This window comes from Melopsittacus undulatus, chromosome Z (genome assembly GCF_012275295.1).
Source record: "Melopsittacus undulatus isolate bMelUnd1 chromosome Z, bMelUnd1.mat.Z, whole genome shotgun sequence".
NCBI classification, from domain to species: Eukaryota; Metazoa; Chordata; class Aves; order Psittaciformes; family Psittaculidae; genus Melopsittacus; species Melopsittacus undulatus.
This window is the reverse complement of record NC_047557.1, coordinates 24,062,552-24,204,513: the sequence shown is the minus strand read 5'-3', so window position 1 is coordinate 24,204,513 and position 141,962 is coordinate 24,062,552. Positions and strand designations below refer to the sequence as shown.

At 43.0% G+C, this 141,962-nt stretch overlaps 3 protein-coding genes across 7 annotated transcripts; 1 reads left to right on the top strand and 2 right to left on the bottom strand.

Annotated features, from left to right (window-relative positions):
- Positions 1 to 26,136: 26,136 nt before the first annotated feature.
- On the bottom strand, positions 26,137 to 39,184 carry MTX3 (metaxin 3). Of its 3 annotated transcripts, XM_005152080.3 has the most exons (9): positions 38,973 to 39,184; positions 38,379 to 38,448; positions 36,275 to 36,351; positions 34,680 to 34,772; positions 31,235 to 31,417; positions 31,011 to 31,087; positions 29,924 to 30,081; positions 29,475 to 29,563; positions 26,137 to 28,073 (listed from the first exon to the last, which is right to left on the bottom strand). In XM_005152080.3, the coding sequence occupies exons 1-9, from the start codon at positions 39,051 to 39,053 to the stop codon at positions 27,963 to 27,965; spliced, it is 939 nt and encodes a 312-aa protein (XP_005152137.1). In that variant the 5' UTR covers positions 39,054 to 39,184; the 3' UTR covers positions 26,137 to 27,962. The 3 variants fall into 3 exon arrangements, with proteins under 3 accessions (XP_005152137.1, XP_030907509.1, XP_030907508.1); XM_031051649.2 differs by lacking the exon at positions 29,475 to 29,563 and having other exon boundaries at positions 38,973 to 39,180; XM_031051648.2 differs by lacking the exon at positions 29,475 to 29,563 and having other exon boundaries at positions 26,137 to 28,099; positions 38,973 to 39,176.
- A 4,895-nt stretch (positions 39,185 to 44,079) lies between these two features.
- On the top strand, positions 44,080 to 89,267 carry THBS4 (thrombospondin 4). Its single transcript, XM_013129750.2, has 22 exons — positions 44,080 to 44,205; positions 48,681 to 48,884; positions 52,588 to 52,835; positions 53,942 to 54,047; positions 60,746 to 60,828; positions 61,687 to 61,738; positions 63,086 to 63,258; positions 66,219 to 66,356; positions 66,942 to 67,019; positions 72,672 to 72,824; positions 74,137 to 74,241; positions 74,462 to 74,569; positions 76,950 to 77,109; positions 77,772 to 77,890; positions 78,708 to 78,760; positions 80,765 to 80,958; positions 81,237 to 81,415; positions 83,770 to 83,818; positions 83,913 to 84,109; positions 84,606 to 84,778; positions 86,928 to 87,067; positions 89,040 to 89,267. The coding sequence occupies exons 1-22, from the start codon at positions 44,118 to 44,120 to the stop codon at positions 89,099 to 89,101; spliced, it is 2,862 nt and encodes a 953-aa protein (XP_012985204.1). The 5' UTR covers positions 44,080 to 44,117; the 3' UTR covers positions 89,102 to 89,267.
- Positions 89,268 to 92,538: 3,271 nt separating this feature from the next.
- Positions 92,539 to 134,469, bottom strand: SERINC5 (serine incorporator 5). 3 transcript variants are annotated; one of them, XM_031051526.2, is made up of 12 exons: positions 134,347 to 134,469; positions 120,436 to 120,603; positions 113,458 to 113,636; positions 113,069 to 113,151; positions 111,218 to 111,311; positions 109,450 to 109,661; positions 108,519 to 108,614; positions 105,642 to 105,768; positions 103,876 to 103,942; positions 100,481 to 100,520; positions 99,668 to 99,815; positions 92,539 to 99,357 (listed from the first exon to the last, which is right to left on the bottom strand). In XM_031051526.2, the coding sequence occupies exons 1-12, from the start codon at positions 134,371 to 134,373 to the stop codon at positions 99,210 to 99,212; spliced, it is 1,389 nt and encodes a 462-aa protein (XP_030907386.1). In that variant the 5' UTR covers positions 134,374 to 134,469; the 3' UTR covers positions 92,539 to 99,209. The 3 variants fall into 3 exon arrangements, with proteins under 3 accessions (XP_030907386.1, XP_005151953.1, XP_030907385.1); XM_005151896.4 differs by lacking the exon at positions 134,347 to 134,469 and adding an exon at positions 133,776 to 133,795; XM_031051525.2 differs by lacking the exon at positions 134,347 to 134,469 and adding an exon at positions 133,550 to 133,668.
- Between the last annotated feature and the right edge of the window lie 7,493 nt (positions 134,470 to 141,962).

Below are 141,962 nucleotides of genomic sequence, written 5' to 3'. Positions count from 1 at the left end.
AGCGAGGTGGGGGAGTGAGTGAATCAGCTGTGCGGACTTGGTTTTAAACCACTACAGTGGCCTCTCCAGCTACCAAGGAATGTGACCCGAGTCATTCCAGCAATGGGCTGAGGTTCATCTTTGAACAGTTTCCAGGTTTCTTGTTATAATCCAGCTGGCATAAGCATTGCTTTGAATACAAGAAGAATACTGCAGATATCAAGCTATAGATGCCACTTCTCCTGAGGAGCTCTGCAATTCAGGTGTGATTACACTAAACTGGGAGGAGTGGCTGACACACCAGAAGGCTGTGTTGCCATTCAGCGAGACCTGGACAGGCTGGAGAGTTGAGCGGGGAGAAACTTGATGAAATTCAAGAAGGGCAAGTGTAGAGTCTTGCATCTGGGGAAGAACAACCGCATGTACCAGTACAGGTTGGGGGTTGACCTGCTGGAAAGTAGTGAAGGGGAAAGGGACCTGGGGGTCCTGGGGGATAGGATGACGACCATGAGCCAGCAATGTGCCCTTGTGGCCAAGAAGGCAAATGGCATCCTAGGGTGCATTAGAAAGGGTGTGGTTAGTAGGGCAAGAGAGGTTCTCCTCCCCCTCTACTCTGCCTTGGTGAGGCCGCATCTGGAATATTGCATCTAGTTCTGGGCCCCTCAGTTCAAGAAGGACAGGGAATTGCTTGAAAGAGTCCAGCGCAGAGCCACAGAGGTGATTAAGGGAGTGGAACACCTCCCTTGTGAGGAGAGGCTGAGGGAGCTGGGTCTCTTTAGCTTGGAGGAGACTGAGGGGTGACCTCATCAGTGTTTACAAATATGTCAAGGGTGGGTGTCAGGATGATGGAGCTAGGCTTTTTTCAGTGATATCCAGTGATAGGACAAGGGGCAATGGGTGTAAACTGGAGCATAGGAGGTTCCATGTGAACATCAGGAAGAACTTTTTTACTGTGAGAGTGACAGAGCACTGGAACAGGTTGCCCAGGGGGGTTGGGGAGTCTCCTACATTGGAGATATTCAAGGCCCGTCTGGACAAGTTCCTGTGTGATTTACTTGAGGTTACCCTGCTCTTGCAGGGGGGTTGGACTAGATGATCTTTCGAGGTCCCTTCCAACCCTTGGGATTCTGTTGATTCTGTGAATGACACTCTGGTCACCCTCACTTGGGATCTATTTCATTTGCTTTGATTCACTATGTCTTCCAGTCAGGCTACTCTATGTTTTTCTAGTAATATGACAGACCTCACTTTTGTAGGGTCTTCATTATAGCTGCCTCTGTGCTGCACTCAGATTCAAAGCACTTGCTCTACGTACACTTCACAGAATCATAGAAAGTCAGATCCCAGGGCAAGCTCCCCCTTTTACTGCTACTTGCTTACTTCAGACTACCTGCCTCAGAGCTAGCAAAGACATTTCTACTTATTTTTCTGAAGTATGGACACTTTTGCCATTTCTTTATAAACACTTTCTCTTGGCCTTTGTACCTTCCAGCTAGTAATGAGACATATCAAGCATAAAGCTTGATTTCTGGCACTTTGTTTATTCTCACTTCATTCAGAATCCATTTCTATTAAGGAGTGGAACAGAACCCTTCAGTATTGAATCTTTTCTCTGCTACTGTGGTAACCTACTCCATTCTTTCCCCTCTCCCACCCCTCCATGCTATGGAGTTGACTTTGCCTTCTAGCTATTTGTGTTGGCACCTTAGGCAGTAGCATTTCAGACCCAGCATTCTTTCCAGGTTAGGAACAGCAGGGAGCTTTCCTTATGACTGCTTCTGTTAATTTCTTAGTAGGTGAAAGAGAATAACTCTGTGCCCTGAGCTCCCAAATGGGCATAGATTTACATCTTTGGATTTAAGGTCTAGACTGCCATTTGACTAATGACATTTTGAAAATGCAAATATGCCTTTTTTTTTTAATCCACATTCTGTCATCCTTCTCAATCAACAATCAAAATGTCTTGCAGGTGGGAGCTAGCTGCCATGGCCCCTGGGTATAACAGGTTGTCAGTTTCTGTTTTTTGAGATCTAACGTTGAGAAAAGCAAGTATCTCTTAATAAAACTTCAGGGGTGGTCTCCTTTAGATGAAGTTCCCAGTTGTAAATTAAAGTGTTACTTACTGTCTGTGTAGGAAATTAGTGTAAGAAGGCTGAGCACAAGACCCTATGAAAGGGGCACAAGATTTTAGTTTACAAATCTCTGTGTAAATTGCATATACCCACTGACACTCTAACAAGCACATATTCCAAAGCAGCAAGACATATAGGAAATTTTCCTGACTTTTATTCCAAGTTTTGTTATCTGTGCAGCTGTGGTCTGTTGTCCCGTTGGGAGAGCTGAAGAATGGCAAGTGCGCAAGACTGTACTGTTGTCATTCCTCCTAGCATCAGAGCGTGGCTTTATCAGAACACAGGCTCTCTAGTCTTGGTAAACAACACATTCCTCCTTGTTTAGTGTCTTTATCTCTTACAATCATGTCTTTCGCTATGAGCACAGGCCATTCTTCTAGCCCTTGTTCTATTTTTTTTCTCATGCTTTCACATGCATATTTTCACTTCATTTTAGAATTGTAATACTTCTGTTACAAATCTCTGCACCTGCCAGGAGGTATCAGGTTAGCTTGGGGGTGAAGACTTTTAAACCATACCATATGCCAGGTTTCCTCACCAAGTATAGTTCCATTATCACACAGTAATGCCAATACAACCCCACTCTGGGTATCTTAGTGGTACTTGGTTTCACAAAATACTGAGCATCATTTTATATTCTTTAAGAAGTCACAAATTCTTGGTATGTACGGAAAGTGTTAGGCCTGAAGAAGTCTCTTCTAAGAAAAACAACTGAAAATTAAATTGGAGGGGTATGCCAGTAGGAAGCCACACTCCAAGCTGGTTCACTTGCTGTTTACATCCAGAGCTGGCTTCTCTGCTGCAGCTTCAGCAAGGATATGAAGCAGTCATGACCGCTTTTGTGATGATACGTGCCTGGGTTGAGGCCAACATTCCCAACAGAGAGACACTGTGCTATCTGCTGTTTTCAGCACAGCAGAGGTATGCCAATAATTTTCAGTGAACAGAAATGTTGGAATGGTACAGTATTACTACTTTCAGTCTGTTAGCAGAGCTTCCTTCATTCTTTAAGATGTGTCCTTAATCTTCCGTAAATCATCACTGGGCCTGTCTTTATTTAAAAACTACTCCTGTTTCTGCTGGTATGTGTGTAGAAGCCTGTTTCTTGAACACTGAGCTCAAAAGATCTCACTGATAAGTTGGCAAGCTTCCAGAGAGTGTCATGGTGAAGTCCTTGTGAAACCTGTGCTGTAAAGTCCTTATGTGAAGGATAATTGTTTTATTTTATTATTAATACAGGTTACAGACAAAGGACTTTGACACTAAGTATAGTGTAAGTAAATAAATTACATGCAAAAAAATTATCTAGCATTGTAGTTATTCTATGGTTTTGTATAAAAACATGTTCTCTTTATTAGCTGTAAAAATGAAATTAGAATCATCTGCAGGATTTTGCAGCAATTCATTTAATTTCCTGTTTTCTGAGTTCTTTGACTTCTAGACCATTTGTTAAAAGGGGGAAAAATAACATTGACTGTTTTCTTTGAAGATGGTGCAGGCAACTCAGGAAACTTAAATTTCAAAGATTAGCTGGTTCATAAGAGGAATATATTTCACCAAGTCCATGTATGTTCCAAATAGTGAACTGTCAACAGAGCTGTGGCGACCAGCAGCCTCCATCTGTTTTAAAAAAAGGAAGAAATAATGTTCTTCCCATATGTTGAGGGCCAGGAGAAAAGGGATATGCAAAATGGTTGTGTAACAGTGTTAGAAAATAGGCACCTGCCACCTTTAACGTATCAAAATAGTTGAGGTTTTCTCTCCTCCCCACTGCCTCTCAGTCCCACCTCCACCCTAATGTAAAGATCAGGCCTTTACTGATGAGTTCTTCCCCATCAAAGCAGTGCAACTCTTTTTCTTCCCACACCCCAAATCTAGAGCCAAAACCTCCCCTTCAGGGAAGCACAAGTATGTTGTTGGGGAGTAGCAAAGCCATCACATCATGTTTGCCTACAGAATCATAGGTAAGGGGTTTAGCTCCCAGTGTTCGATCTTCAGCAGTTCTGCCCTGTCCCTGTGGAATCCCTGGGCCTATAAAGACCATGGTCTCCCTCCCATTACCGGACTCCAGTCCTCTGGCCTCTGGGATCCCTCAAAAAAAAGGCAACAAAAATACAGCAGCATGAATGGGCCAGATGTAAAAGCTAATCCTAATTGGAAATATTCACATGGATTCCTCTCAAAGGCTAGATGCAGCAACAAAAATAGTGGTGTCCATAATGCATGTGGCTTCATTCCCACATCACCTGCTCCTAGGGCCCCATAACAGATGTTGTGATCCATCCAAGTTTCAGGGTTAGGAAGCAAGAGCACGATTCAGCTCCCCTCCAACTGCTGAGCAGTTTCAGCAACACCCTCCCCCATAAGCAAATGCCTGAGATCAGAAATTATCCAGTGTTACTATGACTTGGGATGTGGAGGGAATGCCCTAGCTGCCCTAGTCAACAAATGCCAAACTTCTGACTCAAAACACAACACCTTTCTCCATGGCTTTCACCTTACCTCCTGGGGAAGAAAAGCAGTCAAGGAAGAAGTCTCCTTGGAGAAAAGCTTTTATCTAAGCTGAAAGACAAGATCTTCAGAGAGAGAGCGATTAATGAGCTCATTAGCAAACAAGTTCCATGCTGCTACAGACAATAGCAATATCTAATTTCAGGCACTGAAACCTTTTGATTTCTCCCTTATCTGTAGGCCACATCCCTTGAGTTATTTAGTTCCAGGACCAAGCCTTAATTGTGTAGCTAAAATGTGGGCCTAGTGCATGTAGATGAGCTGTAGTCTCATGAAAGCTGGGCCAAGGAAGCCTGGTATCTCAGTGCTGACAGCCCGGAAGACATGCTGTGATCATCCAGTCTGATCTTTTCTAAAACTCAGGTCAGATAAGCATCCTGAATTAACTTCAGCTTGCATTGCAGCAGACCAGTTAGAAAACCAGGCCTCTCCATTTTACAATTTCCATGGAGATGGAACCAATGCAACACTGCAAAGAGGTCCCCAAACCTGAATATTCTCCCTGTGAAGAATGCAGTGCTGTATTTCTGGGTGACTTTGTCACATCTCCATACCTGGCTATCCAATCTGCTTATACCATTCTCTGTCAGAACAGTGAAAATTAACAACCTATTTCTTGGACTGTCATCAAGAACATCCAAACCCCCTTGTATTTTTCTAAGCTGCACAGATTTGAGCTCCAGCAGTCTTTAGTAGAAGGCATTTTCTGATCTGTTAACCAGTCCTAGCTCTGCTCTGACAACATCTAATTCACCAGCATCCCTCTTGAACTGCCAGTATCAGGAGCTGGCTGCGCAGTCCAGGAGTTGCACCAATGTCAAAGACATACATGTGGCAACTTCTCTGCGCTGGATGCAGGCCCATTTTCATATCCTCCTTTAGCACTTGTGGCCCCTGTGTCACACAGGAAGCTTGCAATTAGCTAAATATTTCCCACAACCCCACGTCCTTCTTCAAACCACTGTGATTACTTCCCTTATCCTGCAAACCTACACTATGCTTTGCAGTCTTCAATGGATGATTTACCATTTAGCTGTATTCAAATGTACTGTGTTTGCTTACCCCACACAGTCAGCCTGTCTAGGTTCCACATGGTTATATCTTTATTTTGCACTCCTTTGCATTTGGGGGTATTTTTTACCATCTGTGCTGCTAACAGGCAATGTGATAGAATATAAAAAGTCTATTAGTTATTCAGTCCAGGAACAGCAGGGAGGGTGACTACTCTTCAGCTCCTTCCTTCCCTTTTCTCTCTCTCTCTTGTAGCTGCTGCCATTTTCCTGAGTATCAGAATTGTTACAAAAGAGGACAGTGCATAGTAATGCAAATGGAGAAGAGGATGCTTTGGATTACAGTGAATGTGGGATCTGCTCCAGAGCCTCTCCTCTGTGCTCACCCCCATGCAGTCCGCAGGAGGCAGTGCATGGACAAAGGGAGGGCCACCTTACATAGCTGAAGCATTTGAGCTTCCTCTGCAGGTGCATGGAAACATGTTTTAAGCTAGCTAACCAGTTAGCCATGGCACCTATCTGTGTGGGCTCACCACAGCCATACTCACTCAGGCTCTTTAGTAAGCCATAGGTTGCAGTGACTGCTGTGCTAACAGCATCCCAAGCCCATCTCTGCTACAGGCATAGCCTCAGTTTTGTGTTATACACTCAAAGGCCATTCTGGATTAAGCAATGCTGTATTTTATAAGGCACTAAAAACACAGCAGAATCAAAGTCTGTAAAATATACCTCAATGTCTTTCTCTTTTGCCCTTTGCCTACCAAATGAATTAATTAGTATCAGTGCGAGTGTAAGAACTACGGAAAGCAGAGCAAGCTGCATGAACCTTCTCCAGTCTATTCAGCTCCCAGAGAGTTCTCATCAGAATTCATCCAAATGTCATCACTGCTTTGCTTCTTTCAGAAACCTACTATTCCTGTATGTTTAAAATGATCCCGTGGATGTGCTGTTCATCTGAGCTAATTAAAGCCTGTAGACTAACAGGCACATTTTGCTCCTTTTCTATCAACAAATGCTGGAGAAGCTATATGTGCAAAGATGTGTGGTAGATCTTGGGGTTATACTATGGCAACTTTATTTGTAATAAAAGGGGTAGAACTGAGCTGGTACTGTTTATGGCAAAACCAATTTTAAGAGTTGTTTTTTTATTTTAATGTTTCAAAAATAACCTAATAATTTTAATTCCAGGAAGGGGGAAGGAGGAATATATTACATTCTCATCCCTTAAAATAATTTCATTCTTATAGAACAGTTCATACTGTATAGGTTAATATTATAATTTGGTTTATTAACTCTCAGAAATATTTTTGCCCAACTCTTGGTATAGGATTTTTTTTAAAATTCAAATATCTGGGGGTTATATTTGAAGAATGATGGCCAGGCATTTTTTATATCTCTGGTCTTAAATCTACAGTGATATGGTTAACTAAATCTATGGCTTTGAAAACTTACTCTTTATTCTGTGTAATGAGCTATTAAGCAAATAAAACAATGGAGAAATCTAGTCAGGACAGTGTTGCCATATGCTCTATTCTCATTTTTTATGTTGTAGCTATCTTCACAACATACTAAAGACTGCAATAGTTTGAACGCAAATACATACAAGGCTGTTTTAACAGCCAAACCGAGAATGTTGCACATAGACATTTCTGCTGAGATTTAAGAAAGCGGTTCTTTAATTTTTCTTGTGTTTAGGTACTGGGTCATCTGTGATCTTCTATTGCTATCTATCATTTGCCCTGTTAGCTGCAACCACTTTTGAAAACCAAAGTGCTGTTCTCTGCTTGGAGCATGGATCAGCAAAGGATGTTCCCATAGTATATATTAAGACCATATTGGAATGAAATGTCTGCGTAACAAATTAGAGTTATAGACAGATGGATAAGACAGGCAAATAGATGAACTGGGGAGAGATCCAGTCCCAGCTGACATATGTTGAATCAATATTAAAATAGCTGTGTTAAACCACAAGGTTTTTACACTGTATATGTTGACAGGAGTTAAATGGTGGAGAATGAAAGCATGCTTTTTCCAAAGCAAGGTAATGGGAATATTTTTTCAGTGATGATCTCAATAAGCAAAGAACATTGGTATACCAAAATGGACATTTACTACTTAATATACAGTACTGGCTCACATTTGCCAGGTTATCCTGTAAAGAAAGAACTCTGTAAGCATGGATGAATGGAGGCTAATGCAAAGAAAATCCCACTGCTCCTCACACTGAGAGTAGCTACTGTAACTGGCACAGCCTTCCTTCTCCCCTCTCTCAATGGCATGGGAGGAGGGTTGTTGAAAGAGGTATCCTGAGACTGGTCAGGCTGCATGACACCAGCTATTAGAGGGATGCACACTGCCACCTCATGACTCTGACACCACTACAACCTCTAACCTATTTTGGGATGTGCCTCATTTAATCAGAAACTCCTGCTGCTGCAATATTATTCATGGCAATGGTGCCTTGAATGTCTGCTGGCTGGGATCCTTTAACACTAGGCAGGACACAAAGTTGTAGCAAAGTATAGTCCCTGCGTCTGATGACCCATTCCTATTGCACGCTAGGGGAACTTTATCTCTGGTGCCAGTAAGAACTATAGCATAAAGTCCCATATCAACCCATGTGTGTCGTTTGTAGTACAGCTCTCAGGCACTGTCTGACACTTAATCTCAGTAAGGTAAGCAAAACCTGTGATGGGAAATAATGGGATTAGTGGCCATGCTAAGATAAAATAACCAGGTAAGGGGCAGAACAAAAAGCAATTGGTATCTGAAGATAAGTTTAAACAATTACCAGTACTTCTGGATTGACATAAGAAGCCTGGGAAGTGGGGTCCATCAGCAAAGATTAGGACCTTGAATATAACATTTTTCAAGGATAACAAAACAAAGGAATCTCAAGTATGTGACAACACTCTCATGCTATTTTTTGGCCCCTTTCGTAATGGGGAAACTTGTGATACAGTATTGTCAAATGATGTACAGCACAGAGAGACAGTAAAAAGTCTAAGTACAACGGAATATCACATGGCCCAGTGCAGGTGACACTGTACACAGGTGTATGTGTGTAACAGTTGTATATTGTAGCAGTTTCCAAACTGAGGGTCTTGGAACAGTTGGTTAGCTCCAGGGGTGATAATCCTTAAACGCTGACGTAAATAGAAAAGACTGTTGTATAACCATTTTGACTGGGGAGGCTTTTTGTGCCTTGTAAAATCTAAAATCTCATGTTTCTCACCATCTTTTCTAGTTTAGCTTTCTATGGAGAGTTTTAACAACGTGAGAAGTAATTAGAAGTAAATATGAAGGTTTTCTCCATCTGCTCATATTTTAAATCCACAGTTGGTCAAGCCCAGCACACTTAATTTGCAATAGGTTTTACTCTCTGCTACATACAGTACAATTCATCTAAAGCCCTAGCAAGAAGGCTTGCAGGAGGTGGCAGCAAAATTGACACAGCACTGGTCTGTTGGCTCCACCATGCCTTGCAGTGCAACGGACAGCAGGACAAACACTGCCACTTCCGGACTGTGGAGGGATGGGGAGCTCTGTGTTAGGGGTGGGTGCAGGCAAAGTGCTGCTGTGGGGCCCTGCTGTCACAGCCAGGCAGGGCAGCACACCATTAGGACATCTGTCACCCCCTCTTCGTCTGCTGCTGAAAGACTCACTAGCTCCAAAGTTTTATAAACTCTCTGCAATGGTGTACAAAGCAATCCTGTGTTGGGAAAAAAACATATTTTTCCTTTCCTAAGTTCAGTGTCCCATCAAGCTAACTAACTTGAAAGACATGTTTCTCCTAATGAATACTAGCTTATATTTTTGTCAGAGACATGGTATAATGCAAAGGCATATATTTAGGATCACCTTACAAAAACACTTTGATTGCCTTTTCAGTTGGTGTTAACTTTCTAAAAGTTCAAAAACTGCTGATGTTTGAGAAGTTTGATGTTCTTGCCCATGGCAGGGACACAGCTGAGTGGTTTTGTTTAGGAAGAAGTGAAGGGTGTTTTTGTTATAAAATGCTGAGTGTTTATACAACAAACAGCTCTGCTCATCTGAAAATGCGCATCTGCTTTTTCAGAGCAGGCAGAAATGCAGTTACAACATCAACATTTTGTCACTGGAAACGCTTGGGAAAAAAAAAAAACAACACACTCAAAGCTGGTCACTGTCTCCACCTGGAGGGAAAAGGCTGTCCAACATAACCAACTTGTCCCATAGCACAAACCCCACTCCTGCCCACAGAACAAGGCAGCCCATGGGAAGAGAAAAGCCTCCAGAACGCCTCTGTGGAGATTTCCCCAACAGTGTTAAGAAGCGACCAGGTAGACATCAGGGAATTGTCCCTGCCTGTGGCAGGAGGGTTAGAGCTGGATGATCTTTAAGGTCCTTCCCACCCAACCCATTCTGTGAATGTATGAATTCAAAACACTTTCCAGTAGCCCCTGGAAAGCTGGGCAGTATCAGCTTTAGGCATGGTACCAGTTGTACATTTTTCTTGGCTGGGTAACAGGCAAAAGAAAAGCACTGCTGGTATTTAAATAAATAACAAATATAACTTCTAATTGCTCTGAAATATCTCTGGTTTCCAAAGGACTGCACTACGATCACAGTTTCCTGTATTCCTCAAGAATTCCTCAAGAATTTGCCTTTCTACTTGATGATAAATTCTTCCTCTATTTCTTTCCTTAGTGGTTTCTATTGCACTTTTTCCTCTCTTTTTCTGTGAGTCTATAAGCTGAGGTACCTCTAAACCACACCAGTGGTCTTCATCATTTCCCACCAGAGTATAGTTAGTCTCAAGTGAGTTTGGGCTCAGCATCCTGTAAGCATGTGCCAAGAGCATGAAATCCTTGCTGATACTGTGGACCAAAACATCCTCCAAAGAACATCAATAGGCCCACAGACCGATGTTAAATGTGTATTTACCACCAGTCTGTGTGGAAAAGGGTGACTGGCGTCCTGTTTGATCTCCCAGCAAAGGTCTGATACATGGAGATGGAGTTATCTGCTCAGGTGATCAGAACAGCAATTGCTGAAGAGAATAAAGTCAATTTTAATATGCCTAAACTGCCAACCTAACAACCCATGAAATGCATCATCCTGCAGGTTACAGTGTTACCCAAGCCTCTCTGATACCACAGTGCCATCCAGATCATGGAACAGAGCTCTGCAGTGTACAGTGCACATTCTGGGTGCAGACCAGCAAAGCTGAGTAGGCAGCTAGGTCAGTGCTTGGGTGAATGTGGCTTTTCTGAAACAGCTCAGAAAAAGATTACTCTTTCATCTGATTCTCAGCCAGGAAGACACATTGTCCCTAAGGAGAAGATGTGACATGTTGTGGCACTCTCTGTATGCTCTCAGAGGCCTCACCAGCTGTCACAGAGAAGGTAGTGCTCTGAAGTGGAGCATGAACCCTGCATTTGGTTTTGGGTTTGTTTGTATCCCCTGTGCTATCTAGGAGGTGATCTGTCTTTTCCATTTCCCTGGAGTGACAATTACTAGAAGCAGGGAGACAAACCGAAAAGCCACTGGAGCAGAGAAGGGACAAGATTTAGAGGCACTGATTTTCCTCTCTTGAGAGGGAATTCCACTGTGCAAAAAATGTGTGAAACCAGTGAATTTTAGCTGCAAGTTTGTGAGAGCTTGTCATGCTGGTATTGAAATGCTGTGAGGCAGGCAGGGCTACATCTCTGGAGGAACAGCTGTGCAAAAGAGAGGCTTGGTCCCATGGAGGTACACTGGTGTGCAGTGGTTGCGTGGCCTGATCTGCAGTAGAAAGGACTCCAGTGTCCAACAGCACTGAGGTGCAGCTGTGTGCACAGCCCCAGCCTATAATTCAGCAAGGAGCCTTGGTCAGCCTCTCCCTACCAGTCACTTAACCATACCTCAGCTCCCTGCTGCACATGATGTGTGTCTTGTGGCCCTCAGACACACTGGGAAGCTGACATGGGGCTTCCAGGCCCAGGAATACCAACTGTATGTGCCACTGTGAGTGTCATTTAGATGTCTACATCGCCAGTGGGAGATGAAAATCAGAACAGAGATGAGATGAAGCTGAGATAGTGTCTAAGAGGCAGCAGCATCTAAAACCCTGCATTAGGAAAGATCGCAGCCATGGGCTCAGCACTGCCCCACAGCAGTTAGCAGGCTGGACATATACATGCTGGCCCAGAAGTTCCACCATGTTGTCATCATGACAACAATGGTGAAGCCAGTATGTGAACCTGAACTATCATATCTATGTTCAGCTTTTCAGTGTGAGGGAAGTCCAGGTTCATCCCGGTCTTTTTTATTTGCAGGGAGTAGTGTGATGACCATTATGTCAAAGATTGTGCAAGGTTGCCTGCTGATCTGACCTGCTGAGCAAATTGGTTTACTCTCACCTGCCAGAGCTGCTCCAGCAAAGGAGAAGCTCAGTGTTTAATAAACAGCAAAGCATGACTGCCTGAGGAGCTCTGCACTGGCTTCCAACCAGCATGTTTCATGTGAGCGCAGCCTTGCCTGCCACACAGACACTTACTTGGGCAGTCCTCTCCATGGCAGTGCCTCCACCTAGCCTGTCCCAGGACTGGAATCTGCTACAGTTTCATACTATTTCACCTGGACTGCACCTGTACAATGTAGTAACTCTTACGTCAACAGCAGCCACCCCATCATTTGTCATCTCTTGCCAATGAAGAAGGATGGTGTTTGGATGACAGCCCTCCAAGGACCACTTCATGGTGCAACTTCTGGTAGCAGTGTCTGACTAAGCAAAGTCCGTTTTGAAAGTGTGACTGGAGTGTACTCCAGGTCTTTGACATAAGGCATGAAAAAGAAGCCCTCACCACTTATTGCCATTCCTATTTCAGGAGTGCCTTTCTCTCTGTAGGAGTGAGTGTCCAGTAAAGCTTTAGCATCAGGATGCTAGCTTGGATTTACTGGCTGGACTCCAATTCAGGCAGTTACCATCTAATGCTACAAATTTTCCATGATGTTTCAGTTGGCTACAGCATGGGTTTTATTTCATGTTCAAACATGATTTAAATAGTTACTTCATACACTTGAACAATTCCTTTATTTCATACCCAGTGGTGGGTGAAAGGATGTTATGCATCATATACTTGGATCCACTTCAGTCATAGCTATTACCATCACTACTGGGGTTGCAATGCTGAACAAATATATGCTGAAGGCAGCAAGGTAGCAAGACTGGAAAAAACTTCATTGTGATACACAGCATAGGGCTTATAGTGTCCTACTGAATATACTAGCAGCTCATGACAGAAATTTATAGTAACTCCAACATGTTATTAATAGTAAATGTTTAGTTCTTTAAAGGATTATTCGTGCTTATGCCAACTATATGAAAAGAGATCTCTCTCCACTGAAAACAAGCCAGTTAAACCCAGAGCTTAGCCTCTGCAACAGTGGCCAAGCCCCAATCTAGATGTCTGCATTTTCTGACACCCCAAGAGGACAGAATCCTCCCCAGCTACTCAAGTTCCCTCATTTCACCAAGTAAACTTTTTTGTTCTCATATTCCAGTTGTTGAAATTCATTTGCCACCCTCTGCTCAAAACTCTATTTATCCTTTTCCTCCCACTTTTCAGAACTGTCATGGTTATCAGCTTAGCAATGTGCAATGTAGATTCTTGAGATCTGATGTCATCTTGCTTGGCATATGTGGCACACTCAAATAAGCTGTTGTGCTGAATAATGTACCATATGTATTATCTTCCAGCATTGTGAAGGCTTATTAATGCTCTGATTATGTACCATTTAAACCAGGATTTTTCTCCTTGTTCTGTAGAGCTTTCAAATCTGGCATTACCAACTAAAATAAAAACCTCAGCTCACCCTCTCTTCTCTGCAGCATGCTCTTCTGCATATCAAACCCTGAAGAGGTTCTGGGAAAAGTCTATTATGATGATCTTTTGAAGGATAAATTGCACTTGGTTACATATGCCCACTTATCCTCTAACACTAGAGGAGCTTCTTTGGATGGAGTTTTTTCTTGCATGTTTTTTGTGTGCATGTGGGTTGGGAAGTGGAGTAGAAAGAAAATACAGCAGTGAATTTCAGCCCACAGCAATGGGAAACTGAACAGAAAAAACGCCCCAAATGGTCTTCCTGTAGGGGTTCATATAGCACACAGGGAGAGCCTCCCTTTCTGGGAGGCAATGCAGAATGAGATCAGCTCATCAGAGACAGCGTGGAGCCACTCTGTTGGAAGTTTTCTGGGACTTGGCTGAACACATCTTGATCCCACCTAGCAACAGTCCTGCTTTGGGTTGGGAGGGACAAGAACACGTCAGCAGCCTCTTCCAGCCAACACTGCGGTGGTGGTCTGTGCCACAGTCTGAGCACCCTGGCCTCAGACCCAAGCAAACTGTGGCTTCAGGCCTGGAGGAACAAGAGAAGAGTGACTCAGAGTGGCCAGAGCAGGCGGGGTGGTAGCACTGTGCTCCTGCTTCAGCTGCAGACCATGCCCAAGCCTTGGGTTCCCTTTAAATGACCCTTCAGGAAACAGTTTCCACCTGGAAACAATGGAGCAGACAGCCTCTCCTCCCAAGGGCCCCTTCCTCCCTTTCTCCGAAGGCTTGGGCATCCTGCTACAGACATCTCCCTGAGCAGAACTGCTTTGTCCCCTGCAGAGCACATTTCCCAGCAGTTGTGGACACATCTGGGTACTGAGGCAGCAGTCATGGCGCTGCTCATGTCAAGCCTGAGCACTGGGTACCTCTTCTGCCTTCTCAGAGCTATGTAACAAGCAGACCCAGAATGCTTCTATGGTGCAAGGGGCTGCAAGCAGTGCCACAGCACAGCAAGTGCCTGCTAAGACGGAACTTTTACATTTAACTGAGGTTTCTAAAACATCCCTTTTTCAGAGAAATCTGTGTACCGACTTTTCTTGGAGGAACACAATAATGAGTGCATATAAAGTAGTGCTCTCCAATTGTTACTCATGAACAGAAGCATCAGTTCTAATGAGCCACCTTTATTTTTTGGCTTTAATGCTTTCTGCATGCATGTTACTGTCATCATGTGTTTAAGTGATCCATATTTAAAGACTCTGAAGCCATTAAAGGAAACAGGAGTCTGATCACCATTGTGGTATCTGGTTTACAGTTAGCAAAACATTCTGTTTTTCCTGGATCACATTTGCACCCTTGGAAAACACTAAGAACAGATGGTTTACTATCCAAGTTTTACAAGTGGTTCAAAGAGGAGTAGGCACCCTGCTTGCTGCAAATGTTTATAGAGGTTAAGTATAATCAGCTCCTGCTAGTCCCTGCCAACTGCATTAATTAAGTTAGTGGTGAGTACGGGGAAAAAGCCTAAGGAAATACAGTTTTATGAAGATACTACATTATTCTACACAGTATTTAAGATCACAGCTAAACAGCTGACATAGATAAAAGAGTCCCATGTCTAGAGCAGAGACCTTAATTTTCATGTTAGGTTATTTACCAGTACTGGTGACTAGCAAAATTAATTTTTAGTTCCTTTCACCCTGCAGATAGGGCAGGCTCTTTAAAAGTTGCTGTTGACTCTATTTGGAGTGGGGTTTTTTTTTGTTAACACTGGGCACAGAGAGAGAAGTAATGGGAAGAACAGGCTGCCAAACCAGGAAGACCAAGTGGATGAAGCACTCAAAACAGGTGCAACCCCACATTGACAGGCTGTGGTCCTCATGGGGAACTTCAACTACCCCAGCATCTGTTGGAGGGACAACAATAGCAGGGCATAAGCAATCCAGGCGGTTCCTGGAATGTGTTGATGATAATTTCCTTCTCTAAGTGACAGAGGAAGCTATAAGGAAGGATGCTGTGCTCGACCTTGTTCTCACCAACACAGTAGGGAATGTGAAGCTGGAGGGAAGCCTTGGCTGCAGTGACCATGAAATGGTGGGGTTCAAGATCCTGAATGCAGCAAGGAGGGTGCACAGCAAACTCGCTACCCTGGAGCTCACAACAGCAGACTTTGGCCTCTTCAGGGACCTGCTTGGTGTGGTACCACAGGATGAAGCCCTGGAGGGAAGAGGGACCCAAGCAAGCTGGTTAGTACTCAAGGATCACCTTCTGCAAGCTCAGGGGTGATTCATCCCAACAAAAGAGGAAGTCAGACAAAAATGCCAGGAGGCCTATGTGGATGAACAAGAGCTCCTGGACAAACTCAGACACAAAAAGGAAGCTACAGAGGGTGGAAGGACAGGTAGCCTGGGAGGAATACAGGGAAAATGTCTGAGCAGCCAGGATCAGGTTACAAAAACCAAAGCCCTCATATAATTAAATCTGATCAGGGACAACAAGGAAAACTTGTCCTTGTTAAAGACAAGAAGAAAAACCTATGAAAGTACACTGAGGGTAAAAGGAAGATGTCAGAAAGTGTGGGACTTCTGTGGAAGGAAACAGGAGACCTGGTTACCCGGGACATGGAGAAGGCCGAGCTACTCAATGACTTTTTTGCTTTGTCTTCACTTGCAAGAGCTCCAGTCACACTGCCCAGTTGCAGAAGACAAAGGCAGGGACTGAGAGAATGAAGAACTGCCTGTTGTAAAAGAAGATCAGATTTGAGACCATCAGTAGAGCCTGAAGGTGCCCAAGTCCATGAGACCTGATGAGAGGCATCTGTGGGTCCTGAGGGAGCTGGCAGATGAAGTTGCCAAGCCATTATCTATCATATTTAAAAGTCATGTCAGTCAGGTGAAGTTCCCACTGACTAGAAAGGGGAAACATAACCCCCACTTTTAAAAAGGGGGTAAAAGGAAGAGGCAGGGAATTACAGACCAGTCAGTCTTACCTCAATGCCTGGCAAGATCATGGAGCAGATCCTCCTAGTAGTTTCTGTATGCTATGGCAGATGGACAATAAGGGGGTGTTTGGTGACAGCCAACATGGCTTTACTATGGGCAAATTGTGACAAATTTGATGGCCTTATGATGGGGACACAACATTGGTAGATAAGGAAAGAGAGACTGATAATCTGCGTGGACTTGTACAAAGCATCTGACACTGTCCCACACTGCATCCTTGTCTCTAAACTGGAGAGGCATGGATTTGACAGACCACTCAGTGGGCAAAGAACTGGCTGGATGGCTGCGTGCAGAGAGTTCTAGTCAAGGGCTCAGTATCCAGTTGGAGACCAGAAATGAGCAGTGTCCCTCAGGGGTTGGTGTTGGGACCGATCATGTTCAACATCTTTGTCAGTGACATGGACAGTGGGATTGATGAACCCGTAGCAAGTTTGCCAATGACACCAAGCTGTGTGGTTCAGTCGACATGCTGAAAAAAAACCCATCCAGAGGGACCTGCACAGGCTGGAAAGATGGGCTCATGCCAGCCTCTATCCCAAGTATGAATAGAGTCTGGGCAGATACTGAGAACATATTGAGAGCAGCCCACTGGGATAGGGTAGGATACTGGCACAGGTTGCCCAGAGAAGCTGTGGCTGCCCAATCCCTGGAAATGTTCAAGGCCAGGTTGGACGGGGTTTTGAGCAACCTGGTCTAGTGGAAGGTCTCCCTTGGTTAGAAATGGATGAGCTTCCTACCCAAACTGGATGAGCTTCCAACCCAAACCATTCTATGATTCAATCATTTTATTTTCATAATGGTTCTTTGATGCAACTGAAAAAATATCTCTCTTTGTTGTTCTTGCTTTTGGACAACCGTTAAAATTTATACAACTCTTTCTTTGGGCAAGACAGCATGAGAGAGATGCTGATCATGATTCAGGCAGCTCTAACTGATAAGGAAACAGAGGACCCCATCTTCTTAAACTACATCTAAGTGCAAGACAACAAGAAGGTCTGTCTTTGATACAGGATTTCTAAGTTTATTTCATTTCTAGGTGTATTTTTTCATGTCCAGCAAGACCTGTACATCAGTAGAGATCAACAGTCAGTAGAACATACAGTTCTACAAACAAGGAATTTTTTTTCCTGTTTGTCCAGAGTGAAAGGTCTAATGAGTAGAACAGTGTTCTTTGCAAGTGAAGTATTTTTGTAACTTCCTCTAGATACCTGGAAATGTGAAAGAGCTTCATTATTGTGCTGTTAAAATCAGTATGGTGACTCATTTAATAGCTCAAACAGGTCTGCTCAGAGATCACCACATCTCATTAAATATCAGGTATAGGTTCTATTTCATTAGTCTGTAGGAGTATTGTACTAGAGAAAAAGGTTTCATGTTAAATAAATACCAGTAGCTAAGAGCATCCATGTCACAAATGGAGTTTTAAATTTGAAATTTAGAGAGAAGTGATGCAATGGCCTTTAAGTTGCAAACATGCTTTCTTACACAACCTTTACACTGTTTTTTTTTAAACTAAACTACAGGTGTTAGTAGCTGTAAAATGTCCTATGGATGGAATACTGGTTGTTTAGAGTTAATGATTCAAGAGAAAAGAAGTTTTATCTTCTGAGTCAGTATTGAAACAGTGTGGCACTCTGGTTAACTTTCAGGACACAAGACATAGGTCCTGATCAACTGACCTCATTAATATACAGTAAATCTTTGTTAAATAAGTATTGAATTTTAATATGACTGAGAACCTGATTTCTGGAATCTGAACAGAATCAAAATGCATTTACTGCTCGTATTGTAGCAGCCAGCATTTTGTTTCCTGGGAAAATCTGCAGTGACTCTGCTCAAGCCTTGCCAAGAACTGAAACTGGTTGTTGTGACAAGTCATTGTCAGGCTTGGCACTTCCACAGCAACTTAAGTTCTCCTCTTCTTTCCAAAGCCCTAAGTACTTTAAAATACCTACTATAAAAAACCCCCACAGCTCTGCCTCATATGCTTGACTCCTCAGGAAGAGTTGCAACTATGTTCAGTTTTCCATGAAGGCTTGGACACAATGGAAAATAAAATTCACTTATGCTCTATCACAACTAATGTTATTTGAAGAAATTCAAAGGGTGAGTATTAAATCATTATGAAGTAAAAAATGTTTCTATCAAGAAATAATTCTGTTGCTTCTCTGAATCATTTTATCAACAGCTCCAGGTAATTCTTACCATTAAACGTTCTGGGGTAAATAAATTACTGTGTTGGTTCAAAAGAGAACACATGGTTTAGTATATCTACCAGACTGCTCTTTTGAGGAATCGACCAAAACTTTAACTACTTTCCCGTACTCTGAATATCTTTGTCTTGTGTCAAAGTGTTTGAAAAAGAATACATTTTTAGCATGAGGTGCTACAGCACAGCTTTAAAAAGTCAGGCAGTGGGATTACAGATGCACGTCTGTAAGTGATGGATGCACTATTAGGTCAGAATACCAGATACATTCTTAGAATTTGTAGACATGCTGCTTGCTACTCCATGTCTTTCTTCTTGCTCGTCTGTCGTGGTTTAAAAATGACTGCTACTGCTGAACCCATGACACTTGTCCATGCCTTTCATAGGAGAGAAGCACCTCTCCTGTATAAAGACAGGCTGAGAGAGCTGGACTTTTCAGTCTGGGGAAGAGAAGACTCCAGAGAGAACTTAGAGCAGTGTTTCTGTGCCTAAAGAGACTGACAAATCTGAAGAGGGACCTTTTACATCAGCATGTAGGGACAGGACAAGAGAGAATTATTTTAGGCTGACAGAGGGGAGATTTAGATTAGACATTAGAACTAGACATTGTGACTGCCCCATCCCTGTCAGTGTTCAAAGCCAGGATGGATGGGGCTTGGAAAAACCTGGTCTAGTGGAAGGTGTACCTCCTCGTGGCAGGGGGCTTGGAACTGCATGATCTTCAAGGTCCCTTCCAACCCAAACCATTCTATGATTCTTTGATGCCAGACTCCCACTATGGTAGCTTTCTTCAGCTCTTGTTTTGTAACTTCTGTTGAGTAATACTGTGAGCTGGAAAACAACTTCTTTGCTTTCAGCAAGAAAGATAAGGTGATCCCATCAGCAGTTGAGTCAGTCTCCAGAGGTGATGCAGTTGCACATCAGGCTGGAATATACAGAGGTCAAGCTCTGGAAAATCTTGTGACATGCCCAGAGAAGCTGTGGCTGCCCCATCCCTGGCAGTGTTCAAGACCAGGTTGGCTGGGGCTTGGAGCAACCTGGTCTAGCAGGTGTCCCTGCTCATGGCAGGGGGTGTGGAATGAGATGATCCTTAAGGTCCCTTCCAACCCTAACCATTCCATGATTCTGATTGCCCAGTCTACAGCTGGGCTTAGATAGACATAACTAAGCACTAAAGCCTCGTCTTTGTCTTGCTTCACTATGCAAGTGCATTCATGAGGAGAGACTAAAACACAATTAGAAACAGTGTAGGTAAGTCCTAAGTGCATGTAATTTTGTAAGGTTAATATCATAAGCTGCATTTCCAAGAAATAATATTGTCCCTTTCAATAAACTTTCTTCAAGGTTTGTACCTGGTGAGTGATATCAGAACTCATGTAATTTTGTTCTGAGAGTGAAACAAGTGCATCCGTTTCTTTGCAAAAATAGTTCACTATATCCTCATCCATACGGCAAAGGAGACCCTAGGAAAATATCCTATTCTCCCTCCAAAAGGCAACACCCCTTCAGGCACAGTAGGTAACTTCCTGTGATGTACCTGAAGTTGCCAGTAACTTCTTGCAGAATTCAGCTACCAGGTAACTGGGAGGTGCTGAGAAAGCGTGAAGACCAGAGGAGCACAGGGATGTAAATGCTTATGCCAGGTCAAGATATCCCGTCTATTCAGTGTTGACATTTGACCTGTGACAGCAACAGAGGCTTCTGCAAAAGTGCATCAGGAAAAAAACTGGTTTTGTAAAAACATAGGAGAGGAGAAATTAGGAACAAGTTGATATATCTGCCTCAGATGTAGCCAGGAGAAACAGGTAGGCAAATTGAATGTATCTGTATCAATTAAAAATGTCTCTATCAATTCTTTCCAGGGTGTGTCACCTTCATACGCTAAATTATATGAACTTTTATAGGAATTATCTCAAATCAAATCCAGGGAAACATCTGATAAACATAAACTGAAGGAAGTGCTATTAACACTGAAAACACACAAGAAAGTTACTGAAACATCAGACCACACTAAACTGACTGAAAAAGAATGCAAAGGGTATCATTACTGTTAAGAACTAATTAGCAGCCAATTGCTTAAGTTTGCATCCTGTGGGTAACGTCCAGGAGCACAGCCTAGTTTATTTAATTCAAAGGGGTTTCGGAAGAAATGTGGTCTGGCTTTGTTCTGTACCACCTCCCTTGTGGCAACACACAGCTTCAGTAATGCTTTAATACAACAGCAGAGAAGTGAAACAACGCAGGCACTAAGGCTGTGGAAAACTCTTCATCCAGTCTGACAACTCAGAGAGAAGATGTCATTCTGACACTGAATGATTTGCTCCAGGTGTACATCTTGCAATACAGGAAATATGACACTTCCCTCTATGCCAGAGGATAATTTTCTTACTCAGACGGTGAGCAAAGCACCTCTCAAAACTGATGTTTCTTTTATATCGGAGCTTGCCAAGCATAAGAAACCAATAGGCATGAAAAGATTTGGGGTGCCAGAACTGTGAGCTGGAAACTTAAGCATGGAAAATGTGGTCTTACGCAGATGCGGGCAGGACTTTTCTATAGGCATGTGTCCTTATTGTGGAGGAGGTAAGGAAATCTTCCTTTACTTTCCCTCATAAAACAGCAAACTCATACTTTGCAAAGGTTTTCCACCTACAAATCACTATATAAACTTGGTGTGTGCTTTAACCAAGCTCTGGAAAGCAGCCTCTCGTATTTCTCAGGTACACCCACCTCTCCTGCAATCCTGTGAGTCAGCCAATATCCAGGAGCCTTCTTCCAGGAATCTGGCCTACTCAGAAACCCAGCTAACAAGCACTGGCAATAATCAGTGAAGAGGGCTGACACCATCCTGATAAAGGGGAAAACACAGAAGAAGTTGGCAAAAACTCCTAACAAAGTCTACATTGACCATTAAACAAAAGGCCCTAAAATTGCCATGGACTCCTCTTCCAACTGTTTTCCTTTATCAACTACATAGTAAAAGAGGACCCTGCTTCTCTGTCACTGATACCCCAACTTCTCTGATTTTAGTTATGCATCAGGCTTGGTTCAGAGTCAGCACATGTCATGGCTGTGGGTGAATTTCTGATGCCTAAAGAAAAAGGGCATCTGTTTTTGCCTACTGTCCTGTTGCCAACCAGTCATTACATACCAGGACAAAAGCTGTAAAAGCATTGATGGGAGCATCCTCACGTGTTGGAACTTCCCAAACCAAACCCAATAAGCAATGACAGCTGGCAGCTTTAGGTTTGGTCTTCCCCCGGCTGGTAAGACTGCAGGAGAGCAAACCAGCACCATGCTGGTGTCAAGATAAGCCAACAAAAGCCAGTGGCCTTCTAAGCCAGGTGACCTAAAGCTGAGATGACTGTATTAGGAGTAAGAGGGTAATGCCCTACTCTTCCCACTGTCTTTCACTGAGGGACTGTAATCCCAGCTGGCCTTGTTCTCACTGGTCTCTGTGGCAGCATCTGATGTCTAATGGTCAGGGCTGCAAACAGCACAGAGCCCTTGGAGACTGTTCTCAAGAGCTGCCCATTGCTGGAGGTGGTATCTAGCAGGCATCATGACTCCCACAAAACATACTTCAGCAAAAAAAGTAAGCATCTTGCCTGCTTCAGTCCTTCTGAGCATGTCAATCCATTGCTATGTTCTCCACGCTGGGTGCCACTAACTGCCAACAGCACTTCAACACTCAGTCTTCCGCCTGCAAAGACAGCTACCTGGCTCAGCTAAAATAAGGAGGCAAACAGAACAGATGGGAAACTGCTTTCTTAGCCTGTGGAAGTCAGGGGGATTTCTGAGTTTTTCATATCCTGCACTAAGGAAAAAGGACCTCTCAAGGATTTTTGTGAAAAATAAGGTATTCCTGCCCACTGCAGAAAAACTACTAATCCACTGGCTCAGACACTTGGCTAGAGCTGTGGAGCAAACAAAATGAGTTCTCACTTTTTCTTACTCAGAGAGTGCTGAAATCCCTCTCCCACGTAATCAGAGAGGGGGATTCAGCTATTCCAGGCAAATTTGTGCCTGATCTGTATCCATCAGTCCCCTTCCACCTCCCTTCTCCCCCCAGATTCCTATCTGGGTATGAGCAATCTTTCCTGTACAAAACAGTACATTTTTTGTAAAGCATACTGTTTTCAAAAATGTGCATTTCCAACAGCGACAGTTTCAGCAGAATATGTCAGTGGCCATGGAGGTGCCACAGCCCTTCCTCTTCCCCATGGAAGGAATTTCTTCAGATATCTCTTACTGTGGCCACAACTAAGAGCAAAACTCACTGGGAAGTCCTGACCTGAACATAAGCAGCTCAATTTAACCAAATATTGGTCTTATCTTTTAACAGTGAGAAGAAAAAAAAAGAAGAAAAAAAACATTTTTCCTTTTTGTGTGTGTGCTTTTAATAATTCTCAGAACACAAAGACAATCCATAGCTGGAGCCCACATGAAAACCTAAAAACTTTCCCTTCAGCATCTGATTCTCTAATGCTATGCCCTTCAAGTGAAAGTTAAATATAAGTTGGGATAACTGTCTGCAAGAATGGAAAAAGGTTGAAGGAGACTTAAGATTTAAAATAAAAACAACTAAAATGCATAGGGAAAAGAAAAATAGTCACATTTGTTTGAAATAATTACCCAAGGAAGAATAATTGCAAGTGCCAAAACGGGACAAGAGCATGAGTAGGTGATAACAGCTACATGGAAGTCAAACGAGAGCAGGGCATTGAGGTTAAGAGGACAGTCACAGGGACCCTGTTCGCAGCACAGTAAGGACAACAGCCGGGGGAGGACAGCTCCCAACATGACTGTTTTACCACCTGCACAGCTGCTGTTGTGCCAACAGTAAGTCTGCTGGTAGCAACTGATAAATAAATGATCATTCACTGCAGCAAATGACAATGTGAGCAGAGCTGGATTCCCCCTCCACCAGGCTGCTTTGGGTTAAGTTGTAGCTCTGCAGACTTGCACTTCCTTATCCCTCTCACCTCTACACTCTTGGGAACCAAACCCTTGAAGTGTTTGTATGAACTGGCAGGCTGCCTGGCCACCCTTGTCAAAATGGCTTGGCAAATTTGAGCTGAGTACCGAACTGCTCACACAGGGACTGCTTCTACTTAATGAGCCACTTGATACCCAAGGCACACAATTTCCCTGCACTCTTAGTAAACTGAAGGACAAGCTACACTCTGTATCTTGATAACAGTAAACCACCAACAGACCACACATGCAATACTTCAACACTGGAAAAAAATTGGAACATTGACGTTCATGATGAAAACACCCCACGCAGTTTTAATGAGGGAATGAGCAAAAGGGAGATGAACAATGCTAAGGAACATTTTGTGCCATAGGCTGATTTACTGCAAGACCTTACTTTCCATGGAACTAAAGTTGTCCTCCACTAATTCCTGGTATCAGCTTAGCTTTTAATAAAACTCAGTAAATCTTGCTTGCTCAGTCTTGCACTAGGCCACACTGGCCTAGCATATTACAAGTAATTTTCCTTTTCTTCTTGTTTTTTTTTTTTATATAAAACCTGCAGCAAATCACTGGATTTTTCCCACCTTCTGCCCACAAGAACAGTCCATCATACTTGGTGAGGAAGTCTTTCACAGTCTCAAGTAGTGTGATACTGATAAATCTCTCAGATAACAGGTCACTGAGCGTGAAAGCACATGCCCATGATGCCTTTCCCTTGCTAACCTTTTCTTTCCTTCTCCTTCCCAGCTTCTGATTCCAACCTGATCCAATTTCACTTGCACCTGGGATCTGTTCCTGAGAGCTTTACCCCAGGTATAAACAGCAAACCAGTGTGGTACAGCAGATACCGAACCTCCTTCTTCCCTTCTTTGCTTTAACATATCCCTGAGGTGGTATGAAGCCTCACCTGCCTTCCCAGCAGCTACCCCTGATATGGAGCTCTGCTCCATAACAGGCTGCCTGTGGCCCTCTCACTGTTGGGTAGACTTCCCTAGTGCAAGTAGACCTGGACAGAGGAGCTTGGCTTCTACTCTCCTGCCCAGACCCAGGGCACAAGGTACTACCAGAACATCAAGCCACACGTCATCATCACCCCTGAATGGCTAGGTCTCGCATAGATGGCAGAACATAGGTGCTAACAAGAGGCCCATATGCCAGACAGCAGGCATACACCTGACAAGCAGCTCAGCTGGGAGAACAGCCTCTCACTCAGAAACCTGCCTATGCTCAGCCACTTCCCCAGCTTCTTACTGCAGGCACACACCTGGCAAGTGCCAGCAACATGGTCCAGATCACCAGTGATGGCTAAAATGCCTGGGCCAGCTGAGTGGAAGAGAGTGGCTTTTCTGCTGGCACAGTTAGGGCTGAGCAAGTGGAAAGCTCTGGGCTGTGTGCTTTGGGATTTGACCAGCTCAACCCTCTGTGCAGCTCTTTAATAGCATGTGCCATGCTGAACAGGCTGATCCTGCATCAGTGTTCTACCAAAATCCATCACCTCACTGCCACTGGTTAGCACCAGGCAGGATTATGAACCATTTAGCTGAATCAGGCTAACCACAAACAACAGACTAAAATGATTTGTGAAACTGGATATTTGTACTGTGAAACAGTACATTCTTTTAACGCAGTGTCTTGTTAGTCAACACAGTCTTTAAGTGTGTTAGGGATTGGGCAACTCATTGCCAACAGTGCACCCTGCCAGATTTGAGCCACAGCATATTTGTCAGCCTAATGTAAAAAGCTGGTCCACCTTTCTGTACGAAAAATAGACAGCACTGTGAATGGCTCCTACTGCAATGCCAAGAATAATACCAAGGGAGAGAAGAAAGCTACTCAAGTGAGTCTGGAAACCATTTTAACCAGGAATCAAATACAACTGGGTGTTTTTCTTGACAGAGTTTAAGCTACATTAGCAAAAGCGACATAATTTCAGCAATGTTTAAGTGTTTATAAAAGCCTAATGCAACAGTGTTTTTAGAGGGGGAAAAGACATTTTAAAGCTGCTAAATATACCATATTTATAGCAATTCATTCGTAACATTTTTCGTCATGTTTCTTCTGGAATAGACAAGTTCCTGTAGCCAGCTGACAGAAAGATACAGATTAGGCCTGAAAATACCTCCATGTGCTTCCACTGAAAGTTTGCCTGGGCATAGGAGTGTTAAATTTGCAACCTCTGGAGTGGTTGAGCCGGCTTACAGTTGGCGGCCACCTCCAGTGGGAAAGCATGGGAGACTGGAGTTGCTCTAGAGGTAATAACCTCTTCCCTGCCATCATCACCTTCCAGGAGCAGTGCAGGGAAGAGAATGCCCACCAGCTGTCCAGGTAGCAACAAGACAACAGAAAGATCACAAAACCTGTGCTTCCCCACAGCCTCCTCCCCCGCAAGCAGCTGTTGAAAGAAAATATTTCTCCTGAAAAGCTGTGATTAAAATGTAATAAACCTTTTCATAAGGAGAAAAGGAAGTGTTCAAAAAACCTGACACTATTTCCATAAAAAGAAAACACTACCAGAACTCCACAAAAAAATCAAAAATTTTAATTCTGGAACAATGACCATTTTACAAAGAGATTTTAGAGACTGAGTATACATCTTCACGAAAGCAACAAACTAAGGCATGTTCTCCATAGCCATGTTTAGAAATTAAGAGATTTTTAAAAGCCATGTGCCTTGATCTCATTTAAATCTCGTCAAGATACAGGCAGTAAAAATTCTAAAAGTCTGACTTACTTTTAGATGAAGTGGACTGTCAGTTTATTCAACTGTCATGAGTATGAGCTAGATTAATTTCAAATCACTGAAATAAATATTCTAGTAAGAGCATGGAGCTGAAACATTATTTTAAAGTGCTCTTTAGAAACCAAACATTTCAATTATAATTAAGAAATGTTAAAGATCTTACATTCCTTACATAACAAGTCTGAAAGTACAGTATGTACACGATCTACAGTCTTGTTTTTATAAATAGGAAATAATTTATCTATATATCTCAAACATGACTGCTAGCTGAAGGGAAGCTTAGAGACTATTTCGATTTGACCTGAAAAAAGGAAAAAAAAAACAAAACCAGTCATCCCATACATACAGATATGGGAATGCTGTATCCCCAGAACTGCCATCTTGGCTGATCTCCTTGATTAATTCTTATCTGGCTGATACTTCACCCACTCATGAAGCATCTGCCAGCACGTTGCCAGTAGAGAATGACAGCATTTCCCTTGTAAAGGAATTGCTTGGGTCTCTAGAACTGGCAAGGCTGCTGCTAAGAGAATATGTAATGAGACATAAGTCTCTTAATTAGAAGAGAAGATATATGCATGGCAATGTATTAAAGTTTGCAGAGATAAAAGAACTCTGAACTAGACTGTCAAACAACAAAAATTTGGATTTTTTTTTCTTAGTTTTTGAATGAACTGTAGTGCTTATAAAAAATTAAGACAAAACTAACATGAGGCATTTGTGACAAACTTAAAAGCCTATCTCAACTTTCTCATAACGCCCTAATCAGTCCCTTTCAATCGAGAACCACAGTGTAGTTGCTAGTCAAGTCTCTCATCCTAATAGGACTCAGTCAAATCTCTCCAGCTCACTACTGGTGCTCTCCGATTCTCCTGTAACAGTTCTGCAGCATGTGGCATTCCCCTGTGCACAGGTTAAGCCTGCTTCACTCAGGACTAATACCAGGTACCTGTGAAATATTAATAGTGTACATCACTGCACTCCCACATTGCACACTATTTCCAACAATCCCCCTCAAAGTACAACATGATAATGTTTTCAAAAATACAAAACACCTTAAAACACAGAAGTGTTCATGAATGTACAATAAAAATATTTAACTTCCACCCATCACTTTTCATTTCTTGGCTGCCACAAAGAGCAACTTTTTTTTGTCCCTTCCAGTCTTTTCAATGATTTTGAAACTTGACTTTGCAATTTTCAGACAGATACAAGACTATACCCACTCACATATAGTAACATGATTACAGTAAAATCAAAAGCCACAAAATAAAATTATGGTGAACATTCTGTAAGTGGTATTTAAACTTTTGGTCAACATTTCTACTAGGCTAAAGGCAAAAATATGCTGTACAAAACCACTTTAACATCTGCAAGAATAAGCTTCTTGTTTACTTTAGCCTCAGCTTAGTGTGTGGTCAGCCTGAACTATGCAATTTCTTAAAAGAGCAGGTAGATAGGAGATTGTAAAGCTCTATTTCTTCCTAGCTGTACCCATAAGCAGACTCTTCCCTTATGAAACAATATTCACGTGAAAAAATATACTGTGGCGCTCAGAATTCTGAGTTGAAGGCAAATGCAGGTGTATGAGCAACAAAAGTTGTCAAGGTGACAAACGATTCAATGGACTGCCCTCTTCTCCACCTGCAGCAAGCTTGAGCGTCTTTAGCTTTCGAGTGGGATGCTGGGGACTCTTACGAAGGTTGTCGTCCATCTGCAGGGAAATAATGAGAGCCGGATCTGGCAAACAGTAGAATACAGATTACACAATTGTCTGTTTGTCAGTGCTGCCATCATTAATGCTGGTTTGGGGTATTTTTTTTCCCTGTTATTCCAGGCCCAGCTAAAACTGATGCCTTGGTTCCTTTCCACTCCCAAAGATATGCTTGTGTTAAAGCAACTGTTCATTCCATTAGCATATGGTGCATCAACCCCAAAGGGCAAATAGGTTGCTTCTGCTCAAATAATTCTGTCAGCATTACTGAAGAAAGCAACACTGCTACCTTCTTCTAAGAGACCAATGTTTCCACTTTGTACAATAGCCAAATCCAGCAGCATTTGGAAAAAAAAAAAAGCTGAAAAAAAAGCTTATCAAAAGTCAAACTGGTAATATCAATGGATGATTTTGCATGTTCAGCACCTTGCAAGAACAAACCTTTTTCAAATTAGAAATGTTCTGTAGGTGCTGGGTGAATTTAGATCAGTTACTGATTTCAAAAAGTATTTAATAAAGTACTTGTGACAGGAACTTTTCAAAGACATGTTAAAATTAATCTCTGAAATATAAAGATTCTACATTTTCATAGGAAATCAATCTAATGCCCTGTGCGTAATGTGGTATCAAAGAGAGTCTAGTTATTACAGAATAAAGTGAACTGCAGAAGACAACACAGGGTAGATCTCCAGAGATTGTCTAGTCCATCCCACTTCAAGACAGGAGTCTTTAAAACTTCCACAGACACTTCAATACCTCAAAGAGGAGATACAATCCATATCTAAAGCTACAGAAGCTGTTCATAGTTCATGATCTATTTCCTACTCTGGTCTTTTCCAGGAAGAAATGCCTCCTATCCTCCTAGTTAAAGTGTTCTGTCTGCATCACAACACTAATTCTTCACAAGTCTTTTTCACATGAGTTGTATAGCTTTTGATAGGTGCTGAGTGACACAGCCTTAGAGACAAAGAATACAAAGAAATAAAAGCTGGATGTAGAACAAACAGAAGGAAGAGTGACTGTATGTTAGTGACTACAGCGTTCAGCTGGGAGCAAGGAGAGCTGGCAATTGGTCTTAACTTCAAGGACCATTTCTGGGTCTTGATCAATACATTTGATTTCTTTCCTGGAATGTACTTGCAGAAAGACATCTTCTTTAGTTCGTATGTGCACTTGCAAGATAATGCTTTTGATTGTAATGAAAATACTTTTGAAGTACAAGGCTTCATTATTATTTTCAAATGACATAATTCTCCCTGCCTCTCTACATAAAGTAACTCACTTAGAAAAGAGGCAGTTAAAATAAAATGTCCACCACACAGCTGCATTTGCCATGCAAAAGTATCTGTGAACAAGTAACCACAATGAAGCAGGAATATTAGAGATTGAAGCAAACGTAACCTTTTCAATCAAGTTGGATTCCTTATTTACAAGCTGTGTGAGTTTCTGCAGATTAGCATCTGCTGTATCCTGTCCAGCCGGAGAATGGCCTGGAGAGTGAAGGCAGAAAGATGAAGAGTGAAAAGGTATTTAGAAAAGCTTTAAATCCTTAAAAATGAACCCACATTGGAGAAGTTAATACAGTATTTTTATGCCAACAAGAATTGAAGTGTAAAAGCCATTCCATGTGAGAAAACCAGGAGTATTAAGCATAAGCTATAGCATACATGTGCATTTTCGGCAATGCTTGCAGAACACAACTTTAGAAGCCTCGCTACCTCATTTCCCCACAGAAGCTCTAGCATAAACTACATAAAATATAATTCTGCCTCAGTTCACAGATAGAATACTGAAATCCTAATCCAAACAAGACTATAGATGACAAAAAGGGGAAAATAAACAAAGCTTACCTGAGGCAGTTAACCTGAAGTAGCAAGTTAAAATATCATCACAGAATCGACACAGATTGGGAAGCTGTTTCAAATGCTCTTGTAGATGTACTCTGGGGAAGCACACTTTATAAATTGGTGCAAGGAAACCAAACACAAAGGCATCCAAGGTGGTAGGCCTGAAAAGAGTGACAAAACAAAACAAAAAAAGTGATTGAGGTAAGACATTAAGACTGCTACAACACAACCACTTCTTGCATATGTCAAACACAACTTAGGACAGAACGGAGCCAGCTTTTCCAGCATTCCATCTTTTCACATAAATCTGTTAAGTGCTTTGATTTCAAACTAATCTCGTAAATGTACATATGATCTATTGATTTCAGCACCTCTGAACTAGAGACATACTGGCAAGCTGAAACAGTAACTTCAGCACTAAAATCCAGTCATGCTGTCATGCTGATAAACTGCTCTAAACCGTATTTCTGCAGTATAAAAGCCAAACTGTATGCCAGGAGACCAGGATCCTCTCCCACAAAGTGGTCCAACTTCACTGGCTAAAGGAACAGATCATCCTTTTTAGGAACTGTTGGCACTATGCCACTGGCAATATATGTTTTCTGCTCTGTGCACGTACCACAGGAAGAGGAGTGCTCCCAGACATACACCCTCCACCCATGAAGGTGCTGGTAACACCCCAAGCTTAAAGCAGTTTTTCTACATACAGGCACAGGAGGCAACATTCGTAGGCTAGAAAATCACTCGTTAGTGCAACGTGAACTCATCAAGCACCCCACAGTTTCTTAGCAGCTGTATTCTGCCTCTCTGGGAAAATTCAGGATAAGGGAGACACCACATTGCCTTACTCCAAATGTCTTCTTAGTGACCTGTTTATTTATTCAGATTTATCTGTAAAGCAGAGTGTGAGATGTGAAACTACTGTGAAGCACTTTTTATGGTCTGACAGAAAAAGAACCAAACCAAACCAAAAAAAGAAATCTGTGTTCACACAGTCATGTGGTACCTGTCTTATTAGTCATTAAAAAGAAACAAAACCTTCAAAATCAAAATACAAACAACAAAACAAAACAAAAAAAACCACACTCACGTATCTCCAAAGAAAAACTGAGATGTTCCCAATCTCTTCGACAGGAGATTTAGGCACTCCTTGGCATCCCTGTATATCTGATAAGACACAAAACTGTCTAAGAGCCCTAGGTTTAGCAAGGCTACTATGCATAGCATCATTCATCATTTGACAGTGTGCTAGACTGTTTCAGTTCTTGTCTTTGACAGCATCAGCTTACAAATTCTTTATTACACAACACATACTTGTGATTCCACTTCAGTGAGGGTGTAGAGTGGAGGCCCTCCCCTGGTCAGCAAAATCCTGTTCAGTGCTTCCCTGGACATCTTTCCAGGCAGATACAAACTCAGTGGGAAGGTAATCCTTGAGGCAAACCATGGTTTTGTCACACTGCAGTAATTTTCAGCATCAACCCAGAAAGTGTGCAGCTGTATCAACACAAGGAAAAATGTGACTGGAATTTGAGTAAGGAGAGTAGATACTTCTCCAAAGTTTGATATGCAAGGCCTTTGTCACAGAAGTAGTAGCACCAGTAGCACTGTAATGTAAAGCAATCAGGCTCCATAAAGGACTATACTAATCCTTTAAGTGCAGGAGTATATAAGTAAGACAACAGCTACCTTCCACCTAAAGAAAAACAATAAAGATATTACAGACCTATACACACATGCATAAAATTACATACACACTCATGTTTATGTATATGCACATATCCACACCCACATGCACACACACACTACACACAGAAAATATATTACAAAAAAATGTTGTAGGCATACAGTATCAGGTTGAAGTTTCTATAATATTCTTTTTAATTTTATACAGATCTTAAAGTATTATAAATGGTGGCTTGTAACCTTGCAGGTCTGCTGACGAAGCTAGCCTATGGTATCACCTGGTCAGAATATTTTTTTCCTGTCCAACTGAAGCCAAAGTCATTCAAGAGATCTGATGTCTGAGGGTTTTTATAGCTGTAATATACTTACACTAAATTGGTGAGGGCATGCAGCCATGTGTTATTTAGAAATTAAAAATGAAATTATTTTGATTTCTCAAAAGTTCTACCTGAACAGTTCAAAAGGTTTAAACAGTTGTGCACCCCACATCAGACATAACACACCTTTTTCAGAACACTCAAGTGAAAAAGAAACAGCAACAATAAGTTGCTTTCAGGATACTGTTTCCTAAAAAGCATATAAAATAAAAACAAATCATAGATGCCTTTTAAAATGTGTTTCATACATTCATTATTATTACTTCATACCTCACAAATAGTACTGCATTCAGCTCTGGGGCCCCAGTACAAGAGGGACAGGAACCTACTTGAACAAGTCCAGAGGAGGCCATGAAGATGATTCTATGGCTGGAGCACCTCTGCTGTGCAAACAGCCTGAGATAGCTGGGCTTGTTCAGCCTGGAGAAAAGAAGGCTGTGTGGAAACCTCACAGCAGCCTTCCAGTATCTGAAGGGGGCCTACAAGGATGTCAAAGAGGGACTTTTCTTCAGGGATTGCAGAGAGAGCAAGGGGTAATGGATTCAAACTTAAATGGGAGATTCAGGTTAGATATAAGGAAGAACTTCTTTACTACAAGGGTGTCCTGCATTTGGCAGTAACAGAAAAATAACTTATTTTTCTCCTTTTCAGTAGCTGGTGCAGTGCTGTGTTTTCAACTGTTTTCAACTTCAACTTCAACTGAGAACAAGGCTGGTAAAATATCGATGTTTTGGTTGTTGCTAAGTAATGCTTTCTCCAATCATGGACTTTTCGGTTTCATGTTCTACCAGTGAGGAGGGACACAAGAAGCCAGGAGGGAGCAGAGACAGGACACCTGACCCAAACTAGCCAAAGTAGTTCGTAGTATTCCGTAACACAGCACGTCATGCCCAGTATATAAACTGGGGAAATTACCTGGAAGGCTCAGATCACTGCTCAGGTCAGGCTGGGTATCAGTTGGCAAGTGGTGAGCAACTGCATCGTGCATCACTTGTGTTTATTATTTTCTTAGGTCATAGAATCATAAAACAGTTGGGGTTGGAAAGGACCTTAAGATCATCAAGTTCCAATCCCCCTGCCATGCGCAGGGACACCTCACACTAAACCGTGACACCCAAGGCTCTGTCCAACCTGGCCTTGAACACCACCAGGGATGGAGCATTCACAACCTCCCTGGGCAACACATTCCAGTGCCTCAACACCCTTACAGTAAAGAACTTCCTCCTAGATCCAATCTAAACTTCCCCTGATTAAGTTTTAACCCGTTACCCCTTGTGCTATCACTACAGTCCCTGATGAAGAGTCCATCCCCAGCATCCCTATAGGCCCCTTCAGATACTGGAAGGCTGCTATGAGGTCTCCATGCAGCTTTCTCTTCTCCAGGCTAAGCAGCCCCCCCTTTCTCAGCCTGTCTTCATACGAGAGGTGATCATCCTCGTGGCCCTCCTCTGGACTTGTTCCAACAGTTCCATGTCCTTTTTATGTTAAGGACACCAGAACTGTACACAAAATCTCCAAGTGGGCTCTCTTGAGAGCAGAGTAGAGGGGCAGGATCACCTCCTTCAATCTGCTGGTCACGCTCCTTTTGATGCAGCCCAGGATACAGGTGGCTTTCTGGGCTGCAAGCATACACTGCAGCCAGTTCATGTTAAGTTTATCCTCGACCAACACCCCCAAGTCCTTCTCTGCAGGGCTGCTCTGAATCTCTTCTCTGTCCAACCTGTAGCTGTGCCTGGGATTGCTCCGACCCAGGTGTAGGACCTTACACTTGGCATGGTTTAACTTCATGAGGTTGGCATCAGCCCACCTCACAAGCATGTCAAGGTCCCTCTGGATGGCATTCCTTCCCTCCAGCTACCAACTGAACCACACAGCTTGGCATCATCAGTAAACTTGCCCAGGGCACACTTAATCTCACTGTCCATGTCGCTGACAAATACGTTGAACAAGACTGGTCCCAACACCAATCCCTGGGGGACACCACTCGTTACCGCTCTCCAGCTGGACATCGAGCCATTGACCACAACTCTCTATACGGGCATCCAGCCGGTTCTTTATCCACAGAGTGGTTCATCTATCAAATTGATGTCTCCCCAACTTAGAGACAAGGATGTTGTGTGGGACTTTTCCTTTTCTGCTTTTAGTTTTATATTTTCTCCCCTTGTTATTTCCCTTATCATTGTCATTACTGGTGGTAGCAGCAGTAGTTTTGTTTTATACCTTAGTTACTGGACTGTTCTTATCTTAACCTGTGGGAGTTACATTCTTCCAATTCTTCTCCCTATCCCTCCAGGAGCAGGGAGAAAGGAATAATGCGGGGACTGAGCAAGTGGCTGCGTGGTTCCAGGTTACTGGTTGGGCTTAAACCACAAAAGAGGGTAGCGAGGCATTGGAACAGGCTGCCTGAGGAGCAGTGTTGGACAGAGTCTTGAGCAACCCAGTCTACTGCAAGGAGTCCCTGCCTACGGCAGGGACCTTAAAGATGATCTTTAAGGTCCTTTCCAATCCAAGCAATTCTATGATTCCATGAAATACACTCTTCTTTCCTTTATAAAAGTTGCTAGGCAGTATTTCCAAAATTGCACTAATTCTAGCCAGGACTATGGCTGAAAGACTTTAATGTCTCTCACACTGGGCACTTCTTGTACCATTCACTTCCAAAAATTCTGACCATTAAAGTATTTGTCAATACTTACCAGAGAAGGAAGCAGCTTCTCTTCAAGTAGTGCAATATATGCCAATGTATCAGCCCCTTGTTTTGCAGACAACTCATAATCAGCATTGTATTTCTACAAATTAAGAAAAAAAAATACATACTACAAATAGTGTTACTGGGAACTCTCCAAAAAGATGATTAGTGCAACCTGAAGTTGTTACAAACTTAACACTACCAAGTCAGCAAATAAAACATTTTTCAGGACAGAAATCATGCACTCACTAGAATTTCCTTTCTTCTTCAAGCCAGCTATGGCAACCCTCCTTGCATCACCCTTTTCTGCATCCTCATTTTTGGGCCCTCCTATTCCCACAGTATCTCTTGTGTCTCCTTCGTACTGCTTTCCAAGCAACTGTCCAGTAATACAGCAGCAGTTTTTCAGTACTTAGGGATGTAACAAACCTCTGGAAAGACCTCACCTTTATTTTTGAAGAGGAATCTGGCACTTAAGCTGGTGCAAGCATAAAAAAGGCACATATTCTCATCTTTTGCTTTTGACTACCATTCTAAAAGTTGAGAAATTGGATGCTAACAATATAAGGGACCAAATGCACCATTAAATTAATGCAGTTACAGCTGACTGAGCTTTTAATTCTGGCACTGGATCCTCTTAAAGTATTATCTGAAGAGTTGATAAGGTTTTTAAGGGGGAGATGAACTTAGTCAATTTAGAAACAAAGGGTCAGTGCTGACCCTTAGATATCTGAAATGCAAGCATATTATTCATACATTTTAAGCCAAGCAGGGCTTTTTTCCTAACATTAACAAATCCTTGGTATTCAAATCACTATTAAACTTCTGAATTTTAAAACAACTGTCTAAAATCCCACCTCAAATAGGCAGTTTTCAGATTCTGCTTTTCTGTCCTGAAAGATCTGAAATTTCAATTTAAACCTTGACTAGGCAGGAACTGAGTTTCTAATGTAAAAGCAAAATAGTGAGCTGGAAAACAACCTCAGAAATAAAAGGATGATGCAATGCTTTACTAGACATCTTTATACTTTGTCAAAGAAGAAATCATATAGCTTTATTCTTTGTGAATAAAACATGAAGAAATCTGCAAAAGGCAAGCAGGGGTTGACTATGCGAGAACATAATGTGCATCAAGAAATGCTTGCAAACGTTTTTACATTACAGGCTATAGAAAAACTATGTAGATTGGAACCAAAACCGTATTATCCTCTTAAAAAAAGAGCACTCACAGATGATTATCCATTTAAGCAGTTAAAACCACACTTCCTAAACTGTGATATCCTAAGTCTGCAAAGTCATAATGGTGGTAAAAGTGTTATAATTAGGAGCAGGGTGCTCAGTGAGAAACTGTTCAATTAAGGCAAATTTGTTGTCCTTTTCAATGAATATTTTTCTCATGCCTATTTATGCATCTTTCACATAACTAACCATGAAACTTTCAAACAACTGTCTCTTACCCACTATTTTGCAATTCTCATGCATGTATTAGCAACAGGAAAGCTCTGGGTCTGAACTGAGTTCCAAGTTTTCAGAAGCCTGTACCATCTCATACAGGAAGAGGCACTATGAGTAGAGACAACAAACCTTTTGAAAGTGACCTACCTGCTTTCTTAAGAAGTTTAGTATTTTTGCTGGCTGAGAAATGACAATGTCTTCTGATACGAGGACTGGCACATCCCCTAGAAGGCATAAATAATATAGTCAACAACTTATGTGGATTAGTTCTAACTTAATTAGAAAGCAATCAAGTCACTTCATCTGCTTTTCCTCATGTTTGGATCTTATTAACATGTACACACAAACTATGCTTTAACTAGTAGGGGAGTTCCGCCAAGGTCACAAATACATTTAGGGTATTATGGCCTTCATTAGTAACAACGCATAAGAAAGAGCCCATGTTAAAACAGACTGAAGACAATGTTTTCTGGTAAACTCCCGATACTTTGAGCACCAGGTTCCTTGTCTGGATTTCAGATATTCATTTTAAGACAAAAATTCTAACACAATCCAACTATTCTCTCAACTCATTCACCTCTCGACTTCTCCTTCCTTCTACACCTATTTTTCCTTGACATTCTCCTCTAAATCATAGAATGGTTTGGGTTGGAAAGGACCTTAAGATCATCAAGTTCCAACCCCCCTGCCATGGGCAGGGATAATTCACACTAGACTGTGTCACCCAAAACTCCATCCAAGCTGGCCCTGAACTCTGCCAGGGATGGAGCATTTACCACTTATTTGGGCAGCCCGTTCCAGCCCCTCACCATCCTCACAGTAAAGAGCTTCTTCCTTATATCTAACCTGAACTTCCCCTGATTAAGTTTAAACCCACTACCTCTTGTCCTATCGCTACAGTCCCTGATGAAGAGTCCCTTTCCCGCATCCCTGTAGGCCCCCTTCAGATACTGGAAGGCTGCTATGAGGTCTCCATGCAGCCTTCTCTTCTCCAGGCTGAACAGCCCCAACTTTCTCAGCCTGTCTTCATATGGGAGGTGCTCCAGTCCCCTGATCATCCTCGTGGCCCTCCTCTGGACTTGTTCCAACAGTTCCATGTCCTTTTTATGTTGAGGACACCAGAACTCCACACAGTACTCTAGCCTTGCTAGAACCACTGCCCATGGTACCACTGCATAATCATGAACCAACTACTTCCCTTCTGCCAGAAGCCTACTGGTCAGATGTTACTCATCACATTGCAGGATCAAAGACTGCAGACTGTAAAATTTCTGTAACAGATCTATCTTCTAGCAAATTCATAAAATAACTGCCACAATGAGCCTGCCATGACTGTGCTGCTAAATACTATTAAAGTAACAATTATCAGCAACACTTAACTATTTGGATCTTTTTCTTAATAGATGTTACGTATTTTGCCTATGAAATTTTTGGCAAGTACACCCAGCTAGTTCTTGGTATTTTCTGCTAACAGAAAACAATAAGCTTAAAAGCAAGAGCTAAAGGTACTACTTCTGCATGGACATAGTAATGCTTAAACTGATAATGCAGTAAGTGTAAATGACAGAGTACTTTAACCCTGCACTAATTTTACCTCTCTGGAATACACCAAGACAGTGTAGTGTATCTGACACACAGTATAGTGTATCTGTAGAAGTATCTGACACAAAGAAGTCCTCTCTGATACTTGATCTTCAACTTTCCCAGCAACTGGGTTGTTAGTCACCTTTTCTGAGTCAACCTCTCTAACTCAGCACAGTACTACACACCCCAGCTGGTGTAAGTTTATATTCTTTGAGGCTCACATTCCACTTTCAGCTGTACCAGCCCATTATGTATAATTCTTTAATTATATAACATTATTTCCATACACAAGTCTATTTACTACCATCATAAACAGGATGAAAAAGCTTAAGAATTTGTTTTCATTATACCAACAATTTAGACTGCTGACAGGCACAGGTACGTCCTTGGCACCACTGCTTTGTTGACTGCCTGCTGCTTCACCCATTCCCATTTTAATAAACTGTCCTTTGGGGCACTTTATTTGTCTGCCTTTATTTTATTCCCACAGATCCATCACACTTGATCCTGCAGACACTTATTGATGTGCGGGAAAAGCAGGCAGCTTTCACTGGGCCAGGTTACACCCCTGAACACAAAACCAAAGCAAATGCAGGCAGAACACAGAAGTGGAACCCACGTTTATGACCTGGCTATGATTAAAGAATAAAGAACTCAAGGATGGTACCTTTGCGAGCTCTCCATGAGTTATTTATAGTATTCACTGTCAGGGGAGCACCAGAAAATTTGGCATAAGCCTGCAATAAAGATTGAGGGGAAGTAAGTCCGGTGTGTAAGCAAAGTGTAAGACAGCACTTCAGGAGTTATTTTAGACAGCTGCGGACAATGAGGACCGACTCAAAGGTCACGCACCAGTAGGCGTACTCGGTTTTAGTCGGTCGTCAGTGCCCTGAGGCACTTCTAGGCAATGCCGGCCCCGCAGGCCGAGGCCAGGCAGCCCCCCGAAAGGCACGATGCTCTCGGAAAGAGCACCAACCCGGGACGCCGCTGTAGCGCCGCTTAGCAAGGCCGCACCGCTGGCCCATTCGCCCTCACCTCCCACCCACTCCCGGCCGATCACGGCAGCAGTGGCGGCCCCTCACCCAGCACAAGGCTCGGCCTAGGGCGACGAGGGCGAGCGCGCCCCGCGGCGCCGGCGCCGCCTCTCCCGGGAGGAAGAGTGCCGCGGCCAGCCGTGCCGGCGGCAGACGAGTCCCGGGCCGCCGTCTCTCCCTCCCTCTGTCATTCCCTCCCGGGGCGGGTGGCTGTCGACAGCCGTTACCATGACGGTTAGAGACTCCGGGTGCACGGAGGGCAGCCCCCAGCCGCCTCCCCAGCAGCTCAGCTCCATGGGAGCCGCCATCTTGTCCGCCGTCCACGCTAGAACGGCGAGCGCAGCGCTGCTGCCCTCGCATGGCGACGCCGCAGCGTCCCCGGCCGAGCCCCGGGGAAGAACGAGTCTCCGGGTGGGCTGTGCCCTGTGGCCAGGAGGCGGCAGGGCGCTCCCGTATCACTGCGTTAGCACCCTCCCAGTCGCTGCCGCCGGCTGCCGAGGCCCGGCGGTGAGGCCTTTGGAGGCGCCGCTGGGGTAAGGGCGTCGGCTGCTTCAAGTGAGGAGACGCCGCCTGCCCTGAGGCGCCGTCGTTTTACTCGGGGGCTGGTGCTGCCGCATTGCTTGAACCCAGCTCCCTGGCTCCCTTACTACACACGAAGCTGTGACTTTCCAGAAGAGCAAACATTGTGGCTTTCGAAGAAATGTGAAGATCTGTCGCCAAGAATTTGGCTTTAAAAACAAGGAATTCTGATCATATGGTACCAGTTTTGACCAGGTTATAATGATAACCCTTTCAGTGTGGTTGTGTTTTTTTTGTTTGTTTTGGTTTTTTGCTGTGGACTATTAGACAAATTGGCAGCTGTTTCATTTAAGCGTTGGTGCAGACATGCGAGAGCACGTCTATATATTACATCAAGTAAAATGCTTCCATCCTTCCCACACAATTGACTTTAAAAAACCCTGCACAGACCACCCGTATTCATGTCTTCTGTGTATGAAGAGATGAGGAGAACGAGTTCAAACCTTCATTTGCCCCCGCCCACCCCCCCCCCCCCCCATCCATGGTTTCAGATCTGTATGAATTTTGTGGCAGAAACTTGTTACAAATCTACAACACAGATCTTGAGATCATTCTGCTCGAGTTTATGAGGAGCACGGGAGAGGAAACATGTATCCATTTTTTTTTTCAGAAATAAACACACCACTGGCAATATTAACAGTGGGGGGGGGACCCAATCAAACAAAAAGAAAAAACACACAACAAAATCCACTTTTTTTGTTTGGTTGGTTTTGGGGTTGTTTTGTTTTTGTGTTGTTTTTTTTTTTTTAACTTCTAAATTTCTTCCTGTAAAGAAGTACTTCAGGAACATATTCTTAAGGAGACCTTTTTTCTCTTTTCTGCCCTACAGGCACCAGCTAACTTCTACTAACTTCTAGTTACTGTCTCTGAGTACTTCGCTTTGGCCTGATCCCCTACTGGGATGTGCAAGGGAGGTTCCGAACAGTGAACAGCTGTGATCCCAGTCATCTGTTTCTCTAAGGAGGACGAGCTGGCAGGACCTTCTTAGGTAGGCTGCAAGAAGGCTTAGGAGGTAAATGTTAGAGTAAAATTCTTTCACTTTGCCTTAGGGCCCAATTCATCTCTGTGCTGTTCTGGAGCCCAGAGCAAAGATAGAAGGCAATCTGCATCTTCCCTCACCCATCCGAAAGCTCTTCAGGAGCTTTTCCTCTTGATTGCCTGAGTGGAATTCCTATTACTGTAAACGAAAAGTTAATAGGCGCATCGAGAATGGATATGTGCCTTGACTTGAAAAAGTAGAGCTTAAATCCAATCTGTGTTTCTGAAAAAGCAAAATTTCTTCTGAAACCCATGTTTGAAACCCTATGTTGTACAACATTTTTATGAAAATGTGGCAGGATCAATCCCAGAAGTGTTGACACAAATATGGAAGGATGTGGTTTAGAGTTGATATTTTGCTTTCATTAACGAAGACTCTACATCTTAGTTGACTCTTGCCCATTAATCCTGATTTTTAATCATCCATATAATTCCATAAAAACAGTGACTCTCCTGATTCATATTAGGAGCAAAATATGAAAGCTGAATTAAGCAGCAGGGATTCCTTTCCACTTCCCTTGCCTCATTACTTGGAGTTTGAGCAAGTCATGGACATTTCTTCAAAGCAAATTCTATAATGTTGGCAGCTTCTCTGTATTCTGCATGCTTAGAATTTTACTGATTCATGTAAACTAAACAGGAAAAGTATTTTAACAGTTGAGGTCACCTGCAGATTCTACATGTAAAATTAAAGTCATATATATTTCTGTATGAAAGTTACTTACAGAGTGTTACTGGCTTTATGAAAGTCTCCTTAAAACCAAAATGCCTTAATAATCACCTTTTGATTCTTATCCAAGATACTAACCTTCAGTAAGTTAAGCTGGAGTATGTACTTCAGATAATACGCAAAAGTGAGAAGGCAATAGCTACTATTCCATTGGTTTTATTGAAAATTACAATTATAAGGTCAAATAGCCCCTTCCAGACAGCAGATAAAGATTATACTTTGTGAGAATTCTTTAAAGAGTTTTGTGCTTGAACACAATATTCCTTTCAGGAGTATATAACATTCTCCAATAATAAAACTCACAGAAATGAAAACTGTAAAAATTGCCGTGATCTTTATGTGTACTAGCTAAGTTCATCTAAACATGGACTTAAGCTTCTGTTTATAAATACTGTGAACTGATTTCCTTCTGTTACATTGTATTCTGCAGCATGCTGTATTTGCCAGTATTGCTTCCATGTGCATTCTTGGTGAATAACCACAAAGAATAAGCAAATGTAGAGCAAAACCAGAGTATGACCCTCACAAAAATAACCGACACATAAAATACTACAAACCTCCTTCCATATGGCTGATAAGCACCAATGCAAGAGACTTCTCTGTAATTAAATGAGAAACGAAAATTGATAAGCTATAATTATTTAACAAATATTTTTGACAGAGAAGGGATTTTATTCTTTTTTTTCTGATGTTTTGATAAATTCAAATAAATGGCATAATAAATGGTTGCATATAATTGATGGTGTTCTCTTAGACAGTGAAAGCAAAATTTTACTATGTTTTAATCCCCTTTCTTTTGTCTGCTTAGTAAATGCTTTAATACAGAACTGTGATGATTTTGCAGATGTTTTTATGTCGGGCATTTAAGCCTCTGTTTTCAAAGAATGTTTTTTGGTGACGCAGGTCTTCCCCTTAATAGATAGTAGAGCAACAACAGCACTGCTCTAGCTCCATGTATTAAGCTCTGCAGCATCTGTGCCACCTCCATCCTTTAGCCTGGGGAGGAGTTCTGAACTAAGACAGAAGCTTCTAGGGAGCTTGTGGCACTTTAAGTTTTTCCTTTTTCATTCCACACCCTTGCCTCCTGCTTTACCTCCTTTCAGCTTCTCTCTTTCTCCCTGCCCCATAGCTCTTGGCATCTCCTGCTGTTTTTCTCACTCCAATGTGCAGCTCTCTTGCCAGCCTAATGACACCACCATGTCATCCTGTCACTTAGCACTGCAGGGGCAAAGATAGTGGAAGTGAAGGCAACGCATTTCCTGTTGTGTGCAGATATATATATGGAAGAGCAGCAGTGTGAGGAGGAGGAAGAGCTCTGTGCTGAGACACACTGGATACAGTGGAGCACCATCCAGCCTGGCAATAGGCAGAGGAAGGAACGAGCAACTGAAGGAATGGTTTAAGTTACACAGAGAAGCTACGAAGTAGGGAGTATATACCAGGGCAGGCAACTACAGGGTGAGTATGGTCTAGCTGGAGGCATCTGGAAGTCTCAACACAGTTGCACTGGAGAGGAGCCCGCCCTCGTGCTCTGCGTGGGGACAGAGCCTTCAGTGTGCCCTGCTGCCCCTGCCCCGCAGTGTGCTGTTTCTTGCTTTCCACACAATGAGCGCCCCAAGGGCTGATCCCTGTGGTGCTTGTTAGCTGTATATGCCAAACCTGATGTGACTGAACATTATTCAACACTATTTTTCTCACTGAACATTAAATTTCCCTCCTATTGTTGCCTTTCTTTTTATGATGTAAATAATATCAGACAGCTACAGCTATTGCAGCTGCATGCTGGGTAGGTAGCAAACTATGAGGGGACCAACCATGGTTTCCTGGGTTTCTTCTGATGTGACAGTCTGCAGGGCTGAGGCACAGAGAAACACAGGACAAAGAGGGTGATGTAGCAGGCTGGGAAGCCTGCTGTCAGCTCCACGGAGTCCTGTGTAAGACTCCTGTGAGTAGGTGGGCTGCTTGATGGATTGTTACATGTGGGCATGAAGATACTTGTGCCACTGTTCAGCCCTGAAGGGGCTTGCTTGCTCGCTCACTTGCTCCTTTTCTCCTATTCTTTCTAAACACCAGCGATGCAGAGGCTAGAATTTTCTGAACTAAAGGGGAAACAGTGGGATAATGACATCCCAGGGCACACACAATACTGAAAATTGTTGTAGTTGAAAGCAGAAGGTTTTTTTAAAATATGAGTTTGGTAAAGTCATCAGGTGTGGGGGTTTGTTAAGACAAGCAACCTTTTCCAGTAGCCTCAACCCAGTCAGTTTGAGCTCTCCCAATTCTCCTGAGCTCCCATAGTGAAATGAAGGAGCAGTTAAGACATTCATCCCTTTGCCAGTTAAGAGTCTTCTAGAAACCCAGCCTGCCCAGTGTGCAATTGCCATGGCCCTTTGGGTGACACTCTTAGAAAAGTGGAAGAGCTAAACTCCTATGAAGACCAAATCTACACACCAATTCATCTCCAGCTGTTTTGAATTCAATGCCATCAAATATGCTTCCGTTTCCAGGGCTCCTCAAAGGGCAGACTTCAACCAGGATTCTGACAGGCTGTTATTTTGCTAAACCTCAGCAAGACTGTGAGGTTGATGAGACACTGACACAGGTTGCCCAGAGAAGCTGTGGCTGCTCCATCCCTGGAAGTCTTTAAGGCCAGTGAATGAGGCTTTGAGCAACGTTATCTACCAGAAGGTGTCCCTTGTCCGTGGGGTTTGGAACGAGATGGTCCCTTCCAACCAAAACCATTCCGCGACTCTGATCTCCGGCTCTGCCCAGGCTCTGTAGACCCCAACCAACCCCGGTCGTTCCGAGCTCGACCCCCGACCGTTCCTTCCTTTTCGGACCACCGAAGGGCTCGGCCTTTCCCAAGCACAGCCCTACCCCGCCCGCTCAGTGGGCAGGGGGAGCCCCGGCCAATGGCCTGCAGCCCGCCGCCGTCCCTCCCCGGACCGGGGGCCACCGTCCTTAAACTGGGGGGCCCGGAACTGAAGTTCTGCAGTTCTGCGCCGCGCTCCTCGGCCTGCGCACCATGGGGTGTGAGCGCGGCGCCGCTCTGCTCCTCCTGTCTCTCGCCCTGCAGCTGTGCTGCGGCCGCACCGCCTCGCCCTCTCCGCGAGGTAAGCACCCAGCCGACCCTGCTTCCCTCCCGCTAGCATCCTTGACAGTCCCCTCTTTCATCCAGGACGGCTTTGTGTTTGCAGCGCCTTGTTTCCCCGGGAGGAAGCCCTATGCCGGCAGGGAAGGGGGTGGGGAGTCGCCAGCTCCGCAGGCACGTGCACAGCCGGAGCTGTCGCGGGCAGCCTGGTCTGCGCGGGGAGAGCGCTCGGGAGCCGCCGGCTGCCCTGGACCCCTTGGCTCTCCCGCAAGGGGGACCAGGAGAAGGTGGTGGTGTAGCCTCTTCATTAGCCATCCCCCTGAAATAAGCAAAAGATGCTCTGGTTTTATAGAGGTGCTGGTAGGTGTGTTGAATATCTGAAAGGCGCTTCTTCGGTTTCGAGCTCTCTCGAGAGGCGAGTTGCTAAGCTAGGAAAACTACTTCATAAAGTGCTCAAGAAAAATATTACCTTTCAAATCCAGAATTAATTTGATAATATTATGCACGCAGTAAATTCTTATTTTAGAGCATGCATAAAGTGTGTGGTATTACTATCCAGCAGTAGCTTCTGACGAACCAGCTCAGATACCAAAGGCAGCAGTTAGTGTAACTTGATGCCGCTCTGGGAGCCTTGGAAATGTGCGTTCCCTCTGCGTTTTTAACTCCTCCATTGTCTTACAAAATGATCTTTGACATTTTAATCGGCTACTTCCTTACTTAAGCAGATCTAAAAGATAGACAGATTAATTTACCTGTACTAGCGAAAACTTGTATTAAAGTCCTTCTTGATGTAAAAACGTTTCAGAAAATTGTTATGTTGAGAAGCGGGATATTGCCATACTCAAGAAAAAAAACCAACAAAAAACCCAAACACCCCCCACCCCAAAAAAATTAAAAAAAAAAACCCTACCAAAACCAATTGAGGCAGATCTCCAGCTTGTAAGGGGCAGTGAGTGGCCTGTGAAAGGTGCCGTTTTCAACATGTAAAGTGTTCACTTTGTTAACAGTCATCAGAAGCCGTTGCAGTGGGGTTAGGGTTTCACTCCAGGTGCCTAAGCCATCATTACTTACCTTGAAAAGTGCTGGAAAATGTTTACAGTCATTAGGGTTAGCTGTGAGCAGAGAAGAACCTTGGAGGGCCTCAAAAAGCTGGTGTGACATGGCAGCAGGATTAAGGGAAAGAAAAGTCTTTTATTTTTAACTCCATTCTCTTATGTGCCACTCATTTCACTACTCCATGCCTCCCTCTCTTAGGGCTCTATGTCCTGTTTTTTAGTTCTCATCTGAAGGGGTAGCGTTGATGTTTTTTGGCAGATCTCCAGAGTGATTTGCTACTGTCTCAAGGTGTAGCTGATCCCTTGTTAGCATTTTCACAGGAGGTTGAGCAGTTCCCTTCTAAAAACCACAGGAAGCAGGTGAGGGAAAGAATTCCTGATCAGTTTCTTGAGTGGGCTCTATTTAGCCTCGTGGGTATGCATGCTTGTGCTCAGAGGCATGCCCCAATCTTCTCTTTCCCTGCATGGATTGAAAACAGCTGCTTGTGCCTTAAAGCACTGGCAGTCCTTTTCTATCAGTTTAAGTCTAGCATTCCAGAGAGACAAAGAGAAAAAGGTGAGATTCTTCTAAAAATTGAATCTGAAATCTTTGTGAATCTTTTTTTTGTCTTGTTCCTTCCAAATAAGCAATTGACTCTGTAAGATCTAAGAGTTGTCTCTCTGCCAGCTCTACTGAGGATATAAAATTAGTTTTCATAACCCCATTGCTCTTCTGCTAGCCACTTTTGCTAGCATGTGTATAATTTACATGGACTGCATCTACATGCTGGTCAGTAAAAATATTCCAAGAGAGGGTTCCATAAAATGGTGCTGAAGGATCCAGTTGAAGCAATGTGTTTTATAGAACACAACTACCAAAATAATTTGAGCATTGTTTTCTATATGCAAATTTCGGCAAACGTTTTCCATGAGGTTAGACAGATATTTGCCAGTGTTTAGTCATTACTTTAGTAATATCTTTCCTACATTTTTAAGTGTTTGACTGTAGCAGAAATTAATTAGTCTCACAGAAATTGATATAAAATCTGCCAACAGACCTAGAAGGATTAGATAAAATGTATAGCTATATTTTATTCTGTCTGACACTTAAGTATGGTATTGTGGTGCTCTAGCTGATAAGATACAGCTCTATTTTATGAGTGATTATTACCTGCAAAATGCTGTTGTGCATAGTTGTGAGTTGCATTTCAATCTGTTGCTTGGGCAATTGCTTTGCACTTTGTACCCTGAACATGATTAAAATGCCCAGCCTTTTGCTCTGCTGTCTGGGTCACTGTTTTCAGTGGAAGCAGCAGTTGTCCTGGGATTCTGTAAATCTGAACTGACTGAAAAAGAAGTGGTTTGATCAGATCCATCTCAGATATGTGTTTCTTACTTGTTTGACAACAGTATTATAAGTGCATGCAAATCAAGGGCCTGATTCTTATTGTATTGTGTCCTGGAAACTATCCATAGTCATGGAATCCTTGGACCACTATGAGTGTAGACTTAAGCAATGATCTGTGTTTCAATGGTTTCATGAGATGAAGGGGAAAATATCTTTATTTTGGGGAATTACATTATTGTCTAGATGAATGGATGCTCCAGAATGAGCAGTGGAAGCAGAGTGAACCCGGAGCCTAATGTAAGATTATACACCTCATGGTTGAGTGTAGGTCTGTGTGCCTATGGGATTGTCCTGAGTGCCCTTCAGCCTCCCCCTGCTTGTAGCATATGGAAACACTGCATTGGTAGATGACCCCATCATATTAGTCAATGAAGACAGCTTTGACGTCATGCTGGGTAGAAAGGACTCCTATCCAAAGTTCCATTGTTTTTGGCTTGGAAAACTTCAGTGTCACAACCATAGGCTTCAATCAAGGTAAGGCGCAATGTGCTGTCATGTGCTTTTGCTGTCTGCCTGGTGTTTATGGCTCTTCTCTGGTAGCAGCTCTAGAGTACTCTGCTAGCGTGGGAGAAAAATATGGCCCAGCTATGATAGGCCTATGGAGTGGCAGTGGTATACAGTGGCTAAATGGACGATTATTATACGAATAACGCTTGGGCATACTTGTTCATCAGACCTTATTGGAAGGTTATAAGATATATACTTCTTCAGTAACAGTGGGTTGAAATAGGAGATTATCAAAAAACCTAGCAGAATAGTTTATTGAGTTTGGAGACATCATGGATTTAGGAACGTTGAGGAAAACCCCAGTTCATGTTGCAGTGCTGTAAGGGGAGGTAGCTGACATATGTGTGAGCATAATTTCACATATATGTCATAATGCTCTTCACTAATGCATAGTACAGAAATTGCAAAAAAAAAATGAAATGGCTTTTACTATTCCTTCAAGGTTTGTTCTTTTTTTTTTTTTTTTTTTTTTGTGTGTGTGTGTGTCAGGTCTATTTTTTTTATCTGTGCCAGAAGGAAAATATAAGTCTTATATTATATAGCTTCTTAGGCGTCAGTGAACTGACAATCGTACAGAACCATGAAACAAAACTATTGAAGTATATGGCCAATTTTTGGTACTGAAAACAGCATCAGGTATCAAAAAAAAAGTAGGTTGTGAATGCTCCATCCCTGGCAGTGTTCAAGGCCAGGTTGAATGAAGCCTTGGGTTATGTGGTTTAGTGTGAGGTGTTCCTGCTTATGGCAGGGGGATTGGAGCTAGATGATCTTGAGGTCCTATCCAACCCTAACTATTCTATGTTTCTATCATTCTATGAACTGGGAAGGAGCTTATGAACATCATATTGCTTACTTTGCTTTTTAGAATTTTAGTTGGTGCACTGTGGATGTCATCAAAATGGTTCTTAGGAGAAGTACACTGGAAATTGGGTTTTTTATTTTTTTTTTTTTATGCTGGATCCTCAGTATAATTGAAATGTGAATGCAAGCATCTGATTATGATAGCAGAAATAGGTTAAGAAGCTTTTTGCTGAGCTGCATCCTCAGAAGAGAAAAATTTCATAGCTCTACCCAAAAATACTGAGTACTGCGGTTTGAAGACTAGATATTTTGATATTAGTAATTTACCAATAATTCCTGTTAAAAAAAAAACGAAGTTGCTAAAAGATAATCCATTGCAACAAAATCTGTATGATATTTTGATAGACTCCTAGAATAGTTCTCATTGAAAGGGACCCTTGATTGTTATCTAGTCCAGTCCCTCTGGCATCAGCAGATGTCCCTGCACATGAGACATGTTTTACTAGGTCAGGTTGCTTTAGATGTCCCTGCTAATGCCAGAGGGATTGGACTAGCTGATTTTTAAAGATAATGCTATTATTTTTTGTTTTCATATTTTTTATTTTAGGTAGGACAACTTGGGTTCATTTTAAAATATCCATATGGAAATAGCAAAGAGCGCACAATCTGCAATGGTTGGCTTCAGACTGCATTCTTCTTTGGTCATTTTTATTTTTAAATTGCTGTTGAAACTTGCTTATTTTTCAGTTTTTGATCTTCTTCCTTATTCCAATGAGAGAGTGGTAACAAACTTCTTGCAACAAGCACTTAGCGATCCGACACTGAATGATGTGTACTTGCTCTCATCGTTCAAACTGCAGCCAAAGAGCACAGCCACCGTATTTGGCCTGTATTCACCAGCTGACAACAGCAAGTATTTTGAATTTACAGTAATGGGACGGATGAATAAAGGTGAGTTGTTTGAAGTATGCATGAATGTTGAAGTATGCATGGATGTACAGGTAATGGTGTGTCACGGATGTTGAAAACTATGTGATTAACCTTTGTGCTTGAGTAGTTCCTGTTGCATGGTGTCACCATTTAAACCCCCTCTCCCCTCCTCCCCACCCAGATAAAATTGTTTACATCCTCTCTTACTCCCCTTCTCTTTCATTCATCTTGCTGGATGCTGCTCTTTCCTGTCCAGGGGAAGCTGACCTGACAATCACCTGGTATCTCCAGTATGCTCTGAGCAATCCTGAGAAAGGAGTTAGAAAATGTAGTATAGAGAAAGGAGTCAGTTCGGGGCTTTTTTTGGTGGTTTGTTTTTAGGTGTGGGTGTTTTTTTCCATTCCCTTTTTTTCTTTTACCCCTTGGGAGAATCACTGGTTCTTATTACTCAGGAATGAGAGGAGGAGACGCACATGCCACCTCATGCATATGAAGGGGAGGTATTTGTTCTGCTGACCCTGGAGGTTAGATGTGACTGTGCAATACAAACATTCCTAGCACTTGCAGGATATTTTGGGTGAATTCAAGTGTGTGTTCTGCGCTTACTGAAATTAGTTAATCAGGAATCAGAATAGGAACTTCAGCAGACTTTTAGATATGGAGAGCTTGCATTGGTATCTAGGCCACACCTAGGATATATTGCAGTTTTAAGATTCAGTGAAAAATGGGTGAATTATGGAGATTACTGTTGTGCTGTTGACTTCACTACTGCCATAATAATTTGCTGCTGCAAATGTTGTAAGCATGTAGCTAAGTACAGTGTACTGAGAAACTCTACTGGTAAACTTTAGTTCATACATAGGAAAATGACTCTGTGTACTGAGGAAAAGCACACCTTTTGCTTGGGAAATGTAAGGGAATGAGTTAGATATAATGTTAGTAGTTTCATCAGGTCTACCAAAGTCCTTCTGAGCTTGGGGAATAAGAGCATTTGTCCTGTATGTGTTGGGGGTGGCCATACAGCATTATCAGTGTCACATGGTTCCTAACATTGACTTACCTAATTGGTAAAGAAATGATAGATCACACATACATCACCTCTCTCACCGCCACCCTCTCATACACACACAATTATGTGTGTAAATTTTATATATAGGTCTGCATAGGTGTACACAGAAATATGTCTATATCCATACAATTGTGAATACATCAAATCCTTCTTCTGACGTTCAAGAATACCTGCATAACTGATTGTTAGTGATATGCTCTAACAGAGAGAAGAGACGTACTGGGCAAGGTTATGTGGTTTCATTTGGTTTTTGATACACTGGAGGGAAGGAATGCCGTCCAGGGGGACCTTGATATGCTTGTGAGGTGGGCTGATGCCAACCTCATGAAGTTTAGCCATGTCAAATGCAAGGTCCTACAAATGAGTCAGAGCAATCCCAGGCACAGCTACAGGTTGGGTAGAGAAGAGATTCAGAGCAGCCCTGCAGAGAAGGACTTGGGGGTGTTGGTTGATGAGAAAATGAACATGAGCCAGCAGTGTGTGCGCTCGCAGCCCAAAAAGCCAACCATATCCTGGGCTGCATCAAAAGGAGCGTGACCAGCAGGTTGAAGGAGGTGATCCTGCCCCTCTACTCTGCTCTCGTGAAACCTCACTTGGAGTTTTTTGTGTACAGTTCTGGTGTCCTTAACATAAAAAGGACATGGAACTGTTGGAACAAGTCCAGAGGAGGGCCACGAGGATGATGACCTCTCGTATGAAGACAGGCTGAGAAAGGGGGGGCTGCTTAGCCTGGAGAAGAGAAAGCTGCATGGAGACCTAATAGCAGCCTTCCAGTATCTGAAGGGGGCCTACAGGGATGTTGGAGAGGGACTCTTCATTAGGGACTGTAGTGATGGACAAGGGGTTAAAACTTAATCAGGGGAAGTTTAGATTGGAAATAAGGAGGAAGTTCTTTACTGTAAGGGTGTTGAGGCACTGGAATGGGTTGCCCAGGGAGGTTGTGAATGCTCCATCCCTGGTGGTGTTCAAGGCCAGGCTGGACAGGGGCTTGGGTGATATGGTTTAGTGTGAGGTGTCCCTGCCCATGACATGGGGGTTGGAAGTAGATGATCTTAAGGTCCTTTCCAACCCTAACTATTCTTTGATTCTATAATGTCTGAGGTTGCCAGGAAATGCTACCTTTTAGCAAGTTTCAAGTGACCTCATGCATCTGTGTGGAAATCTCAGCTCTGGCACTGTCTTGACATAGACAGCAGTAAAAGTATTCCTGATACTGACCACAGGTGCTGGGACATTAGCACTAGAATAGACTCTAAAGATGGAGATATACCCTGGCCTATTCATGCTGGTATAAATCTGGATTCTTTTAATCATTAGGCTGAACAATTAGAAAAAATAGTTTGTAACATGTACTCAGTAACTCAGAAGGTCACCAACAGAGGTATTGCAGCATCAAAGAGGGTACATTAGTAGTTGAGAGATGGAAAGCTAATTTGTTAAATGGCTAGAAATGGGTTGAATTCAGTAGGTGTTATTAGCTCGGAACCTAGTAAGAGTTTTTCCCTTTATCCACAATCTGTAGTTTACCTCATGTTAACATAGGTGCGTCATGAAGGTCAGAGTATTTATGAGCTCTTCCTTGATGCAATAGTAACAGCCCTCTGGACTTCAAAGAGATATCCACAAGAGCCAGTACTTAACTGTTCAGGTGCCCATCATCTGCGCAGCTTGTCATCTCAATGCACATAACTTATCATGAGGAAATAAGAGACGTACAGGCTAGTGGTCAGTGGGATCTTTGAAACAAGGTCTGACTAACACTGTAGAGAAGTTATATACTCTCTAGGTGCACTCAGCTTGTTGCTTCTGAAGATACATGTTAGCAGAGCCTGGGAGAGATTTTGTAGAGAGAACTAGCTAGCTAGATTTAGCTTGCAGATCCTGTCTTACCAATTTAGTTTCCTTAGGAAAGAAACAGTTTTTCATTATTACGCTGTAAGAGTTTTTGTTTGCTGTGTGTTTTTCTGAAGGTGAATTTTACTTCATAAAATGAAAATTTGTTGTGTGAATTATCAAGTAGGTCTTTCACTAATGCCTAAAAAAATAGTTGAGAAGGGGCTTAGTCATCTCTAGGGGTAGAATATGTCTTCTCTGCATTATATTTTGGTTTTACTGTTTGTTGTAGAGAAATGCTTGTTACAGGCTTGGACTCATGCTTCCTTTGGTTTCTTTAATGCTGCATTTGGATACACTGTCAGATGGCCTCACTCAGTGCAATATGCATCACTGAAGCTGATTTTTGTAGTTGTACATTTCTGCTGCAGAGTATTTCTAGGTCTAACAGATATGTACTTGCCAAAGTGCTGACTGCAAGCTGTCCGTTGCACCCTTTACTTTTTACCGCTTGTATTTTGGCACATTTTGGGGTGTAAAGTTACTTTGGCTAAGCCAGTTAGATAGGCCTGGACAGAGCAGTGAAAAACTCTCCAGGCAGCAGTGCTTTAAAGATGGGGAGTCATGCAAGATTCCTGGTAATCCTGCTCTGAAAGTCAATGTCTCATACATATTACCATTTATATCTGCATATGGAATGCATTTACAAAAGCTGACATGTGGAAATATACCAGAAGAATTGCAGATTTCCACATGACCTTCCTTGACCAAATTTGGGTTATCTGCTACCCTCTGATAGTTCTTCTGTGTATTTTGTACTAGTGGTGCTGCGCTATATGAAGAGTGATGGGAGGCTGAATTCAGTGATCTTTAGCAACGTCCAGCTTGCTGATGGGAAACCGCATGCTGTCATCTTGTGGCTGAGTGGCCTGCAGCAGGGATCAAGCACAATAGAGTTCTATCTAGACTGCCTGCAAGTAGGTGCCATTCAGGACCTGCCAAAAGCATTTTCAGCACTGTCTCAGATGTTGGCAGTGGTAGAGTTGCGCACTTTCCAGGAGAAGCCACAGGTGAGTGCAAAAACTGGGAGTAGGCTGAGCACTTAAAGGGATCATGAGGGGTTGTCTGTATCGTTGCCCCCTGACCTCAGCCCATGCAGTGTCCAAGCTCTGCACAATGTGCTTCAGTAACTCGAGTATGAACTTGTCAAATAAATATAAGTTCCATATAGAACAGGTGAAACCTTTGTTTCATTGAACACTGTAGTAATAGTTGTGCTGTTTGTTTGAAGCACAATTTTTTAGCTTATTAAAAAAAATAACAAATTGCTGCCTGTCTTCCTTCAGGCTAAGTTCCTTGGGGATTCTGCCTGTCTTATTTCAGGCTAAGTTTCTTGGGGATTGAACCTTTTGCAAGAATTTAGCTGATGCAGTAATGGCAGCTCTTTAGCAGCTTCTAACAGCTGTTCAGTATGAGCAACCCTTGGCTGTGTAATGTGGCTTTATGCTTTATGATAAGCCACATAGACTAAAAAGGCAAAAGAAGAGGGGGACTTGCATGGTGTAAGGGTCCAGTCCCCATCTGTTTGACTACAATAGTTTGGCTTTTTTTTTCTCTGTCTGAGGTTGGCATAGCTTTTTGAGGTAAACAGTGTCTTCTACAAACAGCTTCCATTGTTGTTGATGCAAAATATGCATTAGAAGGTGCAAAAAGGCATACTGCCCCCAAGGTTGCCCCATTGCTTTGTTTCATTTCGGGCTTGAAAATGATCCTGTTTATATGGAGAATTACTAAGCTGCCCACGTTCCTTACATGAATGCAAACATGAGTGGGAGTGGCGGGGGAGGGATTACTTTGTATTCAGTTCAACAACAACAAAAAAATCATTCTTCTATGTCACGGATATAAAAATATGTGAACGTTGTGGTACAGGAGATTGTATGAATCAGAATAGTAAAAAAAAATAAAGTTCAAAATAAAACCACAGCTATGTGAAAGTCTGCAAGGCAAAGCTTAGGAATTTTATTACAATCCAGATGGTAATGGGTGGTCCTGAAGGGGATGGTGTAGGAGCCCTGCTCACGAAATGGACAACCTCTCTGAAAAAATAATTTACTTTGTCTGATATTTCACACTTCTTCCACAATTGTGGACTCTGTTTTTCTTGTCACTCCAGGATGCACTAGATGAGCTGAAGCTGGTAACTGGAGGAACACTTGGCCAAGTGGGGAACATGCAGGATTGTTTTCTTCAACAAATTGAACCTGTTCCTCAGTACACTGGTAAGGCCTGCAGCTAGAAGTTTCAAATGTTACTTAGGATCCTAGTGTAAGAAGCTAATGTGATGAATATTAAAAAGGTGGAGAAACTGTAGAGATAAGTAATAACAGTTGTTTGACTGAACTACAGCCATGATAATTTCCTGTAAATGTTTTAGAAATAGCTCAGTTTGGAGAAAAAACAGTCACTGTTTCTGGTGATAAAGCGATGAGGAGTGTTCCTAGTGAAGGAGAAGTCTTAATGACTAAAAGAGGCTTTTTAGCCTAATTTAGAAGACAGACTTTTGTGATCATGATCTAATGGTGTCAACTTCATAATATTTTAAGTATTCGGGCTGCAGACAGGAAGCAGTCCTAAGTGTGATACGCTGCTACAGGCTTAGTGAAAATAGGTAGAGTAGCAAGACCTGTCCATGTACAGTGCAACTGCCAGTATTCATAGTTTGATCACTGGAGTGTGCCTGAGAGGGGAGGAATGGGGCATGAAGAAGGACACAGGAGACTGCAGAGTGTGTTGGTGCTACAGCTGCAGAGCCCATGGGTGCAGGAAGGGAGAGTCATCACAAGCAGCCACTAGCCCTGCTGCAAGTTAGCCGGGGCTTGTGTCATCTGCTGCACTGGAAACCTGCTCCAGAACCAATTCCTTTTCTGCATGTGCTGAGTATTATGGAGACTGAGAGGGGAACAGGGAGGAAAGGAAGGAGCTGAAGCATACTGAGGTTCCCAGGAGATGGGTGAAAAATCCCCTGTGATGGGCAACAGTACTCTCTAACCTCTCAAACCTCTGAACCCAGTAAACCTGGGCTAGACTGCCCCACCTCTACTCCTTCCTAGTCCCTGTTTGTCTGACATCCTGCTGTGGGTGTGAGGGAGAAGAATGGGTTCACACTGTGTGGGCAGTATGTTAAAATGTGACAACTGGGCAGGGGGAGAAGTGAGTGCCAGTTTGAAATGCCATCACTAAGAAGTGCTCTCTCTCACACTATTTCCTGCCTTCCCTGCCTACACCCCCCACCCTCCCCCCCCAGCAACCCTGGAGCATTGCTAGTTTTGATTAGAATACAGTCAAGATACACAAATCTTGTATGAGAGCATCCTGAGTATATTATATGAATGCAGGAGTTAGTGGTGTGCAGCAGTAACAGAATCTGTTTTGCCTTTTAATTATTTAAATACTCTATTATATGTGTTTCTGTTTTCTTGCGCGTTAACATGTATATCTAGGCAAAAAATAGAGTTTTATCATCAAAGGTCTGTCTTTTTCCCCTAAATCAACAGACCTTTACACATAGAAAGGAGGGGCAATTCAGTATTTCCTCCTCTAGAAACTTGCAGCTCTGTAAATGAGGTTTCCAGATTGCAGACTTGCAGCTTTCTCATTTATAACTTTTTGCTCATTAATCAATAATATAAATGACAGTAACACAGAGACATATTGTCTCTCCCTGGCTGCCTCTGCCTGGCTGAGCCTCTCAGATTCAGTTGCTTATTACCTTCAAGTGGAATTAGTATTATCTTAATGATAATACAACTTGCATGAATATATTCAAAGTCTACATAGTCAAATCCACCAAAGGAAAGGCACAAATGTTCCAATAGCAATATTAACTCAGCTGCATTGCACTTTGTATATGCTTCATGGTGTCCTTTTACAGGAGCAATATATCAGAAAACCACAATTTGCCTTCAACAAGAAAAAGCTGGAATGCAAATGCTTAACTGTATAGGGATGTGAGACCTATGTATTGTGGTAAAAGCATGTGGTTTTGTATTAATTGGAAAATGCTTGGGAAAGCACTGGAAGGAAGAGGGACCCAAGCAAGCTGGTTAGGACTCAAGGATCACCTTCTGCAAGCTCAGGGGTGATGCATCCCAACAAAAGAGGAAGTCAGACAAAAATGCCAGGAGGCCTATGTGGATGAACAAGAGCTCCTGGACAAACTCAGACACAAAAAGGAAGCTACAGAGGGTGGAAGGACAGGTAGCCTGGGAGGAATACAGGGAAAATGTCTGAGCAGCCAGGATCAGGTTACAAAAACCAAAGCCCTCATATAATTAAATCTGATCAGGGACAACAAGGAAAACTTGTCCTTGTTAAAGACAAGAAGAAAAACCTATGAAAGTACACTGAGGGTAAAAGGAAGATGTCAGAAAGTGTGGGACTTCTGTGGAAGGAAACAGGAGACCTGGTTACCCGGGACATGGAGAAGGCCGAGCTACTCAATGACTTTTTTGCTTTGTCTTCACTTGCAAGAGCTCCAGTCACACTGCCCAGTTGCAGAAGACAAAGGCAGGGACTGAGAGAATGAAGAACTGCCTGTTGTAAAAGAAGATCAGATTTGAGACCATCAGTAGAGCCTGAAGGTGCCCAAGTCCATGAGACCTGATGAGAGGCATCTGTGGGTCCTGAGGGAGCTGGCAGATGAAGTTGCCAAGCCATTATCTATCATATTTAAAAGTCATGTCAGTCAGGTGAAGTTCCCACTGACTAGAAAGGGGAAACATAACCCCCACTTTTAAAAAGGGGGTAAAAGGAAGAGGCAGGGAATTACAGACCAGTCAGTCTTACCTCAATGCCTGGCAAGATCATGGAGCAGATCCTCCTAGTAGTTTCTGTATGCTATGGCAGATGGACAATAAGGGGGTGTTTGGTGACAGCCAACATGGCTTTACTATGGGCAAATTGTGACAAATTTGATGGCCTTATGATGGGGACACAACATTGGTAGATAAGGAAAGAGAGACTGATAATCTGCGTGGACTTGTACAAAGCATCTGACACTGTCCCACACTGCATCCTTGTCTCTAAACTGGAGAGGCATGGATTTGACAGATGGACCACTCGGGGGATAAGGATGGCCAGACTCAGAGAGTTGTGATCAATGGCTTTATGTCCAAGGGGAGACCAGTGACAAGTGATGTCCCTCAGGGGTTGGTGTTGGGACCGATCATGTTCAACATCTTTGTCAGTGACATGGACATTGGGATTGAGCACACCCTCAGTAAGTTTGCCAATGACACCAAGCTGTGTGGTTTGGTCAACATGCTGGAGATTAAAAACGCCATCCAGAGGGACCTGCACAGGCTCAAGAGTTGGGCCCGGTGTAAAACTTAGGAAGTTCAACAAAGCCAACTACAAGGTCCTGCCCTTGGTTCAGGGTAATCTCAAGCACAACCACAGGCAGGGCAGCCCTGAGGAGAAGGATCTGGGGGGTGCTGGTTGACAAGAAGCTCAACATGACCCAGCTGTGTGTGCTTGCAGCCCAGAAAGCCAACTGTGTGCATCAATAGGAGTGTGAACAGCAGATCAGCGGAGGTGATTCTCCCCCTGTTCACTCTCATGAGACCCCACCTGCTGTACTGAGTTCAGCTCTGGACTCCACAACATAAGAGGCATGTGTATGTGCTTGAGCATGTCCAGAGGCGGCCATCAAGAGGATCAGAGGGCTGAAGCACCTCTCCTATGAAGAAGCTGAGAGAGCTGGGTTTGTTCAGCCTGGAGAAGAGAAGGCTCAGGGAAGACCTTGTAACAGTCTTCCAGTACCTCTAAAGGGCTGGCAAGAAATCTGGAGAGGAATATTTTACAAGAGTATGTAGTGGCAGGTCAAGGGGAAATGGTTTTAAGCTGACAGAGGGGAGATTTATATTAGCCGTTAAGAAGAAATTCTTTTACTATGAGGGTGGAGAGGCACTGGAACAGGTTGCCCAGAGAAGTTGTGGTTGCTCATTCGGTAAATGAGATTAGTATGTTGCATATAATCACCATCATAAGATCATTCAGGTCAGAATGAAACTTTGGAGGTCATCTGGTTCATGTAGGGTACCTGAATCTGACATAGTTTAAAAAACATAGCTGTATTGTACCAGACCAAAGGTTCTTCTAACCTAGCTAGTGTTAGAGAGTATGCCAATATAGACCCAAGAATTATGAGTGGAGTTATAGTGTGTTTTTCCCTCAATGCTGTCCTGTTTTCCAGCAGTTCATAGTATATAGAGCCCTCTCTCAGAGATGGAGTCTTTGTGTTTCGTACTTGTCCTGATTAATTTTCTTCCTACCAGCTGGTGCAGTGCTGTGCTTTGTCTTTAGTCTGAGAATAATGCTGGTAACACACCGATGTTTTAGCTGTTGCTAAGTAATGCTTACCCTGATCAAGAACTTTTCAGTCTAATACTCTGCCAATGAGGAGGGGCACAAGAAGCTGGGAGGGAGCAGAGACAGGACACCTGACCCAAACTAGCCAAAGGTGTATTCCATATCACAGCACATCATGCCCAGTATATAAATAGGGAGGAGTCACCAGAAGGGACTGATTGCTGCTCGGGTTGGGCTGGGTATTGATCAGTGGGTGATGAGCAACTGTTGTACATCACTTGTGTTTATTGAGTTTTTTTTTTTATTTTCACCTTTTAATTTACCCTTAGTTGTAGTAGTATTACATTTTTACTTTAGTTATTAACCTGCTCTTATCTCAACCCACTGGGTTTACGTTCTTTCAATTTTCCTCCCATCTTGCCCAGGGAGGTAGGAAGTAGGGGATAGTGAGTGAGTGGCTGTGTGGTACTCAGTTGCCAGCTGGTTTTAAACCTACACTATATATGTGTCTTCCCATGAGTATGTCCAGTCAGTTTTGAATGCTTGATGAAGTATGTCTCCTGGTAAGAAATTCGTCATGTCTGTGGAGATACCTTCTTCTGTTTACTTTGAACTTGCCTCTTCTAGTTCCATGTGCAACTTCTATATGTAGCTTCTTTGATGGAAGATTATAGGCTGACAGGAAACGCTTCTCTTGTCAGGCATGATCTATAATTTAATCATGGCTGGATCTCTGCCCAGGTAACCACAGTCTCTTTGAATGATGTTTCAGGACTCTGACTTTGCCAGATGGGGGCAAGTAGGGTACTTGAACCAGTATTGTTCCCAAGAAAGCTAGGAGTATCTGTGAGGCCTTTCACTGTGGCCTGTACTTACACAAGCTAGTGTTTGTGCATTTGTCCTGCCTCTACCAATTAGCTGTGCAATGGAGCTGGTGCCCCCTCTAAATCCAAGGCCCTGTGCTGGAACATGTTGCCCAGAGAAGTTGTCAATGGAAGTGTTCAAAGTCAGGTTGGGCTGAGCTTTGGGCAACTTAACTGAGTGAAACATGTCCTTGCAATGGCAAAGGTGTTGGACCAGGTTATCTTTAATGATCTCTTCAAACCCAAACCATGCTATGAGTCTATACTGCAGACAAACAAACAAAAAACCACACACACAGAGAAACCAACCAACAAAAAAAAAAAAGCTAAGCAAAACAAGAACAGACCTTAGCAGTCTGTCCCAACAGCCTGTGTACCAAAGTTCCAGTGTGGGATTGTGAAATACCCATGATCCTAAATTCTTGTGCCTTCCTCCTAGATAAAAATAAGACAAGGTTGGGACTAGAACAGGAGCAGGTTCTGGAACAGATGGTTCATGAGTTTTTAAACTTACTCAGTGTTTTGATGAGAAAGTCCAAAATGAAGAAAACTTAGTATGTTAGAAGTGGGATAATTCCCACTAGACATGGTTTGAAGTTTGAAACAGTAAGGTAAATATTAAGCGTTCTTCACAGAATTTTTCAGTACTCACAAAAGTGACACATGAATAAACCTCCCTGAAGCCATTGGGCGTAATATCAAAATATCCTGCCTGATTAGAATGCAAAAGAATATATATTTGTGAAGTTTGTTTAGACATACAGACTTAAGAGAAGTAAAAAAAATGGCTGCTCTCTTGAGCTACAAACTCAGAACTGAGCTACAACTAAAGCTACTACAAGCTAATGTACTAGCCACGCTCTCTGTTACTCTTCTGTCACTGAGTCAAGACTAGTGTTTCATTTAACAGGTTGGTATCTCGTGATTTTGGCTCCTGGACAGATGTAAATTTTGGTCTTGTCTTGGAGGTCTTTAATTTGTTGCTTGTTATTGAGAACTGGCTTTGGTTTGAATTCATAACATGTTGTGAATCCGTGCAAACTCCACACCTCCTAGAAGCAAAGGCAGCCATGAAATGTGTGTACAGTGTGATGAGCTGCCTCTTGGAAGAAAAGCCAGTTGCAGGTCTTAAAAGGACTGTTTCCATCAGAGCAGGGACTCTGATGCATGATCAGAGCTGCACAATGAGGTTGCTCAGAAAGCTGGGTAACTTCGCTTTGAAAGTGCGCAGGAATCAATTGTCGTGACATGGAATACACTTATAAAGGGTGACTTCCCATTGTATGCTCAGATAATTCATGCCCACCTTGCCCTCTTGCCCCAGATGGGTTACCGCTTATAAGCCTGAAATCCTAAAGTTTCACTTAAGGGTGCTGGTCTCAGGTGTGGAGGGAGCCAGTAGCACTGGTGGCATTAGTTCCTAGTGGTGCTAGGCCCTACTAGAGAGCCTTGCCACTGAAATAATGGTAGAAAAACAGACTGGTATTCTCTCCATTGAGTGATTTCTGCTTTGCCTGTTTCTGTGATATACAGTGGAGCTCAGTCCAGAAAATCCTTAAGTATGCAAATCACTATAAAATTTGGAAATAGATACTGTGTTTCATCTAAGGATTCCTACAGGGTTTAAGTAACAGTAATGTCTGCTCTCCTTAGCTCTTCATGGTGTTTCCATCTTGTATCTCAAAATTATCATGGCAAATAAGGGAGAGCTGTGTGTACACTTTCTCATTGCTGTTTCCCTGCAGGTGATTTTAATAGGCAGCTAATGGGGCAGATGATGCAGATGAACCAGATACTGGGAGATGTGAAAGACCTTCTCAGGCAACAGGTACTGTACGAAGGCTTCAGTGTGAAATATTCCAAGCTTGCCACTTTTGATAGAGTTCGTGAGAAAATCACATAAGCAATAAACTCCTGTGTAGAGTTCATTGCCTCACATGTATGACACAGTGGAGAATAAAAAACCATATAGGTCCTGCTACCCTGTGATTCCTATGGAGGATCACTGTATGTAGGAGTGCTTATTCAGATTCAGAAAATCTCATGTCTTAAGTGGAGAGGAACTAGATTAACCATCCTGGCTTGCTGTTAAGTAGAGGTAGGTCTATCAGAACTGAACTTACGTTTGTTTCACTTGCTTGAGGGTATCAGAACATGGTGGCACAAGCCTTTGGTTAAGTATGTTATTCCTAAGGGTCTGTTGATGATGGCTGAAATATAGCAACCATTATCACTGCCCTTAATTTTATGGTATAAAGAACACCTAGATCAAGATAGACTATCTGTATTGCATGGTTGGAGCGATATCTTGGGGAAGAAATCGTAGAATCATAGAACAGTTAGGGTTGTAAAGGACCTTAAGATTATCTAGTTCCAATCCACCTGCCATGGGCAGGGACACCTCACACTAGACCACGTTGCCCAAGGCTCTGTCCAACCTGGTCTTGATCACTGCCAGGGATGGAGCATTTACCACATTTTTGGGCAACCTATTCCAGTGCCTCACCACCCTCACAGTAAAGAACTTCTTCCTTATATTTAACCTGAACTTTCCCTGTCTTAGTTTGAACCCATTATCACTTGTCCTGCTGCTACAGTCCCTGATGAATGATAATGGCTCCTCTGGCAGCCAGGTGCAAAATAACTTGCCTGTATCCAAATAACATTTGGTTTCTATATCCTCAAGGTCAAAGAAACAACTTTTCTGAGAAATACCATAGCTGAGTGCCAAGCATGTGGTAAGTATTCCTGATATTCCCAGTAAAAGGCAATCAGATGAGAAGTACAGTCATTTAAAAATTAATATTCATTGCATCAGCTTTATGTTGTTTCTAAGAAGTACTCTTAAAAATACTATTTTTCAGTGTTTTAGAGGTATTGGTCACAAATTTAAAATGGATTTTCATTAGAGAAAAAGCGTTCAGTTTGCATAGGCCCGATAATCATCTATCAGGGGATAAACCCCCACTAAATCAAGCAGTAACACTCACCCTGTACTTGTTCTGCCACAAAGCTGTGCCATGTGTTCCTGGGGAGGGAGACAATGCCTGCCAGGAATCTTATGAACAATCTTAGTAGGAGAACAAAGGAGGAATCAAGTTCTGTTCTAGCTGGTATTGTCAGTCTAAGGAAGATCCTATGCAGTCCACCTGAAAGTCATCTGATTCTGAGTAGGCAGTACTGATGAACAGCAGGAAGACCCAAAACATGGTTTTATCTTTTCACTAAATAGAAATAATAAATACTTTCCTAAATCCCACTGCATGGACCTCTTCCGTGACTGACAATCAGGATGTGCATGTGCTCAGTATAAAAGCAGAATACCCCCTCACTGGGTGGGGAAAAAGTCTTTAAACTCATCAAGCCTTCTAGTTCATTTCTTTCCTCAGTCTGTCAGCCTCATCAAAGCTCAAGTTGAGCTCCCACCAGATTAACCTTTATGTGTAAGTGCCAAAGAAAAAGTCTTTAAGGCCTGCATGCATGAGTACCAAGGTTCAGCAAGGTTCAGATGGTGAAAGGCAAGACAGCAAGGTTCTTCCCTGGGGCTGGTCTCTGTGCACCTGAGCCCATGCCCTTGCATGTCCTCCTGTGTGTTCATGGGCTGCCAGGTGCTGCTTTTTTATTCCTCTTATTTGTAGACTGTCAGATGTGCTCTTGAAAAGTCATGGCAATGTTTTTCTTATGAAGTGGTAGTGTTGCCAATTTAGCCAGAGAAATGTGTTGTACTATGACACGAATCCCTTGGGGCCTCTGAGGTCACTGGCTTTCAGTTTCCTTCCGCTTGCCAGAAACAGATTTGTGCTGGAAGGCTCAAACCTAGCAGGAAGGCTCCCATGTGTAGCCAGGAAAAGCACATGGATCAAACAAAATAGCCTTAATTTCCCCTGTCTGGGGACACAACAAGCTCCTGGGCCATCCTTGCAGGATGCCTCTTCAGCCACAGCACAGCTGGTAGCAGCGTGGTGCAGAAACACCAAACTCCTGCTGCGCAGCCTCCTGGGGATTTCTTCAGAGCACTTGCCAGCTAAAAGCCATAATGGATGTTTCTTTCAGTCGCTGAAACTGTTGTTCTTTCTGCATTAAAGGTTTAGGAACTGTGAATTTTCCAACTCAGCTTCCTAGGCGCAGTAAACCCAAATGCGAAGTTAATTCCTGCTTCAGGGGAGTCAGGTGCATGGAGACAGCAGAGGGATTTCAGTGTGGCCCCTGTCCTGAAGGACTCACAGGAAATGGAGTTACCTGCTCAGATATTGATGAGGTAAAAAATAGTGACTTTCACTGAATAAAAAAAAAAAAACAAACAAAAAAAAGGATAAGGAAAAAAAAAAGCTAAAAAGCAACTATTTCATACATATCAATGGTTTGCTGATGTTTGCTGTCTTCAGCATTCACTTACTGCTTGCACACTGAATATTAATTCATTCTGATTTGATTCCACCTCCGTATTTTGCTGTTGCTGCAACTTTATGGAGGTTATATTTGTTGAAAACTTCAAATATCCTGGTGAGTTGAGAAGTCACTTGAAGGACTTTAATTTTGGAAAAAAAAAACCCAACCAAAACAAACAAAAGAAGCTTTTGACATAGTTGTTTCTATTCCCCAAGAAGATGCAGCATCTTTTGTTACAGGCTGCAGAAGCCCTTCTTATCAATATGGGCTTTGTTTCTTTAAATTTTAGTCCTTCTGAGCCAGCTTTGAAGACCAAAGTCTTCTCTTCAACCCAGACTGGAGCAATGTTTTTCAGCCTTGTGTTAAAAGTCTGTGAAAGAAAATAAACATTTACTGTTATTGTTGCTTTTTTCTTCCTTATAGTTGTGTTGAAAGCTGATAATGTTGACATAAATTTGCCTTTTTTTTTCCTTGTGTTATGTTAGAAAGTCAGAGCTTGCTTGTACTAAAGACTGAGTTAATAAATTGACATCTTAAGCAATTAAATAAAATCTGTGTTAATTGGACTGTGACATTCAGAACACAAACAACAAAACCACTTCCCAGTTCACCACATTTTTTTCTGTATTATGATTTTTGCTCTTTAGTGAGTTTTCTGTAAAAACACCTGGATGTAGTAGATCAGGGAACCAGGAGAATTAGGTCACTAACTGTGCCTGCGGATAGCACAGTACTACCAGCGTGGCTGCCTAATGATGTAGCACAGCAAAAGCAATTCCTTTTTCCTCCTTCCCAGGCAACAGGAGATGTGCTTTGACTGCTCTTTTGGTTTACTCCCTCCTGTAGGCCATCAGCAGAAAGGATGCAATGTGTCCAACTTATATCTGTCTGTGAGAAAGTGGGTTGAGTGTGGCAATTTCCTGAGTTGCAGGGAATATCTTTTGTTTTGCCTCACGTGACATGGATTATGTCTGCTGCAACAAAAGGTGCAAAAAATGGAGGTGAAGCCCTGAAATGTGAATGCAAGAGGTGAAGCTGAAAGAGCTGTGGTGTGAGTTTCATGCCACAGATAACCACGGTGAGAGTCTCAAGTCAGCCTAGCTGGAGCCTAACGGTACAGATAGTTTCCTCCTCCTGAGCCATACCTAGACTGAGGCAGAGCATGATGATAATCTCCCTGCCATTTTCAGGGTTGAAGCAATATTACTCTTGACAGCAGTGGTAGGAAAACAAACTGAGACTGGTCTGTAGTGACATGGTTTCTCATATGAGGTCTTTACATGAACACTGCTACTAAAATGTCACCTAGTTTGGTGTGGGTCTTTTCACCAATAAATAACTTCTTTAACAGCTGGATTTTCACTTATGGCTGTGCAGGGGGGAAAAGAGGTAATAAATGGCAATAGCTTTTCATTTTCATTCTCTAATAAGAGAGGATGTGTCATATTTGTTTTCCTGAGTTAGCTGAGAGTATGAAGTAATATTTTTTATTAATTTTGAAAGCTTTTTAGAAATCATCTGGGAGAAGCACTTTTCTACTGACTAAACTATCTCTGTACTTCCTAGTAGCTGGCATTTAAGAAGAAGTTTGTATACAAATTCTGATAAAGACAAATCTAGAAGATGCCTCACTCAGAGCTGCCATAATCTTTTCTGAGGCTTTTAGCATCTCTGCAATATGCTCCCTTATTCATTACCAGTTTGAAGACATTACTTTCATATCCTGTATCTTGGGAGCTGCAGCTCTTTTCTTTTTATGGTGTTACTTGTGTGCCCTCTGCTGCCTAAAATAAAAAATCCACAGCAAATAAGGAGCACAAAATGTCTCTCCCAGGTTTTACGTTTTCCTTATGCTAGTCGTGGACCTACTTATAATAGATCTTTCCATCAAACACACTTTGATATTAAACATACCTTTTCTTGCTCCATTGCATATGTGTTTAGTTACAAGTTGTATGTTTGTTGTAGGTGGGTATCTTCTGGCTTATTCTCCCTCCATCTTGCAGATGTTTTTCTATTACTGATCAAGGAGGGGAGAAAAATGCGTATTTTAAAGCTCTTTTCTATTTCTTTCTCATGTTTCTTATTTACTGTTGTCTTTGAGCCGTGCATAGCATGATGGTATGTTGAAGTTTTCAGTACCCTTAGAAATATTACTTAGTACAGAGAGGCAGCAACACAGGATGTGGTTTCCCAAACTGGCACCCACAAGGCAGGTGAAATGGGTCATAACTGTTTTGTAAGGCTACATGATGGCAGTAAAGCAGATGCTGCCTTCAGGCCAAGGGTGATGCTGTGAGCGTGTGGAATTCTGGGAGAAGTACCAAGGGTTGTGTGTGGGCCTCCAGTCTAGAAATGTGTGAGTGCTGCTGACACATCCTTGCTCATCTGCCTTATGTTTGGGTTACTTCTGGCTGTGAGATTTGCCCTAAATATAAATGAGGGGAGATGCTGCTCCCACTTTTGTGTGCACAAAACAAAACTGGAGGTTCATTTGATGGGTTGTAGTTATACAGCTGTCTGTCCTGATATTGTGGTTGGGATGCTTCCAGGGGGCTCTCAGCCTCCAAGGGAATTGAACCTACCCAGCAAAAAGGACTGGCATCAGAGCTTAGGGCATCAACTACAGGCTACCATGGAAGATTGCAGACATCTGAAGACCTACTGGGGTAAGAAATACCTGGAGTCTGTTTCTCTCTAAGCCAGTTCTGAACAGAAGACATACAGACATTACATGTAGTGATGCCTTTGACTGAGAAGTCTGTGTGCATAGTCAGGGTCTGGATGTTGCTGAAGCACAAACGTGCTCGGTTCATTTTTTCTTTGCAGTGTCGTTACAACCCTTGCTTCCCTGGAGTGCGATGTGTGAACACTGCTCCAGGTTTCCGATGTGAGTCTTGTCCCCCAGGATATACAGGACAAACCGTGCAAGGGATAGGCCTCAGCTATGCCAAAAGCAATAAGCAGGTGAGTGGCAGCATCCCTGTGGCAACCGCCGTTTCAAGTTGCTGTTTTATATCAATGCATCTCAATTGTACTTTATTTATACTTCAGTCATTCCATAAACGCCTTGTGTAATTAGGCAGAGCTGAGTGTTTTAATCAGAAGATCTGAGTTGTGTTTGCTTGGCTTTAATGGGAGTATTAAGAGTCGAATACTCAGATAGGTATATAAACAAGAAAAAATGTCAGTGTTTTCACAGTTATTTCTGAGCAAGAGCACTCTGTTGATACCTGCAAAAACTGGCTTTGAGCTAGGAAGAGTGTGATAGAAAAGGCCTATTTTATTGTCAGTTTTTTATGTTTCTATAGCACCCACCCTACAGTTGTTTAAACTCTTGTGGGCAAACCAGAAGCCCATCCTAAGTTTGACATTTTCTGTATCACAAAGATGCATTGGAAGGTTTGCCTATGGGTATGTCTGTGCCATTCTGAGAGTGATTTCAGAAGAGTCTATGACTCTTTTCTAGACTTAAATTTCAGTGTTTTTTCTTCAGACTTGGATCTCAGATTGACATTGTTCCTATTACATGGTGATTTGTTTTGTTGCTAGGTCTGCTTAGATATTGATGAATGTCAGAATGGTGGACTTGGACTCTGTGTTCCAAATTCCCATTGCATAAACACTTTGGTAAGTACCTTTTCATTTGTGGCTTTAAAAAATTGACTGTTCTAAAATTCCTTGAGGCTAGGATTGGATTTATGGCTCTGATTGATGAGCTGAATAATACATTTTGTTGGCTTCATCTAAACCAAACAATCAGTTCCTCTTTTCCTGTCTATTAATAAAAAAAAAAAATCAATACTTTATTTGTCATTAACATGTCCATTTGAGCTGTATCCTTATCGATTTCCCTGAGGAATGTCAGGAACTCCTCTCCACATCACCCAGTTATGTGTGTTTGTGAGTATGCTATTGGAAGGAACCTCCTTTGAAAGATTAAATCTTTGCTTCCCCTCTTCCCACTTGGGAACTGCTGCAGCAAGCTGTTCTCGTAGGTGCTCTTTTCATAGGAGTGAAGTCTTCACTTTGTTAGGATATTTATAGAGTACCAGGTATCCTTCTTAATAAGTACAGAGAGGAGGAGAGCTGCAATTGGTACAACATTTTTAATGCCCATAGGTATTTAGTCTAGGAGAGCAAGCATAACAGAAGTACAAACAGCTATGCTTCGAAAGGTTTGAAAGATATTAGGCTCCAAAAGAACAGGGCTCACAAACCTTTTAATGCTATGAAACAAGTTAGACCTTTCACTTAGAATCACAGAATCAGAGTTATTTAGGTTGAAAAAGACCCTTAAGATCATAAAGTCCAACCACTTACCTCACACTGCTAAGTGCACCACTAAACCATGTCCCTAAGTGCCACATCTGCTTGTCTTTTAAATAACTCAAGGGACGGTGACGCAACCACTTGACTGGGCAGCCTGTTCCAGTGCTTGATAGCCCTTTTGTTTTTTTTTTTTTTTTTTTTCCTAATATCCAATCAAAACCTCCACTCACACAGCTTGAGGATATTTCCTCTTCTTCTATCGCTTGACACCTCATTAGATGCTTCCTTTCAGGTAGCTGTAGGAAGAGATAAGGTCTCCCCTGAGCCTACTTTTCTCCAGACTAAACAACTCCAGTTCTTTCACCTGCTCCTCATCATGCTTGTGCTACAGACCCTTCATCAGCTTTGTTTCCCTTCTCTGGACCTACTCCAGCTCCGCAATGTCACTCTTGTAGTGAGGGGCCCAAACTGAACACAGGATTCAAGGTGCGGCCTCACCAGTGCCCAGCACAGGGGGATGGTCACTGCCCTAGCCCTGCTGGCCGTGCTATTGCTGATACAGGCCAGGATGACGTTGGCCTTCGCTACCTGGGCACCAGCTGGATCATGTTCAGCTCCATCATAGAATCATAGAATAGTTAGGGTTGGAAAGGACCTCAAGATCATCAAGTTTCAACCCCCCTGCCATGGGCAGGGACACCTCACACTAAACCATATCACCCAAGCCTCTGTCCAGCCTGGTCTTGAACACTGCCAGGGATGGAGCATTCACTACCTCCCTGGGCAACCCATTCCAGTACCTCACCACCCTAACAGGAAAGAATTGCTTCCTTATATCCAATCTAAACCTCTGCTGTTTAAGTTTCAACCTGTTACCCCTTGTCCTATCACTACAGTCCCTAATGAAGAGTCCCTCCCCAGCATCCCTGTAGGCCCCCTTCAGATACTGGAAGGCTGCTATGAGGTCTCCACGCAGCCTTCTCTTCTCCAGGCTGAACAGCCCCAACTTTCTCAGCCTGTCTTCATATGGGAGGTGCTCCAGTCCCCTGATCATCCTCATGGCCCTCCTCTGGACTTGTTCCAACAGTTCCATGTCCTTTTTATGTTGAGGACACCAGAACTGAACACAGTACTCCAGGTGAGGTCTGACGAGAGCAGAGTAGAGGGGCAGGATGACCTCCTTTGACCTGCTGGTCACGCTCCTTTTGATGCAGCCCAGGATACGGTTGGCTTTCTGGGCTGTAAGCGCACACTGAAGCTGGCTCATGTTCATTTTCTCATTGACCAACACCCCCAAGTCCTTCTCCACAGGACTACCATGAATTTCCTTTTTGTCCAACCTGTAGCTGTGCCTGGGATTGCTCCGACCCAGGTGTAGGACCTTGCACTTGGCATGGTTAAACTTCATGAGGTTGGCACCAGCCCACCTCACAAGTGTGTCAAGGTCCCTCTGAATGGCATTCCTTCCCTCCAGCTACCAACTGAACCACACAGCTTGGTGTCATCGGCAAACTTGCTGAGGGCACACTCAATTCCATTGTCCATGTCAGCGACAAAGACATTAAACAAGACCGATCCCAACACCGATCCCTGAGGGACACCACTCGTTACTGGTCTCCAGCCGGACATTGAACCATTGACCACAACTCTTTGAGTGCGACCATCCAGCCAGTTCTTTATCCACCGAGTGGTCCACCTATCAAATTGATGACACTCCAATTTAGAGACAAGGATGTCATGTGGGACAGTGTCAAACGCTTTGCACAAGTCCAGGTCGATGACATCAACTGCTCTACCCCTGTCCATCAGTTCTGTAGCCCCATCACAGAAGGCCACCAAATTGATCAGGCAGGATTTCCCCCTAGTGAAGCCATGCTGGCTGTCACCAAGCACCTTGTTGTTTTTCATGTGCCTTAGCATGCCTTCCAAGAGAATGTGCTCCCAGATTTTGCCAGGCACAGAGGTGAGACTGACTGGTCTGTAATTCCCTGGGTCATCCATTTTCCCCTTCTTGAAAATGGGGGTTATATTTCCCTTTTTCCAGTCATTGGGAACTTCACCTGTCTGCCATGATTTTTCAAATATGATGGCCAGTGGCTTTGCAACTTCATTCGCCAGCTCCTTCAGGACCTGTGGATGGATTTCATCAGGTCCCATGGACTTGTGTACATTCAGGTTCTTAAGATGGTCTCGAACCAGATCCTCTCGTACAGTGGGCCCAAGGTCTAGGTTTTCACAGTCCCTGCGTCTGCCTTCCAAGACTTGGGTGCTGCTGTCAGAGCCTTTGCCAGTGAAGACCGAGGCAAAGAAGCCATTCAGAACCTCAGCCTTCTCCAAGTCCTGTGTAGCCAGTTCTCCCAAAAGTTTCCGGAGGGGGCCTACATTGTCCTTAGTCTGTTTTTTAGCTGCTACATATCTATAAAATCCCTTCCTATTATCTTTAACATCCCTTGCCAAGTTTAGCTCCAATTGGGCCTTAGCTTTCCTAACTTGGTCCCTAACTACCCAGACAATATCCCTGTATTCATCCCACGCCACCTGTCCTTGCTTCAATCAGCACCCTGAGTTCCTTTTCCATTAGCAGTTTTCCAGCCACTCTTCCCCAAGCCTGGAGCATTGCATGGGGTTGTTGTGGCCCAAGTGCAGCACGCAACACTTTGCCTTGCTGAATCTCATACCACTGGCCGCAGCCCATTGATCCAGCCTGCCCAGATCTCTCTGCAGGGTCTTCCTCCCCTCCAGCAGATCAACACTCCCAGCCAACTGGGTGTTGTCTGCAAACCTGCTGAGAGTATATTTGATCCTCTAATCCACATCAAAGACTTCGATAACTTTGATTTACTATAAAATAAAGATATTAAGCAGAACTGGCCCCAGTACTGAGCCCTGGGGAACACCACCTGTGACTGGCTGCTGACTGGATTTAACTCCATTCACATCCACTCTTTGGGCCCAGCTACCCAGACAGTTCTTTACCCAGTGAAGAGTAATGAGCAAGCAGTGAGCAGTCAGTTTCTCCAGGCGAATGCTCTGGAAAATGGTGTCAAAGTCTTTGCTAAGGTCCAGGTAAACAACAGTCACAGCCTTTTCATCATCCACTGAGCAGGTTACCTTGTCATAGAAGGAGATCAGGTTGGTCAAGCAGGATCTGCCCTTCATAAACACGTGCTGACTGTGCCTGATCACCTGGTTGTCCCATATGTGCCACTTATGCTACTCTAAATACTGTTCTGCCATAGCTGGGTATACAAAGCAGGCTTTCTCCATTACAAGGGAAAGGTTAAAAGTATCCTGTGGGTGTAAAAGTGGTCCTTTGTGCAACTAAGTATTGTTGAGGCTATTAGCAGTGTTTGAAATTATTGCTTTCTTTGTGAATAACCTTGGTTTTCTAGGACTGCTTTCAATGTTCAGTATGATTTGTGGTTTGTATTTTTTGTGTGGTTTTTAATTTGGGTTTTTTAATACCTAAAACATTTCTATCACATGCTGTATCTTACTGCATGACTAGACATAACTATTCCTCTTCAGGAAGTCATGAAGACCTGTTTGTAGATGGCAACAAGTGTCCTGTCATCTGTCAAAACAGCAGTGTGGGTTTCTTACTCCTGTCTCCTTTAGAAACAGTTTGGTCTGGAAGTGCTGCCTTAAAGGCTATTTTAATGCATACCAGGGGTTGATATAGGACAGAATTTACTGAGTAAATTCAGGAGTCTCCAGAAGATATTAGCCTGGCATCCATTAGAAGAAAGTGCACAGGCTGGTATATTTTGTATAGGCCATACCATTTGCATAGCCCAGTGATTATTTTACTCTCCACATATCTGCATATGTTCACTCTTCAGCCTCAAAGTATGCAGACAGCACAGAGTTAAAGTTTGGAATTAAGCTAGGAACATAGGACAAAAATAATACCCAGATGGGTAGAAAATGTATGTCTCTGTGATGGCTGACTAGGACAGTCCTGACAGTTCCCTTTATAAGCTTTGTATGGTAAGAGTGACGGAGTGAGAAGCACCTCAATTTTACAAAGGGATGGATACACAAGTTTGACAGAGATCTGACTGTTTCTGTTTCTCAATGTGTGAAAAATAATTATTCTTTATAAGAAAAAAAAATGTTTTCAATTAACTTTTATGTCATAGGTTACATATCTACAAGTGTGTGAGTTTTGGGGTTTTTGGGTTTTTGGGTTTTTTTGGAGACAAAAGCCATATTAAGGGTCAAAAGAAGAACCCTTCTTACCAGCATTTATCCTTTTGTATCTTCTCATGGTGATCATCCCAGCACACACTTCCTTGGCTTAGCTCCTTTGGGTTTGTTTACACAGGAGAGTGTAATAATATAAAATACATATATGCATCTAGGTAAACCACTGGAAAAGGTGACATGGGTGTTCTTATTGCAGTGTAAATGAGGATGACTATGTCTTCATCTCCTGAATTCTTTTCTGAACAATTCTGAACAATTAACAACAACAATTAACTCAAATTGGCTTACAAACATGCAGTTAAAAAAAAAAAAACAAAAGCAAAAAGAGCAAAGACATGCTGAACTTTCTTATCTCTCACTGATTAAAAGTTGTGCCTAGCTGAGTTTATTAAAAACTGATGGATCTTTACACTGAAATAAGAGCGTCCAGTCTGATTAAACAGGGGCTGCTTAGAATTTTACATGTTTGGGCTACCTGGAAGCTACCTGGAAGCAGTTCAGACTGCTGCTGGCAGGGACAAGGCATCATGAAGAATTTTTCTGTGCTATGTTACTTTTCTCTGGCTTAACAAAACACTCATCTAAAAGGCAGGAGTTGAGCATATCTTTCAGCTTGCACTGAGGGAGCCAAACCTGATTTTCATGTAGGAAATAGTTTGTTCACAGTGCAAGGAGGCCTCATTGGATGAAAAACTACATTTGCACAGCATAAGCAGTGTGGCATGAATCTTGCCCACATGTTTGATTTAAAAGGAAAGAAGTCCCATTAAAGGGCTGGCTAGTAACTTTTTATTCTTACAGGGGTCTTACCACTGTGGCCAGTGCAAACCAGGTTACACAGGAGACCAAATCAGGGGATGTCAAGCTGAAAGAAGCTGCAGAAATCGAGCCCTCAATCCATGCAGTGTCCATGCTCGTTGTATTGAGGAAAGGAGAGGGGAAGTGACATGTATTGTGAGTTCATAAATTCATGCTTTTGTACAATGAAAAATAGCCTTTTTTAGGCTGGAACTGGGAAGGTCTTTGTGTTGGGTATTTTAGCTGGGTCTTAGCTGGGCACACTAGCCCAGACCAGCTATGAAAATAACCAGGCTAAGTCTATCTTGCAATTGCTTTCTTTTTGCAGCATCTCTGTAAGGCAGCCATGCTCATTTACCATATTCACTGTTTCTATACAATTAGAACTTTTGGGAATGGCTTTTACAGACTTTCTATAGTCTCCTCAGAAAGGACTATTGAATTTCACTCTACAGAAGACATCACAAGGACAAATTCATCTCCTGGTACTCATCTGCATAGCTGTGGGATCCTCTCTGCATACCCAGTGTGCCTGTACTTGCCTGCTGACAAAGATGATGTTTTTCTAAGTGAGGCTAAGACCACAGATTCTAGACGTAGGTAGGCTGTACTATGCTTTCCAGCCATGGGACCAGAGGAGCACCAAGTGGCCCATAACTTCCATTGTAAGAATCTAACTGAAGTATATTACTTAGTTTTTCCATCTTGCAAGGAGAAACAAGAGACTAATCTTGTGTCCTAAATTTGGATACAGTACATGCTTTTGCTGGCACTTGTTTTGGTATCATTTTTAAGTACATCTGTTTCAAAAAGAATCTGGGATATTTTAAGTCCATACTGTAATGGTGAGATAGTTAGAAACTTGTGTTGGGCAAGCCTCATTTTAAGGAGAGGTCAGAGTTTGCCATGCACTTCTATGCATCAGTCTTCAGTTACAAGACAAATTAGATGTTAATTTTAAACAGCCAATCTAATTGGCTAAGAGAAACTTGCATGCAAATGCACTTGCTTTGCTGATGGAAATTTGGTAGCTGTCAGCGCAGTTCTGTCTTAAAATTTTCTCTAGTTGCACACGTATTCTTGGGATATTGAACAAAACAAAGTCATCCCATTGAGCCATGGGCTCCTTGCTGACTACTAACTGCATATTCTGCCTAGGTTGCATCTTCCTGGTCAGTGTCTAAAATAAATCTATAGCTTTCACTGAAATCATTGTGTTGCAGACACACATTCCATTTAGCATCAAGTCTTGGCTCTTTCTAGCTGTGTCTAGATATAGAAGGCATGAAACAATAGCTTTCTTTCCACATTTTTGAGAGATGGCGAAGTGTACCTCACTGTAGTTCAGGGACTGTCCATTCCTGGTGTACGTTTGTGTTTTCAAGACTGTTGTGGGATTTCCTTCTCAAATATTGCTACAGTGACTCATTAACCTTTTGGTAGTACTACCATGGTGTTTTATTAATAGTGTGGCATTGGCTGGGCTGGTGATGGTTATATTTGTGGAAAAGATGTTGACATTGACGGCTACCCTAATGAAGAACTCTCATGCTCTGCTGGAAACTGCAGAAAAGTAAGAAATTCTTTCTTAATCCTATAATTCAGAGCATGAAGGGGAAAAGAGGAAGAGTGGAAGATGTATTAACCTTTTTTCAAGGAATTGAATGTATCTGGCTAAATTGTTTTAAATTTGATTCATTGATTAATTAAAACAGTAATAGAAAAAGTCATTGAAATTATGAAGGCATCCAGTTTACCCATAGAACACTAAACAAGTCTCATTTTATATCCAGGACAATTGCAGATTTGTCCCAAACTCTGGACAAGAAGATGCTGATGGTGATGGGATTGGAGATGCCTGTGATGATGATGCAGATGGAGATGGTATTCCCAATGAGCAGGTGCTGTGTATAGATCTGGGTGGAGGGGTCTGTGGAAACAGTAGGATTTCACACTACTGCAATAGGCAGTGATTTTGAAATATGGCTCACTACTATTTGCCAATGATTATCCCATACATTCAGTGCAAGCAGCTATCTAAATCCTGTCTTTTCATTTTATAGAATGCTTGCTATTATAAGACCTAAAAAATCCAGGCTGTTTCACAGAGTCTTAAATCTCTCTGCAAGGGATTTATAGTGTATGCTCCATTATTATATTTTATCATTGAATTCTAGAGCTTTTTGCATACAGAACTTGTGTCCTTGTCGCACTTTATTATAGCATGGCCTTCAAGAGCATTACTTTCATTAGTGTCTTTTTAAATAGTAGGTTGACCTCACATATTCCACGAGGGATACAAACCCCACACAAACTAATGGGTGTCTTGCCAATTGCTTGAAGAAAGCTTTGAATCATGTTCTGAAAGTGAAAGAGGTTTCCATGTGGGTACACTGCTGCAGAATATATCAGAGATTAAATTCAGACCATAAAAGTTCTTCTGTGTTCACCCCACACCCTCACAAGCCCACTGTGGTTCTACATGAAGATCTTTCTGTGCTTAATGCACTTCCAAGATAGACAAGAAGAACACTCTATTCAGATTACAAATGTCCATGTGGAGCTAGGTCAGACTGACAATCACAAAAGGTCTGTCCCAGGCTGTTCTGCCACAGAGAACAAGCCTAAATTCAGGTAGCTTGAAGCAACTGTTTTTATTAATGTTCTACAGCAAAAGATGTTAAATCCTCCTTTAACTGTAAATCTATATGCAGTTTCAACACCTTTGCAACCAGTAACTTCTGTATTGTTGCTAAACTGTGTTCTGGGTGCAAGAGGATGAGGTCATGGATGTGCTAGATGGCAAGGGAAAGTTTACACTAGTTTGAAATAAAGTCTTCTCCATGTGCTTACTGATGGTCATAAGAAAGTCAACAGCAGTTTGTTTGACAAAAAAAAACCACAAAAACCCAAACAACAAACAAACAAACCCAAAACAACAAAAACAACTAGTGCATTTTTGTGTCAGAAAGTCATGTTTTTCGGTGTTTCAGCTTTGGTTTGAGTCTCTACCAGAAGGGGGCAGTGGACTTTCACTGAGAGCATCTGACAAAGCCTGTCAGGGTCCCTGAGCTACAGCTTTTGGGAAGAGGACCATGTAAGAAAGCTAGGGCACCAAAACAGATTACTCAGTTACTCACTGTGGACAAAATGAGAATCAGAAGTCAAAGTTGTAATTAAAGCCTTATAATATCCATGTTTATATTTATGGTTCCCCCAGCATGATTAAAAGGAGAGCTTTAAGACACATACAAAGTCTTATCTAGAGCTAATCATAGAATCATAAATTGTTTGGGGTTGGAAAGAACCTTAAGATCATCAAGTTCCAGCCACCCTGACATGAGCAGGGACACCTCATCCTAGACAGTGTTGCTCAAGGCTCTGTCCAACCTGGTCTTGAACACTCTCAGGGATGTTCCTTTTCCAGCATCTCAACACCCACACAGTAAAGAATGTCTTTCCTATATCTAACCTAAACTTCCTCTGTGTAAGTATGAACCCACCACACCTTGTCTTGTCACTGCAGTCCCTAATGAAGAGTCCCTCTCCGGCATCCTTGTAGGCTCCCTTCAGGTACTAGAAGGCTGCTATGAGGTCTCCATGCAGCCTTCTCTTCTCCAGGCTGAACAGCCCCAACTTTCTCAGCCTGTCTTCATACAGGAGGTGCTTCACTCCCCTGATCAACCTCGTGGCCCTCCTCTGGCCTTATTCCAACAGTTCCATGTCCCTTTTATGTTGAGGACACCAGAACTGCACACAGTATTCCAGGTGAGGTCTCAGGAGAGCAGAGTAGAGGGGCATGATCACCTCCTTTGACCTGCTGGTCATGCTCCTTTTGATGCAGTCCAGGATACAGGTGGCTTTCTGGGCTGTAAGAGCACACACTGCTGAGCCATGTTCAGTTCATTTTCTCATCAACCAACACCCCCAAGTCCTTCTCTGCAGGGCTGCACTGAATCTCTTCACCCAACCTGTAGCTGTGCCTGGGATTGCTCCAACCCAGGTGTTGGACCTTGCACTTTGCTTTGTTGAACTTTATGAGGCTGGCATTGGCCACGTCTCAAGCATGTCAAGGTCCCTCTGGATGATATCCCTTCCTCTTGTGTATCAACCGAACCAGACAGCTTGGTGTCAGCAATATTCACATAAAATGTAAAGTGCTCACAGTAATAAATTTTTATTAAAATAGACGTAAATGTAAGAGTTATATAAATCCACAAAAGTAGAAATTAAGTATTTGGGACCCAATTCATGCCTGATTTGGATCTGTGTCTCTTGCAGGATAACTGTGTCTTGGTTCCCAATGTTAACCAGAGAAATAGCGACCAAGATGTCTTTGGAGATGCTTGTGACAACTGCCGCAATGTTCTGAATAATGACCAGAGGGACACAGATGGTGATGGGAAAGGAGATGCTTGTGATGATGACATGGATGGAGATGGTTGGTCATTCTTAACTTCCAGCTTCTCTGATGTTCTTGAAACTTGCCCAGAATGTGCTGTGTGTTAGGAGATTTTCTGTCACCAGTTGCATTGTCTTTCTTCATGAAACCTTTGTTTGCAGTCCTTTTCATTTACCTTAATATGTAACTTTTAGCCTTCGTTGGAAGCCCCAAACACTGTAACAGGTAAAGCTAGCCATGGTTTATGTGTAAGTTAGGGTCATTAATCATTCAGTAATTCCTCAAAGGTACAAACATGTTCCAAAGTACCCAGCTGTTACCTATCCCAGATGCCGAAGAGCCACATAATTTGTATTGCTTTAGGAGGCTTAGAAGAAGTAGAAAGATCACAACCCTTCAAATGTAATAACAAAGGTGAGACGTTCCATCTTCTAACCTGTGAAACAGGAACAGGATAGAATGAGTTGTATATAATTAATGAAGTGTGTGTGATGGGTTTGAAAGCTGTTCTTTAGCAAGATGTTTCTAACTTCTGTTAAGTGAAATGGATGCACACATAAGAAGGACCTGCTGTGCAGGCTTATAATGTCATTGCAAGATGAAGTAGCTGGTGAAGAGGAATAGTGTCTTTGCTGTTCTTGGTGTTTATGTTGCTCAGTAACAAATGAAGGAATTGTTTTTAACATTGTGCTTCTTACTAGGTATTAAGAACCTTTTGGATAATTGTCAGAGAATCCCGAACCAAGACCAGGAGGACACAGATAATGATGGTGTTGGTGATGCCTGTGACAGCTGCCCTACAATCAGTAACCCAAATCAGGTCGGTAGGCACAAGATAAAAATACCCTCATTTAGGGAGAGGTACTTTTGAGGTTGAAAAAGAAGCATGAGAATGAAGCAGCTCGTGCAGGGTGTTTACCTTTTTAACAGTAGGTATTTGGGAAGGTTTTATGGAGCTTCAGAGTCTCCTGACAATGGGAAAGGGGAGGTACCAGGTTTATTATCATAGTTTGGGATGTCGTTAGCCTTTTTGCCCTGACAGTATGTTCTGCTGGCGTGTTCTGAGACATGGGCGTGCTCCAGTCCCACAGAGTCCAATGCCAGACCCAACACAGTGGTGTGATTTAGTTACACTTGATATTTCTTTATTTAGGATAAAATCCCAGTGTCCTTATTTAGTAAAACTTTTCATTGCTGCTAGGTGAGAAGTGAGACTTTTCATGTTTTGAACTCTGATTAAGCTCCTTGTGACTAACAAAAATTTTTGGAAACTTCATAGAAACATAGCAGATTTTCAAAGCTGCTGGATACATCAGCTGTGGTTAGAAATGAGAGATATTTATTTCCAGTAGTAGAAGAATTTTGCTTGAACTACTCACCTCACTTGAGCTGCTTCAATCAAGTTTAACCCTGTTTACTCATTGTCTGTTGGTTTTATTTTTTTTCTTCTTCCTTTAAATAAACTGTCCTTTTGGTTAAATTGATGATGCAAACAAGAAAATATGTTTTGTGAAACAAATGTTTTTCCATGCTTTTATTTTAATTGCATTTGATTTGGTTGTGTTTTGGTTTAATACTGCCATTTTAGTAGATGCTCTCAGCAGCTGATACTGGAACTTCACTGTTTCCTTTTGCAGTCAGATGTTGACAACGACCTGGTTGGAGATTCCTGTGATACTAATCAGGACAGGTATGCTGTGTTATGGCTTGTAACAGCAGCAGGGAAGGGGAGAGGCCTGTCTTGAGCTAAATCAAGCTCAGACTTTCTGGAGAACTTTAATCCCTCAGACTAGCCTGAATTTGACGCCAGTACTTCCTCAAAGAGGTGTTATTTCAGAAAATGTTGTTTGAACCATCAGCCTTGTTGGGTCACTTCCCTGTAGCAGTACAGTTAAGAGCTTTTCACCTTTAGCAGCATGTTAATGCAGGCTTCCTGTGAGTTCCTGTTGAAGTGACATTCAGTGCAGTTCTCTGGCTGTAAAGTCCGGAGCACTGCTCAGAACTTCAGTGAGGTAAAAGGATTTTTTTCTTTTCTTTATTTTCATTCCTCTTTTCTTTCTTTTTCAATCCCAGCAGGAATTTCACAGTTAAGGGCTCCATGTTTTCCCATAAGAAGCTAGTGTTCCAGAAACAGAATTTTGTTACCAAGTGTAAAATAAAAAAAAAAAAAGAAAAAGATAAGCCCCTTTGCTTTAGCGTAGCAAGAGTGACAGTGTGCCTTTCTGGCTTTACACACCCTGAGCATTCACAGGGGCATGTCCTGTGACAACCTGCTCACACCTGCCTGGAAGCAGCTTCTACATAACCAGCATTAGGGGTGGCAAGTGCTCCCCTGCTGTCCTTACTTAAATGAAGAAGAAAGGGAAGTGCTAAATCCTGTGCTTGCCCAGCATGTTGTCAGCCACAGGCGGCTGCAAGGTCTCAGCCCCAGGTGGTTGGTGGATGCTGCTGCCTGGCATGTAAGTGCAGGGAGCCCACTTCCTGACCTCCACAGGGAGCATTCCCAGTCTTGGGCCAGTAGCTGCAAAGGGCACCAGCTGAGAGCTGTTTTAGGTAGATACGGCCTTGGTTTTTTCCTGTTTTAAAAAGGGAAATGGTTTCTTTTCCTCAAACCTAGCTAATATGTATGAAGCGTTTCCTGGTAGAAACAATATAGTTCTGCCTGAGGTTAACCTTGCAGTAAATGTGTGTGCATGGTCCTCATTGCATTTCATCTTAAGAATGTGCAAACACCGGTTGCTCTGACCTAAAATTAAAGTACTTTTCTTAAGCAGTGAAAGATAGGTGGGAATATGCTAGCTGTAAGCCCTAATTTGGCTGCATGTCACCTGCTCTGCCTGAGTTCAGCATAAAGCTGCTGAGAGGAAACATGCCTGCTTATCACCAGGAACTATTTTATTTATGGTGCATGTACAAGACACACCTGACTTCAGGCCATTTTTTTTGCATGGATGCACTTAACTGTTGGCATGGAGAAACAAGGCAGCCACCCCATAACTTTGCAAACTCTTTTTCTGTGGTCTGTCCCGATTCCTTGTGATTCTTTACTGTGACCAGCTGATGTTGGGGGGGGGGGGTGCTTGGGAGCTACAGACTTCTCTGTTTCTCTCTGTGTACCTTGCCTGCTGGACTGTAATGTAACAAAACTTGATATGCAGGAGGGGGAAAGTGGTGCTTGTTTTTAAACAAGTCTGATTTCGCATGTTCATGCAGAATCTTCCAAAAATTCTTATTCACACTCACACCTGCATGTTCATGAGCACCAAGACACTTGTGAACATGTCTGACAAAGGACACCAGCTGTTGAGTACTTGCTGTCTCCTGGAAGTCTTTTGATTGATGACACTGCACTTGTTGGATGTGTCTTACACGTCCTTTAGGAGTGGATGTCATTTGAGGTCTTGGACTCTGGTACCTTTTCCCACTCCCTGTAAGGTTTCTTTTCTTGTCTGGGTATTTTTACAGCTCTAGGCTTAGTCTTTACATTCCTGCTGCCTTATCATATTGTCTGTGTTTGCTGCTTGTCTCCTTGCTGTTCTGCCACCTGAGTGACAAGAGGTTGTGGTGACCACTGGTCTGTTTCCTATTATGGCGTGCCTCCAGTGCAATTCCCACTTGAGTACCCATGCTGTCCCCCATGCAGATGCAAGAGCTGATGCTGACATGCCGTTTCTTTCTGTTTCTTTGCTCATAGTGATGGCGATGGGCACCAGGACAGCACAGACAATTGCCCCACCATCATCAACAGCTCTCAGCTGGACACGGATAAGGATGGGTTAGGTGATGAGTGTGATGAGGATGATGATAACGATGGTATTCCTGACCTCTTGCCCCCCGGCCCTGACAATTGCAGGCTGGTTCCCAATCCAGGGCAGGAAGATGACAATGGTAAGATGGGCTTTCAGGAGCCATTTCAGTGCTTAGGCACTACATCCTTCCCCAGGCACTACACATGTGCACCAGGATCCAACACAGTCACTGCATCTGCATACACTAGTACCAGGAGGGAACCCAACACACAGGGGCCGTTTGACCCAAGCAGAGGACTTCGAGTCCCCTCCTGCAGCCATCAGGGCTGAGACTCCAGCTGCTTCTCAAGCACCCTGCTCTACCCAGAGGTGGCTACTTGCTAAACCATAAACCTTTCACTTCTCTGATGCATGCAGGTGATGGAGTCGGGGATATCTGTGAGTCTGATTTTGACCAGGATACAGTGATAGATCGGATTGATGTGTGCCCTGAGAATGCAGAGATCACCTTGACAGACTTCAGGGCCTATCAGACAGTGGTGCTGGACCCAGAGGGAGATGCACAGATTGATCCCAACTGGGTGGTTCTTAACCAGGTAAAAATACATTTGGTGTTTCTTACCTAGCTGAGAAAGATGTTTTGAAAACCACAGTAAAACTGTCTCTAATTGCTGGACCTCTGGCAAACAAGCGGAAAGTGGATGCTGTTGGTTGGTTGACTATTTTACAGGAGTTATAATAAAGAGACATTTTTTTAGCATATGATAGCTTTGGTGCTCCTAATAGTCTAGAATATCTACAGGGTGGTCAACTTTTTTGTGTGGATTTCACTACTGCCAAGAAGGCGAACACAAGACTTTTGTGTCACACTATTGAAGTATTTTTGTAGCAAACAGTCTCATGAATCCTTCCCAAAATTTTGAAAGTCTCATCTGCTGTATAGCAGAGCATTTACTCTAGATGGAGTCCAGTAACTGTTACTTATACTAACAAATCTTAGCCTCCAGGAGGCTAATGTGTTCTGAGTCACAGGGAATGTGCAGTTTATTCCCACTGGCAAAGTCGCTGCCAAGCCAGCTGAGATGTATACACCCTCCTTAAACCAGTCCCAGCAGTCAGTTTAATTCCTAATTCCATGATCAAACTGTACAAGCTAAGTGTAGGAAAAGCTTTCTTCCACCCCAGCCCTCTTTCTGACATTCCCCCCGCCCTGCTCCCAGTTCTGGTTCAGTGATTTGCAGAATTAAATTTTGTAGTAGGAAAGGCAAATCATTCCTGACTCAGGGGACACAAGCAGCTGAAACATTAGTAGTGAATGATAGTCCTCCTTTTAATTTAGATTAATTATAAATAAATATATAAAAAGATTATAGAATCATAGAATACTTAGGGTTGGAAAGGACCTTAAGATCATCTAGTTCCAGCCCCCCTGCCTTGGGCAGGGACATCTCCCACTAAACCATGTCACCCAAAGCTCTGTCCAACCTGGCCTTAAACACCACCAGGGTTATAAATTATTATTATTATAATTACTATTTATACTATAAATAATAATTATACAATTACATATTTATATTTACATATTTAATATAGTTATATTATTATTTATACATTATAAAATATATAAATATAACTGTATAAATATTATAAATTATTATTTGTATTATAAAGAATTATAAATACATTTATTTATATATTTATATTATTTATACATATATTTATATATTAACCACTCGGTGGATAAAGAACTGGCTGGATGGTCGCACTCAAAGAGTTGTGGTCAATGGTTCAATGTCCGGCTGGAGACCAGTAACGAGTGGTGTCCCTCAGGGATCGGTGTTGGGATCGGTCTTGTTTAATGTCTTTGTCGCTGACATGGACAATGGAATTGAGTGTGCCCTCAACAAGTTTGCTGATGACACCAAGCTGTGTGGTTCTGTTGATACGCTGGAGGGAAGGAATGCCATCCAGAGGGACCTTGACAAACTTGTGAGGTGGGCTGGTGCCAACCTCATGAAATTTAACCATGCCAAGTGCAAGGTCCTACACCTGGGTCGGAGCAATCCCAGGCACAGCTACAGGTTGGACAAAAAGGAAATTCATGGTAGTCCTGTGGAGAAGGACTTGGGGGTGTTGGTCAATGAGAAAATGAACATGAGCCAGCTTCAGTGTGTACTCACAACCCAGAAAGCCAACCGTATCCTGGGCTGCATCAAAAGGAGCGTGACCAGCAGGTCAAAGGAGGTCATCCTGCCCCTCTACTCTGCTCTCGTCAGACCTCACTTGGAGTATTGTGTGCAGTTCTGGTGTCCTCAACATAAAAAGGACATGGAACTGTTGGAACAAGTCCAGAGGAGGGCCATGAGGATGATCAGGGGACTGGAGCACCTCCCATATGAAGACAGGCTGAGAAAGTTGGGGCTGTTCAGCCTGGAGGAGAGAAGGCTGCGTGGAGACCTCATAGCCGCCTTCCAGTATCTGAAGGGGGCCTACAGGGATGCTGGGGAGGGACTCTTCATTAGGGACTGTAGTGATAGGACAAGGGGTAACAGGTTGAAACTTAAACAGCAGAGGTTTAGATTGGATATAAGGAAGCAATTCTTTCCTGTTAGGGTGGTGAGGTACTGGAATGGGTTGCCCAGGGAGGTAGTGAATGCTCCATCCCTGGCAGTGTTCAAGACCAGGCTGGACAGAGGCTTGGGTGATATGGTTTAGTGTGAGGTGTCCCTGCCCATGGCAGGGGGGTTGGAACTTGATGATCTCAAGGTCCTTTCCAATCCTAACTATTCTATGATTCTATATATAAAATAAATCAGGTAATTTAATTAATTAACTACAAGCAAAGGGAGGAGATGAGTGAAGGGGGGTGCTAGAGGGAGGCAGAAGGGGCTGCCAGGTGTAGACAGTTCAGCTCATCACAGACACCAACCAGCCTAAATTACTCTTACAGGGCATGGAAATTGTGCAGACTATGAACAGCGATCCTGGCCTTGCTGTTGGTATGTACCTCTTCTGAGATTCAAGTTTTACAGCAAAAAACAGCCTGTGAATTCATTTTCTGCAGACTTGATTTAACCCATGTGTGTCCCTCAGGTTACACGGCTTTTAACGGTGTTGACTTCGAGGGCACTTTCCATGTCAACACTGTGACAGATGATGACTACGCTGGCTTTATTTTTGGTTATCAAGACAGCTCTAGTTTTTATGTGGTAATGTGGAAACAGACTGAACAGACATACTGGCAAGCAACTCCCTTCAGAGCTGTTGCAGAGCCTGGCATTCAGCTAAAGGTACTGGTTGTAGCTCCTAGCAGGTGACACAGCAGTCACCACAGCCTGACTAAACCATCCTGCCATGGGTTGACTGTGCCACCAGACCATCTGACTGCTGTGGGCTAAGCCATCATGCTGTGCATTGGCCAAGCCATCACTGCATGGTGGCTGTTCTGCCTTACTGCTGTTGTCTCCCTGCAACAGGCGCAAAAACTGCCACACAGCCCTTTCAATAGCAATATTTATTAAGGAAATACTTCTGCAGTCTTGCCCCTGCTCATCAGCTGGAGGGTTTTGTCTCTGCTCTCATTGTGCTCTGAATGTAGCTGGTCAAACTGCCTCCTTGTCCTTGGTTTTTCATGCAAGCAGTGGCTTCAGTTATACAAAAGAAATTAGGAGCATGCGAGCAGGAGAGAGATTGCTTCTGCAGACCTGCTCCCCATTACAGAAGGACTTACAGCTCCTGAAAATCACATTTCTCTGTGATTGGCATTGGCAAATTGTATTTCTGCAGGCTGTGAAATCCAAGACGGGCCCTGGTGAGCACCTTCGCAACTCCCTCTGGCACACGGGGGACACCACTGACCAGGTCAGGCTGCTGTGGAAGGACCCCCGAAATGTAGGGTGGAAAGACAAGGTCTCCTATCGCTGGTTCTTGCAGCATAGACCTCAGATTGGTTACATCAGGTAAGAGAGGAAAGGATAGATGAGTACAGATACATGTCTGCCTAAACTGTTGTTTCTCAACACCTAATTCACACAATAATCTGGGAAGTTGTGAGATGTTTGAGCTTTACACTGATGAAGCCTTGTAACAGGCTAGACTTTTGAAATTCAGACTGCAGTACTTTTCATAGGAAATATAATAAATATAATTCCAAGTTATGCTTGTTTGTAACCTGAGTTTTATGCCATCTGGCTGTTGTAACTGGGTACTACCCTAATAAGCCCTTTTCTGGCTTTAATACCTTGTTTCCCAAGCTACTGATGGCTACTCATCTCAAAAACAATGCATTTCAAAATTTCTTAATTTTGATGCCTTAGAGTATTTTTGTTGGAATCATGATAATTCATTTACAGATCTTGGGATAACAGAATTGGTAAAAGCTGTCCACTTAAAAGGTTGTGATCCTAACTAAGATCAATAATTATTGTGACATGATAGATTTGAGATTACATAGCATATATTCAGAAAGTTTGTCAAAGCTGCGTAATGCATGTTATTTATTTTGTTATTTGTAAAACATAAAAAAAATCACCCCTCAGGAGGAAGCATTTCAGTTTGCACCACCCAGGTCAGCAGGAATTACACTTGTAGATCAACAGCAGTGTTAAAACACACAAAAAAAACCCTCAAAACTGGCATCATCAGCTCAGTTTTGCAGTTGTAATAGAACAGAAACAGAGGTATGTCAGTTGTTCTTCAAAAAATCACCACCCTGCAGCTGAGATGCAGTAACTTGATATTAGAATTATTCCAGTTTCTGGTGCAGAGCATCATCTTCATTGGTAATGGGAATGAGCGAGTTTGACTTTTTGCTAAAGTGGATTATGAACATATATTCTGCCAGTTGTGTCCCACCCACAGGGCAGTTGTGGATAGATCTTGGGTGGCAACTTTTGTTTAGTCCAAGCTGTTTGTGAAGCTGCTTCACAAGCAAACATCTGCCTGTGGTTGCAGTCTCTAGCTAGCCTGATTAATGCCCTCTGCAACTGGGAAAGCTAGAGAAGTCAGTGTCACAGTCTTTCAGAAACTAAAGGGAGCCAGGCCTAAAGTGAACCTCTGCCAGCTCTCTGTTCACATCTTGCTGCAGTCTGTTTAGGCCAGATGCCACAGACCATAATGCATCTAGCAAAGGTTTTCTGAGGCTTAAGGAAGCATAGGAAAAAGTCACTTGAGCCAAGACTCTCCCACAGAAATCTGAAAGACAACAAGTTCTATTCATTGTACAGATGCTTTTGAACTGCCTCAGCAAATCAGGAAATAAACTCAGGAACATAACAGGAATTGTTAGGTTGTTGTTTTTTTTTTCTCATTTTATAAAAAGACACAGGACCTTTCTTCCCTTTCACCACTCTCTGTTTTCTTGCATGTCAGGGTCCTCATGCAAACAGGGTCCTTCAGGCTCATCATCCTCTAAGTCACTTACCCAGTACCCCAGGGGCTGAAGACTTGGTGCAGACAGCATTGCAGCATCCCAGCTAGCTCCAGCATGTTTCTGCTGAAGCCCTAAATGCAGGGCGCACTCTGGGGAGGTGGCAGGGCACAGCTCTTCCCAGAGCTGCTTGGGAATTTGCCGATGGATTTTCTAAGAATGAAATGCCAGATCATCAGAACTGTTCCTGGAATTAATCACAGTCACATTTTTAAAGACACTAACAGTGAAGTTTAACATTCAAAATAGTTTGTTTGAAACTTTGCTTATTAAAAAAGAAAAAAAGGTTTAGCTTCAAACTGTGTGAGACAATATCCATCTGGCCTTCTTCAACTGGTCTAATCTGGTTCTCCCTTTCTCCTGTAACTGTTGACTGTGAAAATTTTCAAGAGTTAAAGCTCTCAACCTGACTGATGACACACAATAAATATTCCAGGACTTTTGTAGGATGTATAAAAAACCCCCAAACCCACCAAAACACCCTCCCTGTTCAGCTCTTGACAGCATGCAGCATTACTCCAGTCCCTGGCCTCCAAGAGGGCTATCTTAGCTTCTTTTTCTCCTATGGGAAGGAGGGATACTATTTCCAAGGCTGGAGCTGCCATCAGTAATGAGATTACTTTTATGAATGTTGCAGCCCTGGAAAAGACATAATGGACCTTCTGTTTGCTTTCATTAAGGGCAAGATTTTATGAAGGCTCTGACCTAGTGGCAGACTCTGGTGTAACTATAGACACCACAATGCGTGGAGGACGGCTTGGAGTTTTCTGCTTCTCTCAGGAAAACATTATTTGGTCCAACCTGAAATACCGCTGCAATGGTAATGTTGCTCTTACATCATTTTAGCTAATATCTAGCAAATGAACATGAAGTAGTGCGGTAGTGTGGCTGCTGGATTAAGCCATTTTTCATCCCTTCCATTGCTTTTCATTCACAAGTTATTCACAGCTGCAAAACGCCTCCCCTGACACCAGCAGCATGCTGCAGCCCAGCCAGACAGGAACTGACACCTCACAACTGCTCCTCCCAAAGCAGTCACTCTGCTGCAGAGATTGTGCCAACTAAGTAGTATAGCTGTCATCAGAGAATTGGATTCGTAATTTAAAACCAGCCAAGCATGAGCTGTACACACACAATATACATTCTGAGGCCATTATACATGTAGGATGTCTTGAGCTGTAAATACAGCATGAAAGAAATCTGGAGAGCCACTGGGACCAGTCACCAGGCATCAGTGTCACACGTGTACTTGTTGGTTGCTCCTGTCTGTGTGAGGACAAGATCATGAGATGTGCTTTGTCCCATGGAGGTATACTTCTCACACTCTGTCGGAGCATGCTGGCTTACCCCTCTTGGAGTCAGAGCCTCACAACTTAGCCCTAATCTCCCACTGTATGGAGTAACTCAATCCTTGGTGACTCACACAGAAGCTGTGTCAGGACACTTCTGCCCTGGTAAAACTACATTGCTGATAGTGAGGGTGGAGGGGCTGCCCTATTCCTCTCAGCATCAACCCCTGTCTGACCAAAGCAGCCTTCAGAAAACAAGTTACCAGCCAAGTTGGAATAGTTTCTCTGCTGTCTGTGGATCCAAGAAGCCAAGACCGTGTCTGCAGTGGACACAGCCACTGTACAGCCAGACCCTGGTTCTGTGGTGTGTTCTGATGATGGACCCTGGTTCCTGGGAACTCAGTATGCTTATAGCTAGTGCTTGGACATCATGGTTAAACAGGGACAGTTTTAGACAGAGGTGCTTTCAATTATAAATTACTTGATAAGAGTCTGAAAACAGACTCTTACGTCTGTGGTGTCCCAGACATATGTGGTTTCCCAGCAATCATGTTTCAAAGCTGCTGCTGAAGCCGTAGATACTGTCCTGGCAGTGGGCAAGCAGTGACTTTGCTGCAGGCACTTCAGTAGATCGATTAAACCCACTCAGAGAAGTCTCTGGAGTCCCCAGGCATCCTGCTCTCATTTTAGAAAAAGCTTAAAAGGAATTTTCCAAGCCTAAAAAAAAGGTCAACAAAAAGCAAAGAACTTGCCCTTTTTTGCTGTATACTGTGTGTATTTACATAGTTACTTCCTTTCTGAGTTTAGTTACCTGTCCTGCGTCAGGGTGGAAATAAAATAGAGGTCATGCAGCTGAGCTCCATTGTTGAGGCTCCATCTCTAGCTGCAGCTTTAGCTCTATGGTTAGCTCTGTGGCTCTCCAGATACAACAGGAGCTGGCAAAGGCCCCCTGCAAACTCAACACTGCCAGCAGAACTGTAATCACTCTTATGACATTGATCGACCTCCAGCTTACTTCACCAATGCTGAAGTGGTTTTCTTCTACCAGCTGCTATTGGTCCTTGAGTTAATGTTTCAGTCCCTTCTTGTGGCGTGGGAAACCATCACAGGGAAGTTGAATTAGGAGCCATGAGAAACAGAGATGCTGACATAGAGACATGTCCGGGGTACAGAGCAAGACAACCACATTTTCTGCCTTTCTGGTCAGCATTTACTAATAAAAATATACATGTGGAAGCCACAAAATTTTTGGATGGAAATCTAATCTGAAGGTTGATAGTGCTCCATTATGGGCTGGTGCCATAATGTGCACTGTATAGTTAGCCTCCCTCTGCTTTTCAGTGGTATACAGCTAAAACTGAGAACAGTCCCTGTTCATTCTTAATGCATAAACAAAAGAGAAGGCATGGTACATAAAGAAGATCATGTGGGTAATTCATTATTTGAAGGACTCCCTTGTTTTGTCAGAAGAGACTAAACTCTTGCATCTTTTCCTATTTTCAGATACCATCCCAGAGGACTTTCAAGAATTTCAAGCTCAGCAATTTGGAGTTGGGGATATTTAAGAACAAGCAAACTAACACTGCTATTGCAAACAATAAACCAGTATATTTTAAATCCTTATATGATTGTTGTTGTTGGAGTGCACACTGCAGCTTGTTCTTATTGATGTGACTATGTCAGACTTCTTTTTTTTGTATAAAAGTAAAAATAAAAAGGAGATAAAATAGCCTGGAGCTTAACTTTTTTTGGAATTTGCTCTGAAATCTAGGGAGCAGCATGTAAAGGAGTGACATGTGGTTTCTCAGCAAAAGTTTGAATCTATTGCCATTTTGGATTTGGTGTTAAACAGGGTGGGGAAGAAAGTGCAATTTTGTCTATCTGGATTGTGTCAGAAACAACAGGTTGCAGCCAGGCACAAAGTAGTTGGGAGCAGTCTGGCAAAGCCAAGGGCTTCTTAGTACCTTTCCAGTCTTGCTAGGATAGAGTTTTCTCTCCTGCTGAGCAGTTAACTCCTTTGGCAGACCTCCTCTAAGAACTCTATTAGACCTCACTGCCCTCCCACTCCCAGGAAACTGTGAGTAACACTGTCACATCCTGTAAAAGCCAAAAAAGCTGACTGTAGGGCATTGTATTCACAGCTTATTACTTGCATGTGACTAAACAAAAAAAAGGACCAAAAAAAAGGACATAGGGAGATAAATGCAGTCACCTATACAGAGAAAATTATCCTAACTTTCATATACGCAAAGCCAGGCTTTTAACTACTGTCTGCACTCAGAGCACTCTCTCAGCAGGTACTCCACTCCAGAAAAGTCACCAAGTTAAAAACCCAAACCACTGTATGAAGAATGAACAACCATTAGGAAAGGACTAAAAAAAAAAAAACAACCAGTAAAAAAAACACCCTATCACAATGCACTCTGTAATTTGAAGTATAAAAAAGTGTTGGATACCATGTGATTTCTCCTACGTTCTTCAAACTGAAGCTAGGAAACAGGGGGGACAAGCTCCAAGGACAGCTGAAGAGAAGGATATTCCAGCCTCTAAAGTAATTGCTTTAAAACGAACAACAGGAAACTGTATTTCAGCAGGCAGGGAGCACACGGAGGGTTTAAAAAATCAGAAGTAGCCCTGCGGAAATGAACAGCCGTGGCTCCTTCTCAGCATGAGAGCACAGGGAAAATGCGGAGTTACCAGATGAGTGCATCAAAACAAAAACATTTCCTGTTCTCGGTACAGTAAAAACACCATTGAGGTTTACAGTGATATCAAAGGCTTGGGCTCCAGGAAGGGTTTTCACTGTGGGCACAGTCACCAAGGCTTCTGGAAGCAGCACAGACCTGGGACCTGCCCCAAGAGGGATCCCAGAGTCACAGTGCTGGAGCGCTCATCTGGCACAGCACTTAATTGTGAAAGGGCCTCCAATGTCAATCCTCCTTTCCCCTTGGCTTCACCAAACCCAACCTCACTCACCAGGTTTTCAACTGAGGACTGGAAGGCTAGTTACTTTGGAGCAACACGGAGGGTATTGTCACATTATGATTAGAAGATGAGAATAAACATTTTTTCTAGCTGAACATAGGCTGTAACTGCAGTATTGTTTGTTTATGAAAGAGAACACACACTCTGAAGCAAATCTGTGTCTTCCTTCTCATGCACTTGCATTTCACTGGATGGAGATGCTCTTCGCCAGGCAGAAATGCTCTCTGGATGGTTTGGGTGCAGTCTGAGCAGCAGCAGTTTCTCATTCTGTGCAGTGTGAACCTGCAGCACACACGTCTTGCACAAATGGTCTGTTCCTCACAGTGGTGGGTGCCACAGGCCTGGCCCACCATGCCCTGCCTGCAGCACGTGCTGGTCAGCACACAGCAGCACACATCAGCTCCATCAGGAAACATCCAAACTCCTGCCAGCCTCCGAACCTCCACCCATTGTGTCCCCTCCCATGGCTGGAGGCTCTCCTCCTAGGACAGGGGCTGGGAGGGAGAACCCTGGCTGTTGGTCACACCAGTCTGACACTCTTGAATCTGGCCATTCCCAGGCTCTCTTCCAGTCTATGCCACTGCCACTGCCACTGGAGACAGCTCTTGTGCTGTCAAAGGCAATTGCATGAAGCTGTGAGCTTCTAACCTCTCCCAGGAGAAAACACTGCCTTTGTCTACGAGCAGCCACAGAAACCCGTTGCAGCTCAAGCTCTTCCTTTGTTTCAGAAGGTGCTGTTGGGACATTACAGCAGGCTGCCAGAGCTCACTGCCTGTTGTGTTGACACACCAACTGCTGGAACTGAGGAACAGAGAATTGAGGAATAGTGAAGTCCAGCTGTTGCAGACAAACATTTGCCCCAGGGTCATAGTCCGGGCTTGGGAAACCTCCTGCCCCTCACCTTCCCATCAGAGACAGTGCAGTCCCTGTGTGTGTTTAAACAAGCTCCTCTTGCAGCACCACCTCTTTCTGGATGATTCCGCAGCACAGACATAGCTCCATGTGTGGCCTTTGGCTAGTGAAGATGCTGCAATCCTACATCTTTCAAACCCTATGCATAGCTTCTCTCTGCCCTCACCACCTCAGAGCAGAGCAGCACTCAGCTGGAGAGGTAGCTGCAGAGTCCTGAGGCTCCTGCACCAGACACGTTAACTCTTTCCTGCATGCTACAAGCACCATGACAAACACAATTCAAATGCTTCTGTTCTCCTGGTTTGAAATTCCAGGGGAGAACATCCCGCCATGGTGCTGCAGGGTGAGGTGAAGGTAAGGCTGGGCACAACAGTGGCAGGCTGCTGAGCAAAGACTGCTTGCTCACAGACCCTTGGCACTGCTGCAGGAGCCACCTGCACCATGATCAAAACACAGAGCCTGCCACTATATGCACCAGAGCTGCATGGAGAACAGCAGCCTCCCTTTGACCCTATGAAACTTGGTCAGCAGCTTCCTGTAGCCACAGGGAACCCATGTCTTGGTATGGGTCTATGGCACATGCGCAACCAGCCCCACCAGGCAGGCTGCAGCCAGCAGATGATGATACAAGACTCTGCAACAGCCCAAATGCAGATGGCAGGAAGCAAGGACCGCAGGACAGTGCAGGGAGATGCAGCACTTTCCCTGCTGCTGTCTACCCCACCATCTGGACAAATGAGAAAACAAATGAGAAATCCTTGTTTCAGACAGCTGCATGGGCTTCAGCACTATCCTTGGCCTGGAAAATATTCTGTTTGTGCTGTCAGAGGTATCCAACACATCTCAGAGCTCAATTGCACAGATGAATCTGTTCAACGTCATCTCGTGAAGTCACGCTCTGGAGGGATACAAAACCACATGGACAAGGAAGACATATCATATTCCATAGGCCAACATTTTCATTGCTAAACAATGTCCCAGTGTAGTGAATAAAAATTATCAGTTTACCATTACTCCCTCAGCAACTCCTTACCTCACATATTTGTTTATGTCTCAAGTTTCTCCCAAAATAAATAGACTTTTCAATTTATATACATCACATCAATTCATTTCAAATGTAAGAAAAACTTTATTGGTCCATTAAACATTAAATCTATAACAATACATTCACTCAGTATACAAAAGAAAGTGTTCATAAAAACCATTAACATGCTTTAAAAAAGGCAAAGCTGTTGACTATTTTACAATTAAGATCTTAAGACTCTGACATCTTTACCAACCCTTAAAATTCAAAGTGTTACAGTTACTACAGATCACAAAAACTTGAAAAATTTAAATAAACGAGCAAGCCTCCACTTCCTTGGGCTACAGCTTAATAAAATAAAACCACACTTACACACCAAAAAAGTTCCCTTGAGATATTAAGGACCTAGTAAAAGACTAATTAAAATCCCCTCATCGCTAAGAAAATGTGTTTACATTTTGACTACTTTGCATCCAGTTTTCGAACATGGCATATACCAGACTGGGCACCGCTCCTCGTGGTAAACAATAAGCAGACAGTGAACCCGTATGTTCTCAGTAACTATTTTCTCACCTTGCATATGGCAAGTTGAACAATTTTCTCTGAAAGTCAACGCTCCTCACCTTAAATCTGTCCGTACGGATGTCCAATGACACCTGAGCACCTGGACATGTTGGTTAAAGGAGAAGTAAAGCCCTGGTATGAGTTAAAAGGTATTATTTCCCCATAGCTTTCCAAAACTCTTGTTGGCTTCACACCAAGGCCTCTTTGGCAAACGCGTGGTTGCAGTGGTGCACCCCACAGCTCTGCTGAGCAAAAAGCCCTGGAAGCTTTTGGCTGCTGGAGCAGTCCCAGAGCTGATCACTGTGGCTCTGAAGAAGTTTGTGCAAATGGCTGCCCAGCACAGCACTGGGAGCTATTGGAGACTGGCAAATGGGGCTTGTATCTGAAATTAAATCTACCTTTAAAAATAGCATTATTGAACAGGTGGGAAGGAGTCAAAACCAGGTTTGATAAAAAAAAAAAAAACAACAAACCAAATCAAAGCTGGATTTAAGCCCCCTTGACACCTACAGAATTTCATCTGGCATTAGAGAGCAGACACCATGCCAGTCTCCTGAAGTTTCTACCTCAAACCCTGCACAGTGTGCCTGCACCTCTGGCAGTGTTCAAGGCCAGGCTGGACAGAGCCTTGGGTGACGTGCTTTAGTGTGAGGTGTCCCTGCCCATGGCAGGGGGGTTGGAACTAGATGATCTTAAGGTCCTTTCCAACCCTAACTGTTCTATGATTTTTATCCCCGCCCTTTAGCACATGGGCATTCTGCCATCAGGATGTTGAAAACACAGAGAGATACCAGTTCCCAAGTTATGCATTCTGTTACAAGAACAAAAAGCCAAAGCTTTCTAAGTACTTGACCCCTGGCATTCCCTTGTACAGTCATGTGAAACACTCAGTTCAAACTACTGTTTACAAAATTGAAAACACGAAGTAAGATGTCATGGTGCTCATTATGTGTTTTCTTCCCACAAGAACTCATAGGCCATTTCAAAAAACAAAGAAGCAGTTTTCATAGAGAAAACTGATCCATATAATCAACTATGATCCTTGACTTGAACACTGCAGTTTGTCCTGCTATAAAAGGAAAGGATCAACAGGACACAGCAAAGAATTCTTTGCTAGTTTCTAGCACCAAAGACATCCCACTTGACAGGAAGCAGAATGGGAGTGAAGCAGGTTTACAATGCCTTTAAAAACAATCCAAGGAGAAAAAGGCAAATAAAACAAGGAGAGACAACCAGCAAGCAAAAGACATTGTTTCTAAAGCCCAGAAGGAAAGACGAGAGCAAAACTGTAGCTTAAGTTTTAGCTTAAGTCTGCATGGAGACTCGAGCTCACCCATCCAGCCACACAGGTACAGACTCGTGGTATCATGCTTCAGCAAGTTACTCAGGAGAAAAGCGTAACAGCTGATAGCAGAAAATCTTTATAGCATGTTTTAAGAGCAGTCAGCAGATTATTGTTACTGATCTGTTCAGAGGTGCCCATGATAGCGTGGGCTGCTAGCCAAAGCTCAAGCAGCACTGTCTTGAGCTCCCAAATTTTCCTGATGCACAGGTCAAAACCAGAGAACTGTTAAAGAACAGCTCTTTTCAAGGGTGCAACGGTTGCTTCATTAATAGGAACGTTCTAGCCCAGATATGGCCACACCAGTGGCTGATGAAGCATTTGTACGTGCACGGTTTATAATCTCAAAGCGCTTCTAGATCTGTAAAAAGGTGCTAAAACACGAAATAAATAAATAAAATAGACATGCAGCATTTATGACTCTGGGAGGGGACAAGCCCTCCTTCTGACTATGCATAGATTAGCAACACTAAATTACCTATTTCAGATGAAAGTGGCCCAACACAGCCACGATTTACCAAATTAGTTAGGTAAGTATGAGCTTTTTGAACCCCATGGAAATGCTTGAAGTGCAGAGCTAAGAGTATCACAAGCGTGTAACAATACTGGTGTGTGATCACAGTGCTGTTCCTTACTAGGCATCCAGCTGCAAGGGGTGCCTGCACGCACTGAGAAACTAGCTGGTAAACAGCAAACAAGCACACTCATCTGCTTTCCAAACATTCATAATGAGGTTTTATGGTATCACTTATTAGTCTACCTGTCTGGATTCAGATATTTGCTCTCTGAGTCCATCACACTGATTTTACCCCAGATAAGAACCAGTCATGATTGCAGCTCCTGGTTGCTTTCATGAGAAAATCCAAAACTGTTCCAGTCTCAGACAACGGAGCAGCGAGGCTTCAAATACCCTTTCTTAAGACAGACAACTTGAAAAAGTAGAAAGGTGCTGATAAAATTGTTTCACTTTCCCAGCATAACTAACTTGAGCCAGCAGTCAGCTCCTCCAAGAGTCCATTAAACGATACCATTAGTATTAACTAGAGGAAACTTAGTACAGGACATGTTCCCTAGTCTTCCTGTGTTTGTAACAACATCTTCCTCACTTCACACAGTCGAAAAATACTAGGAGCCAGAAATGCTGCTCCACTTACACCTGAGAATTCAATGAACAGTTGTGGCACAAGGCAGGACAGACACCAAGCAGCTAACCGCCGCAAGCAGAGCAGACACCTGCACTTCCAGATATGGGGAGAGAAAGCTAACTGTTTACAGCTTAAATGTAAATGTAAGCAACAGCTACTCATTTACTTACAAAAGCATCAGGCTATTTGAGTCTTCCCAGATCATCTTACACTGTGCAGTAGTATCTGAGACAGTCTCCCTAAGAGGTTTGTCAAGCACAGATTATTTTAGTCTTCCACATGCACCATGGGTCTGACTTTAGTCTTGTACACACCAGTGTAATGTACAAGGCAGTATCACCCAGTCACAGGCTCAGTTCAAGTTTTCCATTTCCAATGCCACCTGATGTTTCCAATGCCACCTAATTATCAGCAATCACAGCAATAGGTATGAAGGCACTTCTTCAGAAGGTTTTAAAAGCCCAATTATGTGAGTTGTTTGGAATCTATGAACTGGGCATTTGAATCCTTGATCCTTGTTGAGGATTTTCTTAAGTAGTTGCACATGGAAGTTCACAGTACAGATTTTACAGTGAATGGTAAGGCTGTAACACTTGCCTGGCCAGCAGGAAGCTGTGCCTGAGGATCTAGGGGCATTGAACACCCAGGTGCCACCAGTTACTGATTCATTAGAAAGGCCTGTAGATACCCAGATGGATCTGGGACCACAGCATGGACTAACAGGTCATCAAAGGTTATTTTCAGGGTGATTTCCCACAATGTTTCCTCAGAAATAGACAAAGCAGTGTGGTCAGGCACTGGTCCATTCCCACCCTACCTATACCAGCTGATCTAGATGCTTAAGGTCAATAGTGGAAGGAAATGATGAAAGAGCAACTCAGTGAGGCAAGTGCTGTGTAAAAAGAATGGACTTATGCCTCATTATGGACTTCACTCTTACAACCCTGTTTCCTCTATGTAAAAACCATTTCCTTACATACAAACTATAAAAAAATTGAGCACAATGAGGTACAGGAAGTCCCTATGCAGGCAGATACTGCCTACATAAAATAGGTCTTTTTATAAACAAATAAGAACATCCAATGGCCAAGATATGTGTTAAGGTTATCCACATTTGTGACAGCTATCAGAACCAGAAAACAGTTACCATTCCCTGCCTTATAACCTGACGTAGTTCATGGCTTCTTCTGCAGAGCCCTTTGTCCAGATTGTTCTGTTAGAAAACATGTTGCTAATTTAAAAAACAAAGCTTAGTTTCTCATAGTACAACACACACGGCAATAGAAAGTAACTCCTGCAAGCCTCTATACTTCATGGAAAGCCTTCACTAAGGGAGGAGCAAGAGCCTGGACTGTCTCAGCTGCAGCTCACAGCTCTAGCACTGGATCAAGCTTGTTTGTCAGAGTAACTTCTGTGAGTTAGGTGGAACAACTGTTAGTCATCATTGCACAGCCCATAAGCTATTATCTTAGAGAGAAGATAAAGGCTTCTATATTGACAATGCATTAACAGAGACCCTCTTCTGCTGCAGAAGGATCTGTATGGCTGGACTCCAAATGCAGAGAGACACACTGACAGGCCCCCATGCTAGCAGAGCTCTTGGCAAGATTAGAACCTTCCAGCAGAAGCAAAAGGAAAGGAAAAAAACTCTGCTTTCCTCTCCAGAACTGTTTGTTGCTCTTCTAACTCCATGTCCAAACTAAGCTTCAACAGCTTTTTCCCTCTAGATACAAACAGGAAGAGCAGCAGGGGAGTCACCTCTGGACAGACTCTTCCTTCCCTCACATCTCATGACATGTATTTTGAGGCTTCTAATCACCAAGGGTAAGTGGTGTAAACACGCAGGACTGCAGACCTGTAGATTTTGTTTGAGGTAAGAGTACATAGGATTGGGAAGATCGCATCCCTAGCAAGCTCTAAGCAGGATGGAAGCCTTAAGATAACCACAGCAACAATGCAGCTAAAAATGGTAATGAAAACAAGAGCAGAACTGACATCTGTTACTTTTGGATTACTCTCCAGGTGTGCATCAGCAATTATTGCAACAGATCAAATAAGGCATGCAAATATTTTGGCCACCTCCCTGGCCTCTATTTTGTGCTTTACTTTGTTTTGCAGAAACTACTAGTACTTTTAAGGCTCCTTCATATATCGAAACAAGAACTGCTGTATCTGTTGATTTTGTTTTTATCCTGCATATTTCACATCGTGTGTATATGTATGCATAGGGAGAGAAGCTAAAACCTCTAAGACTAGCATAAGTTCACCCCATTGGAATGTAGACAATCATACTAGGTTCAATCTTATTCAGTATTTAGGGCATCTGAGCTGTTGTTCTATCACTGTATTGTCTCCTTGAAGCCAATAAAAGTGTCACTATACAGTTTAATATTGTTAAGTCAGTCATACGTACTAAAACAGCTGCTGTTACATTTGTGTCTTCTGGTTTTGTTTTTCTGACTGCTTACCCCACTGCTTAGAATAGGAAGTCTCCAAAAGAAGTCTAGTCTCCATTAATGGATTGGTTGGCTAAGTTCCACCCTAACAGCAAAACTAACATCAACAGAGGAGTATAAAAATACAGCAGTTAGAAACTTTCCAACCAACATGCAGGCAGAAAAAGAACATGATGCACCACAGTTCTTTTCTGACCATTACTGCATTTAAAACATTATAAAATTAGTAACAGTGAAGATCCTGGGAGATCTTTAGACACAAGCTGAAACAGCAAGGTAGGAAAGTAAACGAGCACTCCACTTTTAAATTTGACAGCAACTTGCAGTGCTCATGTAATTAGCATTTTGCCAACAGAAAACATCCTGAATAGAGAATGTACCATATCTTTAATCCTGGTGCACTACATTCAGCATGCAATTTAGGAGAGCCAGCAAAGCAAAGTTGGACAAAATTCAGAGTTTAAGAATTTCTGTACAGAAATCCCCTTCTGTTAACCACTGGACCAGATCTGAATTGCATAAAATATTCAGGTGCCTTTAAAAGTTATAACAGAATAAATACTCTATTATCATTGGTACATTCCTTTCTCAATCTAGGTAGACAATAACTTAATATATTTAATATTTAGATAAAGAATTTTTAGTAGATGCTTTGGCAATCAAATTCTTACATATTCTCTATTTCTAAAGAAGTATTTAGTTATGTTTCTGGAAAAATTATCTGGATAATACTTACAAGAATTATATGCTGTACAGAACAGCAGTCCAAATCATCACTGCAAACTGTAAAGGACACAGTTAATAGAAGAGTATGGAAAGGAATGTATATTTGCTAGAAGATAGCCAACACTGACAGGAAGGAAGAAGATATATCTGCACCATGATTTTCTTTTTCTTGCCAATGAAGCCAGAGAAAGATTGTCAGTTATTTGAAAAGCATTTTCTTACTTCAGTTTATGCAACAACTGTGTTTCCTACACTCCACACATCAGCATTACAAAGATTTAGACGAGATTTGTAAGCTCTTAGGTAATGCTTGTTCATGAAAATTAAAAAAGATTAAAAAAAGTCTTCAATCATGTCTTTAGTCAGACTAAAAACTTACTAACTGGTACCTTATGATAAGTGGGGAAATAGGTGTTTCCTCATTACAAAATTATTTGTATTTTATTTGTAACAGCCAGGGGAGGGGGCAGGGGTGGGGAAAAAGAAAAATATAAAAACCCAGAAAGACTTTCTGAGTGTTCACACTGAGAACTCTCTGGTTGGGCAACAGAGTGGAGCAATGAGAGTCCACAGGTACAGGCAGACACAAACCCAACATGAGGCCATCTTAATCCAGAAGATGGACCAGGTTCCGGTGAAGAATTTTTCAATCTGAGCACTTTCATAACTGTGAAAGGAAAAAAAAAATAAAGCAATAAACTCATTATTCATATCTCAGACTGCAGTATCCCTTGTTTTTTCAAATGGCTCACAGACTTCAACTAGGTTAACCTAGACACAAAACAGGGGAGAGGAGCCCTTTGTAGAGCAATACAAAGTACAGGAGTCACCCAGGAAAGACTTGGAATGTCTCTTCCAGCTTCTTATTTAAGGAGAGGAGACACACTAAGGGCAGAAGTTCGGTTCACATCTCCCTTCTCAGTGCAGAGGACCATTAATTAATTAATTAATTATCAGCTTTATAGAAATATACTTACTGGAACCAGTGAGTTACTGTCATCATCACATAGAGTGAAGCCAAGAAAAAAACAAAGTGGAAGTAGGCATAACTGTACACTGTGCCTTTCTTCTCATCATAAATCACAGACTGGCCTCCCCTTTTTTCAATGTGCTCTTCAGTGTCACCTGTTAAGAGACAGGAAAGAGAAAGATTTTGCAAATTTGATGAGAAATGAAAGCAACAGCTGGCTTCACCAAGAATGCAACAAAACATCCATGTTGTGTTTTAGGAAAGAATGAATACAGAGCAACACTCTCCTTGCTTTCAGGGCACAGACCTAAGCCTTTAGTAAAAAAAAATGGACTGCCACTGAAAACCAGCGCCTGTCAGCTTTCTGGCCCACAAGCTAGTTTTTTAGTATTTGGGCCTTTAAAGTGCTCTACCTGCACAATACTCTTCTGGCAAGTTCAAGCCGATAACCTTGATTGTACCAAGTCTGTAAACAGGGCATGCACTTCCCCATTCATTCCTGAACTGCAGTCTATGCAGAGTTGCTCGGCCAAAAATCTAGCAGGCAATCACATCCAGAATCATGCAAAGAGCAGAGATTACTCTTTGTACGTTGCAGTAATGAAATGTTCTTTAAGAAATTATTAACTAGCCTGCTGTTTTAAAATGGTATTGTTACATCTCCTGCTTCCTTCCCTAGCCTAACTTTGAGCACTTCAGCTGCTTCGGTTTTATATGCAACAGCACAAGCAGGTCACCATCTGCAGTTGTGTCCTTACTCTCTTGGCTTTGGTCTGGAAACTGTGAGTGAGGTAAATTGTGTGGTGAAAAATATAATTACCGTCTCCATCAGGCATGCAGCAAAAGCAGCAACGAGCTACCTGTGGAACAGACAACAGGAAGGGTAAGAGTTGTGCTACAGCAAAGAGGCAGAACAGTTGGTAAAGGAAGGTCTGTTATGTCTAGGTTACAGATTCTAATGTAGACAAGTCTAGTTTGTATTTCCAGCCAGGACAAAACTCAAATTAGGATTTGCCAAGTAGCTCATAACAGTTTCTAAGCTTTGGGAAAACCTACTCTGTGAGATTTGGAGCAAATTAACTATTCTTTAAGATTACTCCACCCATTTTACATAACTCATGGTCAAACACAAGTGCAAATACTTATGACAAAATGGTGGAACAGCTATAGTACAGCAGTTGCATGTTACTAGTTCAGAGGGTACTTACCTCTTCAGACTTGCACTTAAGTGCTTTTTAAATAAAAAATTTCTCTACTGAAATGAAAGGGTAAGGAACTTTCAAAACCTTGCCACATGGGTTGGAAATCACAGCTACACAAGCTTAAGTATGTCAGAAATGTACTTATCTTTGCAAGATTTTGCTGAAAAGGAGCCAGAACGAGTACAAGCAGAATAAGTAAAATAAAAAAAATCTGGCTTTACTTCTTTATATAAATGAAGATTTTTTTTTTAAATTGATAAAAAAGAAAAGCTGAAACTTACACTTCTTGTGTTAAGTGGTAATGTAAATGGGAAAAGTATGCTGACCAAGTAAGTGTATTTTCTGCACCAGACCACAGTGCAAGTCAGCACCTTCTATAGTGTATCACCCACATTATTTGTCCTGATAAAATCCTACCCTGGGTTTTATTTTGGTTGTGATCTGATGAAGACAATGAGCTCTGTTAGGCAAATTCCCTTCCCTAACTATTATATCAATTGGGATTTATAATATGAAAGTATATTAACTTCGTTTACTTGTATCAGATCACAGCATACACTGCAATGTAATGAGGTAGCGGAGTTTTACTGGAGGCTTTGGTATTGTTCATGCTTTGGTAAAATAAACCTCAGGACTGCCCAGCCCTGGAAAGAAGGACTTTGCTTCTTGGAAGGTTACAGCTGTCCAGGAAGCATGAAAGATACCCCTGGACAAGCAAGATAATGCCACCTATAGCATCATAGCCCCTCTAACATATCTTTGAAACTCTCCCATGCATCCTAGATAAGTAACTATTGCAAGATTGACTCCAGGGATGTCTGGATCAATAGGCAACTGGCAAGAACACTGCAGAAACAAAGTTGTTTTGCAAAGTTTTGCTATGACTAGTAAAACCCACCACACCCGGTGGTGTGTCAGTGATTACTCAAACAGTGCTATACCTGAATGCTTGAAGGGTATGGTACCAGGACCCTGTGTAAAACCATTTGGGTTGCCCCAATTTGTCTGGGACACCCCATGTGCATGAATAAATATTTACTGTTGTAATTCTATACTTTGTGTTCTAGCCTCTCTCCTAGGTCGGCACAAGCCAGTTGCAAGTGTTTGTAAAATGCCCTACTGATACCTACCTTGGAGAAGTCTAACCACCCTGATAAACAATAAGTAAGTTATTGAGCCTGGACAAGATAAAAGGAAGCAATGGGACACTATATCCTTGAAACAGCAACAAATGTAGACCAAAATGTGGGAATCAGCAAGCTTTGAGAAACATAGTAATGGACAACAGGGCATGTGCAAGAATGGACACAGTGAGGAAGACTATCAAAGGCCACCTTTGAGGACCCTGGACAAGCACCTAAGAGACTGTGCTCACATGTGTATAGAACACTTACATTACCGTAATGAGTTATAAGAAAATTATGGATATGCTAATAGTTTATTGGGAAAGTAATGCATAGTTACACTGCCGTGCATGCACGTTAGGTGGAGTGATCCCCCATGTGCCCAGTGCGGCAACAAAGGATGTCTGTTTTCTAAAACTCCAAATTGAGTCTTAGGGAGTTCTTTGACTCACTTTCACAGTAACACAATAAACAGATAGTAAGCCTTTAAGGTAAATTGTCCAATGGGAACATCAAATGGCAGTTTTTACCCTGCATATTCATGATTAAATGGACTCACAGGTCCATAAACTCATAAAAAGCCAAAAAGCTTATTCTTTTCTGAGACTGGCTGAGTTTCAATAAAACCCTTACTCCGCATCTCTTTCTGCCGCTGTGCCAAGCCTCACCTACAGCACCAGCCTGAGCAACCCTTGGGCTGCACTCACATGCTGAAGCAATGTGACTTAATTGCAACCTCTTAATCAGTTGCAATTAAGTCCCTGCACACACAGAGTGAGGAAATTAGTAATGCTGAGACATGTACTGCTAGCCCCTTGTAATGCTTATTTGTCTGGAGCACAGAGGCAGACAGACCTTCCTACACCACAAGCAAGTGCAGAGCTACATTCAGGCTCCTGGCCAGAAGACAAAAGCCCTTTGCAACAGGGAAGGCAATCAGAGTGCAATTAGTTGCTCTTCACCAGTCATTTCTTCATGTTTCTGTTTGGCGGCTCTTGTGCCCCTCTTTAAAGCCAAATGATCTGGAAATAATGCTGTCAGCAAGCACTGGGGCATGAGCTGCACCTTCGGGAAGGGGGGCACATCCAGGGCCTGCTGTGTTAGCCACCCCAGCCCCATTGCAGCTCCTGCTGCAGGAAGGTTAAAAGCAGAAGTTAAAACTGTGGATGCCAGTAACATCAACAGCAAGAGAGCTATGGATTCATCCTCCAAACACATATACACGTTTGGAGAGTGACATTAGCAAGCCTAATTAAAGGGTAACTGTTATACAGCAAACCACCACCTATTTCACAGTGTATCCTGGGTGTTTCCAGGATAAGGTGGCCAAAGAAATAGGCAGGTGTAATAAAGAAACCGGTCCTGCTGAAACAGGGACAAGAAACATAATCCAAGATGAAATCACAGGAAAAAAGAGAGGAAGTACTTATGTGTGGAAATAAAAATAAGAGATAGGATCTTGGAATGACTCAGTTGTGATGAGAACAAAGGCAGTAAGTACTGAAAACATTCAGGAACACCACCACTTCTGATAGCTTCCTAGCAGACTTTTCCTTTAAATGAGAGGACATGAGCTTGTGTGGGGCACAGGAAGATTTACAGGAAGCATGCAGGATGTTAAATAAACTACAAGAGCAGCAGATTATTTGAGTACATAAAGGCATCTCCATGCGACCAGCAAGACCTGCACAACGGTCAGTGGGGGGAAGTATTCTGATATGGACTCTGGGTATAGTCTGGTTTGGTCTGGTCTAGCAACCAGAACCTGCATGTTACGAACAAGCTTTTGTTTTCACCTAATTACAGGTTACTTAGCCATAAAAACAACAGCAAGAAAAGCACATGAGGAAGCCTGCACACAAAGCCTGTGGGAGGAAGCAAGAACTCACTTCACTTTCAGGTGTTCCATATATGCCCCTCAGTGCTTCTGAGCTTGCACGTGTTGTTGAGGTCAAACTAGGAGCAAAAGAAGATAATGTCAAAAACCTCACCACAAGTATAAGCCTAAGCATGATTTCACAACACCACAGCAAACATAAATAGTTACTTTCATGCCTAAGCTAAGCATTTGCCTGGATATTGCATTGAGCATTAAGCATGTGAAAAGTTTGTTCTGCGTGAGTATACACCAACCACAGCCAGACACTGGACAAATCAGGCTGAACCATGAGTTTAAAAGTAGGTCACTCCTGAAAGGTGGTGAATTCATCACAATCATACAGCAGCAAACAGCTAAACGCTCCAATTTGCAATTCAGAAGAGATCTCCCCTGCTGTGAGCAACCAAAGCTTCTATGTTAACCTTACAGCCATCACTTTGGCTCAGCATTTCTGCAAAGGCTTTGCTGGCTAAGGAACAAGTCACTGGCAGCAGTTTGATTTCAAAAGTAAATTATCAACAGTGTACCAGTGGTCAGAAATAATTTTCTTGCATGACTGTAGTTGTCTGGGGGGAATCATATCATCAGTTAGGTTGGAAAAGACCTTTAAGATCATTGAGTCCAATCCTTTCTAGTTTTTTCTGAGAATAGACATTTCTTGCCCAGTCTTCCCCCTTCAGAATGTGTAATGCAAATCCTCCTTTACCCACAGGGAGACATGTGTTAATGCTTTGCTGCACACACTGCGCCTTAGTAAGCAATACTTCAAAACCTTTCCCTTGAAGGCCTTCTTATTTACCCAGCTACCTGGTGCACTTCCCCTTCTGCAGGCTATGTGAAAGTTGTCTGTATTCCCAAAACACCTTCCTGAGGCACCGAAAATACTATTTTAATGCAAACTAAACACATGATATCCATACATTTCATATTAGAATTATATGGAACACATGCATATTTGACAACATAAGAGTAGCTGTGCTACCTCTTCAGAAATTTTTGTTTTCACTTCAAAATTACAAAGGATTTTCAGTATATGAATTTTGAAGTGGACTGATTCTGAAGCAGAACCTGCTCAAAAACCTGCAGCAGACAGGCAGTGCTGTTTCCTGCTAACCTGCACAGCCAAAACAGGCAATACAGGTAACAGTACATCACCTTTCAAACAAAAGCAACTCCTCACCTCCCCATCCTGAAGCATGACTGAATTTATTGATGTGAGCTGCAATGATACAAGGTGAGCATCACAACTGTATGGGCACCAATGGATTTTTCTGAATAAGGAGGTCACTGGCAAATCCTGATGGCAATACTGTACTCATCACTTGTTCAAAGGAAGCCTTAAACCCTCCCAGTTTTGTCAGTTTGAAAGACCCTCAAGGAACAGTCCTGGCCTCTGCCAGGAGGCTACAGAAATTTCAGGTACCTTTTTCAGATGATCACAACTGCACAGCGTTTTTCTTGCAGAAAGAGTAAACTCAGAATCAAACCACCCTGAGACTGTCTGAGATCCTGGACAGCTGGAAACTTTTTCCCCTCCACCTCCAGATGTAAAATGCTCTATTTGGTTTTAATGAAGTGTATTTTTTTCAAAAGTTGTACTACCTTGTTGAACATTTTTGGCTAAAACATCTAACCATTCTGAAACTGGGGAGAATATGAACCTTCCAGCTGAGTTTCTTCCTGCTATTTTGTCCACAATAGGCATCCTATATGCCTTCTCTAGTCAGACCATGACATTGCATTTACAGTGAGGTAAGTGCAAACCCCCAGACTTACCAAGAATATAAAATGCAGCCAAACAAAATGGTAGTACCCAGGCCAGTAACCAGGTTTTCATCTCTGTGCAGGTCTTGACTAAATTCAGGTACACAGATTGTGATGTTCCGATTGTTTTCATCCAGGACTTCACAAAAGAAAACAAACAAAAGAGTACAGTTAGCAAAGCTCATTTCACTGCATTTCAAAGAAGTCATCAGACTGAAGGTATTCAGCGATGTATCTTTGTTAATTCAGACACTGGTATATTTCAGTTGTTTCTATCCATCTTCTAAAAAGATCACACAGGAAAAATTACATAAATCTGAGGTGGCACATTCTGTGTTTCAGGCAAAACAAAAATGCAGCTAAGTAGTGTACTTAAATTTCTTGTTTGATGAGAGCAGACGAACAAGGAAAAAGACTGGTGAACTGTGAAAGAGGAAGCTGGAAGTTTACCAGTATTTCATCCAGGACAACGTATAAGACAAAGGTAGCAGAGTCTCAAGACCATAAATTTCTTTGGCAGCAGAGGTGCATATACAGAGGCCCAAAGAAAAGGAGATGCACGCTTACAGGCAAGATTTTATCTGAACATCTAAACAAATAGTACTCCTAGGTCCCTGAAATGAAATTAACTCCTTGTTCTAAGATGCATCTGGCTTTTTGGTGTCTGGAGTCAAGGCAAGGAAGAGGCAAGTTGAGCATCACCCCAAAGCAGGAGACGACATCTGCACCTTATTTCAAACGAAGAGCTTTTGGAGCCAGTGCTGTTTCAAGCAAACTGTGTTCCTATGTCCTCTTTCCTCCAGCAGCCACACTGCACCCCCACTGGGATAGCACAACTGTTTGTAAGAGCAGAGAGCAAAATACAGTAAAGACTGCACCCCAGTTAACAATAAACTCAAAATCAGTATCCTGACCTGCTGGGGGAGGACTTTGCATGGCCCCACAGAGCTGCACAAACAGCTTTATCAGCACACAGCAGGGACAGCATGGAGGTGGGGGCAAAAGAAGAGACAACAAGCCTTGGAAGGCAAGATGGAACATCATGGCCAGAGATGTACAGAATGCCCTACCCGTCCACCAGGGACACTTTTGCAGCAAGGCAGATCCACTGTTTAGCAGGCCTTTTAGCTAACTCTGGCACCAAAAAGCTAAGGCACATTGTGATAAGCACAAGTTCAGTAGACATTACCTTTTGTTTGCCCAAGACACTTGCAACTTCAGTGCAAGACGCTTCTTGCAGACACTTAACAGTGTCTTAAGACACTGTTCTTAAGACACTTGCAACTCTGCTTTTTGGGTGTTGTAAATAAATACCTGTGGCTTTCATTTACTTCAGGCCTGGTTTACAAAGGGGCTGAATGGCAAGAAGGCAAATTTGAAAGTCCCTCCTTGAGGAATGAATCAACATTAGATAAATTCATGGCAAATCTGAGTAACAGGCCATGGGACACCTTAGTAAGTGCCAGCACCCCACACACTGTCCAACACATGCCATTGTAAAAGCTGCAAAGGCCAGTATGAGAGTCCTTATCATACAGACAGGGAAGCAAGGAACATCTCAGAGAGGATGACAACTATGAGAGTTCTCTGACCTGAGAAGATAAGGTGGAGCAACTGATTCAGGAGGTCTGAGAGAGCGTGCTTGATGCATACTCTGACCAACGCAGTAACCACGCTTGCAATACATACAAAAAGAATCATAGCATTCATTTAACTGCTGAAGGCTTTGTCTGTCACAAGCTCAAAATAACACAGGGCCAATGATCTAATACCACACATCACTTTCTTCCTCCTCTTTTTTTTTTTAACATTGTGTCAAGTCCTGTGAGTAATTCAGATGCCTTCTAAATTAATGTCTATGTTCATTCAAAAACACTGCTTAAACTCCTTAAATAAATCTTCCACCTAAATACTATCTGTCCATCTTAGCTCTAGAAGACATTTTTGTTTGTGCCTGTGCCTACACAAGTTTGAGAGAGATTCCTTGCCCCATCTCTCCCCTTTCTTCTTAAGAGGTGTCTATAAAAACTTCTTCCTGCCAACAGACTGGTTTTCTTCTAGTTACTCTTTCAACTATTCCAGTCGAGCAATAATAAAGAAGAGCATTACTAATTTGAACCAGAAAAGTCTTCTTCGAGTGAAAAGAATGCTCCCTGTCCAAACAGGTGATTGTGATGGGAAAAGGAAAGTTTGACTTGTGTTCATAATGTCGTGTTGTTTTTTTGTAGCATAAAGAGCTTAAAACTCCAGGGAGTTCTCTTCTCCCGCTTTGTAGTGCCAATGGTTAGAAGGCAAGTCAAGTGCAATACAGAAACTGTGCTGAAGAACAACATCATCTCAAATAACTGCAACCTAACTCCAAGTACTTTCTCAGAACGTCTTCTTTCAAAATGGAAGACGAGTGGTACACAAGTTTTTGCTTCATAAGGAGTCCACAGCTAAAGCTATCTAGCATAACAATTCTAGAAGGGATTTTAGTATCAACTGTGATAGCCAGCACTTACTAAGTGTTGGGGAACCTAGTAAAATTTTTGATGGAACTGATCACACAGCTTCTTCCAGTGGCATCTAAGAGCTATTTGTTCCAACTCCTTTCCCATGATGTGACCAAACACATTATATATTGTATGAGAACATGCACTTGCCACACAAGGAGTAGGCTACAAGACTCTAGGAAATTTGATGGTAGGAAACAGATACGTGGAGAGTGCCAACTGCATGGTTTCTCTCTTGCCAGAATTATTTCCAGTGTTTGCAGTTTCTTCAGCATAGGCCAGAACAGACCAAAGTCAGCACTCCAATATCCCTAAATTTTTTAATTCATGTTTGCTAAATTCTAGCTTTTAATACATGTCTAAAAGAATTTACGTGGAGCATTACATAACTTACTAGTTTCTGGTGGCTTGCTGGACAGTGCAGAGAAAGTGAGGTACATGACATAGCAGCTGATAACTCCTGACTGCAGCAAACCGGAGTGGGGCTGGCCTTTGCATGAAAGAGGAAAACAAATTATTTTTGCAGACAGTTTAACAAGCTGAAAAAGAAATTCATATCCTTTAAAGAACAGCACACCAGCATGCTTCAGAAGTGTATCCTTCATGTTTTATGAAAAGAAGTGTATCTTTCATGGTTTAGAGCAGTTCATGTGTTTTAAAGTCAGTTTAGATACACTTCCAGTGGCATGTAAAGAGAAAAGAGTGTCCTTTAGTTCTGATGGCAGTTTTAGAAGGCATTAAAGATTTCCTGCAAGTAGTGAATCACCCCTCTATTCTCACCAAAAGCACCAGCTTTCCCAAAGCTACTGACGTGCTGACATGACAGCTTTATTTGCCTGTAAATTTTGTGTTGGTGTTAACTCAAATTACTATTTCCAAGTCCAGTATATGCAAGATAATAACAGTGCACATATATGCTTCATATACTGAAACATAAAATACTCTTGTCAACTCCTTCAGGCCCAAAATTTACAGATGGTAAACCATAAGCAGTCAAAAGTAAATGGTGGATGAGTTTGTCAGCTATTACTCAACTGCTGTCACCGTAAGAGTTGTGTAAGCTCTGCAGCACATTACCAGCACAGAGCTTTCTTCACACTATGACTGCCTGATGGCATACCCAAAATGTCTCACACTCTCCTAGTTTTAGTAGTTGAGCTGATGACCAGCAACAGCACTTCATGGTGTAAATAAAGGACAGGGGCAAGAGCAGCACCAGCTCTGAACTGTCTTGAGACTTTCTGCCTGGACATGGGTCATGCCCCCAGGCATACACCTGTGGCAGCACGAGAGATCCAAGAGGAAAAACAGATCAGCGGACTCACGATTCTGGACACAGGGAGATATGGCCACCAATGACACAAGGAGGCACAGGCCACCGTGAACACCAATCAGGACTTTGTTGTACATGCAGCCCTCTGAGTGTGTGTAGAAAAGAGCCATGAGGACCAGGGCTGCCACAGCAATGGAGTACAATGTGAGAGTGACGAGAGCAAGCAAACCATTCCACATCTGCTTGTGCTTTGCACCCGCAGTCCTGTGGAGAGACAGAGAGACAAGCACCTTATCTTTGTCTTCCCTTCCCTAAAAGAATTAAATTCTAAATAGCTGAATTTTTAATATCCTCTAATACAAAAGACGGTGCTTGCTTTCCTGAAATGTGTAGGTCACTACATCAACAAGGCCCTTGCAAAGTTCCTCCCATGAAACAGATGTAAACATTCCTTAGCATTAGTGTTTATCTTCTGTATTATCATGGCCAGCTGTTTCTGTAATTATAGCCCAGCATGCCTCCTAGACCTTCCAATCTCTGGGATCAGCCCATCAGCGCATCTCAGCTCAATACTTCAGGGATTTCCTCAGTAGGAGCTGAGATTGTTGCAGGTTTAGCTAGCAAGCAGTGCTCTTCATACAACTACAGCAAAGGCATGTTGTTTGGCATGTCCTCTCTTCTGCTTCTTGCACCACCTTGAACAATTTTACCACCTCTTTGTTCAAAAAGTGTCATCTCCATTTGAGTCTATCTCATCAATATGCCTCAACTAAAGCACGGTTCACCTTTTATTCTTCACCTTCCAGACTCCTCTTGCAAAAATCACCATTTTTTTCGGAGCAGCAACTAAAAAAGTTGTTTTGGCACAAAGGGATTTTTGGTGCATGGAAGGTGGCTGTTTGGTTTTTTTGCTTATTGTTGTTTTGTTTTGTGCAAACATGACTTATTTTTAGAAGAGTATCTAATGGAGGGAGTGTTAAAGTTACATGCTGCTACTAGAAAAGAAAAGCAGCTACAGGAAGTAGCTGTAACAAAACGGAGGAGTTCTCACCTCTTCCTCCTTGAAAACAGGTATCTAACAAGCCAAAGGTTTGCTAAAATTCTTAGCAGTCACTTTGTTAACTGGTACTAGAGAGGACTGCAAAGGTTTGTAGAGGAAGAAATGAGAAACAGAGAGGATGGAGGTGGAGGCTGGAGTTCTTGCATGTATGTGGGAGGACAATTTAAATATTTTAAATTTATGAGAAGCTAAGAGCTAGGAAGGTAATAGAAAACATGCCTGAACCAGAAATGAAAACAATACCAAAATGGGGTATATGTGGGTTGATAATGGAATATTTCATATATAGATGAAAAAAGTTGAAGAGAAAGTAGCAGTTCTCATGTCCAGACACAATTAAAAAAAATGGATGTGCATTAAAAGGAAACAAAAAAGCAGGATTTACCAGTTTATATCACTGTATGCAGTTTCACTGTTACATTTTTCAAATCCAGTTTTATCCTCTTGCACCACTCTTTCTTAGCAGATATCTTTTCATACAAAACAACTTCAAGGTTTTTGCACGCTAACATGCTACTGATTATTGGAAGCTAAGCAATTCCATTTGAGAATAGCTCAGCAGAGTACAAGTGAATAACGAGGAAACATCTGGGGAAGGAAAAACTGGATGAAGCAAAGGTGAGCAGCCCTAAACATTGAAATGAAAGGGTCTTCTTTCAAAAATTACATCCATGATATTTTTAAATTCCTTGTTACGAGCAATGTAATGTTCAGGAGTTCACTAGAATTTTATGCAAATAACTACTTGACCCGCACATACCAATTTTTATTCCATTTGTGTGTGAACTCAACGAGCAGGATGAGCTGAATGGCAATGAAAAGGAAACCTCCTGTTGCTCCCACGTAGCGCCAGGCTAAAAAGTAGAGGCAGAAAATAGGTCAAACTGCAGTCACCTTTCCCTTGAGATAAAATGGAATCACTGTCTATGCAGTGAAGCCGTGAATGCTGTTTGAATATCTCAAGCCCACAGATGTAGCAGAAGATTTCAGCTGAAAAGCCAACTCAGCTAAATGAAGATTAGCTCCCTCCTGAATTCAGCTTGCAATGTGCTCCACTTTCAAAATAAGCCTGTTAGGACACTTATTGAGTTTCCATAACCTAGAAAATTTTTGTGGAGACGATGAGTTACTATATTCAGACACAAAATACTGAAACCTTTATTTGCAACTGGTGGCATGAAGGCATTTCACAGGAATCTAAACCCCAAAATTGCAAGGTACTGGAACACAGTGCTATAAAGGGCAATTTCTTTCTGTCCAGATTCCAGTACCACAGAAAAACAAAGGTGGAACTTATCTATTTCCAAATGTTGTCCTGAGCCACTCCCAAAGAGATGGGAACACTTGGTATTCACTGACTCGTTTGAAGAGAGGCTGTTTGACTACTTAACCATTGACCTACATATACTGTATTTAGGTAGCTGCTTGGATACTTCAGACAACAGATTTCTTACATACAACATCAGATGTCTCTGAGGAAATACAGATACCTATTTAAATGTTTAGTTGCTTAAACAGTTTGTGCAGCATGCTATGCAGTGGTGCATAGCCTATACATGACTCCAGGTACACAGCCGATTTCAGATGACATCTGTAAAACTCAAATTCAGGGGCTGTTTAGCAGGATGTGCAGACTATAGATTCAGAGAGAGAAGTCAGGAGGTAATGTGGGGAAGAAAGCTTGCTATGCTGTATTTCCACTCTGGGTTAGACTAGTTTCCATTTGAGAAACAGGATTCCTAACCAACACAAAAAGTTCTGCTTTCCCTTTGCCCCAGACGTTTCAGTTCTTGAAGACTTTTCACCATGAAAAGGGTCACTTGCAAAGATTATAAGCAGTTTCATTTGCTTATGAGTACAATGCACTGCACAAGTGCATCTTTCTAATCCAAACAGTGATGAGATACTAAGGACAAGTATATATAGTCATCTCGTGACTTCATGGGCGAGAGGAACAGGGATAAGGAGACCTTCACTTCTGGGGCATCTAACTGAGCCTGGACTAAACAATGCCTATCTGGTGCCAGGGTGCCTTCCAAAACTAGAAATGCTTCAAGGCACAGCATCGTCAGCAGAGCACCCGAAAAAGTCTAATTTTACTTTCATGCATTTGCACCACCAGCCTGATAGCTAACATCCCAAATACTTTCACAGCACTGCAGGTTTCCAGCAGCAAACACCAGCACCCAGAAAGGCACTGTGCTCCCTCAAGCACCAGCACCTCTCCATAATGCATGATTCTGGCTGCTGTGCTACTGCAGAGCAACCTGCACAAGCCAAACTAGCATGGGGCTCTATGCTCTTGAGAGAACCATTTCTTGTGGACCATTACAGCTCCCCCTCTTTTAAACAATCTGCAAGACAGCACCTACCCATTTGGCCTGCTCCTGGTCAGAAAAAAAAAACATGCTCTTTACTGCATGTAAACTACGTGCTCTTTTCTTATGAAAAGACCATCTACTTTCATGAGAAGACCATCTACTCTGTACACAGTTTCCCTCAAACTTCGCTTGAAGAAACATGGTAATATTCAAGTTGATAAGACCTTTAGGCCTTATAGCCACCCACAAGGTAATACAGAATGAAGCAGCACTACAAAACAAGGACATACCATTGAGGAAAGTGTCCTGATCAGGAATGAAGAAGGCTCCTGAGCACATTGTTGCCAGAAGTATAAGTTTTATCAGCCAGAATCTAGACAAGAGGAGAGGAGGGGAAAAAAAAAGTCATTTGGTTACAATAGGTATAGAGGTCTTCAAGTCAAGTATCATGAGAGAAATCTTTATTTAAAGCCTGAGATTGAACAAAAGAAAAACCCCTTTGATGACTGACTGACACTTTAGTTAGTTCTCACTTGATTGCATTAATTCCAACAAAAGCAGTAGAATCAGCTTTTGGTTTGGGTTGGGGTTTTTCTGCTTAGTGCTACATTCAGCTGGAAAGCAGGCAGCACAAACTGGTAAAGAGAAGTGGAAATGAAGCAGTCAAACAAATACTCACCCATTATGAATATATGCACGGCAGCTTTTGCTGCTGTTAATTTTGATGGTGAATAAGAAAAACAAAAAGAAGAAACAGGCCATTCCAAAACAGACTTTGTATACTGCAGAGTATCCCACCAACTTCTCACACATCTCACCCGCCTGAATACTCTTGCACATCTGCTTGTAGAAGGGAATCTGAAAAGCACACACGTTACAAGCTGTTAGATAGGACACAGGGCTCTTTGTAACCAAGCATGTCTACATCTGTTCACCACCAACTTTTCACTGGCTTCATTTAACATATTTCTTTCTTGGTAACTCCCTGCCTGGATTTAAAGATTCAAGAGACATAAATGTAAAACACAAAGAACTGGAGTAATCTAGAGCCTCCAGTCCCAACTCCCTCCACATGCTTTGGGGGTACAAGTCCATCTTTCTTTCCTTTACTGCCCATCCCCTCACCCTAGGGACCCTCTCCCACCCTCCCATGCTTAACAGAAGACTTTGATTGCTTTAGTAATCAAGGAGGGGCATGCACGAGGCTGCAAGGCAGGAAGTTTTGGCTCATGCTGCTCTCCATGAATATGTAGAACAAAGCACACCCAAGCAGCACAGGGGCAGCAACCCCCTCCTCTCCATCACAGCCTCTGAAAGGGCATTGTGCCAGCTGCCCTGATCTTGTTTTAAATTAATAGAGAGGCAGGAAAATTCCACCTTTCTGTTGACTCATTAAATATTTGTCTTTGAGGCCCTGCTCTTGCCACAAGGGAAAGCAAACAGCTTTTGGCTTCAGTCTCACAGGCAGACATGACACTGGGTGCTCAAAAAATCAGGTCTGTGTGGCCAGGACGCAGTCCTGTGTGATGCCTCCATGGAGACACCCCCCTCGCAGCCAGGGAGCCACTGAGCTGTGCAGAAATGCAGGTATTTAATTAGAAAACCACCGTCGGTTTTGAAGAAAAAGCCTCTCTCTATGCTCACAGGTCTCAGCTGAGGCTGGTGAGACCAGTCAAACAACACAGCAAACCCCCTGGAACCAACTGCTGCTACCTGCACAGGTCACTGGAGGAGAGAGAAGACATGTCTGCCAGGACACAACATGCAGAAATAAGTAACTTGGGCAAGGGAGGTGGGAATCAAACTTCAGAAGGCATTCAGCTAGGCCAGATTTTGCTCAGGAAAAAAATATGCAAAGACTGTGGGCAACACCATCCTTGAACATTTCCAAGTTAGCAAAGACAGCAGACACTGCCTCCCTCAGCAGGCAGGTTGGTACACAAAACCAGGACAGAAAAGAACAAACAGGACCCAAGAGCAAATGATCAGGCAATGCTCCCAGCTGGGGAGAAAGTTAGCTGCGATGCAGGAAACAGGGGGTAAGCATGTAAACTGCAGGCTTTCAGCCACTAGGCTCTGTAAGCCTGCTTCTGTCAGCAGGGTATGCAACTTCCCCTGACATGCCAGCAACCCAAACCACTCAGGAGCTCAACAACCCTCTTGCAGCTTCCCAAAAAGAGCAAGTATTTTAGCAGCTCACAGCAAAGTTAGGTTGCTGTGCTAAGGGCAGCAAACATAACTACAGTACTGAGCTGATTCTAGATGGGCTAGAACCAGCCAACGACATGAAAAGCAGGTCTCAACGCAGCTGGGTGGTGTTACAGTAAGGGATTCAAGCTGGACCACTCTGAGATGCTCTTTCAGGAGTAACTCAGAGGTGAGCAGTCACCGTGTGAGATGCTGGACAGTAAATGAGGAGCTGTGGCTAACTTGCATCCAAGAGTTTTTAGAGCGGTCTGAGAAACTGCCTGGAGCAGCAGGGTTTTCCCAGGTTTTGAAAGGCTATAAACCATCAGACTGGGCAAACACGCTATGATTCAAAACAAGCAAATGGATTGACTGGAATAATTAAGAGACCTATCAATGCCACAGCAAAGCCAGGACAAGCCAAGAGGCCACAGCAATGCCAAGGAAAGCAACTGGCCTATCAGTTAATGCTTTCCAGTTCTTTGCTTATAATAACATCAGTCAGCAGAGATTACAAAGATGTATAATACCAAACTAACAATATTTCTGAGAAAATTGGGGATTTGCTTGATATAGATGACCAAGGAGACAGATTTCTGCAACATCTGTACTTGGAACCAAGCAGCATTTTGCTTGAGACTTACAGAACAAAACAAAAAAACACCCTGGCAACTGATTAATTGACTAAGTTAAACCCAGATCTTTGTGTAACCGTAAATGGGCATCTTCTTTAATTGCGTAGGTTTCTACAGATGGGTTTTTGAACCTATATGTTCTTTTTTCCATTTAGGAGTAATTTCTTTACAGATATGGCTGAGAGAAAATGGATGGATTCACAAAAACAATAGCTCAGTTTGTGCCTACACAAGCAACAAAGACCTCAGCTGTCATGTAGTATGCACAACACTATGCAGTAGCAAGTGATGGCCACAGGAACGGTCCTGTGGGATTGAACACCCTTTTTGGAGACCTATGAACCTGAAGGAACCGAACAAGAATAAAACCAAACTCTTGGGGACCCCGGCAGATAATAAGCACAAGCACAATGCTGGGGACAAAAGCGCTAATATAATGAAAAGGGCATGTTTTTGTGAGAGGATGATCTACTGCTGGGAACAGTTTGTCAAGGTTTATGTGACTTTCTCACTGAAGGTTAAAAAAGACTAGGTTTTGGAAGGGGTTTTTTGTTACTTTTTTTTTTTTTTTTAAGTTCTCTCTCTCTGAAATACATTCAGCTGCTGAACAGCCTGCCCAGCTCATGTGATTTACCAGGCTTTCCATTTGCTGGGTAGTTTTGCCAGCTGTTAAATCATGGATTAACTATTTGCCAAGTTTGATATAGTGAAATATTTACTTTAAACCTTTAAAAGCAACATAAGCTAAATTTTTTGGCATCTGAATAGGGGACCAAGCATTCTTGCTGCAGAAACTCAGTATCCACTCAGATAACGTAAATGCCACAAATGCTACACAAGCAATGATGTTATCATAGCAATGTCAGCAATTTCCCAAGTGCAGTGAAACCCTTTGAGATGATACCAACATCTACAGAAACAGGAGCAGGCAGCCCTGAACTTGCTTTCCCTTCACTGTGAACCGCTGCTCCCCAAAACAAATGCAGTGCAAGAATCAATCCAACACAGCAGCACAATGCCCAAACTGAGGCTTAGTCACTTCTCAGCTTGGGTCTCCTGCACCCAAGCTTGTGAATGCAGAAGTGCAGGAAATAGCATCAGAGGAAGAATTGGAAGGAAGGAGTGTGTAGAAATGGGCCTGAAGAGCCAGAATGAGACTGCTTTTGTCTGGATGTCCTCATCCAAAAGAGGGAGAATGTGGCAGATGAACTTTGTTATAGAAACAGAGGAAGCATGAAAGAAAATCTGTGTAGGTGGGGAGACAAGGGCAAAAACACATGCTATCTTGCATCTTGATGATCTTAAAAGTCTTTTCTAATCTGGCTGATTCTCTGATCTATGGCTAAATTCTCATCAGAAATACACAATGGGCATCTGCACTTAAAACCCCCATTTTTGGTAGCAAATTTGAATTTTAGCATACTGTAATACAGTTAAGGTCCAAGATACAAACCTGGCTAGCTAAAGAAGTCTGAAACCATGCTCTGCCAGAACACAAAGCCATCTAGAACTGAAATGCTTTGACAAAACTGAACTGGTTGTTACTGGGATTTGTTTTCCTGAAAACATCTTTCTTAATTTTCCGTTCATTATTTCAGTAGGACCTGGATATTTGCAGTGTAAAACACTAGTTATGCAACAGGTTTAAAAGTAAGAATTTAATTAAAAAAACACAAAACATTACTTCAAAAGACCAAAACAATTATCTTCCTTTTCTTCTCTCAATTACCTTTTTGAATCCTGTCAAATTCAAGGATTTGCTTCAACAGAACATTTTTGAGTAAAGCTGTATCTGTTTTTCAAAAAAATCCCAACAGAATTACTGGAAAAAGAAAATTATATATGGATATATGCATAGAAGCACTTTAAGTTGGATGCTGCTTCGCTTCATTTTGGAACAGAATCAAGTCTCTAAACCATTTCGTGTAACTGGATATTGGTCTTTTGTGTGTTTCTGTCTGCATTACTGAGGCTCTCATGTCTTGATTGATGCCCTACCCCATCATTTGGGTTGATACACAACCTTGCTCCTCTGAAATCTATTCCACACACCACTATCCAAAATAGTTTTCTGGTCAAAACTATCCACTCCTTCCCTAACCCTCCAGTGCTTCTTACTTCTTCCACAGAAATCAAACACAAATGCCTTAGTTTCTTTGGACATTTTTCAGAATTTAACCCTTTAAGGCTCTCTTGGTGTCCCATGGGTGGAGGAACAGCTCAGGAGAAAACTCCCCCCACAAAAGTCAAGTGTCCAATTCTTAGGGCTCATCACAAAATACGATGTCCTTAAAAACCTGCTGGTTAGACTAGGAACTAAGGTTTTGAAATGACAACCAGGTACCATGTCCTCTCAGTGACATACGGTTTCATCTATCTGTCAGCTTTGGTGAGGATGTGGAAGCTGACACCCCTGTGATAGGGACTTATTTTCCAGCCACATTTCAGGGCACAGAGAGGTCCCCAGCTTTGCACTGGCATCTGCAGAGTCTGGAAAACTGTCATAAATGTGTTTTAATAGACAGAATGCATGACCATGGGGGTAGATTAATACAACAAAACAAACACAAATATTTTTTACAGGTCTGTTTAAGGTGTCCTTAAGAGACGAACATTCACTGCTGCTTCCTCTCAAAATAACACCAAAGGACCAAGTGTTACAATAAATACTTTTAGAACTACTTTAGACTTGGGAATTTGTAGCTAATCAACCAAAAAAAACCCCTCTCACTGACAAGGGGGAGATTCCTTTCACATAACATCAGTGTCCTTGAACTCTAAACTGGTAAAGCAGACACATGGTTCCCTGCCAAGATTATGGCTCCATAAAGAACTGAGCTAAAATTTTATTTTTTATTTTCATAACAATTTTAAAAAATCTGATTAAAATTAGTTAGAAGTCTGTCTCCTCTCAAGGAAGAGGGTTGAGGTCCTAGAAGCATCATGCACAGTGTTGGCTTACAGTCCAGCTTCAGGACTTAGGAGTGCTCCACAATCCAGCCAAAAGCAGAGGAATTAGTAAGTTCCCAGCACTTTCAAAACACTGGGAAACTGAGGACTGGTTAGTCTGAATAAATATTTCCAAGGTGCACTCTATTACACCTGGGCTGAATTAGCTTCAGGAGTCTTTGAACTTCCAACAGCCCTGAACATAATTATTAAATTAGAGAGCAGATAAAGAAAGCCTACTTTCATATGGTGCATTTACCATTCAAAGACATCAAATGCTCTAAATTAAGAGGGTGATTATCTTTCCACTTCACACTAACAGCTACTTTGTGCTATTTCTTCCCACACTGAACTTTCAAGACTATGAACTGGAAAAGAAATTTGGCAATAATGAAAAGGATGTTGTTGAAGGCTTCCTGAATCGCTTTTCTGTTGGATGGAGTATTTTTTGTTAGGGGTACAAGCTGCATTAAAACCACACTACTGATGGAAAATGACTTTATGAAATTTGGATATGAGCACATAATTTGTCTCCCACACAGTTGAGTTCCCTGGGTTATTCACTTTTTTGCCAAGCTAAGCATCCAGTAAGTCAAAGTAATTCTTGGCAAGCAAATTCGGCACGCACATGTTGAGCAGTCACAGCTCACAGGCAAGCATCATGCCTGTATAGGGTACTCTTACAGGGCTGTCAGCAACTGCTGGTAGCCAGGGGTAAGAAGGTGGTGGTAGAATAACTCAAGCAAAGTGCTAGTAAAGGAAAGAAAATCAGGACAGAACATACGAAGAGGTTACAACAGGAAGAAAGAAAGGTCACTGGCAGCACAGCATAGAAATCCTCAAACTAGCCTTATCATAAGCCTGCTGGTTCATCTGTGTTGCAGGCATAGGGTGCAAACACCAGCTTCTGGATCTTGAATGACGAAGAGCTAAGTGTTTCACAGACAACTGCAAGACAATCACAGAAGGTAAGCTTGACCAGCAGTTGGTTAAATGAGGAAACAGCCTTAACTGTGCACCCACTGGCACTCGGCCTTGGGAGGGTAACACAAAACAACTAGGTGACCTTCTTAGTGAGGGAACCATTCTGAACCTCCAGGGCATGCACAGCCTCGAAGCAGGCCCAATAGTAAGTTTGGTGGAGAAACTTCAAGAATTAAGCAATCCAGCCATTGTTCCCTCTACTTAAAAAACAACTTCTCTTCTTGGATTTTGTAGGGGATGAGAGAGAGGATTTGTGCTATTGAGAGCAGCTTGGGCAGCGGAAGAAACCAAACCGAAGACAAGGTACATGAGGTCCAGTGTGAGACTGCAGGCAGGCTGCTGAGCATTTAGCTGAGGAAAGTTATATTAAGACTCTGAAAGAAAGCTGAGTTTTAAAATCTAGTTTTAGCCACAGCTCTTTCATGCTTTAGAAGCTTTTTAATTAAAAAGACAATTAGAGATGAACAGTATCTGTTGTGGTTACAGCCCGTGTGAATAGGATGACTCAATGCACACTGAAGAAAACCCATTGGAAAGGATCTGCAGCATTATGCATGGCAGTAGTCTGTCACACAGCACCAAGAACACAGAACTAAAATTAAAAATGCAACACTTGAATAGCTGTTTTCTAATCTGCTACTTCTGCTGCTAAACAAGTTGCCAGAAGGAACTGAACTGATTTGTTCTACTATAACATGTCTCCTGATGGGCTTTAGTGATACTACCTGTGCAGCAAACATGGGATGGGTTCACTGCAGAACAATGAAGGAGGAGGAAGACTGTGTCTAGTCCTGTGTTCCTTGACTCTTCATGTTGTGAAACACACTCAACAGGTGAAGAATTGACAGGAAGGAGACCCAGTTCCTCCCAGCGGCAGCAGTGGGTTCATCTCTCTTACTTACGTGCGTTTTCATCTCGTTAGCTACGGTTGTTGACATCATGACACAACAGATGATAGTCACCAGCATGAAGTAAAGCGCATACATGAAGCGGGTGCTGGTTGACTGTTTGATCTTGGGACAGCATTTGCAGCACAAGGAACAAGCAGCAATACCACAGCAGCAGGCCAACTGGAAAGGAAGACAAAAACCACAAGTTATTCCATCACCTCCTTTAGGTTTCTGATGTAAAAGTCAGTCAGTGAATCTGTGAGACTTCCTGTAAAACTCCAGAATTTCTTAAGTCCTCTCCTCTCAGCTGAGCAGCATTTAAGTGGAAGCAGATTGCCTCATTTATCAGAAATCACTAGGTTGAAGCACATCAGTTTCTAGTTTTCCCACACGCTAAAGCTGAGTGAAGGGGATGAGGAGGAAGATTTCTTAGTCCTGTGCTTTACTATCGCTGTGCAACTCGTGGTCCTGACATGTTTCACCCAGCAGAACAGGCATTGCAATGGTAGATCTCTGTTTCCTGCAATACACTCTCCCACTCTAGTGATAAAACAAATCTGCACAAGAGGGGCACAGACCCCCCCAGATTGTTTAATTCTAACATAAAGACAAAACAATTTGGTTTTTAGGACAAGCTGGAGGCTTTGTTTCAAAACAAGCTGTGCAGATCCATTTCAGTTCACCAGAACCATACTGTCCTTTTTACATCCCATTTCTGGTATACACACAAACAAAAAACTGTTTTTTTCTTTTCTGTAATTTCTGATACAGAACTTCTTTATGCTACCAAAGACTTGGAGCAAACCAAAGAAAACAGGAAAACTGCTGGAACTCTTGGGAAAACTTCCAGCAACACTCTGGGATAGTGGTCTGAAGGCTTTGTAAACAGACAACAGCTGCAAAGATTGCCAAACAAACCCAAACAAACAAACAGCAAGCTACATTAAAAGTTCTAAATATTTTGGGCAGTAGAGAAAGACTCTGGAAATACTGCGCTTGCTGTGAACAAAGACAGATGAGCTTGAAGGGCCCAAAATACAATGGCATCATCCTGTACTGAAGAAAGAGAAGAAAGACAAATTCAGTTATTTCGATATCCTTTGCAAAAGTGCAAATGGTGATCCCACATACAGGATGGCAAGGGAAAAAAATCACAGCTGCAAGGAAAATAATAGCAAATCACACTTCAGCTGCTACCGTCTCCAGTGTTTAATCATTAGCAATAGAATTCCTTGTGTATTTTAGTTCTTTTTACCTGCAACTGAGGGATCACCAAGACAAAAACCAGGAAGCACAGCAAAAAGCACATAATTGCCTTATTCAACAGGGAAAAGGTACTGGATAAATCTTGGAAGGGCTCTACCTTGATGCTTACTATTTCCTAATTATTAACAGTATCATTAACTTTCAAAGAAACTGGATTCACCTTCCTTGACTTCTACATCTAGAAAAGTCATATACAAAAATATAAGCCTCATTTTTATAAATAAGGCAGCACTGCTCTTGGCCAAGCCAGTCTTTGCAATAGGCAGCAGCTTCAAATGCCTCATGTGCTTACCCCAGCAGCCGTGACCACAGGAGGCATTTTTGGACATCAGCAGGCAGCCAGGAGCAGGGAACCTCTCTTCCAGGTCTCACTGCTGCCAACCCAGAGTGACCTGAGCCTGCAGCAGGGGCGGTCTGTGGCCAGTGTTGGGGACTTGAGAAGACCGAAGTTTCTTTTTCCCAATGTCTCCTTATCCCTCAGAGGGACCATGGATCAGAGACCATGCACGGATCAGACCCTGCTGTCTAGCAAGCAGCTGTATGATAGGGATGGGTTTTCTTAGCCCTTGACAAGTGATTCAAAATTCACAACTGCCACATCTAAGTCACCCAGACAAACTTTGCTGGCTTGTATGTGCCTTTTTCCTCCCACGACATTTCCTCTTCCAGCACCAATGACTGTCCAATCCAGAAAAGGGGGTTTCATGTGCCTGTTTGCACACACATCTGATGTAAGACTAGAGAGTCCCGCAACCAAACCGGCTGATCAAACATCATTTTGAAGAAGTATATTAAAAAGACTTCCAGCTTATCATTTCCTTGCCATGTCTGTCTGCTGCAGCACCCAAGACCAGGCTTCCTCCCTTCAGCTCTGCAGAAAGAAGGTGGCAGAGGCCCTTGCCTCACTCAACAGCAGCTTTTGGGTTTGGAGGAGACATGAAACAGAGAGAATTCAAGCCTGCTTCCACGCTGCCCTTCCCTCCATCCACAGCTGCATCTCACGCCAGCAGAGATGGGGGCCTCAAAGCACACAGCTGCTAAAACTGCTGCTGCTGCAAAGCAGAAATCCTCCCCAAAACACACAAAGCTCCAACTGTGGGGAATAAACAGAATGGGCTCATGCTAGGCCAGAGCTAGAAATTGGAAGTACTATGTGCATAAGCACATCATGCAAGTATACTTTCAAAATAGAAGGCAGTGCTGGGGGAGTAGCAATTTCATTTTTTATAGGCAGTGAAATTAAGTTAACTTTTACAGCATCAATACAATCCCAAGAAACAAGAAAGCTATGGTAAGTTACTGACTCAGCAAACAAATGGAATAATAGCATCTCAAAACAAAAGCGTACCAGAAAAGTATTATCCATCCATTCCAGAACTGTGGGAGGAAAAAAATAAAAAAATAAAAAAAATAAGATTAAAGGTCCTTTCATTCTGTACCAGAGAGATCCAAAGATCCCATGGCGAACTTCAGCTGCTGGATATATTTGCCATAACGTTAAAAACTACAGTACAGAAGTAAAAAGGTATGCAACTTTGGCATTTGTAAGGGAAACATTTTCCTAAGCCAGGCATTAGAGAGCTCTGCCAGTGAAATCCCATTTGCATCCAGCAAAGTGTCTGCTATTCCAGTCCTGGGTCTCTGGACCTGCTATTTAAAGGAACAAATACTTACATAGAATATATAGCTCAATTTATGCATTGTTCCATATTACTTAGAGAGACTTTAATGATAGTTTCTAATACTGAACGTGCACCCTATAAATTGGCAATATTTGTGAAAATACCAGTGTCTTAATCTTTTTTCAGCACTCCTTTCAGCACTCTGAATAGCCATGGAAACCATAGAAAGTTGGTTAGGTTATTCAGCCACAGACCCAGACTGGGTGGTTTGGGGTTTTACCCCTTTTTTTTCTCTTTTTTTTTTCCTGTTTTAAACTCTGGTTATGACTAACTACATTCCATAGTGGGCCACCATGAAATAAGTGTCACCCAAAAGTAAATCAAAACAGTCTCTGTCTCAAACAGTAAGATGCTAGCCACAACCCACTGACCTAAGAGGTGTCAAAATCTTCAGGTGACAGGCTTCAAAGCCCACATACACAACAAGTTCTCTGTTAAGAAGTTGCAGTCAACATGCAGCTAAACTACACAGCCGCTTTTCCATGGGCATGGCCCATCTCACCCTGCCTCTGCCTTTCGACTGCAGAGAGGGTCAGCCCAGGGGCTCAGGACCCACTGATGCAGAAGTGGAAGCCAGTAATAAACCCTTCCCACATTGAAAAAGATGGCTGTGAAAAAGTGCAAGTAACGTCATAAACCTTTTACAGGTTTAGTTATCATTAAACTAAAGCTCCTCCAAAGGATGCCAAAGGAACCCATCGGCAGTTTACAAGACACAGTCAACCCAAGGCCTATGACAGCTGCCCTCAGGCAGGCCTTGGGAATCCTGGTCTGTATCTACAGAGCTTCTTCCAAGGCCAGGGTCCCCAAGAGCCCAGGGCAATTGCATCTGAAGGCCAGGCATCTCTGGCAGGAGTCTTATGCTGCAGTGGGTTCTGGCTTTATATTTCTCATGCAAAGGCTCTCAGCAGCCAGGCAGCCAGTACAGCCACCCCAGAGGCACATCCCCTCACCAGGTGAACACCACAGTCTGACAATCATCACAAGCACTACACAAGTATTTATGCTTCCAACAAATACTTAGGATGAGCTCACACTAACCCACTGCATACACCAGCCACCTGCTGTGCTCAGTGCTACCCTTTCAGATCTCAAGGAGGGTGCAGTGCCAGCTTGCCTGAGATCCCAAAACTTGACAATCTAGTTAGTGTATCTGAAAGCAAACTGTGCCGTGATGCACACCGCCGGGACCATGGCTGACCTGACTGGTTCCACAGCAGCAGCTGGGGAAGGCTGCGTGGGGAGCGTTCCTGATGAAAAAGAGTCAAAGCACAGCTTCACAGGTGCTTCTAATGGTGGCTATGCTGGCTGCACAGCCACTGCTCCCCCCAGCCTTTCTCCTCTGCTGCCACTCACTCACTCCTATTCCGGCTTCGCACCTCAGTAGCCCTGGCTGTTGTTTCTGCTGCTGGGGGTGACCAAACAGAGCAACCTACTGGCTAAAATAAACTAAAGGTGTGATAATGTCATGTCAGCGCTTCTCAGCTGCTGGTTTAGTGCACAACAGTGGGGACCATTTTACCACTTCAAGTGAAGGCACAGTGCACGGGCAGGAGGGCAGAGCAGAGGCGGATGTCCCACACCAGTCCTGTGTGCTTTGACCCTTCTCTGACCAGATGTTTCAGTGGCATTTTCCTAGCACCCCATTCAATTTGAGTGCAGTAGGGTACTGTCAGTGAAAAGGAACAGTATTTCTACATGCACACAGTGAGGAGAAGCAAGCAGACTGTGTAACAGCCCTAACTGTGCAAACCACTTTTACAAGTATAGGCTGGTCTGAACATATTTGCATGCTCCCATTCTATGCCAGCCTGGGCAGTTCTTATGGTTAACAAGAGTTAGACAGGTTAACAAAACAAGGTAAAAGCAGGCCTACCAACCTGAACACATGCTATTGGCTCCCTACAATGGATACTCCACCAACATACACTTAACATCTACCACTCAGACACACACACAACTTGATTTTTACAAGCTGTGATCCAATCTGATAAATGAGTGGAATGAGGTGTGACTGTAATGTTAAGCACACACATAACTACTTACATACAAGACTGAGAAGTGAAGTGAACATGTCCTGACTACTACTTTTAGAGAGACAGTGACACTTTTAGAAGGTATTTTCCACAGATGTTTCCAAAAAAAGTCTCAGAGCTCCCAGAAAATATTTTTCATATCCATTAAAACAAAGTGACGAGTTTCAGGATCCCTGCCCAAAATATCCTATGGTATTTTTAAATTATACAAACCATAGGGAAGTATTAAGCTTATCACAACAAAGCACTCTTCCTTTTGCGAGACTTCAACAGAAATGGTAACAATCAAAGGGAAGAAGAGCAATGGAAAAAAAAAAGAGTGCATACTTCAATGAAAGGAAGACTCAACAGTGTTTCCGCTCTTCCCTCCCATCTGACTGCCCAGCCTGAGCAGCCAGGCAGACCTCATGCCTTCTGGCCTGTCCACCAAGCACAGGAGCGTGCCTTGCTGAAGCTTCTTTTCATGGGGGGACTGCAGCAGCTTAGCTTTTCATGCACTGCGTGATTACTTGACTACCAGCACTATCCGGGCCCTAAAATGTGCAGATAATGCAGTCACTGAGCTGCTAACAGCAACATCTATCTAAAGCACCCAGATGTCTACTCTCACAGCTACATGCAGCACCCAAGCAGGCTGGAAAAGCATAGACATCCCTGCATGAACAAACATCCTGAAGCAGCTATACACCAGCCCTTCAACTTTTCATTTCATGCAAGAGCCAAACCCTTTGTTAGTGCACTGGTTCATGAAACCAAGATGCTTGATGCCAGGTGTCCCAAGCGTTAGGAGCTGGGCTCAGACTGTTACTGAAACCACCCTCTGCTACGCATACACATTTTGCAAAGGTTTCTTCAACCAGACACATGGTCACACAGCAGTTTGTCCTCTGAAGTAACTGAACTCACCAAAGAGGCTTCATTCTGTCCTTTGTCTGACTTAACTGGCTTGTCACTGCTGCTTCCTTACTGCTCAGACTCACCACATGGCTTAAGCCAAGACATCTTCTGACCAGCACACCAGTTAATCAAGTGACAACCTATTTTAGGGAGTGCACCTCACGCTGCAAACTGTGCAAAATTAAAACCAGCTTCAGAGGACAGTCATGCCAGCTGCTGCCCAAACACTGCTTTCAATGAGCTTTCCTGCCCTGCGTGTCCAAAGCAAAAGGGCTTGTGCTCTGCACTGCAGGCCAGAACTGCCACACAGCACCAAGCAGCACTAAATCTAGGTGAGAGAGCAGCATCCAGGACTGCCATGCCAAGAGCTAAACTGCACGTGAGCCACTGCCAGGCGCTGGTAGAGCTGAAATTAAGCTGGAATGAGGACAATTCCCTTCTGTCTCCATTACTCAATATTCTCAAGCATCACTAAGCGGTGATTCAGCTCAGCACTAGACAACAATGTCACTGCAAAATGTCTAAATTAAAGACCGCACAACTGCTCCTCTCCTGATGATTTTGGAAAAATCAAGACAATTGTTTAGTCTGCCTTGAGCCTCGCAATGCATCACATCACCCAGTTCCCCAGTAGTATGGCTATTTTTCATTAGCATAGACCACCTGGATTTGACAGCAGTATGAGGTGGACTGTCTGTCCCTCTGGTTGCTTACAACTGCCACCAAAACAACAAAAAAGGCTTCCCACCTTCTAATTTGTCTGCTACAGTTCGTAGGCACTGCTCTTGATGCGGCTTTCTCCACTAGCTTACAGGGCCTTTTAATTACCTGGTCTTTTCTCCCCACTCATCAAAGAAGGAACCCAAGCCGTTTACCCTCAGTCTCATTTGAAGGCTTTCAGACTTTTCCTCCCAGCACCTAAATTGTTTGGGGCTTATTCCTGCACTCCCTCAGATGTCTCCTACAAGATCACGGCAGCATCATCAGCCCCACTGCAAAGCAGCCAGTCCTGGCTCTTCTCCCCAGTGTGTGCAGCCACAGAGGGGGTGAAGACTCTCCCACAAAGCCTGCCCTCCATGCAAACCTCGCATAGGCAGCCAGTGGCTGTACTTAAAAGGGAAGTTTTATTTGTATTGGGGCCACACCACAGGGGTTACATGTAAGAGCATCTAGCAAGCCAAACACTTTGTTAGTGGTTCAATAGCACTGTCTGCTCTACCTGCCCTTCAATCATGCCTATGTGCTTTTGGGAGCAATTTTAAACATACTCTCAGGTCACTGCTGAAAAGAGACCACTGTTTTCATCAGTGACTTGATCCTGAAGCCTCCTTGCATTGATCCCTTGACAATGAAGGTTCAACTGTTCTTTCCTATCATTTCATATTTCACAGTTTTCTTATTCCAGTTCCTGCTGCAGCTGCCTCTCTGCCTTTCACAGCAGAGGAGCTGCTAACAGAACAACCGGAAGATGAAAAGGATAAGTCAGCAATGCAAAGTCTGACAACTTCAAGCCATCACTTCATACAGTCAAACAGTGAGCAGGTTTTCCCCAGGTTAGCTCTGATGCTTGAGACCAGGACTCTAGAGGTAGAGTGGCTGATGCAGATGAAATGTGGTGCATAGCCAGGGACAGAGATTGAAGGGCAGGGCAGTAACTGCTTAAGTCCATGTACCACTGCAGTGAAGAAACAGCTCAAATGAAACGTCTGTATGCATGCACTTAAAAGCATATACCTGGAACAACTGCTTCACTTCTGAGTGAACTAAAAGCTCTGAGATGTTCCACAAAGATGTTGTGTCTTTAAAAGTTGGTTCCATTACTGAGTCCAAGAGGACTTTAAGGCAGGGGAAAAAACCAGACATAAGAAAGATATACAAACACAAGCTGAGAAAGATGGGGATGTTCAGCCTGGAGAAGAGAAGGCTGTGTGGAGACTTCATACAGCCTTCCAGTATTTGAAAGGACCCTACAGGGATGCTGGAGAGGGACTCTTCGTCATGGCATGTAGTGATAGCACCAGGGGTAACAAGTTTAAACTTAAACAGGAGAGATTTAATTGGATATTAGGAAGTTCTTCCCTGTGAGGGTGCTGAGGCGCTGGCACAGGTTGCCCAGAGAAGCTGTGGCTGCCCCATCCCTGGCAGTGTCCAAGGCCAGGTTGGACAGGGCTTGGAGCAACCTGGTCTAGTGGAAAGTGTCCCTGCCCATGGCAGCGGGGTCGGAACCAGATGGTCTTAAGGTCCTTTCCAACCCAAACCATTCTATGGCTCTATGATCAACACTTCGTACAAAGTGACAGAAGCTACTGGTACAAAACATGAACTATCTTTCACCACATTGTATATAAAAAAAAAAAGTCCGCCTGCTCAAAGCACTGTTAAAGATGTTTCGGTTTAGATCAGTGTCACCAGGAGCAAACTTCATACATTTCCAGATAGGCAGGCTCAAGAAGGGGCCTGCTCACGTCTTCCACTGCTTACTTCTTGATGAGCATTTCAAAGTACAGTGACTACTCAAGAAGTATTTTGAATAGTACTCCTGAACACTGTATTGCCAGTGACTGTAACATAAGCCAAGGGAAAAAAACCCATATAAGACAATTCTCTTCACGCTAAGCACGCTAAGAATGGTTCCTGCTAAAACTCAGTGTGAGAGATGACAGGTTGACAAATTTTGGATCAGCCCTCTGTTAGACATTTATATGTTTAAATACTTGAGCACACGCCACCTCTAATTGCTGGAACCTCCAATCACTAAACTGCACACATCAGTCCCAGCATAGTTACCACTAATTAAAGTGAAATGAGATTACTGGGTGTGTCAGGACTCCCTTCAAAACAAACATGGGGCCACCTCCCACCACATGCTATCATGGATGAACACTGTTGTCATCCTCAGCTCTGGCTGCCCCAGTCCCTCACTGTCTCATGCTGTAGCACATGCTGACATTGAAGCCTGTCTCTTGTGTGATCTGAATAATGCAGTAGGCAAAATTCAGTCAGCAGAATGGTTGATCACAGCCTAAAATTCTAGGAGGCCAGGAAATAAACATGTAAAAACATATTGGAGCTCACACAATTAAGAAATGGAAGTGCCATTAATTCAGGTATGCGAAGGACCTTGGAAGCAATCTAAGGTCCAAGCATCTTCATATGGCTAAGTTGAGAACACCACCTAGCCTCAGCAGGTATTTGGGATGAAAGGAGTCAGCAGCAGTTGCAAGCTCCATCTGAGACCTTCAGCTTATCCTGTAGTCATAGCTTAGGCTTCCAGGCTCCCCTAAAACAAGAATGTCTTGCACCACCAACTGCGAGTGCATCCCCTGTAATGAAAGTCTCAGTGATGGCAAAAGCACCCTGGAATACCTACACTTCCAAAAATTAAAATAAAAGCAGTACTAGCACTTATAGCCTTCTGCAGAAAAGTATCCCCTTGCCCTTGAAAGTGAAGGTCCTGTTCTTATACTGCCTTCACTCCACAGCTGTAGAGCCATGGATATTAAGCTGTTTCTTTAAACCCAGAATACAACCAACCTGTGGGATGTGAGAGAAAAAGACTAAAAAAAAATATAATAAGCAGCAATGGAAGATTAAGCAGGAATGAGAAAAACTATCTTCTACTAGAATGAGACAGTCTCTTCTGCTTCTTATGCAGTGCCAGGGCAGATTCCAATGTAGTGATGCAAGTGTCGAATGATACAACATTTCAAGGATCTCACTGTCTTTTGGTTGCCTTCTCTTCCCTATCTAATCACTTGCCACTCCAGCAGCAAATTTTATCCAGCTACAGCAGGCAGATAGGGACCTCAAAGATATTACATTATTACAATTTCCTTGAAAATAGGCAAAAGGTTTAAAAGAGAAAAATGATCTCTCAAACCTGAGCAAGGAAAAGACTGCAACACAAGTTCAATATTTAACAGGTAGAGAATAGATGTAAGATATCAAGCTCAATGGACAAAGCTGCAGAAAAGTAGGTCTTACTAATTCAGTTGTTCAGGCAGCCATTTATTTAAAACAAACCCTCCATGTTTCTGCAAACTGGGGAAAAAGGTTCTTCCCAGATCTGTTTTTCCTAACTGCATTTAAGTGAAGTGCACTACAATACAGACCACAGACAGCTAGTTTCTTCCTTGGTCATGATTAATAGTGATGGCGGTGGCTTGAAAAGGCAGGATGTGTTTTGGGGAGCACCATGCAGAGCAGAGCCCGGAATCATCCCACAGCACTGTAGCATATCACACCATGCACATGCTCCCACCAGTGCCCCAGCATCCCCAGGGGACACAAACCTGGAAGAGGATGACAGAGCCACCCTTTTCACCCTGTGATGAAAAGAGCAGACCACAAAGACAGGACTGCAAGACCCTCCTCAGCCTGCAGATGCAAACAGACAGTACCAGAGAGGCATGCAGCAACAGAGCACATGGCAAGGCTTCCCTCCTTTGCCGCAAAAGCCATGAGCCTCAGCAGTCGTAAGATTGGCTGAGGCCAGTCTTACAAATAAAGCACTTATTTTCTATTAAAAAAAAATAGCCAAAACCTAAACCCAAAACCAAACCCACAAACCTTAGAATAAAGAAGTCTGGGTATAAATAAAAATCTTACACTCTTACTGCATTTTCTATAGCATATTATTTCTAAGTGCCGAATGATACTAAGAGAAGCACTCAAGATTTAACAGACCTTCAGAAATAGCTTTATAATCTTTGATAACTACCAGTTCTTATTGAAAAATCCATCTTCTTAAAAAAATCCAGTTACAAAATACTGCTCCCTCCCCCCCCCATTTAATGTTAACTATCTAAATTACATTTATTTAACTCTGGAAAAAACGTATTCATTGTAATAAAGATTTTATGCAACAGCTGCTTTTCTTAACCATGATCTCAACTTTATTCCCTTGAGAATAACTACTGAAGAAAAGCCAAATGTAAAATCCTGTTTCCCGTCAATTTAAGCAGATGTTTTTATGTAATCAAAAGCATTGTGGAGGCCCAAGCCAAACTTGTATTCTCACTGTGTTCTCAAAATAGGCCTACCAATGAAGCACTAGCAAAAGAAGAAACACTTAGCAAGCTTATTACAGCTTAGAAACCTAAAAACTGCAGTTCTCTTCAAAACAAGGTTGTACACTGCTTGATAAAAAACAACTTCAGAAATTACAATTTATAAATGGCCAAATTCCCTGAAACCAAGTTCCCAGGGTCCCCTTGGCAAGGATACAAGTCACACAGCAACGTTAATTAAGACTATTCTAAATAATTTTTGAGTGCAAAATCAGCATAACTGAAGTACCTTGAAGTTTGGCAGCTTGCCGCTGTATCCTTTAACAACAGGAATCTGGGCTGTGAAACCTGAATTCATTTATTCAGACAGCCACCATCAACTAGATGTTTGGTGTGGTTTGACCCAAAGTACGGCTCACTCAGCATCTACTTCACACCAGGAAAATTTGCTGGCATTACTCAAGGAGAATAAAATGGGTACTCAAGTGATGTTAACTTACAACAGAACTCTGATATCAGCTACAGACATCCATATGGGGTAACTGCAGCTTCACAGCTCAGAAGGACAATACCAAAGTCTTCAGGCAGTTTCAGAAAAGCAGATCCACAGAAACAGAGATGGATACAAGATATATACAGGACAAAAGTACGTTCTGTAAAAACCCCTCGCACCAGGGGATATCAACCCCATTAAACCAATATATTTTAGGGAAAAAAGGAGGGACCCAATATCAGTGTTGTTTTTCAGGACTTGTATAAAGTTCTGTCTTTCCTCAGGCACACCATCTCTGTTTCTGGAGACAGGGTGAACTTCATCTTCAGGGGAACATTTAAGGAACAGCCAAATTAATTCTCAGTTTTCCAGCTTGATTAACACCACCCAGAAAATACCTGAGGAAACTGGGTTGGGATGGAAAGAAGAACTTCTATCCCTTTTGTTTTTCTGCTTAATGTTAAGCAAGCATCCCCTCATTAAGGTTGGAATAAATCAAGCCATGAAGGCAGACCATTTTTCTTTTAAAAAAAGTTATGCTGCATGCTATCGAAATGTGGTTTATGCCATTTATCATCTTAGCTGTAAAAAAGTTATCCACACTGTTTGCTGGTGTAACTCCAGCAATATGCTGTACTTAGCACAGATAAGTCTTACATCCAGAATACTGCTTCAGCCAGCAGAATACATCTCCCCAGGGTATTACATAATTTTGGCACTATGATTGCACGCACTTCAGGGCTTTTGCTTTGGCTCCAGCATCACTGAGGAGTTCAGTTTATTTACATACTCCACAGTGACACATCAGTGTCCATAAAGCGCATTACTGTCAGATATTACTACTCAGTGGCTTTAAGAATGCCTCAAAGTTTGGTCACACTAAAGCCATGCCATTCACCACACGGGTCTCACAATGGTTCCCTCCTCTTGGCATTGGAGCTACACCAAGAAAAAGTCATGCAAATGCAAACGGACATGAACCACGGCAGTAATAGCACCCACTAACAGCACTTTGTGAGCTGCTCCAGAAGCTGCTTCACAAGCTGCCAAAATGGAGGTGAAGCAGCAGTCAGGGAGGCGCCCTGCTCTAAGAGGAGCATCAGCAAACGTGGTTGGTTACTGCTGTCTCCCGAGACCACCCAGGGCTGCTTGGCAAGGCATGGGGGAGCTCCTGGAAGTGCGTGCGTGCTGAGGAAAGCTCAGCAATCCTCCCAGCCCAATGAAGACTGGAAGAACCACAGCCGGAAGACCAAAGCTAGCCAGGGATTCAACCTTCAGGAGAGATCTGAGGCTTTCTCCCAGTTGGTTCACACAAAAGCAAGAGAATAATGAGACGCTGAGGGTGGGCAGAGTGATCAAAGACGAAACACCGCTAGATTTAAAACCGCAAAGTGTTTAAATATGTAAAACAACAGGAATACACTAATTGGCTAGTCCATGGCATATGGGACAGGGGCAGTAAGCAGTACACATGTAGTAATGGGTTTCTATTGCAGAAGCCAAGATTTGGGAAAATGAAGGACAAAATAAAGTGCCTGGCGGAGATGCAGTCTAACACCACACTAGAGAGTCAACTAGTAAGGACAGGAATCCTTCCCTGGAGTGAAAACAAGGAGGAAGTCTGGATACAGCCTTGCGACCACCCTTCTCCTGCAAGTCCATGGTCCTTCATTCATGAGAAGTGATGGATGCAGTCAAGAAACAAGGTGCACCCTAGTAAGATGTGGAGCACTGACTCCTCACCCCATAGATGCTGGAGGTCCTGCACTGCCCTCCGTCACCATTTGCTCTCATCTCTCACTTCCTCCGCCAACACCTGCACTTGCTGCATCTTTCCACAAGCCAGATTTGAAGCAGTTTGAGGAAGGCTCTGAGGAGCGCCAGGCAGCCTGCAGCTAAGAGAAATGTTAAGCCCATTCCACCTCTCACATTTCTCACCTCCCCAGCACCAGGCACCAGTGGCAATTACCTGACCGCCTCTCGTCGCTCCGAATGATCCGTCACCCCCCTGAGAGCTGCTCCTCTCAGGCTAGGCTGCAGTGTCCCCGTCCCACCCGCACCCCACTGCGCGGCGCAGGCGGAGGTGCACCCAGGGGAGGCAGACGGCGATCAGCTTCCCGCCGAAACACGCGGGCAATCCACCAGGACCTTCCCCTGAGACACCGCGACAAGCACTCGAACAGCCCGGCTCTACGGACAGGCATCCCCGCGGCACTCGGCTGCCCCAGTGTAACGCCCGACCTGCGCTTTGAGGACGGCTCCCCCGGAGCCTCACCGCAGAGATCGCCAGGTTCCGGCAAGGGGCAGCGGGAGGACGCGGATCCCCGGCCCTGACCTGTCCCGTCCTGTCCTGGGCTCTCCGTGCCCCGCCACGGGCGTCACCACCCTGGCGCTATCCCGGCTCCCCAGACAGCCGCCGCACCGCCGGCCGGGCCCCGCGCCGTGTCCCGGGGATGCCCCACTCCGGGCCGCTGCGGTGCGGCTGGAGGATCCCGCACCTCCTGCCGAGCACCTGCCGGCCTCCCGCGCCAGCCCCGTACCTGGCCGGCGCAGCAATGCGCGGACATGCCGGCGGCGCGGCGCGGCCTGGCTCCCCCGCTGCCTCTCTCATGCGGGAGCGGGCCGGGCCGGGCTGCGCTGGGCTGGGCTGAGCACGGCGCGGAGCGAAGCGGCACCGCCTCTGCCCCGCCGCCGACCGCGACGCCCTCGGCCCGGCCCCGCTGCCTGGCTTCCGCTGTCGTCAGCCCGCGCCGCGGGGGGGCCCGCGCCCGCACCGAGCGTGACAGGCGCCGTGCGGGTGTCCCTGTGTGTCCCCCCCGAGGCGGGCCCCGCGGCCGCCCTCGGAAGGCTCGGTGCCCCCAGAGCGGCCGGGGTCCCGCACCGCGTCCTGCCGGCAGCCGGTGCGCCGCGGGCGAGCCTGGCCTCTTCGCTTTCCGAGGAGGCAGAAGCGGCTGCTCCTTCTGCAGCTGACACGTTAAGAGTGAATCCGTGCGGGACCGTCGCCGCCAGGCTGTGCCAGTCGGATGTGATCACTTGCCTGCTCGTACACCCGCTAAAGCACCTGCTTTTTAGCAATCGGAATTTCATGAATTCACTGAATAAAGGGTATAAACAGGTGAATCTTAAAACACCAGGCATCAAATTTAACACTACAGCGCCAGCCTCGGGTTCAAACTGCTTTGCGGCACCCCACGGCCATTAACAGCCCGACACCTTTATGGAAAACTCAGGGTTGCTCAAAGAGTGGCTTGAGGGCTGTGCTTTCCCAGCAGAAGCTGAGACCTTTCCCGATGTTTCCAAAATACTCTCGCCAGAATCAGTTGCCAGGACCCAGGTGTAGCATTAAACGGCAGTTGAAGATCTCCTGTTTTCCTGTGTGGTGACGGGCATCTTTGCTGCAGGTCTCTGGAAAGATTCACCCTGTCTGCTCTCTAGCCTCTGTGTATGTGCTGCTTAACATTTAAGATGATTCTCTGGGGCTTTATTTATAGCCCTAACTTTAATAATTCAGTGTGTCTAAAAGCCGTTAAACTGCATGCAGGTACACACATGTAGATAATGTAGCTACACCTTCCAAAGAGGACATTGGTATGGACTGCAGTATGTATTGTGTAAAACCCCTTCCTCATTCCACGTTTTGTGTGTGTAAACAAACGGGAAGTCAATGCTTTAGGAAGCGGATCATCCAATGAATCATTGTTACATAGTTCAGTGTTATACTGAGGACAGAAGAGAGCAGTGTTTTGTAAAAAGCAGACATGTGCTATGCTTTTACTTGTGCTCTAATATCTTTATGCACTCAGCTATAGACAGGGTATTTACCACTGAAAAAAGATTAATTCTGTCAAACAGATGGCTATTTAGCTCAAAGGACACGATACCAGCCTGTGAGCATCCCAGAGGACCCCACCCAGTGCAGGCACTGATGGGCTGACACTCCTGCCCTGAAGAAGCAAGAACAGCCCCAGCCTCACGTCAGGAGTAGGGGTTGGAGTCTCATCACATCATTTCTGATCTGCAGCTCCTTTCCCCAGAGGCAGGGCTGAAGAAACAGAGTCAAGAATTGAACAACAGACAGGAAAGCAGAGTGGCCAGCAAACAGTCAATGGAAAACCACTGCTGATTTTTCAAAACATAGCTTCCTGAAGCACATGGTCAGGCGTGGGAACATGCGCATCACAGCATAGTAACAACTCAGTACATTGCAGTCATCTTCTATTTCTTATCTCAGCTTCCTACACAATCACCAGATGTTGACTGGTCAGGCTTTGCTTAATTTCCACATCTGCAAAATCAACTCAAAACATTAAGGAGAATTTGAGGTTTAATATAGAAATGAAACTGTCTTGAAAGGAGAGGCTGATGCAGGTGACATATGGTGGAAGAGCCCTAGGTGGCTGTACCACGCATCAGCATGTCTGCAATTGGAAGGAGCATTCACTGGGTGGGGAACACTATTAATTCCCTGCTCCATGCAGCCCTCCTAAGTGCCAGCCAACACTGTTATCACCAACATGAGTAAAGCCAGTGTCTGCACTGAAGAGCAGAGCTCTATAATGCATTTCCCAATCGGTCAGAGCCCCAGAGGCCTGGGATGTGTGCCCTGGCTTTTAGAGTGAAAAACTCATCACCAGAAAGGCTTGAACTTTCCTGCTGTGCTACTGGCAGGCATGAAGCAGGCTAATTGCAGAGCAATGAGCAGCACATGAAAAGAACTGTCACTCTGAAATTATCAATGCATTTAGAATAAGGTTTACCCATCCAATACATACTCTGAAACCAGAGAAGGCTAATCTGATTCACTGGCCAGGAATCTTCAACTCCTAATTCCTGCCTCAAACTATTAATTTTGGCAGGGTGTCTCTTTGAAGAGATGCTAAATCCTATTTAAGGCTTTCAAGTGACAGGGAGTTTATGGCATCAGCAGAGAAAGGCAAAATGCTTTGGTCTTACTTTGTATAAGGAATTTTATGAACATACTCTTACAAGGATTTAATGAGACAGGCAGAATGGGGTTAAAAAGTGGCCCAATAGAAAATAAATCAGCCAACAGATCAAGTTAAAAGTCTGGTCTCAGTTCAGGTGCCAAGGAGCGAGGAATGAAGGACAGAACTCAGTTAGAAGCTGTAACCACATGGCACTTGCCAGAAATCCCCCTGGGTAAGAAGCCAGTTTGCCCTGGGAGCAAGCTGTTTTGTCATCCAGCATGTGCACAAGCAGAGCATAATAGCAGAACCTGAGCCCCAGAAGCACTTCAAGTCATTTACCTTTATGCAGCCTACAAAACTCAGTCTCAAGGTATCCAACAAGTTTCATACACATCAGTGACCATGGCACATCAGCTTTGTTAGGTCACTAGGAAAATTACTACCCTTGGATCCAAACTGCAGTTACACTTGCAGATGTTACACCTTTACATGCATCCACTTTATTCATTCCCTACTCATTTCTGCATGGATGACTGTAATAGAAGAAGAGGTTCTCACTGTCCTCCTTCACTGTGAGAAGAATGCAGTGTTATTACCTCTATAGAGAACTTAAAAGTTGTTAGTAGTGAAGCAGAAAGCTTTTTTGGCATAGCACAGGGAAGCTGTAATTTACATGGAATGCTAAAGGACTCTGCTTCTTCAGTACTTGCATAGTATGAACCAGCCCAGTGTATTTTAGGGTAAGAATATTAGGAATTATGCCATTTTGTTCATACCTTCCAAAATTGAGCTGCAACTTGGAATGATGTTTTCTATGTTGTGTAGTTTCAAGATTTTTCAGTAATTAAAGGATTTTGGTTTGTGCTAACTAGCAAAAAGAAGAGCACAGAGAGTGCATCCAATGAGAAGGAGAAATCTACAATGTCACAGTTTTTCAAGTGTAATGAGGTACAGAAAATCTTTTCAAGCTTAAATGCATTCAGAAAGAAAACAAAACCAGATTGTTACACATTGTGGTGGCCACTTACATAAAATCAGTTCAGTTTTATAGTGTAAATTTAGACTTTATATGCTTGTAAAAGTACAAAAGATGCCAAATAGCTTTTTAGTTAAAGGTCTGTTTTGCTTGAGCCTAGTAATTGGACAATAGTCAAAAATGAGGTTTTGGGAGGGAGGGGAAATGTCTGTGCAAGTGCATGCACACATTCTGAAAACCACAGCTCAGATCCCAACTGGACCTCTTTTACAGCGAATGACTTGACTGCTGCAGTGTTTGCTGGAATGCTTTCCTGTGGAAAAGGTATTCTGGTAAAGGGGAGCACCATGCAAAGGCACGATCAGACCATCCTTGCCTCACAGTCTGGGTGACTGCAGGCCATGATAAACACATGACTTTCTCTTCTTTTTTTTTCTAAGTATATACCAGCATCTGGATTATGGACCATTTCTCTCCAGATCCTCTTAGGTAGCTAAAGATTTTCAGAAGGTATGGCCTTTGGACATCTTCCAAAAGCCAGTGTATCCAGGAATCATCCCAGGACCAGCTGCCATAGCACAGTATAGCGCAGCTGTAGACTGACAGAAAGCAAGGGGGAATCCCTGATAGCATATATCAAATATAGCAGTACTCGTTACTGCTATAGTCGGAGGATCACCTTCAAGTTTGTGAAGGTGTGGGGAGCCTCTCAGGACAACTGTAATAGCAAAGAGAGCACTGAATGATCTGCCAGTGCATGGCAAGAGCAACCTGCAGCTGCAGACCTCCTAGATGGGGCTGATAAGAGACTGTTAATGCATGTGGGGATAGACCATGTGGGGATAGATGCCATATGTCATTGGCATTTCCAGAATATCACATTGTCATAATGCTAAATGGTATTTATCTTGTACTATCTCTTTATTAGTAGTCTGTAATTCACACTAAAAAAAAAAGGCAAAAAAAAAAAGCAATGGAGTTGAGTAGTCAAATTTGGCTAACTTTGATCAAACTATATGTTTTAAATCACTTAGAAAGCATTTCATAGAATATTTTAGTATTAAAGAAATCCTCAAGGCTGGTATTTCCACGTAAATCTCCTCAAAACCCCAAACACCTCACCTTTGATTTTGAGAATGATAGTTTAATAAACTGGTTGCTTAGTTGCTTTTTCACTCCAGTGTTGAAGTGGATTAAAATCTACACTATTAAGGAAACACACAGACTAGACTTTTCTCAGTGGGCTAATTTTTGCTACCAAAGTACAGAAGAGTAGCATCACACAGCTTTGTGCTGAACTCTCCAAGTGATGCATTTGCATGCTCATTGTTGATCCTTTTTAGCACAATACCATGTAATGCCAATTTTAAGTGTAATTCTTTCTGATCTCGCAGCAACTGTGTGCAGTATTGTTTTTCATTCCTAAATCAGGAATTTATTCAAGCATATTTTGGGTTTCTTGATCACAGCTAAGATCCTTACCTTGCAAATAACTAACACAAGTATTCCACCCAGGTGACAGTGAGGAAACGTGCTAGCAGAAGAGACAGCAGCTTCTCCCAGCACATTTACACGTTTCTGACACTCAGTTAACCAGCCACCAGCAAGGAGTCTGGTGCTGCCTTGAGGCAGGAAGTCTTACTGGAATTAATGAGTAAGTGATGGGAGGCAGGAAAACTGCATGCCCCAGAGTTACAAGATAAGGACAATTAAAGAAGTTCTACAAGAACAGGAAGGCTAGCAGGATTAAGCTGCATGCTGAGAGGGAGCCCGGCTCTCCATCCTTACAAGGAGCCTCAAGCTGCCTTGACGATTCTTGGAGTCACAAGCATTAGGTTAAGATCATACAGTTATTACCACATTCGATCACCTACCTTATTCCTTTGTCAGATGCTGCCCCTGGTGACATGGAAAAATGATGCAGTTCAGCATTTCAACTCGTGCAGTTAAATCTGATAGATTAAAACTGGTTTCTACCATCATGTATAAAGACAAAAAACATGGTGGTACTGTCATTCTGCACTGCTGACTTCCTCAGGATGCTGATGTGAGAAAATCAGAGTAGCTTCTGACATGCAGGTAAGTTTCAAGTAATAAGAAACAGTTTGAGATTCATCAACCCAGTATTGCCAGATTGCCGTATTTTACTTTTTGTCAGTGAACTTCTGAAGAGCGAGAGATATTCAGTCACAGATGTCAGATCTGCGCAGGGTAACAGAAGTATGCTTTGAGGATACCTGCTTACCTGCCTGGCCCAAACTCGAGGTTTCCCAAAACCAAAGCACATAGCTCACAACATGTATTAAAGTCAACTTAATATAGCTGTCAATGTCCCTAATGAATTGGCACAAATCTCTTGTGGTGGGCAATATACCACGTTTTACTAACACTTCCTAATTATGAGTAGGGTGATATGCCCCCTCTCCTCCTCTCTTCTCTGCATACCATTATTTTCCTATCCCAGTAATGAATGCCATTGGTATGAAGGTTTCTGGGCACAATTTGAGTGGACAGCACTAGAGGAAATGTCACAACAATGATGGCTTCTGAGCAGACCACAGAAAGCCTCTTATTAAAAAAACTTGTGCAGGACTAGTCTGCCTGTGGATTTTGTGGAAGAAAAAGAGAAACACACACACAACCCCTTGGCCTTTTGTTTGAAAGAGTTAAGAGCTTCTAAAAGTAAATAAATAGATTTTCTGAATTGTTTGCAAATAGAAAAAACAAAACAAACAAAAACTAAAATTGAACACAGATATGAGGCTAGTTTGGTAGCATCAAAACTAAGATTTTATTCCAGCTGTACTTGGGGAAGCTTGAGAATGAGAAATTGACATTACACAATGAACACAGTTTTGCCAAGTGCCGTTCTCAAGTTAGCAAGAACAGGTTTGCTTCTGCACCCCTCCTGGTAGTGGTGGTGGAACCAGGGGGAACACAGGAGGAGCAAGCCTAATTCTCAGCAGGTCCTTAGAAAGACTAGTATTGACAGAAGGTTCTCTTAGGCAGTGTTACATTTTGGAACCAAAAAGAGATGGCAGCCGTGCATGTCTTTTCCCCAGGCTCTCAGAGTACTGCGTTATCATCAAGCTGTATATCAAAACACAGGCTGCCAAACATATTTAAAGCACTCAGTTTAGTTCTCTCAGAATTTTCTGTCTCAACCTGACAAGCTAAATCCTAACCTATTCCTGCTTTATCCTGTGATTTTATTACAGCCTTGTAGAGATAATACCTTACCTCAGAGACACAGTTGACATAATTGAGTATGAAATGCAAGATGAAGCAGAGGAATTCAAAGAAAAGAAGGACTAGCTACAGCCTCTTTTGTTAACCATCTCTCCCTTCTCTCAGAGAGGCAAATGAGAATTGAAAGGGCACAGGTGAAACCTGCTCTGTAAAGGAATCATTGCATAGGAGGAGACAGAAGAAACATGCACCAGAAGAAACAGCTGAGGAGTTAAGCAAGCAGTGTATATGCAGTACATCAGTAAATCAACTGCAAAGCAACAGCTGCATGCTACAACTCAATCTGGCTCTGAGCCTTCTGTATCAGAACAAAAAACACTGCAGAGATTACACAGTGTTGGCACCAGTCAAGAAGCAGGAAACAAAATGAGGCTGTGACAGTTAGCTGTCCTTGTTCACCAAGCCACCACAAGTAATCCTAGCATCTGTGAGAAAATGAAATCTATTTTGTTTTAGACAGAGAGCACTTTCCCTTTCTTGCACTGTTGGCACAATAAATGTAGCAAAACTCACTATGTACTTACACTTCTTTATTTATTATGCACTGTGGCAACAAAGTACAAGAAGAAATCAAATGTTTATTTGTATAAACACTATCAGTACAATGCATAGAAGTTGCTCAAATTCCATTAACTTTCTCCAGGTAAGAGATACGGAGTTTGCAAAGACAAGTACTAACCTTTCAGAAAGAAAGAGCAGTGACTCATGATTGAAAGTTGGTAAGGGCAGAACTACTGTCTTAACCGAAAAGGTGTTCAGATTACGTTCCAGTCTGTGCAACTATTCAACTTAGACTTTGCACAAGCACATGCAAGAAGGCTCAAGACAAACCAGCCTTGACTGCTGGCGTTATGAACAGTAGCCAAGTAGATTGTAGCAGCTGTACATTCAGGAAGTTGATGTACTAAAAGAGATTGTCAATGCTGAGGCATAATTAGCATGATAAAGCTTACAAGGGAACCAAGTCACAAATTAAACAGTATTTAGATGACCCAAATACTCC

What these genes read in the sequence shown, in the direction of transcription:
- MTX3 (XM_005152080.3), bottom strand. Translation starts at nt 39,053, where the DNA reads ATGGCGGCTCCCATGGAGCTGAGCTGCTGGGGAGGCGGCTGGGGGCTG. An exon ending in TAAACTTCTTAAGAAAGCAG is followed by an intron (nt 34,773 to 36,274) that starts GTAGGTCACTTT and finishes CTTAATTTGTAG; the next exon opens with AAATACAATGCTGATTATGA. An exon ending in AATCCAACTTGATTGAAAAG is followed by an intron (nt 28,074 to 29,474) that starts GTTACGTTTGCT and finishes ATTTCCCTGCAG; the next exon opens with ATGGACGACAACCTTCGTAA.
- THBS4 (XM_013129750.2), top strand. Translation starts at nt 44,118, where the DNA reads ATGGGGTGTGAGCGCGGCGCCGCTCTGCTCCTCCTGTCTCTCGCCCTG. An exon ending in AAGACCTTCTCAGGCAACAG is followed by an intron (nt 60,829 to 61,686) that starts GTACTGTACGAA and finishes TATATCCTCAAG; the next exon opens with GTCAAAGAAACAACTTTTCT. An exon ending in CCCATTGCATAAACACTTTG is followed by an intron (nt 67,020 to 72,671) that starts GTAAGTACCTTT and finishes TTATTCTTACAG; the next exon opens with GGGTCTTACCACTGTGGCCA.
- SERINC5 (XM_031051525.2), bottom strand. Translation starts at nt 133,600, where the DNA reads ATGAGAGCAAATGGTGACGGAGGGCAGTGCAGGACCTCCAGCATCTAT. An exon ending in CACAAATGGAATAAAAATTG is followed by an intron (nt 109,662 to 111,217) that starts GTATGTGCGGGT and finishes GTCTCTCCACAG; the next exon opens with GACTGCGGGTGCAAAGCACA. An exon ending in ATGGAACACCTGAAAGTGAA is followed by an intron (nt 100,521 to 103,875) that starts GTGAGTTCTTGC and finishes TCTGTTCCACAG; the next exon opens with GTAGCTCGTTGCTGCTTTTG.